Below are 136,502 nucleotides of genomic sequence, written 5' to 3'. Positions count from 1 at the left end.
TTTATAGTTGAGGTTCAGGGACTAACTTGCAAATAGCCTAAAAAATTAGGGACCAAAATTGCAATTATCCCATTCAACTTTAAACAACTTGCCTACCACTTTTTTTCTTTCGGTGCCACTTGCACCTCCCATTTTTGACTTTTCAACACCCCTTTTAATTTGACTTTTCAACAATATGTTCAATTCCAAGATTTTTATTTTTCCTTGAATTAATTTTATGTTGAATTTCTAGAAATGCCTTCAATATTTTGTATTTGTCCATTTCATTTAAAGGTAAATCTGGTTTTGAATCATGCTATCACATTGTTTTATTTTTGAATAGTTTTATTTAATTTTTTATTATATATTTTAAAAGTAAAGACTAAAATGATAAAAACTATAAATATTGAAGGTTAAAAATTATTTTACCTTTTTTTATAATAGCCGCATCTGAAATTTTAATAGCAAAATTGGTTGCATGAACTAATATTTTTAAATAAAAAAGTATAAGGATCCAATGTCTCAAATTTGAAGTATAGGGATTAGCTTTTAATTTTCAAAAGAGTATAAGGACCTCTAGCGTATTCAAACCTAAAATATTTTAAGCTAAAAAGTATAATAAGCCCTTAACATTTTCAAAAAAATAAAAATCAATTCAAGTCTCTCCGTGAAAAATGCTCCCAACTAGGTCCTCAAAAGTTAAAAGTTCAACAATTAAACCCTTTGTCCAACGGTCTTTGTCATTGATCATTATTGTAACGAAAAATATTAAAATATGTATTTAAATGATATTTAAATTAATTAATGTTATGATATATAGAATATATAAACACAATTTTTAATTAAAAATAATTTATTAGGTTTTTAATACTATTTTGATATTAAAAATATTCAACTTAAATTATAGTACAAATAAAATAAAATAAACTATGGTAACTCATTGTTAATACTATGGTATATGAATTATAAAATTTAAATACTTTTTAAGTAATTAATATAAAATATTTGTAAAATTTAATTCAATATATAATTCATATTTATCTTTTAATTTTTCAACATTAATCTTATTAAAGGTTATTATCATATTTTTCTTTTTGATACAATATTTAGAATTACCTATAGCCTCTCATTAACCCTTAAATAAGAATATAATGCACATCAACACACTCAAATCTACGGTCTTTATGCACTAGCAATAATACTGATACTGATGGTACAATCAATTGAAAAGATTTTATATTTTATAAAGTGGCACTTAAAAGTAGCTTTTGAAAAGCAAATTAAATGTTTTTGGTTTGGTTTGGAAAGTCAAATCGAAAAGTTTGACTTAAAAAACTATCTATTTGCCATTACTTTTAATATGAAAAAAACAGATTTAGCTTAAAAAGCATTTTTCAAAATTGACTCTTGTTTTGAATCTTTTATGCTTGACAGAAATAAATTAATTGGCCTAAATTACAATACAGACATTATTTGAGCATAATTTAGTGTGTGTTATATTTAGAATGAAGTGTGGATAATAAAATTTGGACCATTGTATTTTAATCTTTTAATCTTAAAATAAAATTAAGTATTTGTTTAACAAGTTAATTTGATTATGCAGGTGTAATTCCACATCAAATTGGTAATTTAACAAGTTTGCAACTTCTCGATTTATCTAGTAATTCTTTAACCGGTATTATATATACTTGCTTCACTCATCTTTTTCTTAATTGCTTTTTTTTCTTTCTTAAATATATTTTTCTTCAATTTATATATGTGTAATTATGAATGCATAAAATATTTGACACTTGAGCATTTAACTTAATGTTTAATTGAAATGATTTAAATTCAAAATTATATGCTTCTAAAATTACTCAAATTTAAAAATAATTGGATCTAAATATATTATATGTCACATTCACTTTGGTGATACTGTCATTATTTAATTATTTCAACCACCTTTTTATGTAGTATACGACATATTAACATAACTAAATTATAGAACACTCATTATGGGTGAAAATAAAAATAAGACTAATACATTTAAAAATTTCTGAATTATAGCACATTATTAAACAAAGTTCTTATGTTTTTTAGTTAAATAAACCCTAATTTTAACTAGTGGCAGAGTTAGAAAAAAATATTTGGGCGGAATTAAATTATATATTTTTGAAGGATTAAATTAAATTTTTATTATTTTTTAGGGGTCAAAGTACAATTTTACCATTACTAATTTAAAATTTTATAAATTATAAAAAACTTAAATGGAAAGTTTTCCTCTCTCAATGTAAATCTAAAAGCATAAGATTTAAAAGTGTAGTATAATGGTTGCTCACCTCATTTCTAAATTAATGGTGGGGGGTTTGGTCCTACTCATAAGAATAGAGCAAATTTCATAACCAACTATTTACTTTTCTTAGGAGCACCTATAGCGAAGAGATTAATCATTACTAATCACAACTATCAATAATAGGTAGTTGATTTTGAAAACAACCCTTTTAATCTTAAAAAAAATTTCAGGTTATTGGAGTCCTTTGCTCTCTACCTTTTCCTCTCTCTTTCTCGGCTTCCTCCTTCCTTTCCACAAATGATATTGCATACACAGCAAAGGCAAATTACAAGCAGGTGAGAAGTGTCTGTAGTCACAAACAACCATTTTTCTAAGCCTTGACTTTAGCCTTTTCTCCAGAATGGAAATCAATTGGAAGGAATACTGCCGTTATCTTTGATTAATTGCAGCGAACTACTAGTTCTGAATGTTGCAAACAACAACTTAAGTGATATCTTTCCCCATTGGTTACGCATGCTTCCAAGCCTGCGAGTTCTTATTTTGAGATCTAATAGATTCCATGGTTCCATTCAAGATTCCTTAACCAATTTTTCCTTCTCCAAATTGCAAATGGTTGACTCTCTCATAATGACTTCACAGGCTTATTGCCAACCGAGTTCTTCCAAAATCTCAAGGCTCTGAAAGAAGAAGTTGGATATGATTCTGAATATTTTTCATACTCTGTTAATTTAACAATAAAAGATTTGGAGCTAGAGTTTACGAAAGCCGTACATATGCCCATATTCACATGCGTAGATTTATCGGACAATGGATTCCATGGAGAAATTCCTAAGGTAGTTGGAGAGCTTAGATTGGTTCTTGCACTCAATCTCTCTCATAATAGCCTGACTGGTCCTATCCCACCGTCATTTGGGAATTTGGCAGCACGTGAATCATTAGATCTCTCATTTAATAAGCTGAGTGGTAGAATCCCTTCTCAATTGACAAATTTGACATTTCTTGAAGTGTTAAGGTTTTGGAACAATAATCTTGTGGGGCCCATTCCCCAAGTCAAGCAATTTGATACATTTGAAAACGACTCTTATCAAGGGAACTTGGGTTTGTGTGGATTACCATTGTCAAAGGAATGTAGCAATGATGAAAGATCACAACAAGCACAAGATGAGGAAGATAATGGAAATGGAACAGCTTTTTTTTGGAAAGTTGCGATGATGGGGTATGGATGTGGAATGGTGTTAGGAATTAGCATTGCATATATTGTATTCACGACAGGAAGACCATGGTGGCTTGTAAGAATGATTGAGAGAGACTTGCAAAACAAAGTTTCAAGCTGGTTTGGGAAGAAAAGAAAGTAGCCCTGCAAATCCATCTTTATATGTGAGTTATTGTATTTCATAGAAATAAACATGCTAAATGAATAATTAGGTAAATCTCGAATTGATTATTTTTATTTTCATCCATCAGGAATGAGTCCGAGAAAAGATGAAGTTCCTCAGCTTCTATAAGAGCAAGATGTCATGTATGTTCTGCACCCATAGCTGCTTCTCTCCGTGGAATGTATATTCTGATAATGGGTGTTCTTACTGATAGTTTGCTTTGGTTTTTCAGTTTTTCCTTGCATAGTTTTTCAGCTTTTATGGTGTGGGATTTTAACATTTCGCAAGAAGTTGATTTGTTTTCAAGTTTTGAAACAAATTGCAACACCCACTATAAATACTTCTTTATTTTAGGCAAGTGTTTGTGTGATAAATTTTTGTAACCTCATCAATTCGGCCTAGACGTTAGACTCAAATTCAAAAGATTACATTAGTCATCGAAATAGCTTAGTGAGTTACTGGAGTTTTTGAAATCAGTTATTTTAAAATATTTAATTTATCTTAGAAGGAAAAACTTAGTTAATTATAAATTTATTTATTATTCAAAATTTTAATTATACTTTAGCAGCAGAAAACAACAACAACCCAAATATCTCATGCCATTGTACTAAATAAAATAAAACAATCTTTAAATAATAATATATCAAATGCTAAGAATAAGTATTTTAATATATAAGCCGAGCTGAGATCCTTGGGATGTCGTATCTTCATTCTAACTTGGTGGGTTATCTGTAACACCCCTAACCTATCTCCGTCGTTAGATTAGGGTTACGGAGAATTACAGAGAATTACAGTACCTAAACTTGGTAGGTTATCTGTAACACCCCTAACCTCTCTCCTGTATTGTTACTATAACATTCAGTAACATAATTTAATTACAGTAAAAATAATCTCACGAGTCTTAAATTGAGCTTACGAGGACCTAAAAATAGTTTGAAAACATTTTGGAGTCATTTTGAAATAAAATTGAAAAATTTGAAAAAACTTGAAAACAAGGGCCACATGGCAGAGTGGCCAGGCCATTGATTTGGTGGCCAGGCCATTGATTTGGTTGAGCGGTTTGATTGGCTTAGATTAAATTAAAAATATGATAATTATAAGATTAATCATTTTAGTAATGAGATTAAATATTATAATAGTAAAATTAAAATTAATGATAAAACATGTGTTTAAATTCAAACGTAATAATAAGGTAAAATAGGAATATAAAATGATCATAGAAAATATTAAACTAAAATTATATATAATGAAAATTTTGAGTTATTCAATATTTTGAAAATTTCAAGTGGGTTTATAATTTCATTAATAGAATAATACTATGTACCATATTTTTGTTTTTATTAATGGAGTATTCTGTATGATTTATTTAAATATGATGTATCACTTTATGTATTAGTATAAATATTTTAATTATTTATTTATTTATAATAATTTTAAATTATTTATTGTATTAAATTTAAACTTTAAAATTATAGAAGTTAATGGTGTTGTTATATCGAAAATGAGTAAATAAATTAACAACCCCTCTATATGTTAATTGACTTGAAATATATATGTTTGTACCTATTTATTTATTCCCATGTAATAATATTATATTAAAAAACTGATGAAATTAGACTAAATTTAGAGTGGGTTTAGATGGATAATACGTTTTAGCTGCGATTAGTATAAAAATAGAGGTGACAGTAAGATTAAATATTACAACAATATTATAGCTTGAAACAAAAAATAAGCTAAACGCACCGTACAGTACTCCACCGCTCATCTAAACATATCGTTACTAGCATAGATACAAGAATTTGGATGGTCGATACGATTAAATTAATTCCCTGCTAAAAGAATAAAAATGACTGTCTATCGATTGCAATGTTGCTGATATTTCAGTAACTTGATTTATTTATAATAATATGAATTTTGACTGAGAAAAAAAATCTTTTAAATGATTTAATTTTTATTATGTGGATAAGGTTGACGAAGACCTTTTCAAGTCAATATACAGCTCTTTAGTATTACTATTTTTATCTCTATCAATCATGCCTGATTGTCTTGCATGCCCTTTTTTTTAATTTTTGTTTTTCCTTTTAGTGTGAATGCTTAAAAATCACAGTAGCTAGTAGCAAGGATATGAAAGTAGATATTTTCGAAATGAGTTAAAGATGTGCAAAGAGAAATTACATCATACTACACTTGTTCACACTAGCCATCACTTTTAAGATGTTCCTCCTAATTAATTGTTAAATGAACAAACTCACTCATGAAATTGGACTGCACTTACCGACGTAGAGATTTAAGAACCAAATAGCAAAACAAAAAAGAACCAAAATAAATTAAAACAGTCCATTAAACAGACTCAAATAGACCTAAACCCCATTACAATGAAAAAAACCAAATAAATCAAATAACTCAATGCCTAAAAGGCCCAATGGCCCAAAACTTAGACCTAGGTTCAGCCAAACAGAAACCTAGGGTTTCCCTTGCGCCGCAGCTGGCCTCACAGCACCGTACAACCTCCAATGCTTCAGCAGCCTCCAGTACACAGCCTCCGTACGCCCCATGTCGAGTGCCACGTACCACCACGACTGGCTCTGTACCCCGTACCTGCAAACCAAAACACGACAATAGCACAAAATAGCAAAAAGAATGTATTTTTCTTTTTTATTTCGGCTATATAAAGCCATACAAAATTGTATTGTTTTTTTAGACACGATCTATTGAACACGCATACTGAAATACAAAAGCAACAAAAAATCAAAAGGTGATTTCGGATTCGATTCTTCTTTTCCAGTTGTTTTCTTCTTTGTTTTTTTTGGTTTTACATACTGTGTATTTGGAGTATAAAAGAAAGAAAAGAAAAGTGAAGGCTTACCTTGCAAATATGCCATGAGATTCCTTCTGCTTCGTTGAAATCGAGGTATGAGGGATCCCAAAGCTGGAAAAACAATCGCCGAGGCTCGAATACACTGGTCGCCGACTGTTGTGGTGGATCGACGTTTGAGCAAAAGGGAATTAGGGTTCGGCCGAATATGGAAAAGGGAGTGTTTAGGTTTTTTTTTCCTAAATGGCTAAGGGTATTAGTTTTAGGGTTTTTTTTTTGTTTTAACAATGTATATGAAACGGCACCATTTAGGGCCTATTTCAGTGGCTCCAAAACGGTGCCGTCTAAGCCAACCCGTTTCTACCCGATCCGATTGCCCCCAGGATCTGTGTGTTTTTGCGGAGAGGGGATATTTGTGCATTGAGTCCTTCTTTTTCGCGTTGACGTTCAATTGGAACCCATTCATATTTTTCATTTTCTTAATTTATTTCTGCAACTTGTGCGTAAATCCAATTTAGTCTGCGCCTCAACGCTGCATTTGGGAATCTGGAATATTTCCAGTTTCGATCCCTGCACATTCGCACGCATTATGATTTAGTCCCTATTCTATTTTTAATGGCTTATTTTATTTATTAATTACTCCTTTAAGCTTCATTTTATTTCAATTAAGTTTTTTTCAATTTATATGATTCATTTTTAAAAGTTCACTTAGCTTTCATCTTTTAAATTTTTTTGTTACATTTTGAGTTACTTTAATGAATTTACTTTGTTTTTTTAGTTTTTTAATTTATAAAATTATTATTTTCAAATTCTCTTTTATATCATATGATTTTAAATTTTATATAATCTTTAATTTAAATTACCCTCATATTAATATATATTTATATATAAGTTTATGTAAAAGTTAGTTGTATTCTATGAATATTATTAATCCCATGTTAACTTATTTATAAATTCTTTTAAATCTATCTGTGTATATTTTATCTTTATGTACATAATTCATTTTTTAAAGAACATATTTTATTACATATTGTTGTGATTTAAAATTCACATATTTATATACTATTTTTATATGCATATACATTGTCCACTTTAAATGGATGTATCATTTTTAAAATGTTTTTGTACATTATTTGACTCAAATTTCTTCTTTCATAATATTTATTTTAATAATTATTTATATATTTTAGTTTAATTTTTTTACATGTAAATTATTTAAAATTCGGCATGTGTTATACTCGTAATTTCTCACGTGTTTTTAATTGTTTTGTACCATATCCTAGTGTCCATATTGTTTTGTATATAATGTGTGTTTTGTTGGCTTTTTTCATATTGTTTTATAGATTATTATATCATATTTTCAATTGGTATTTGGTGTTGCTATCTTAATTTTATTTATCTATGTTTGAAAACTTGTTATAGTTTTTATTTTGATTTGTTTCTTTAGTTATATTTTTAGTTTTCACTATTTTGATCATTAATGTTTGGATGTGAGTTTAATGTTATTTTGTCCATGTTAATTCTTTTATTTATTTATTTTATACTATTTTCATTCATTAATAGAGTTCGCTATCCATGTATATTGTCTCATGTTTATAATTTTGTCTTTCATTCACAATTGTCGCATTGTAATTTGTAACTTATTGATCCAAAATTAATGATTCCATTTTATTTCAAGTCGAATTAATGTATTTTGAGTCGACTTTTTAAAAACAAAGGCGATATTTGACGTTTGGAAATTCGGGAAATCCTGCCCTAACGTGCTGGGTTTCGATTTTCTGTTTGTCCAAATGATCAAATATCCCTTTAAAATTTCGTCCACGTTTTCTAAACTTTAAAACAAAGGTGATGTTTGATACTTAAAAATTCGGGAAATCATGCCCTAACGTGCTAGGTTTCGATTTTCTGTTTGTCCAAATGATCAAATATCCCTTCAAAATTTCGTCCGCGTTCTTTAAACTTCACAACAAGGCAATATTCTATGTTTGGAAACTCGAGAAATCCTGCCCTAACGTGTAATACCCCCTACCCATATTTATTTTCGGAATAGGGTACGAGGTATTACCGGAGTTTACGATTTTTTTTATATTCAATATAGCCCCATTATAAATATCTAACCTTCCCTGCAATATTAAATTGAGGCCAATCCACATCAACCAAACCAATTCAACATATTTTCAAGATAAATTCATGCATATTTATAAGATAACGTCATCACATACCCAAAACCAGGTTTGTTAACTATACTAATGGCTAACTTTACATTCATTTCACGTTAACATTTACTTTATTAGCTTATACATGCCATTGATTTCCAAAATAAAGTTTCTTTATATACCGAAATCCTGAGGTTGATAGTGTGATGTGTCTCCGACCAAATCCGACCTCCGAGCTCTTAACACTACAAAACAGGGGAAAATGAAACAGGGTAAGCACTTTGTGCTTAGTAAGCTCATGTAACAAGAATTATACTTACCTAATATTTTCAATACAATACAATAAACATTCATATATCCATTCAATGCAATATTACCCTAACATGCACAAACTTAACATTCAAGTTAGTACAATAATTTCCATGTACCAATAATATATACTATGATTGATGAGCTCATCAATACCATAATTTTCATTTCCTTATATATATATTTTTTTCATATTTATCCCGTTGAATTTCTTGGAATTTTCGATGGATTTTCAGAGGTACACTTTTAGTGTACATTTCCGGGTCCGTCAATTCATATTCATGTGCGCACATTTCCATTTCAGAGAGCACACTCCTGCGAACCTCATCCTTACAGCGGGATTACCAGTCCAGGCTAAATCCCCTGTAATATAAACTCATAGAGTATTGTCAGGATTACCACTCCAGGCTAAATCCCCTGCAACGACAATTACTCTAATGAGCTTGGATCTGAATTACCAGTCCAGGCTAATTTCAGACCCTAATTCGGATTACCCGTCCGGGCTAAATCTATTTTCCACATATTCTTCGAGAGGGCTATATCAGGATAGGATCACCCGTCTGGGCTAGATCTTTTTTACCGTCAATTCCTTTTCAGAGATCCATCGAATTTTCCATTCATTCAACTGGGATTTCTTCCTTTTTTATCAAATATATCAATTTTTCATAAATTTCCATATAATGAACATTCAAATCATATTCATATCAAAAACATGCATTTCAAGCATTTAAGAATATAATTCAAGTTACACGAACTTACCTTGATACTTGTTCGTGTACAAAAATCTACTAATCTGAACTTTTTCCTTTCCTCGATCTAGCCAGTATTTGAATCTTACGGATCTAAATAAATAAATTTAATTATCAATTTAATACATTTCATGTTTATATGCAACAATTTCTATAATTTCATTATTATTATTTATAGTTTATTCAAAGCTGTCTATTTGAGTCATAGTCACTAAATTATTTATAAATCAAGCTACGGAACTCCAAATTAAGATCCGTTAATTTTCCCTGAAACTAGACTCATATATCTTCTTACAATAAAATTTTCAGAATTTTTGGTTTAGCCAATAAGTACAGTTTATTCTTTAATGTCACCCCTGTTCTGCTGCCTGATAGTTCTGACCCTTATTCACTAAAAATTAATTATCTCTTCATACAGAATTCAGATGATGTTCCCGTTTGTTTCTCTTGAAAATAGACTCATTCAGGATTCTATGCATATAAATTTAAGCCCATAATTATTTTTATTCAATTTTTTATGATTTCTCAAAGTTAGTCTACTGCTGCTGTCCAATATTGTTTTAGTGCAAGCTGTTTATTACCATTTTTCCCCTAAGCTTTTAATAAATAACAATTTCGTCCCTACTCAATTAGCCTCTCAATTGAGCTGATTTTTCTTAATTAACACTTTATTCTATCACCTTAAACTAGTTTACAACTTTTAGGAATCAAAATTTCAGCAATAGACTTTAATTCCAAACATTTTCACAATTAGGTCCTAAAAATCAATTTCTATTGAAATTACCTAATAAAATCATCTCATAAACAAATTAAAGCTTTAATTTCATTCTATCTCATCATAAACTTACAGCACTCAACCTTGGTGACTTTCAATTTCATCCATGAAATCAAAAACTAATGAATTTAATAGTAGGACCTAGTTGTAAAAGTCTTAGAAACACAAAAAATTACAAGAAAAAGGTAAGGATTAACTCACTTGGTGCAAAAATTATGGAATACCAGCTTAGAGAACCCTCCTATGGCGTTTTTAGCTACTGGAATTGAAGAGAAATGAAGAGAAATCTAGATATTTCCTATTCAGTCCTAGTTTTATTTAGTTAATTTTGCAATATTCCAATTTTGCCCTTAATTTATCAATTTTCCTGCTGATTTCATGCCCTTGCCGTCCAGTCCATATAAGATTTGGGTCTAATTTCCTTTTAAATCCTCTCTCATTAGACACTTAAGCTATTTAATCATCCCATCCACTTTTACACCTTTTACAATTTAGTCCTTTTCATTTAATTAACTATCCAAACATTAAAATTTCCTAACAAAATTTTAATACCACATTAATAAAATTTCATAAATATTTATAAAATTATTTTTGACTCGTTTTTACGAGATAGAGATCCTGATACCTTATTTTACCCAATTTATTCAATAATTTCTTTTTCTAGCTAACCACTAAATCGGTAACATTTTTCTATCAATATTTTCATACGATTTTCCTATCATATCAATTTTCATGCAAAAATATTGAAATAAATATCTCTTTAAATCGGATTTTTGGTTACAAAACCACTGTTTCGATAACCTTGAATTTAGGTCATTACGTAACGTGTTGGGTTTCAATTTTTCGTTGGACCAAATAATCGAATATCCTTTTGTAATTTTCAAATGTATGAGTTTTTGGAAATCAAGAATTGATCATAGTTTTGAGGGTTTAAAGGATCTTGTCCTAACGTGCTGGATGTGATACTGTATTCCTTTGAAACAAAAGAGTTTTAATGTCTAATTCGTGTCATTCGAATGTTTTAAAAGAAATCGTATTTTAAAATATTTTTTAAATCTTAGGCATAATGACATTATTTAATCAATTTGGTACCAATTTGGGGCGTAACGAGGGTGCTAATCCTACCTCGTACGCAATCGACTCCCGAAACCCGTTTTCTCAAATTGTGTAGGCCAAAATTGATGTTTTAATAAAATAAAGTGTTTTATTAGGTGACCCGATCACGCCTAAACAAAAAGGATTGGTGGCGACTCCATACCTCGTTTTAAAGTCGATCCCCGTTTTTTTTAAATAATAAAAATGGTTAAGACACACTCCACCGCTCATGTAAATACATCATTACTAGCATAGATACAAGAATTCGGATGTTCGATACAATTAAATTAATTCCCTGCTAAAAGAATAAAAATTACTGTCTATCGATTGCAATGTTGCTGATATTTCAGTAACTTGATTTATTTATAATAATATGAATTTTGGCTGAGAAAAAAAATCTTTTAAATGATTTAATTTTTATTATGTGGATGAGGTTGACGAAGACCATTTCAAGTCAATATACAGCTCTCTAGTATTACTATTTTTATCTCTATCAATCATGCATTATTGTCTTGCATGCCCTTTTTTTAATTTTTGTTTTTCCTTTTAGTGTGAATGCTTAAAAATCACAGTAGCTAGTAGCAAGGATATGAAAGTAGATATTTTTGAAATGAGTTAAAGATGTGCAAAGAGAAATTACATCATACTACACTTGTTCACACTAGCCATGACTTTTAAGATGTTGACTGCTATTTCCTCCTAATTAATTGTTAAATGAACAAACTCACTCAAGAAATTGAAATGCACTTATCGACGTAGAGATTAAAGAACCAAATAGCAAAACAAAAAAAAACCAAAATAAATTAAAACAGTCCATTAAACAGATCCAAATAGACCCAAACCCCATTACAATGAAAAAAAACCAAATAAATCAAATAACCCAATGCCTAAAAGGCCCAATGGCCCAAAACCTAGACCCAGGTTCAGCCAAACAGAAACCTAGGGTTTCCTTGCGCCATGTTGGCCTCCCAACAACAGTACAACCTCCAGCTTCAGACCTCTAGCACACGACCTCCAGACGCCCACGCCGAAAGTGCCACGTACCACCACAATGGCCCGTCCCCGTGCACCGCAAACCAAAACACGACAGCAGTACAAAATAGCAAAAAGAATGTATTTTTCTTTTTTATTTCAGCTATATAAAGCCATACAAAATTAATGTATTGTTTTTTTTAGACACAATTTATTGAACACGCATACTGAATTACAAAAGCAACCAAAAATCAAAAGGTGATTTCAGATTCAGTTATTCTTTTCCAGTTGTTTTCTTCTTCTTTTTTTGGTTTTACATACTGTGTATTTGGAGTATAAAAGAAAAGAAAAGAAAAGTGAAGGCTTACCTTGCAAATATGCCATGAGATTCCTTCTGCTTTGTTGAAATCGAGGTATGAGGAGATCCCAAAGATGAAAAAACAACCGTCGAGGCTCGAATACACTGGTTGCCGACTGTTATGGCGGATCAGCGTTTGAGCAAAAGGGGATTAGGGTTCGGCCGAATATGGAAAAGGGAGTGTTTAGTTTTTTTTTCTGAAATGGCTAAGGGTATTAGTTTTAGGTTTTTTTTTGGTTTTTGGGGTATTAGTTTTAGGGTTTTTAGTTTTTTTGTCCTGCTTCAGTGGCTCTAAAATGGTGTCGTCTAAGCCAACCCGTTTCGACTCGACCCGATTGCCCCCAGGATCCGCATGTTTCTGCGGAGAGGGGATATTTGCGCATTGAGTCCTTCTTTTTCGCGTCGACGTTCAATTGGACCCTATTCATATTTTTCTTTTTCTTAATCTATTTTTGCAACTTGTGCATTAATCCAATTTAGTCCGTGCCTCAACGCTGAGTTTGGGAATCTGGAATATTTCCAGTTTCGATCCCTACACATTCGCGCGCATTATGATTTAGTCCCTATTCTATTTTTAATGGCTTATTTTATTTATTAATTACTCCTTTAAGCTTTATTTTATTTCAATTAAGTTTTTTCAATTAATATGATTTATTTTAAAAGTTCATTTAGCTTTCATCTTTTAAATTTTTTTATATACATTTTGAGTTACTTTGATGAATTTACTTTGTTTTTTTTTAGTTTTTTTAATTTATAAAATTATTTTTTCAAATTCTCTTTTATATCATATGATTTTAAATTTTTGTATAATCTTTAATTTAAATTACCCTCATATTAATATATATATATATATATATATATATATATAAAAGTTTATGTAAAAGTTAGTTGTGTTCTATGAATATTATTAATCCCATGTTAACATATTTATAAATTCCCATGTTAACTTATTTATAACTTCTTTTAAATCTATCTATGTATATTTTATCTTTATGTACATAATTCATTTTTTAAAGAACATATTTTATTACATATTTTTGTGATTTAAAATCTCACATATTTATATACTATTTTTATATGCATATACATTGTCCACTTTAAATGGATGTATCATTTTTAAAATGTTTTTGTACATTATTTGACTCAAATTTCTTCTTTCATAATATTTATTTTAATAATTATTTATATATTTGTAGTTTAAATTTTTTACATATAAATTATTTAAAATTCTAGCATGTGTTATTCATTCGTAATTTCTCACGTGTTTTTAATTGTTTTGTACCATATCCTAGTGTCCATACTATTTTGTATATTATGTGTGTTTTGTTGGCTTTTTCATATTGTTTTATAGATTATTATATCATATTTTCAATTGGTATTTGGTGTTGCTATCTTAATTTTATTTATCTATGTTTGAAAACTTGTTATAGTTTTTATTTTGATTTGTTTCTTTAGTTATATTTTTAGTTTTCACTATTTTGATCATTAATGTTTGGATGTGAGTTTAACGTTATTTTGTCCATGTTAATTCTTTTATTTATTTATTTTTATACTATTTTCATTCATTAATAGAGTTCGCTATCCATGTATATTGTCTCATGTTTATAATTTCGCCTTTCATTCACAATTATCTCATTGTAATTTGCAACTTATTGATCCAAAATTAATGATTCTATTTTATTTCAAGTCGAATTAATGTATTTTGAGTCGACTTTTTAAAAACAAAGGCGATATTTGACGTTCGAAAATTCGGGAAATCCTGTCCTAACGTGCTGAGTTTCGATTTTCTGTTTGTCCAAATGATCAAATATCCCTTTAAAATTTCGTCCGCGTTTTCTAAACTTTAAAACAACGGCGATGTTTGATGTTTGGAAATTCTGGAAATCATGCACTAACATGCTGGGTTTCGATTTTCTGTTTGTCCAAATGATCAAATATCCCTTTAAAATTTCGTCCGCGTTCTCTAAACTTCACAACAAGGCAATATTCTATGTTTGGAAACTCGAGAAATCGTGCCCTAACGTGTTGGGTTTCAGTTTTTCGTTGGACTAAATAATCGAATATCCTTTTGTAATTTTCAAATGTATGAGTTTTTAAAAATCAAGAATTGATCGTAGTTTCGAGGGTTTAAAGGATCTTGTCCTAACGTGCTGGATGTGATACTGTATTCCTTTGAAACAAAAGAGTTTTAATGTTGAATTCGTGTCATTCGAATGTTTTAAAAGAAATCGTATTTTAAAATATTTTTTAAATCTTAGGCATAATGACATTATTTAATCAATTTGGTACCAATTTGGGGCGTAACGAGAGTCTAATCCTACCTCGTACGTAATCGACTCCCGAACCCATTTTCTCAAATTGCGTAGGCCAAAATTGACGTTTTAATAAAATAAAGTGTTTTATTAGGTGACCCAATCACACCTAAACAAAAAGGATTGGTGGCCACTCCATACCTCGTTTTAAAGTCGATCCCCGTTTTTTTAAATAATAAAAATAGTTTCGACACACTCCACCGCTCATCTAAATACATCATTACTAACATAGATACAAGAATTCGGATGGTCGATACAATTAAATTAATTCCTTGCTAAAAGAATAAAAATGACTGTCTATCGATTGCAATGTTGCTGATATTTCAGTAACTTGATTTATTTATAATAATATGAATTTTGGCTGAGAAAAAAAATCTTTTAAATGATTTAATTTTTATTATGTGGATAAGGTTGACGAAGACCATTTCAAGTCAATATACAGCTCTCTAGTATTACTATTTTTATCTCTATCAATCATGCATGATTGTCTTGCATGCCCTTTTTTTAATTTTTGTTTTTCCTTTTATTGAATGCTTAAAAATCACAGTAGCTAGGAGCAAGGATATGAAAGTAGATATTTTCGAAATGGGTTAAAGATGTGCAAAGAGAAATTACATCATAGTACACTTGTTCACACTAGCCATCACTTTTAATATGTTGACTGCCATTTCCTCCTAATTAATTGTTAAATGAACAAACTCACTCATGAAATTGGACTGCACTTACCGACGTAGAGATTTAAGAATCTGATTGTTAATAGGATCAAATTTATATCCTAGTGAAAATGGTTAAAGGTTACGTTGAAAGTACGTCTTTAATAACTCTCGTTAAATAAATAAAAATAGTGTCTTGATAATTTGTATCAATCAAAATCCAATTTGTAAACATGAAAAAAACTATGGTTGTTGATTGATTATGTAAAGGCCCAATTTAGCCCGGGGCCCATAAACCAGAAACTAAAATAAAATATAACAGTTTTTGTTACAAAACCCATTAACAATCTAAATACAAAATTAACGCTAGCCCAAAATAATGAAGCCCGACAGGCCCAAAACTTAAAAAATTTTGGGGTTTCTAGCGCCGTTGCCCCATGTGTGCCGTACAACTGCCACCACCTGCTCCCTTTTCACCAAAATGGCCACCTGCCTCATTGACTTCTTCCCCAACCTGCAAACATGGCCAAGAAAAGAAGGCAACAAGCAGAGAAATGACAAGGCAACAGTAACCAAAAAAGAGAACACGCAAACGAAAATAATGTATGTATTCGGCTATATATAGCCACAAGAGTCGATGTAATTTTTTTTACACAGCTTTTGAAATACACGACAATATCAATAAAAACAGTATCCAAAAGTCTTAAAGGTGATTCTTGTTCTTTCTTTTTGCAATCTTTATTTCAAAAAATAAGATAGAAAATAGAAAAAGGGGGATTTTTCAAAAAAAAATATGAACAATATTAATAGAAAACGAAGAAAGGTGATTTTTTTCTACTTTCATTTTAAGTTTTTATTTTATTTTATTTTATTTTCATTTTTTATTTAGTTTTACACACAAAATATAAAAAAAGGGAAAGGGGGCAAGAAACTTACCGGTGTTCGGTTTCCAACACCGTGAACGGCCGAGGAAGCCACCACTGAGGATCGGTGGCCGGAAACCAAATGGATTCTTGAGTTCTAGGGTTTTTTTGTTAATTTTGAAGGTTTTTGATCGTTTTAACCCCAAATCTGGGCTCTACTTGAAAAGAGAAGCAAAAAGGGGTCTCGGACGATTTTTCGGCCACCATGGACGACGCCGCCGCCGTCAGTGGCTGGTGGCCGGCGCGACGGTCGGTGGCCGGCCCAATGACCAGAGGAGGGGAAGGACTGAGAGTGATTGAGAGAGTTTTTTTTTTTGAAAAAAAGAGTTGAAATGAAATTTTAAAAAAAATGGTTTAAATAGGCCTCTAAAACGACGCCGTTTTGGGCAGGCCTCTCAAGCACCAAAACGACGTTGTTTTGGCCAACCCGATTTGCGACCTGACCCGCAAAGCTAGGATCCGCGTGTTTTCTAGCGCATGGGAAATTTGCGCAATCAGCCCTTCCGCTTATTCTGCACGCTACAATCTGGTCCTTTTACCTTTTTCTTATTTTTATAAATTTGGCCATATATTTTCCGCGCGTTTCAATTTAGTCCCTGGCTCGCTAGGGGACGCGCATTGGGATATTTTCCCATTTAGTCCTTCTTTATTGGCACGCTTTTTATTTTGGCCCTTCGTTTTGCCCTTTTCTTTTATTTATTTTTAATTTATCCTTTCGACTTTATTTTAGTTTCGATTTCATCCTTTATTTAATCAATTTCAATCCTTTTAGATTTTATATAACATCATTTTATTTTCATTTATTTTTATTTATTTATTCATTTGTTTTACTATTTGATTGCTAAATAGAACAGTTTGTCATAAGAAAATGAATTTCTTGATAAAGTGGATTATAATACGGTTGTCTAAATATGGTCCAAGTAAACAAAACAGAAAAAGACTGAAGATTTGCGGAGGAAAATAAGTCTTTACCTGAAGATTCAAGCCGATAAAGATTGTTCGAGAGCCGTCGCGTTCCAATTTTCTTGAAAAAGCTAATCAACATCGCAAGGATAATAAGTCACGGTCTAGATCAAGCAAAAAGGAATTAGTAAAGGTATTTATTGGAAGCTTGCGAGATTTGACTTCCATGAAGAAAAGATATCGGTGTCTTCGCCTGGAATATGAGGGCAAGGCCGCATATGTAATCCGTTTTGTGTAAAGGAAATTATTTTCTAGAAAATTTGTTCTAATGAAATTGAATTCAAAATCAACGACTTTCTTTCTTTTGCATTCATTCTATGCATTTGTATTGCATTGTATTATTTGCATTAGACTTTCCCTAAAGCACTCTAATTAGGTAAAATTATTTCAGTTAACCTGAGAACCGACAAAAGTCAAACGACTAAGCATCTTTACGGTACACGGAAAAAGATAAAAGATATGGATCAAAGATTGGAAAGACTTGAACAACTTTAAAGAGAGATGCAAGACCAGTTACAACTACAAATGCAAGAGCAACTGGCGAAGATCCAGCAAGATATGAGGGACCAAATGCTAGAGTCCCAAAAGAATGTGATAAATCAGTTGTCCCAATTACTGACTAAGGGGCTAGAGAAAGGAAAAAACTCCATGATCAATGCTTGGAAGGACAATGAGGAGCCTCTATACCCTCCGGGTTTCACCCTGATAAACGATCAGACATGTCCACAAGATGTACCTATTGCCATCAGATCCCAACAACATCAGGCCAGTACCTCAGCACCCATGAACTACCCGACGGGCTCAGGTTCCAATCCAAGGAACAGTCTAACAAATCATGTAGTTCCTGATCTAGACAAAATGGTAGGAATAGAAAAAGTAAGGGTTGAACTGCCAAAACAACTCGAAGATCGATACAAGTGGTTGGAGGAAAAACTTAGAGCAATGGAAAATGTCGATTACCATTGCGGGGTTGACGCTAAAGATCTCAGTTTGGTTCCAGATTTAGTACTCCCGCCAAAATTCAAGACCCCAGAATTTGAAAAGTATAATGAGACTAGTTGTCCTGAAGTTTACATCACGATGTTCTACCGAAGAATGACAGATTACGTTAATAATAATCAACTGTTAATTCATTGCTTCTAAGATAGTCTGATTGGGTCAGTCGCCAAATGGTATAACCAACTGAGCCGTGCCAAAATTCATTCATGGAAGGACTTGGCACAGGCTTTCATGAAGCAATATGGCCACGTGACAGACATGGCGCCCGACAGAAATTACACTGCAGAATATGGAAAAGATGCAAAGTGAGAACTTCAGGCAATATGCCCAAAGATGGAAAGAGGTAGCGACACAAGTCCAACCACCTCTTTTGGAGAAAGAAACTACTATGCTTTTCGTCAACACTCTGAATGCCCTTTCATTACCCATATGTTGGGAAGTGCTACCATGAGCTTCTCAGATATAGTAATATCTGGTGAGATGATTGAAAATGCAATCAGGAGCGGGAAGATAGACGAAGGAGAAAGCGCCCAGAGGTCAACCCCAAAGAGAAATGAAAATGAAGTGAATAATATGAGCAAAGGGTATCCCAATTTGGTCAATGTAGGATAGCCGAGGACTGTAACCACTAGCTATCAAGGCTCTTCAAGACAGGAATCCAACTCGAGGCTAAATACAGAAAGGCTCCAGTTTACACCCATCCCGATGTCATATAAGGAGTTGTATCAGAATCTTTTTTATGTGCATATGGTGTCTCCGTTCTACTCTGAACCAGTGCAACCTCCATTCCCAAAATGGTATAATGAGAATGCTCAATGTGAGTACCACGCGGGAATAATGGGACACTCAATCGAAAACTGTACTACATTTAAAAAGTTGGTCGAAAGGTTCATTGAAATGAGAATTGTGAAATTCGGCGATTCCTTAAAACCTAATCGCTCTGACAATACAGTAAATGCTATATTTGAAAATAAGGGCAAAAGAGCTGCGATGCCTTGAATAAGTTAAAAGCCTAGAACGAATATTGGAGAATCTGAATGACATATCCGAAGAGGGAACCGGAGAATAAAAGTTTCCAAACCCTTGTATACTTGGGAGTGTTTTGAACAATGGGATTGTGGAAGAGATCCCTTTATTTTTAGAGCTAATCTAGAGTAATATTCAAAACATGCTTGTTGCTTTAAGCCTAGAAGCAATAAGAATCGTTTTGTGAAATAGGCTTGTGCCCAAAATCTTTATTCCAATAAAATGCATCTTTTTGAACAAATATTCTTTTATTTGTTTTTCCATTTCATACTGTACAAATATTTGTTCTTAGATTCTTTTGATCTTTGGACTTTCTTTAAAAAAATCATTTATTATTCATTCATGATCATACCATATAAATAATCATCCTTAGAATCATTTATTCTTTGGAATCTGTCTTTAGTAGGTCCCCAGATATCAATGATGTGAGCAATGCTGTCACTGACTCCGAGTCTCCTTTTGAGCGAAATATGGGCCTAAAGGGATCTCAGCACTTTAAATATGACAGAGATGTAGCCTATCTCCTGATTTGTTAAGGACGATAGTATAAGACAAAAAAAAAAGAGATCCTACCTTACAAAAAGTCAGTGGACATTGTGAGCCTAGGAGAAGAGAAAAGGGTGAAGACCAGAGCCTATATCACCACAAAGACAAAAGTGAGACCTCATTCCAAGAATTCAAAGATGTTTTCACACGATCGTATCAAGACACACCCGAGCTACTAAGACGTGAGGATGCTGTAGGGCATTTAAACAAGCATATGCTAATGGTTTTACGATGGCCAGGCTAATCATGAGGTTCGAGTATCGATAGGCTACCATGGAAGGGGATTGCATCAGTTATGCCATAAATGTATGATTGAGAATGATAAGACTTATGTGCCTCCTCCATTTCTTCACAGATTTCCCATATGTAGGGCATGGATATTATGGGGCCGATCTCGTCAAAAGCTTTTGGCCAACACCAATTCATCTTTGGGGTCATCGATTACTTCGCGAAAAGGGTGAAAGTCATTTCATATGCCAATGTTACTAAGTCGACAGTCATCAAATTCCAAAAAAAGGTGCCAACAAAAAATGCCAAAAAGGATCATGTCTAACACAACTGTACAATGTCGAAAGTTTGCAGTCTGTTCAAAGATTAGACGCCATATTGCAATGCAAAAAAATAAAAAATAAAAGGATCATGGGGAAGATGACTGAGACTTGTAAAGATTGGCATAAGAAGTCACCATTTACCCTCTATGATTATCGAACGTCGGCCAAGACCTTTGCCGAGACAACATATTGCTCATTGGTTTATAGGATAAAAACGGTTTTGAAGACGAGATTTTTTTCTTTGAGTATTGTCGGAGCTGAAGTTTGATAGGGTAGAATGGATCCAATCCCGATATGATCAGTTGAATTTGAAGAGAGGAGGTTGAAAAACCATCTGTCGTGGTCCAATGAATGATGTGAGCTTATGATAAAGAGGTTCATCCTAGAGAATTCCACGAGGGTAACTTCATATTGAAGAAGATCCTTCATATACAAAAAGACTTCAGAGGAAAGTGGATGTCAAACTAGGAAAGACCTTATGTAGTAAAGAAGGCCTGTTCTGGAGGAGTATTGATTTTAGCCGAAATAAATGGCAAAGATTTGCCCAATCTGGTGAATTCAAATCCAGTCAAGGAGTATTCTACCTAAAAAGAAAGAGGCCAAGGTGAAAACCCGCAAAGGGCGCCTTGAAAAAAAAAAGGCCAAGGCGAAAACCTGTAAATTGCGCCTTGAGACCAAAGAGGATTTGAGTTGAAAACCCAAAAAGGGCCGCTCAAATTTGGACCAAAGTGGGGCATACAGTAGTCTTGCTATGCCTGAATTAACGATGAAGAAGCATGTTATGTCTTGGGGCATCGACAAAGAACCCCGAATCCCCTAAACACAGATTGAACTCAAAATAGTGTCCAAGAAATGGGTACAGAGAAGGTCAAGCTGCAATATCTGGGGCACCTAGCTTTCTATTTTACCCATTTTGAATTTGATATCTTTGATCACCTTATTCTTTTCAAGATACATCCTAATAAATTTCCTTTTTAATTGCATTTGCGATCTTTGATTAATTTATTCATTTCAAGCTATGCTCCCAGTCAATTTCCTTCTTGTCCATTGTTTCGGTCCTTTTTAAGCATTTTGCATTGAAATAACAATTAATGGACCAATAAACTTTCACAAAAGAAGTTCTGCATATTACTCTAAAGGCTTCTAAATAGTACAGGAACCTGAAACAGGACCATATTTAGAACTCACCAAGCCTAAGGGTTGGAAATATTTGAGAGATAGGGGTCTGAATTGTGGCTATCTCTCCAGATTTTTTGTTAAAGATATCATTGCAAAAAAAAAAATAAGGTATTGTATCGGTGACACCACCTTGACAAATAACGAGCAATGTCAACCCAAGTGTAAAAGGGGATCATTCTCAGGAAAAGAAGAATGGTATTTTGTATTCATGCAGATATCCAGCATACACATCTGGTCATAATACTAGGGAATGGTGTAACAGATCAAATTGATTGAAGATGACACAAATCTTATACCTCTGAGTTACAGCAGGATGGATAGAAGAAACTAAATGTTACTCCCCTGAAGTTGCAGTGGGAGGTACAAACTCTATGTCCCAGAAGATACAGCAAAAATGACTCTGAAATTACAGTGGGGCAAGCTTGCTAAACAGATTGTGTTTGTTTCTTTGAGTTTTCTGTCAAGAATGCCAGTTGAACAAGATGGCTGCGTAATACGTCAATGATAAGGCCCTGATAAACAACGAGCAATAATATACCTTAAGCCTTTTAAAAAGGATCATTTTCGTTACTGCGTTCATATATCATTCATAACACATCTAGTTAGGAGTATTTATTTCATTTCGATCATAGCATCTTAATTATTTGACATAAGCATCACATCTAGTTAGGAGCATTTGATTCCTTTCGATCATAGCATCCTAATTATTTGGCATAAGCATAGATACATGAAACCGATTCTACAGATCATGTCTCTAGAGGATGGTGTAGCAACATCGATGAATTCACAGCCTTATCTCTCTGAGTAGCAAGAGAGCAGGTTGAAGATTGAAGTCTTATCTTCTTGAGGTAGCGAGGAAGCAGACTAAAGATTGCAGATCTTGTCTCCCTAAAGTTGCAGTAGAGCAGATCGAAGATAGCGAATCTTGTCTTCCTGAAGTTACAGTGAAGCAGATTTAAGCCACCATCCTATCTCCTTAAGTTGTAGTGGAGTAGGCTAGAGATTGCAAATCTTATCTCCCTGAAGTTGTAGTGGAGCAGATCGAAGATGGCGAATCTTGTCTTCCTGAAGTTGCAGTGAAGCAGATTTAAGCTACCATCCTATCTCCCTAAGCAGTAGTGGAGTAGGCTGAAGATTGTAGATCTTGTCTCCCTGAAGTTGCAATGGAGCAGATCGAAGACAACAAATCTTGTCTCCCTAAGCAATAGTGGAGCAGATTTAAGCCACCATCCTATCTCCCTAAGCAGTAGTGGAGTAGGCTGAAGATTGTAGATCTTGTCTCCCTGAAGTTGCAGTAGAGCAAATCAAAGCCGCAAATCTTGTCTCTCTGAAGTTACAGTGGAGCAGATTGAAGTTGCAAATCTTATCTCCCTGAAGTTGCAGTGGAGCAGATTAAAGCCACAAATCCTATACCTCTGAAGTTGTAGTAGGTTGAATCAAACCTATCATGGTGAATCTTATCTCCCTGAAGTTATGGTAGAGTAGATTGAAGCCACAAACCTTACCCCCCTAAAGTTGCAGTGGGGCAAGTTGAAGTTACAAGTCTTATCTCCCTAAAGTTGCAGTGGGGCAGACTGAAGATAGCAGATCTTATCTCCTTGAAGTTGCAATGGAGCAGATCAAGCTACAATTGCAGTAGGGCAGATTAAAGCTACAAATAATAAACCTTATCCCTTTGAAATTGCAGTAGGGCAGGTTGAAGTTACGATTATTATCTTCCTATAAATTGCAGTAGAGGGAATCAAGGCAACAATTCCTATACCCCTTGAAGATGCAGTGGACTAGAATGAAGCTACTTGAAGAAGAGAAGCACCGAAGAAGTCAAGATTCTGCAAGACCAGGCAAAATTGGCCCTCTTTAAAGTCTTTGCTCCATTCTCGTTACACGACAATGAGCAAAGAGGGGCAGCTGTAGAGGCCCAATTTAGCCCGGGGCCCATAAACCAGAAACTAAAATAAAATATAACAGTTTTTGTTACAAGACCCGTTAACAATCCAAATACAAAATTAACCCTAGCCCAAAATAATGAAGCCCGACAGGCTTAAAACTTAAAAAATTTTGGAAAGCCAGAAACCCTAGAGTTTCTGGCGCCGTTGCCCCATGTGTTAAGAAAGGTTAGCCAAATCATGTTCCTCTAATAAAATTAATTTAACTACTATGAAGATGTTCTTACATTTAAATGACTCCTAAAAAGAGAAATTTGACCATTCTCATGGAAAAAAAATTAATTACACCCTGCTAGTAAAACTTCAATTATTGGGATCTAATTATGGCAATAATATTGGGTCCGTCCATTATTTTCTTTGATCAACGTGTCACTAAAATAGAGGCTAAACAAAAGCAAAAGGTAGGAAAGTTCCTAACAGCAAGAGCAAACGTAAAAGGTGATATCTATCTATAATAATATATATAAGTAGGACTTTAGAAATATTTTAAACCAGAGAGAATACTTTCTATTCTTAATTGTATTATTAAATTTATATTTAAAATTATTAATTAATTGAATCTTAGCTTAATTAACATAAGTATTGTTGTCAATGTAAGAGGATATAAATTGAATGTGCTAAAACATATTATTCTTCTCATTATAGGTTAAGTAGGGAGTATGAGTAATTTTAAATATTTTCTTAAAAAAAATATAATTAAAATCTATAATGAAATTATCTTACAAAATTATTCCTTCTTTATCTACTTATTGTTTTTCATAATTTTTATAGAAAAATTTTATTATTTATTTTATTATAAAACAAATCTCACATTGAAAGAAATTTAAAGAATTTTAAAAGACTCGGGAAAGACTTGTAACAGTCCACATGAAATCAAGGAATATAAATAAATCCACCTTCGCATAGCATCTCTCAAGCCTCCACTCATAGCAAATTTCCAACTTTATTTCCTTAAAACTTTTGCCTCCTATCGTCTCTTGTTTCTTAGATTCTAGAAATGGGAAAGTTTATATGGTTACGTCCAATCCGTAGTCTCCTCTTTGTGCTGTTCTTTCTTTCCGTAGTCGATTCTTTTTTGAGTTTGTCTTCCTCTTCTGTTAATCCTACCCCTTTGTGTCTACCAGAAGACACCTCCGCCTTGCTCCAATTCAACAACACCCTATTCATTGATGAATCTGCTCATGATTTATGTGCATATCCCAAAACAAAATCTTGGAATGAAAGCACGAACTGCTGCACATGGGAGGGAGTCACTTGTAATAAAGTAACTGGTCAGGTGATTAGCCTCGACCTTAGTTGCTCTATGCTTACCGGCTCACTTTCCCTAAACACCAGCCTTTTCCGCCTTCAAGGGCTCAAACGGCTCGACCTTTCTTTTAACAATTTCAGTGGTTCGATTCCATCTGGGTTTAGTCAGTTAGTAAGTCTGACATATCTTAATTTTTCTGGTTGTTCCTTCTCTGGTTCAGTTCCGTTAGATATTTCTTTGCTATTAAAATTGATTTCACTTGATCTTTCTACATATGATTTGAAATTTGATAGGCAAAGTTTTGACATGCTTACGCGCAACTTCTCTAAATTAGAAAATCTTGTACTTGACCTGGTAAATATGTCTGATTTTGTGCCTACCTCCTTCATGAACTTGCCTTCATCTCTTAGGCAGTTGGGGATTAAGTTTTGTAATTTGAAGGGGAAATTCCCTACAGAAATATTCCAGTTTCGGTACCTAGAATATGTTGATCTAAGCTTGAACTCTTTGACAGGTTACCTCCCTAGCTCCAATTGGAGTAGTCACCTCAAGTACATTGACCTTAATGATAATCAATTTAGAGGGTCAATTCCTGCATCCATTGGAAACCTCACAAAAATCACCTTTCTGGATTTATCTAATAATGAATTCCAAGGTCAACTTCCCTCTGCACTTTTTAGCCTTAAACAGCTTACTGATTTAGTGTTATCAAACAACAGTCTAGAGGGTTTACTCCCGACTCATGTACGCGGGTTTCAGGATCTAAAAGTTTTGTGTTTAAGTAATAATTTGTTAACCGGTGCAATTCCATCTTGGCCTTTTACGTTGCCATCTTTGGAAGAGTTAGACCTCAGTGGTAACAGGCTCTCTGGTCCTATCAACCAGATTCAAAAGCCTAAATCAGTTCAAAAGGTTGATTTGGGCTACAATAAAATCCATGGTGAAATACCGAGTTCGTTCTTTGATCTTGTAAATCTTACTGAACTTGATCTTTCATCAAATAATTTTAATGGTGTAATCAACTCAGTTATGTTTTCAAAGTTAGAGAATCTTTTAACACTTGATCTTTCATCAAATAGTTTTAGCGGTGTCATCAAGTTAGATGTGCTTTCAAAGCTAAAGAGGCTTATGAAACTTAATCTTTCAAACAACACATTGCTATCATGGAGTACTGGCAGTGGCTCTAACACTACTTTTCAAGAGCTCGATACTTTATACTTCTCTTCTTGTAACGTAAGGCAATTTCCAAATTTCTTACGATCAGCCAAAAACTTGAGCCTTCTCGATCTTTCTAATAATTCAATTCAAGGTTCAATTTTCAAGTGGGAATCAGAAGGTTGGGAACAATTGATTGTTTTAAATCTTTCCTACAACTCACTGACGGGTTTAGAGCATTTTCCAGGAAAGAATCTTAAATTCCTTGATCTTCGTTCAAACCAACTCCACAATCTTCCTCTTGTTGGAAGCGTAATAATAAAAAATAACTCAAATACTAATTTTATTACACACAAATAAAATACAATACAAACTCTCTTTTATTTTTTCTCTCTATACTAACTGCTGCTAGTTTTTCTTTCTATACTCACAACACTTTTTTTTCTCTTAAACTCACTAATTTTTCAGCACATACACATGAGCTATACATACATATATATATATATATATAGACATCATCAGCCCATTTTTTTCTTGCCGTGCATAACTTTTCTATGTGCTGCCATCTTGATTTTTCATGAAATTTCCAACATGATAATCTTTATCCAATTTGTAAAGTTGTATTCAATTTGAAAACCAAATTGTATGAGGTAGAACCCAATTTGGATATGACTTCTTTAGTTGCAAATTTTGACCTTGAAAAGTTTAGTTTGAGGGGGAGTGTTAGAAATCAAACTAACTTTTCAAGGTCAAAATTTGCAACTAAAGAAGTCATATCCAAATTGGGTTCTACCTCATACAACTTGGTTTTCAAATTTAATACAACTTTACAAATTGGATAAAGATTATCATGTTGGAAATTTCATGAAAAATCAAGATGGCAGCACATAGAAAAGTTTTGCACGGCAAGAAAAAAATGGGCTGACGATGTCTATATATATATATATATGTGAGTGTGTGTGTGTGTATGTATAGCTCATGTGTAAGTGCTGAAAAATTAGTGAGTTTGAGAGAAAAGAAAAAGTGTTGTGAGTATAGAAAGAAAAACTAGCAGCAGCTAGTATAGAGAGAAAATAAAAGAGAGTTTGTATTGTGTTTTATTTGTGTGTAATAAAATTAGTATTTGAGTTATTTTTTATTATTACGCTTCCAATAAATGGTATCAGAACCAGGTTCGTGTTGACATCACAATGGCAAACATGATTCAATCGCAGATCCTGAAATTAACAAAGACAAATTATGGCAACTGGAACATTTAGATGAGGGCTTTGCTCAGTTCTCAAGATTGTTGGGACGTTGTCGAAGAAGGATATGTCGAGCCCAAAAATGCAGCTGCCGAAGCGGTTTTGACAAATGAATAAAAAATAGTATTGAAAGAAGCTTTAAAAAAAGATAAGAGGGCGTTGTTCTTTATTTTTCAAGGTGTTGATGAATCAACTTTGAAAAAAATTTAGATGCGAAAACATCAAAGGAAGCATGGGGAATTTTGCAAAAATCCCTTCAAGGAGTGGAAAAGGCCAAAAAGGTACATTTACAAAGCCTTAGAGCCGAATTTGAGATGTTGAAAATGAAACCATCAGAAAGTGTTGATGACTATGTTATCCAAGTGAAAGCGGTGGTAAATGAAATGAAAAGAAATGGAGAAACACTTGATGATGTCAGAGTAATGGAAAAAATTTTGCGGTCATTAAGACACAAATTTGATTATGTGGTGGTTGCCATTGAAGAGTCAAAAGATTTATCACAAATATCAATCGACAAACTTATGGGTTCCCTCCAAGCCCATGAGCATAAAATGAAGCTAAATGATGATACTGGAAATGCGGACCAAGTCTTGCAAAGCAAGTTGTCCTTCAATGAAAGTGGAGCTAGGGATAATTTTGGACAAGGTACGAGCAATCGTGGAGGATACCGTGGAGGATATAGAGGCAAAAATAGAGGTGGAAGAGGAACACGTGGACGAGGAAATCAATCATATGGTAAAGTCCAAACAAGTGACGAATATCAAACATCAAGTCGTGGACAAGGAGCTCGAGGCCGAGGTCGAGGTAGAGGTAGATTTCAACAAGGAAATAAATCTCAAGTACAATGTTATAGTTGCAATAAATATGGCCATTATAGTTACGAGTGTAGATCAAATCCCAAGATGGAAGAGAGAAATCATGTAGCAGCACGTGGAATCTAGTGTATTCCTCACTTATAAAGAAAGTGAAAAATCAAGAAAAAATATTTGATACCTTGATAATTGTGCCAGCAATCACATGTATGGTCGAAAAGACTTATTTTCAGAGTTGGATGAGAATATTCATGGACAAGTAACGTTTGGAGATGAATCACATGCCACAGTTAAAGGAAAAGGTAAAGTCAATATTACACAAAAGAATGAAAAAAAGAAGTTCATTTCAGATGTTTATTACGTACCAGCTTTGAAAAGCAACACCATCAGCCTTGGACAGCTTCTAGAAAAAGGATATGAAGTACATACGAAGGATTCTATGCTCGCCTTAAAAAATAAGAGTGGTGAATTAATTGCCCAAGTTGATATGATGTGTAGCTGTCTATTTACTATTGACATTGAATCTAGAGATGTGAAATGCATGAAGAATGCAATTAAAGATGAATCATGGTTGTGGCATTTAAGGTTCGGGCATCTTGGATTTTCCGATCTGAAGCTATTGTCAAAAGAAAATATGGTGAATGGGTTGCCAAAAATTAATCCTCCTGATCAACTGTGTGAAGCCTGCATTAAAGGAAAACAGCACAGACAGAGTTTTGAAGTAGGAAAACCTCGACGAGCCAGGAGACCATTGGAGATCGTGCACTCCGATATAGCAGGTCCTTTGGATATACCATCACTTGGTGGAAACAGGTACTATGTTACTTTTATTGATGATTTTAGTAGAAAAAGTTGGATATATCTTTTTAAAATAAAATACAATATAAACTCTCTTTTACTTTTTCTCTCTATACTAGCTGCTGCTAGTTTTTCTTTCTATACTCACAACACTTTTTTTTTCTCTCAAACTCACTAATTTTTCAGCACTTACACATGAGCTATACATACATATATATATATATATATATATATATATATATATATATATATATATATAGTCATAGTCAGCCCATTTTTTTCTTGCCGTGCAAAACTTTTCTATGTGCTGCCATCTTGATTTTTCATGAAATTTCCAACATGATAATCTTTTTCCAATTTGCAAAGTTGTATTCAATTTGAAAACCAAGTTGTATGAGATAGAACCCAATTTGGATATGACTTCTTTAGTTGCAAATTTTGACCTTGAAAAGTTGGTTTGATTTCTAACATTTTGGCCATGAAAAGTTGGTTTGATTTCTAACACCTCTGACTCCACTACCGCCTTCATTGCAAGGAAACAACAATTTGACAGGAAAAATCCCTCCTTCAATTTGTAATTTGACTTCAGATGTCCTTGATATGTCTAGAAATTACTTGGGAGGAGTTATTCCGGCTTGTCTTGGAAATTTTAGCCACGAGATCTTAAACATAAACCTACAAATGAATAAATTTCGTGGAAAAATCCCTGATTTTTGTGTCGATGACAATGCTTTGATGAATCTTGCACTTAACGACAACCAATTGGAAGGGCTATTGCCACGATCCTTGAGTAATTGTACTTCTTTGAAGTTCTTAAATCTGGAAAATAACAAGTTAAGTGACAGCTTTCCCCATTGGTTGGATGTACTTCCAGATTTGCAAGTTTTAATCCTCCGATTCAACAATTTTCAAGGTCCCTTGAGCATTTCCAGTGATACTAAACCATCCTTTTCAACAATTTAATGTGTACTACATTTAAAATAAAATTTGGATAATAAAATTTAGATTATTGGACCTTGATCTTTTAATCTTAAAATAAAATTAATATATATTTTTTATATTAAAAATAATAATTTGATTATACAGGTATAATCCCGATCAAATCAGTAATTTGACACGTTTGGAATTTCTTGATTTATCCAATAATTTTTAACAAGTATCATATATCATTTCTTAATTCCTTTTTTCTTTATTTTTACTTTTTTTCTTAAATTTATTTATTGTCCAATTTATATATGTGCAATTATCAATGAGTTAAATATTTGACTCTTGGAAATTTAACTTAATCTTTAATTGAGATGATTTAAATCAAAATTATATGCTTCTACAATTACTCAAAATTAAAAATAGTTAGATCTAAATATATTATATGCCACCTTCACTTTGGTGTAAAGGTGGCATCGAGATAAGTAATTACTTAGACTCTAAAATTATTGTGCGGAAGTGTGAAAGAGTAAAATTATTGTACTAAAAAATCACACTAAGTTTAATTCCCAGGAAAGAGAGGTGAATCACGAGGATCACTTAAGTACCAAGTCTTTCCTAGCCAGAATATCCCTCTATTGTAATTTAATAGCACAATAAATCACTACAATCACACTCACAAAATGTGAACATTAAATAGTAAAGAACACCAGAATTTTAACGAGGTTCGGCAAATCTTGCCTACGTCCTCAGGCACTAGCAAATATATTTCACTCCAAAATACAAGTGAAATTTTACAAATAGGGAGAGAGAACAATGCCTTAAGTAGAGAATGGCAAATGTGGGATGATGAGAATGAGCAATGGTTGGCCTATTTATAGTTGAGATTCAAGGGCCACCTTCCAAAGTCCCTATTCACTTAGGGACCAAAAATTGCTATTATCCTATGCCCAACACTAAATAAATATTTGGTACCCATAACTTTGACCTTTCCAAGGTATGGGTAGGTATGAGAAAGGTATGGGCAAGGTATGGGGTATATTCTAATAAAAATGATAAAATTGTAATTTGATTTTTATAAAAAATTTAAAATGTAAGTTAATATAATAATAAATGGGTAATTATTCTATCCACTATTAGAAGAGTAAAAAAACTTCGTCTAAATTAATGATAAGTGCTTTTTTAATTATTTAATTATTAATTTATTATACCTTCAAAATAAATGGCATTAACCTAAACTTATTTGTGGAATATTTTTATTCCATTAACAATATATAAGATAATTATCCATAATAAAATTATATTATAATCCTCTCAAAAATTCATAATTTAATTTGAACTTCAATTAATTTTTTTTTAGCTTTGTTCCTATTTTGGCAAGACATTTATGATTTGAAATATATTGAATCTCAACATTTTAATTTGTATTTAAATGATATTTATATTAATTAATATTATGATATATGAAATATATAAACATAAATTATAATTAAAAATAATTTATTAAGTATTTAATATTATTTTGGTATTAAAAATATTTAACTTAAATTACAATAAAAAATAAAATAATTTATAATAACTCATTATTAATATTATGATATATGAACTATAAGATTTAAATAAATTTTTAAATAATTAGAATAAATTATTTACAAAATTTAATTCGAAAATATAAATTGCATAAATTTACACTTGCTTGAAAATTTAAATTTAAAACTGATTTGACTTAAAAACTATTTATTTACTGTTGCTTTTAACTTTAAAAAAACAAGGACTTAGGAAAGCATTTTCGAAATCCAATAATAAATTGATCCTTGTTTCCAATCTTTTATGCTTGACATAAAGAAATTAATTGGCCTAAATTACAAAATAAATATTATTTGAGTTTTAATTTAATGTGTATTCCATATAAAATAAAGTGTGAATAATAAAATTTAGATTATTGACCCTGATTTTTAATTTTAAAATAAAATTAACAAATATTTTTTGATTGTACAGGTATAATTCCATATCAAATCGGTAATTTGACACGTTTGAAATTTCTTGATTTATCCAATAATTCTTTAACATGTATTATATATCATTCTTTAATTCATTTTTTCTTTATTTTTATTTTTCTTTCTTAAATTTATTTTTGTCTAATTTATATATGTGTAATTATCAATGCATTAAATATTGACTTGAAAATTTAATTTAATGTTTGATTGAGATGATTTAAATCAAAATTATATGTTTCTAAAATTACTCAAAATTAAAAATCGTTATGTACAAGCCCAATTTTGGGCCCAAATAAACATAACCCAACTACCCAATTAAAACTCAATTAAAACCCAATACAAACCCAAAAACCCTTAGCCCTAAACTTAGCCCAAAACACTAACCCAACCCAAAGAAAATCAGAAAAAGAAAACCCTAATCCCACTTAGCCTCACCTAGGACCCTCTGGCCGTCTGCCACCTCCTGCCTGCTGCAGCCACCGCCCAAAGCTGTACCTGCAGGCATTAACGAGACAAGACAGAAAGCAAGAAGCAAGTTGTAGAAAAATGCCTATAAAAGGCCAAATCCAAAAACCATTGTAACATTCGGCATTTTGTGAAATGAAAAAGCAATATTAGATTGTAAAACAAAAAAAACCACAATATTAGTCAGCAAAGAACAAGAGAAATGACATCAAAATAAACCCAAAGCCCTCGAAAATCAAACCCGTACCTAAGGTGATTTCCTTTTATTTTTCCATTTTTTTTTTCCAGTTTCTTTATATACATAAACATATAATATAAGTAAAAATGACATACATATACTAAACAAATATAAAAATAGAAAAAAAAAAGAAAGAAAATTTACCCTCGGGCAATTTTCGGTCACCGTGTACGGTGGCCGGAGTGGCGGACGGCACCGAGGACGGCGACCGGTCCGGCAGTGGAGGCTTGGGGCTGAGAGAGAATTGGAGAGAGTGGGTCTCTGTTTTTTTTTTTTGAGAAGAGGGGAAAACTGATTTTTTTAAAGAAATTTTGGGCTTATATAGTGACCCAATACGGCGCCGTTTTGGGCCTAAACTCACAGCACCAAAATGACGCCGTTTAGGCTTTGACCCGTGCAACCCGACCCGGCTAAGGGAGATCCGCGTGTTTTCTATCTGATGGGCTATTTACGCCTGCGGTCCTTCCGCATTTTTGATTCTTTTAATTTAGTCTCTTTGCCCACTATTCTATTTTACAAATTTGACCCATAATTTTGTTGAGCTTTCCAACTGAATCCCCGACCCATCATTTCATTGGAATACGGACACGTGTCCAGATATTGGGTTTTTGCTTGATTGGTCCTCAAACCTCATGAATTTTCATTTTTATCCCGTATTTTTATTCATTTTAGTTTTCATCTCTAACTTCATTTTCATTTCAATTTAACCCATAATCAAATTTATTTTAATTCTCCTTCTTATTTCTATTCACTTATTTATTTTATTATTAGTTCATTATTTTCAATTAAGTCATTTAATTTGTCATTGTTACTTTATTTATTTTTATATTTTATCGTTCTCACTTAATACTTATATATATATATATATATATATATATGTTACATAATATTACTATTAGTTTAATATTATTGTTTTATTAATGTATTTGTATGATTATGTATGCATATACATTATATTCCATGTTACACATATATGTATTAGTTCCTTTTAAGTATTATATATATATTTTACGTATATTATATATTATATGTATACTTTATTTTATATATTACGTATATATTATGTATACGCTTTTAATATTATTTTTATTTTTTATTTTGATTTTATTTTTAAAACATATATTTATATGATATTATTAATTGTTCCTTTTCTTCTTTTTACATTATTATCATTTCTAATATATACGCGTGTCGTATATTCTTCTACATCTATTATGTATATATATATATCATATTTTTATTACTTTAATTTAATATTTAATATATTTGCTTTTCATATTTCTATATTTCTTATTACTTCTATTATTACGTGTGTTTCGTTATCATCGTCATTTTATTTTGTCATCTTTTTATATTCATTTATTAATTTACTGCGTATTCGATCATTTCATTTTCCTCATGCGCTTGTTTACTAGCCTTGTTATTATTTCACCTTTCATAATTGCTCGTATTATTACTGTCACACTTATTTTTACGCATTAGTATCATGGTTTGCTTTTATATCGCATCATGCTTTTTATTTGATACCATAAAATAATTCTTTCATAAAAAATGATATTCCGTATTTGGTAATTCGAGACAATCGTGCCCTAACTTATTAGGTTTCGATTTTTCTCATTTAACCTAAATAACGGAATACTCTTTTAAATCACTATACGAGTTTTGAAAAATGCTTATTCTCGAAGATGCGAAGTGTTGTGCCCTAACTTACCGGGTATGACATTTTGTCATCTCGAAATAAGAATTTGTTTTGAAATAAAGGCAATATTCGGTATTTGAGAATTCGAGAAAAGTGCCCTAACTTACTGGGTTTCGATTTCTCTTGTTTACTCTAAATAATCGAATACCCTTTTAATAAAATACACAGATTTTATAAAAGGCAAGCTCGCTCTCGAAAATTCAAGATGTTGTGTCCTAACTCACCGGATGTGACATTTCATATTTTGAGACGAGAAGGTCTTTAATATCTGAGCATTTCCTTTACAAAAAGGGATCGTATTTCAAAAATCTTCCAAGTTTTCAATCTTCGACACTAAGACACTAATTAATCAACTAGGTACCAATTTTGGGCGTATCGAGGGTGCTAATCCTTCCTCGTGCGTAACCGACTCCCGAACTCGTTTTCTGATTTTTCGTAGACCAAAAACTATCGTTTTAGTAAATCTTGACTTTTATTAAAATGATTAATTTAAGGTGATCCGATCACACCTCATCAAAAAGATTGGTGGCGACTCCCTATTTTTCATTTTCGTTTTTTTAAATCTAAGTCGATTCCTGTTTTTCAAAAAAATGGTTACGACAGCTTGGCGACTCCACTGGGGACAAATAAGAGAGTCAAGCCACAAGTTGATTAACTTTTGTCTTTTTATCAAAAATTGAAAATTTGGTTTTGAAATACGATCCTTTCATTACATTTCATCAGCTATTTTTTGGTTTATGATACAATACCTGCTGCGTTGGTTCGAGCCTTTAAATGGTTTTGCATATTGTATTGCATGACCGCTGTGGTCACACCCCTTTAAGTGGGAGTGAAAAACTACTTCTTCGTGAGGTTTTCACCTCCGTACAGGATAGTGGATCGCTTTCGGTATACATCCGTACCTATGTCTTCGTGAGATTTTCATCTCCGTGCAGCCATAGGGAAATGTATTCCCCTGAACTGAACTCGGTCTGTATGAGCCTATAATGGGTGAAGATCGAGGAATCTGCTGGTTCAGGTACCCTTACTCTAGAACCAAACCCCATGTAGCGAGCCTTAAGAACCCACCCTAGGTAGAGCCACTCCGAAACCCTAGTGGTTACCTGAGCAAGTGCTATATTTATTATTTTTTTGTTTGCTTTGAACTGTGTATAAATTATTGACTTGCTTTGTTTTACTTTGATTGTATTTGCATGGCATTTTCATTATAAGGTGTTGATTCGCATTCGGTTCCTAAATAGATAGCTTATCATGGAAAAGGGGTTTTTTTGATAAAGTAGAAGACAACGCGGCTGTCCAGATATGGGTTGAGACAACACAATAAGAGAAAGGTGACAGTCTTACCGGGGGATACGTGTCAGAGTTGTGGAACTTTACTCGGATCAGCGTAACTCAGAATAATCTCCAAGAGATGAAAGAAATTTGGGGACAGTGGGATGACGAGGTCAAACAGCTATTCTATTGTCATTACGGTGATTTATCTTATCTACTCGATGTCAAGGTAGATGAACACCTGTTTCGAGCCCTTTCCTAATATTGGAATTCTGCTTACAGTTGCTTCACTTTCGGGAAAGTAGATTTGGTACCTACTATAGAAGAATACACAACCTTGCTCTATTGCCCAAAGATTCAGGTTGACAGAATTTATTCCAGACCTGCTAACGTCCCAGCATTTTCAAAAAAGCTGATGAACATCACAGGGATGATCGAACAGTGGGTGACAACCCGGATCAAACAAAAGAGAGATTGTAAATGCATTCCTTGAAGGAACCTGAGGGATCTAATCTTAGCGCACCCTGACGTGAAGAAAAGGGTAGATGTCTTCGCCTTGATCATTTATGGACTGGTCATCTTCCCCAAAGCTTTGGGGTATATAGACGAGGCTGTTGCCGACCTTTTTAACAGGCTTGGTAAAGGAACCACACTTGTACCAGCAATCTTGGCTGAAACTTTTAGATCATTGAATGCTTGTAGAATAGCAGGTGAAGGGAGATTTATTGGATGTGCACAACTCTTGCTATATTGGTTCCACAGCCATTTTTGGAAAGTGGAAAAGGTTTCGTATCGTATCTTCTCTGAAAATTACTCTCCACTGAAAGAGTTAGTGGCAACACTGAGGCGAGATGATGTTACAGAAGAAAATTGGATGACGGTTCTCCAAAATTTGCGAGAAGAAGACGTTGAATGGAGAGCCCCGTGGATGGTTCCTGATGAAATATTATACCGATGCGGAGACTTCGATTGGGTTCCTTTGTTAGGAGTATGGGGAGCCGTCGGGTATGCTCCTTTGCTGGCATTGCGACAGTACAGATCCAGACAGTTTACACCACCAACATACGGGTTAGCCCAGTGCGAGTTCGTGTTCACAAGGAATAATTACAAAAAGAAAGTTCGCGAGATATCGAATGCCTGGAACCAGACTCGTAGAATAAAAAAATTTGTTGCCAATCCCATGACTACTCCTGAGTACAACCGATGGTGGAATTAGAGGATTAACGACAACATCCCTACATCAGATCAAGGGCATCCTCAGTTAATAGAAGAGCACTTGAAAGTAATCCCATCTGAGCTAGAAATCATCAGGCAAGATTTCGAGAGAAAGAGTCTGGAGCTAGGAAAAAGGATCGAGCTGTTGGAAGAAGAAAAGATGCAGTTAGGGTTAGATGTCGACATCCAGAAACTAGAAGTTGAAAGAGTCAGAAAAGGGAAAAACAAGGCTGAAGAGGACTTGGACAGTTTGAAAACGGACTATAAGAAGCTACGTAGATCAATAAGAACCGCTGGGTTAGGAAAAACATCCGAACAGTGGGGACATGAAGTTAAAGAAGAACAAAGCAAAGCCAACCAGTGGGAAGAAAAATTTCGCGATGCTCAAGCTCGAGAAGGTACTCTGAAAAGAAGTTTGGTAGAAAGCCCGAATAAGAAAGAAGGGTTAAAGATCCAGGTATCAGAGTTAGAGAGGTTATTGTATCAGTATCGCTCGCGTAACTCTGCAATCGAGTTGAAAGCTAATCAGAACAGAATCGAAGAATTAAAAGAGAATATAGAAGAACTCAAAACAGCATTGCAAAATCGTGAACTTCAAATAGAACTTCTTGAGGTAAATAACGAACGATGGAAGGAGCAACTTCATCAATCTCAAGACCAAATCAGGAGCAAGGACTATGTCATGGGCGAAGCTTTGACTCAAGTGCGAGAAGTGGCTGATCACTTGCAAATATTAGCAGTACAAGCCGATGTGCTGAGTTTAAAATACGAGTCGGAATCGGACCGAGGCCGAGAGCTAGCTTGGCTTCTTAGACAGGTCAAGGTCTTGTATCAGGGCCAAGCCTTATATGTAATCTATTTTATGTAAAGAAACTTGTTTTCTAGAAAAGTTACTCTAATGAAATTGAATTGGAATCAACGTTTTTTTTGCATTCATCGCATTCATTGCATTCATGCATTAGCATTGCATCATACGTACTAAAACTCACAAGAAATCCTAAAAATAATCCCAGTTACCCTGGAACATCGTTACAGTATAAGGGGAAAAACAAGAGCAATGGACCAAAGGTTAGAGAAATTGGAACAAATGCAAAAGAGATGCAGGATCAATTACAAACACATATGCAAGAACAGCTTGCCAAAATCTAGCAAGATATGAGGGACCATATGTTGGAGTCCCAGAAAAGCATGATGGACCAATTAACTCATCTATTGGCTGGCGGATTAGAAAAAGGGAAAAGCCCTTTGATCAATGCGGGAGAAGATAATGAAGATCCTACCTACCCTCCGGGTTTTGCCCCAGCGGACGTTCAGACACAGCCTGACATGTACCCAAGAAGGCCATCGGTCACAATTAGGCCCCAACCATTTCAGGCCGGTGTTTCGGCATCGATAAATTATCAGGCCGGCTCGGGCTCTAATCCACGGGACAACCTAACCAACCCTGTGGTCCTCAATCTCGATGAAGTAACAGAAGTAGAAAAGACAAGGGTAGAACTCCCGAGAGAGCTTGAAGAAAGGTGTAGATGGTTGGAAGAAAAATTTAAAGAAATGGAAAGCACCGACTATCATGGTGGAATTGACGCTAAGGAATTAAGTTTGGTTCCGGACCTGGTACTCCCTCTCAAGTTCAAAACTCCAGAATTTGAGAAATACAACGGGACTAGCTGTCCCGAAGCTCACATCACTATATTCTGCAGACGAATGGCAGGCCATGTCAATAATGACCAACTATTAATTCACTGCTTCCAAGAAAGTCTGGTTGGGGCCGCTTCTAGATGGTACAACCAACTGAGTCGCGCCCAGATTAGTCCATGGAAAGATTTAGCACAAGCCTTCATGAAGCAGTACGGTCATGTGGCAGACATAGCCCCTGATAGAATCACCTTACAGAATATGGAGAAAAAACATAATGAGAGCTTTAGGCAGTACGCCCAGCGATGGAGAGAAGTGGCCACACAAGTCCAACCCCCTCTGTTGGAAAAGGAAACCACTATGCTCTTCATCAATACCCTGAAGGCACCTTTTATTAACCACATACTGGGTAGCGCAACCAAGAGTTTTTTGGACATAGTAATGTCTGGAAAAATGATAGAAAATGCCATAAGATGTGGGAAAATAGAGGCTGGGGAAAACGCTAAGAGGTCAGCGCTGAGAAAGAAAGAGCACGAGGTGAATAATGTGAGCTCATATTCAAAATCGATCACCGTAAGCCAACCAAGGTCGACAACTACTGGACAGCAGAGCCCACCCAGACAAGAGCCCAACACAAAACAAAATAGGGAGAAACTCCAATTTACGCTCATTCCAATGATGTACTAGGAGTTATACCAAAGTTTATTTGATGCACATGTCGTATCTCCTTTCTATCTAAAGCCAATGCAACCTCCATACCCCAAATGGTATGACGCAAATGCCCAATGCGAATACCATGCGGGAGCCACAGGACACTCGATAGAAAACTGCACCACTTTCAAGAAATTGGTTGAGAGACTCATCAACATGGGGATTGTGAAATTTGATGATACATCCAGTGCAGAGAATCTATTACCTAACCACGGGGATAAGGGAATAAATGCGATAATTGAGAGTTCGAGGAAAGAAATTAAGATGAATATTGTAGAAGTGAATACCCCGTTGGAAGAAGTTTGGAAGAAAATGGTGGAAAGAGGGTTGATAGTACAGAATTCAAGGGGCAGGCCCCGAGAAACGAATAATTATTGTGAGTTCCACGATCAAGAGGATCACGAGATCCAGAAATGCAGCCAATTTAGGGCTTTAATACAAGGATTGATGGATAATAAGGAGCTGGAATTCTTCGAATATGTCGGGAGCCCAGAAGAAACAGATGTGTGTGACTCCGAAGAGGGGTCGATGAAGGATGTTTACAAAGTTAACCACCCAGTGGTTATCATATCACGTCCTAGAATGAATGAAGTCGGGGCACGAGTTGCGCCAAAGGTCGTGATCCAAAAGCCCGTTGCTTTTCCTTATAAAGATAGCGAAAAGGTACCGTGGAACTATAGCTGCAATGTGACATTCTCGAGAGAGGAGACCCCGATTAATGCATCAGAGGAAGTTCAAGACGAAGGTTTTTATACGCCCAGCGGAAGGCTTTATACCCCAAATACAAAAGTCGAGCAGGTTAAAGAAAAATCATTAGCAATTGATCAAAAGAAAGAGAAACTGGCGGGGCCTGAACCAACTGTTAATGAATCAATGACTGAAAAAGAGGCCAAGGAATTCTTAAAATTTCTAAAGCACAGTGAATATAGTGTCGTAGAACAGTTGCACAAATAGCCAGTACGTATATCGGTACTGGCCTTACTTTTAAGCTCCGAAACCCATCGCAGCGCATTGATGAAGGTGCTGAATGAAACTTATGTTGCTAACGATATCTCTGTAAACAAACTGGACTGCTTAGTCAACAATATAAGTGCCGACAACTTAATATTCTTCAATGACGATGAGGTACCGCCAGGGGGCCGAGGACCAACTAAAGCTTTGCACATCACGACTCGTTGTAAAGGGTACACATTACCAGGGGTATTGATTGACAATGGGTTTGCGCTGAATGTCCTACCCCTATCTACGCTGAGTAGGTTGCCAGTGGATAGTTCCCATATGAAGACATGCCAAAGTGTAGTGAGAGTATTTGATGGCACGGAAAGGAAGGTAATTGGGAGAATTGAAGTACCCTTCTTAATCGGGCCAAACACATACGAGGTAGATTTCTTGGTCATGGACATTAAGCCTTCGTATAATTGCCTATTGGGGAGACCATGGATACACTCGGCAGGGGCAGTCCCTTCATCGCTGCACCAAAAGTTGAAATTAGTGACTGAAGATCAATTAGTAACGATCAATGCTGAAGAGGACATCATCGCAACAATAACCAGTGATGCCCCATATCTGGAGGCAAATGATGAAGCAATCGAGTGCTCTTTTCGATCTTTGGAGTTTGTGAACGCGACGTTCATCACCGAAGGAAATAAGATTCCAATGCCCAGGTTATCTGAGACTACAAGAATGGGACTACGGCTAACTATTGGAAAAGGGGCTCTACCCGGAAGAGGACTCGAGAGATACCTCCAGGGAAGGATTAATGTACCAATGATGAAGGACAAACAAGACCGTTTTGGGTTAGGGTTTAAGTCAGACATGAAACAAAGAAAGAAGGAACTTGAGAAAAAGCAAGAAAGAAGGAGAGCGCGATTGAGCGGGGGAGAAATCGAATGGGAACCAATGATCTTCCCCCATATATCGAAGACTTTTGTGTCTGGAGGGGTCATTCACTCCTAGCGAAAGATGTCCAGAAAAGAAATCATAGAAGGATTAATGGAGAGTTTGGACATCAACGCCACATATGAAGAAAGAACTAGGGTAGAGAATTTGTCGGGCATTCGCCCCTATGAGCCGGGAATCGTTCTGAATAATTGGACTGTGGAAGAGATTCCTGTAGTCTTTAGAACTAACTCAGAGTAATGTCCAAAACACACTTATTACTCTAGGCCTAGGAATAACAAGTGTCCTTTTGTGAAATAGGCTTATGTTCGAAATCGTTATTTCAATAAAATGTATCATTTTGACTTATTCCGTGCAAATATTCTTTTATGCTTTCATTCATGATCATACCATACATATCATTGTTCTTAGATTCTCTTGTTCTTTGTATCTTCCTTCGCACCTACAACAGGTCTCCAGATATCAATGATGTGAGTGACGTTGCTACTAATTCAGAGTCTCCTTTTGAGCGGGATATGTGTCTAGAAGGATCTCAAGACTTTGAGGATGACGAAGACTGTAACTTATCCTCTGATTTGTTAAGGATGGTAGAACACGAGGAGAAACAGATTTTACCCCACAAAGAGACTGTAGAAGTCCTGAACTTGGGAGATGAACTAGAAAAGAAAGAAGTAAAGATCGGAGCTTGCATTGCCACAGAGACAAAGTGGGACCTTATTGAGTTACTCCAAGAGTTCAAGGATGTCTTTGCATGGTCATATCAAGATATGCCTGGGCTAAGTACTGACATTGTGGTTCACAGGCTCCCCATCAAAGAAGAATGCAAGCCAGTTCAGCAAAAGCTTCGAAGGATGCAGCCTGATGTTTTGTTGAAAATAAAAGAGGAGGTCAAGAAACAATTTGATACTGGTTTCTTACAAGTAGTTATGTACTCGGAATGGGTAGCCAACATCGTCTCCGTCCCTAAAAAAGATGGAAAAGTATGGATGTGTGTAGACTACAGAGACTTAAACAAAGCTAGCCCAAAGGATAATTTCCCGTTGCCTCATATTGACACCTTAGTGGATAACACGGCAGGCTACTCACTCTTCTCCTTCATGGATGGTTTCTCGGGGTACAATCAGATCAAAATGCATCCCGAAGACATGAATAAAACAACATTCGTGACCATGTGGGGAACCTTTTGCTACAAGGTGATGCCGTTCGGATTGAAAAATGCGGGAGCAATATATCAGAGAGCCATGGTAACCCTATTCCATGATATGATGCATAAAGAAATTGAAGTCTATATCGACGACATGATCGCCAAATCTCGGACTGAAGAAGAGCATGTGCAAGTCTTGAGGAAATTATTTTTGAGATTGAGGAAATTCCAGCTGAAACTTAATCCAGCAAAATGTACCTTCGGGGTCAGGTCAGGAAAACTGCTAGGATCTGTGGTCAGTGGAAAAGGGATTGAGATTGACCCAGATAAAGTCAAAGCTATACAAGAGTTACCTCCACCACGTACTTAGAAGGAGGTTCGGGGATTCCTAGGTAGACTAAATTACATTGCTCGGTTTATTTCACAACTAACTGAGAAATGTGACCCCATATTCCGTCTCCTTAAGAAACACAACCCTGGTGTTTGGGACGAGGAATGCCAGAAGACTTTCGACAAAGTTAAGCAATATTTGTCTAATGCCCCAGTGTTGACACCACCTAGTCCAGATAAGCCACTAATACTGTATTTGATGGTATTTGAAAATTCTATGGGATGCGTTCTTGGCCAACACGATGAATTGGGAAGGAAAGAAAGAGCGATATATTACCTCAGTAAAAAGTTCACTAAGTGCGAGACGAGATACTCGTTCATTGAAAAGTTGTGTTGTGCCTTAATCTGGACAACCCGAAGACTGAGACAATACATGTTGTATCACATAACTTGGCTAATCTCTAAAATGGACCCTCTGAAGTACTTGATGGAGTCGACTGCTTTGAACGGGAGGATGGCCCAATGGCAAATTCTACTTTCTGAATTCGATATAGTCTACGTGAACCAGAGGGCCGTAAAAAAGAGTACGATAGCAGATTTCCTAGCCAGCAAAGCCCTAGAGGACTACGAGCCTCTAAACTTTGACTTCCCAAATGAAGATCTAATGTATGTAGCAACCATTGAAGAAGACCCTCAAAAAGGTCATCCTTGGAAGCTAAACTTTGACGGAGCATCAAATGCCGTGGGCAATGGAATCGTGGCAGTCCTGGTATCCTCGAACGGAGATCATTATCCCTTCACTAGTAAATTGGATTTTGACTGCACGAACAATATGGTAGAATACGAAGCATGCATCATGGGAATACGTGCAGCCATAGAACGTAAAATCAAGGTGTTAGAGGTATATGGAGATTCTGCCCTAGTGATTTATCAACTCAAAGGTGAATGGGAGACAAGAGACCCCAAATTGATCAATTACCGGAGGTTGATCCTTGAGTTAATTAAAGAGTTTGATGATATTGTCTTCGACTACCTCCCGCGATAAGAAAATCAGATGGCTGACGCCCTAGCAACTTTAGCTTCTATGATTAAGGTGAACCAACCAGAGGATGTGAAACCAATCCAAATGAGAATTTACAAGGCCCCAACTCATTGTTACAACCTCGAAGAAGAAGAGGAAAATAATGATCACCCTTGGTACCACGATATCCTACGATATGTAAAGAATCGTGAGTACCCCGACCAAGCTACTGAGAACGACAAGAGAACGTTGAGAAGACTGGCCAGTGACTATGCCTTAGATGGGGAGATCCTATACAAAAGAAGGAAGGATCAGGTACTATTAAGATGTGTAGACGCCATTGAGGCTAAGAAAATCTTGGAAGAAGTCCATGAAGGCGTCTGCGGGACATATGCTAATGGTTTTACAATGGCCAGGCAAATTATGAGGTTCGGTTATTATTGGTCCACCATGGAAGGAGACTGTATTAACTACGCCAAAAGATGTCATAAGTGCCAAATCTATGGAGACAAGATTAATGTACCTCCCTCACCTCTGCATGTCATGACTTCGCCATGGCCTTTCTCGATGTGGGGCATGGATGTGATTGGGCCAATTTCGCCAAAAGCTTCAAATGGGCATCGTTTCATCTTTGTGGTCATCGATTATTTCACCAAATGGGTAGAGGCCGCTTCATATGCCAATGTCACTAAATCAGCAGTTAGCAAGTTCCTAAAAAAGAAAATCACTATCGATATGGAATACCAGAAAAGATCATATCTGACAACGCATTGAATTTGAACAACAGCACGATAGCGGATGTCTGCAGTCAGTTCAAGATTAGACACCACAATTTATCACTGTATCGCCCGAAGATGAACGGTGCAGTCGAAGCAGCCAATAAGAACATCAAAAAGATTGTAGGAAATATGACAGAAACTTATAAAGATTGGCATGAGAAGCTACCATTCGCCCTCTATGATTATCGAATGTCTATCAGAACTTCTACTAGGGCAACGCCTTTCTCATTAGTCTATGGAATAGAGGCAGTTTTACCTATTGAGGTCGAGATTCCTTCCCTCAGAGTTTTGTCAGAAGTAAAGTTGGATGAAGCAGAATGGATCCAGTCCCGATACGATCAGTTGAATTTGATTGAAAAAAAGAGGCTACGGGCTATTCGCCATGGTCAGATGTACCAAAAGCGAATGATGGGAGCTTACAACAAAAAGGTTCGTCCTAGAGAGTTCCACGAGGGAGACCTAGTACTGAAAAAGATCTTGCCCATACAAAAGGACTTCAGAGGAAAATGGATGCTGAATTGGGAAGGGCCTTATGTGGTGAAGAAAGCCTTTTCTGGCGGAGCATTGATATTGGCTGAAATAGATGGCAAGATTTTACCCAATCCTGTGAATTCAGATTCATTTAAGAAATACTTCGCCTAAAAAAAAGAAAAAAAAAAGGGGGGAGAGGCCAGGGTGAAAACTCGCAAAGAGCACCTTGAGACCAAAGGGATTTTGAATTGAAAACCCGTAAAGTGCGATTCAAATTTTGATCAAAGGTGGAGCATGCAATGGTCTTATGATACCTAAATTAACAAGGAGGAGAGATGTTACATTTTGAGGCATCCGCAAGAGTATTCTAAATCCCCTAAACACATATTGGGCAAAAAGGAGTCCTCAAGAAGTCAGTACAGAGAAGCTCACGCTACGATATCTGGGGCACCTATTCCCTTTTATTCATTTTGTATTCCAGCAATGTCTGTTGACTGTGATTAATCTATTCCCTTCAAATGTTGTTTCTGATAAATTTCAGTTTTGTCATTGTTATGATCTTTTTCAAGCATTTTGCATTGAAATGATGATTAATGGACTAAAGCCATTTTTGCAAAAAGAGTTCTGCACATTACTCTGAAAGTTTCTAAATAGTACAGGAACCTAAAATAGGACTATTATTTAGAACTAACCAAACTCAAAGATTGGAAGCATATGAGAAGAAAGAGTTTAAATTGAGACTACCTCTTCGGGTTTTCTGTTCAAAATTTGAATTTGAACAAGAAGGCAGGGTACCATTTCAGTGAAAGAACCTTGATGAACAAAGAGCAATGGCAACCTAAACATTAAAAGGGATTCTCGCTTACAACATGTTGCACCCATACATTCATAGATCATTCATAACGCATCTAATTAGGAGCATTTGATTCATTTTGATCATAGCATCCTAATTCGTTGGCATAAGCATAAATACATGGAACTGATTCTACAGGTCATGTTCCTAGAATTAGTGAATTCACCAGACCTTAACCCCCTAAGCAGTAGGGTAACAGGTTGAATTCGCAGATCTCAACCCCCTAAGCAGTAGGGAAACAGATCGAAGATGATGAGCTTTAACCCCCTAAGCAGTAGGGTAACAAGCCAAATTTGCAGGACTTGACCCCCTAAGCAGTAGGGTAATAGGCTGAAAATTATAGATGTGACATTTCATATTTTGAGACGAGAAGGTCTTTAATATTTGAGCATTTCCTTTACAAAGAGGGATCGTATTTCAAAAGTCTTCCAAGTTTTCAATCTTCGACACTAAGACACTAATTAATCAACTAGGTACCAATTTTGGGCGTATCGAGGGTGCTAATCCTTCCTCGTGCGTAACCGACTCTCGAACTCGTTTTCTGATTTTTCGTAGACCAAAAATTATCATTTTAGTAAATCTTGACTTTTATTAAAATGATTAATTTAAGGTGATCCGATCACACCTCATCAAAAAGATTGGTGGCGACTCCCTATTTTTCATTTTTGTTTTTTTAAAATCCAAGTCGATTCCCGTTTTTCAAAAAAAATGGTTACGACACGTTAGATCTAAACATATTTCATATAACCTTCACTTTGGTGTAAAGGTAGCATCAAGGTAAGTAAGTACTTAAACTCTAAAATGACAAAATTGTAAGTTAATATAATAATAAATGGGCAATTATTCTATTCATCGTTAGTGGAGTAAAAAAATAAATAAAAAACTTCACAAGTGAGTCTAAAATAATAACAAATACTTTTTTAATTATTTAATTATTATTTTATTATACCTTAAAATAAATGACATCAACCTAAACTTATATATGAATTTTTTATTCCACTAACAATATTTAAAATAATTATCCATAAATTTACATTATAACCTTCTAAAATTTTATAATTTAATTTTAACTTCAATTAATTTTTTAGCTCGCCACTATTTTATCAAGACATTTATGATTTGAAATATATTGAATCTCAACATTTGAATTTCTAGTTAAGTACTATATCCCATTTCTTTAATATATGTTGAATTTTTATTTATTTCTTAAATGAAATTGTTCAATTTCTACCATTTTTTTTTTTTTAGAAAATACAAATTTGTTAAGTATTGTGTACTTGTGCATTTCATTAGTGGTAAATTTGCTTTTGAATCATGCCATCATATTTTTTTTTTCGCTCAGTAAATGAGTACATAAACATATAGTCAGGCAACACTGACACATACAACAAAGCTTTTACAATCAGATCATACCCAAACAGCTGAACACTTCACCAAAAAACAAAATATCAAGAAACACTACTCAATTCCAAAAGAAAAAAACCTATAACAAGAACTGAATAATACATATCAGCAGTAGCAAACTCCAGCAACGTCTTCCTTTGCATACCAGTCACCGAGAGAACAAAACTTTAAAAACTCATAATTTTCGTAGACCAAACTCCCCACCAAGCCTTAAACAAACAAGGTCTACTCATACCAGCAGAAGCTAAGGCGTCTGCCATTTCATTTCCACCCGCCTCAGCTAATGTAAATGTTAACTTTCTAGCACAGGCCCTCCTTCTATCAAGTTTTGCAAAAACAGGATGTTGCGACCAAGGTCTACTTGATTTCTTTAAAATCCAATTTAAAACCTCCATCGATCCCATCTCAACAATTAAAGAGCATGAACCCTTCCAACCTATGTCATGAAAAAAATCCATAGCTATGATAAATGCTCCCAATTCAGCATACTCTGCATCACAAGCAACACTCGGGCCAGAGAATAGGGCTCTAACAGTACCTTCCTCGTCTCTCATTACACCTCCAATGCCAGATTCGCCCTCAAGGGCAACACCACTTACATTAGATTTCAAGCATCCAATTGGAGGAAAGCACCATCCAGCTGACCCTGAATCGGATAATTCGCTTCTATACGGGCATAACCACCATAATCTCTCTTGAAACCTGCACTTTTCAGCAGCAGCCCTTATCCACAATAAAGCCCTCAATTTGGAATGGAAAATCAAGGTGTCCATTGTCAACACTTTATTATCAAAAAAATCTCATTTCTTGCTAACCAAATCGACCAACAAGATGCCGTGATTGAAATCAGCCACATACTTTTACAAGAACCAATAATCTTCGCCTTGAAACATAACAAATAAAATTCTTCAACATAACAAATAAAATTCCTCAAAGTTGCTAACAGCTAACCAGCCGATGTCCCACCAGTTGAATATTCTCTTCCAAAATCCTGCAATAAAATTATAATTAAAAAATACATGATCCGTCCTCTCCAGGTCCCTATTGCACCACGGGCACACGTTCAATCTGTCATGAATTTTCACCCCCTTTTAATTAAAAAATCTTTCATAGGGACTCTATCGATGGCCAATAACCAAAGAAAGTTCCGCACCCGTGGAGGCACTTTTAACTTCCAACAACAAGTGAAGCACTTACGTAATCAGAATAAACAGGAAAGGAGATAAGGGATCACCTTGTCGCAATCCTCTGCCTAAATAGAATTCGTTCGAAGCCGAACCATTTACAAGAACAGCCGCTCTCGCCGTAGAAACACATTCCATCATCCATCCAGACCATTTGACTCCAAAACCCATCTTAAGTAGAACTAATTCTAGAAAATCCCATCGGACGCAATCATATGCCTTAGAAGACCTCAAAGCACCGTAGAATAAATTTCATGTTTTCCACCCCCTGTTCCTCTGCTTTTAAAAACAAGATAGTATCATCTGCAAACTGTAAATGCATGGTCGTATAGCCCGGGATAACCCCATGAATACCCTTTATTAACCCTAACGCCCCAGCCTTTTCCAACAACAAGTGAAGCACTTTTGTAATCAGAATAAACAGGAAAGGGGATAAGGGATCACCTTGTCGCAATCCTCTGCCTAAATAGAATTCGTTCGAAGCCGAACCATTTACAAGAACAGCCGCTCTCGCCGTAGAAACACATTCCATCATCCATCCAGACCATTTGACTCCAAAACCCATCTTAAGTAGAACTAATTCTAGAAAATCCCATCGGACGCAATCATACGCCTTAGAAAAATCTAGTTTAAAAATCAGATTTCCTTCATTACTTATCCATCGAATGAATCACCTCATTAGCAATGAGGATGCCATCAAAAATCTGTCTTCCTCTAATAAACGCACATTGAGTCTCACTCACCAATTCGCCTATAACCGCCTTTAACCTTTGAGACAGAACTTTAACTACAATCTTATATAGTGAGCTAACCAAACAAATTGGGTGAAAATTAGCAATCTCATTTGGATTATATGTTTTTGGAATCAAAGCAATAAACGAACAATTGATAGATTTTTCCATCTTTCCAGTTCTATAAAAGTCGACATCATTCTAAACACATCATCTTTTACTATATTCGAGCATCTTCTGAAGAAGCACATATTAAAACCATCTGGTTCAGGAGCTTTGGACTCCTCACAACTCCAAATAGCATCTCGAATTTCCTCTATTGAAAAAGGGACCTCCAGTTTTTCGGCATCACTCTCCTTTAATCTCTTAAAGTCTAACTCTATTTTCATCCTCCAATTCCTCCCTCTCTCCCGAAAATGATTTTTAAAAAAATCAAACACTTTCATTTTTAATTCATTCGGATCATTACACCAAGACCTCCCTATTTTCATTCTGTAAATGGTCTTTCTTTTTGCCTTTATCTTTATAGCTCGATGAAAAAAAAGCTGTGTTCGCATCTCCCTCTTTCAACCACATCATTCTTGATTTTTGTCTCCATAGTGATTCTTTGAATTTCGTTGCTTCCCACAACTCCACATTCAATATTTTTAGCTCCTCCATTTCACCCTCATTTAACACTATCTGATCACTAATTTCATCTAGCATCTTAATTCTATCTTCGCACTCAACAATTTGGTTTTCTAATACATTGCGATTATCCCCATTCCATTTCTTCAAAGCCCCCTTTAATTTTCTCAACTTCCTTGTTAATTTCCCATTCAAACTCACCATATTTAACCATTCTTCCTCTATCAAGCCTGCACACTACTTGTTTCTCAGCCATCCGTTTATGAATTTAAAAGGCCTAGGACCCCAATCTATTTCAGCATCAGCTAATAAAATTGGAATATAATCAGAAACTGATCTCTTTAATCCCAGCTGCTGAAGATCCTTAATCTTAATCATCCAGTGTTCTTCCACCAAAAATCTGTCAAGCTTGCTTTTTTTGTTATCAGGACCATACCAAGTAAACTTCTTTCCCACCAATGGCAAATCAATAAGCTTACAATTTTGGATAAAATTATCAAATTCCTTAGACCCATTCGCTGAACCCATACATCTGCTCCTTTCACTTCTGCATCTCACCACGTTAAAATCTCCTCCCATAATCCAAGGACTTGCAAATTGAATTCGCAGCTCCATTAATACTCCCCATAAAACACTCTGCTCAGACGCTAAGTTGGGAGCATAAATATTAATTAATACCACTTCTAAATCCTCCTTAATCCATCTTCCTTCAATAACTAACACTCTGCACTCGCTCCATTCTTTTGAAAATAAAAATTCATCTTTATTCCATATAGTCAACAGGCCACCCGATCTACCTTCAGCTGCCACAAACCTAAACTCGCAATTATCATCCCCTCATAATTTTCTTACAACATCCATATTAATCAACTCAAGTTTAGTTTCCTGCAAAAAGCAGACATTTGCTCTGGCAAGTCTACAGTTTCTATTTACCGAGGCCTTCTTCACCTCTGAGCCTAATCCTCTAATATTCCAAGAAACAATTCTCATCCCCCTAAAAACAAGTAAGGCAGCACAACAAAAACAACACTGAAATTCCAAACCAGAATACTCACTCGCTTTTTGTTTTTGGCGCCCCCGATTCCATCGACTTTGTCACTTCTGGCCCTCTAATCTCCCTATTTCTTCAATCACCTCTTCCTCGTCACCTCTCACACTCAACCCCACCTTCTTTCCTACTTTCCAAGTTCTTTTAACCTCTCTTAAGATGACCCTACGTTGATTGTTAATATCTGAATCAGATAGAGATAAACTGACTGTTAAATCTTCTCACGTTGCTACCGTTTTCCTCTTCTTTAGCTTCTCCTTTCTATCCCTCTTTTGTTTCTCCTTTGTCGACAACACTCCATTTTGAATTTCACGCATCGACTTAATTTTTTTGTTCAAAGACTTTTTCTTCCTCTTATTTTGACTCAGTTGAGCAAACTCCTCCCTAAAATTGAAACCGACTATCTCATCTTCCACATGCCTATCCCTCGATCCATTTCCCCCTTCGTCAGACTCCACTGGGTTACTGCCCCTTTCTAAAATCAGCCCATTTTCGCCTAAAGAACCCGCCATTTGATCCACATATTATGATTCATATAAACCTAACTCGGACCCATAAGACTGTTAAAGCTCATATTTATCAGATCCTCTCTGGCCCTATCCGTTTCTAACCCTGTCCCCACTCCCTCACCAAATAGACTTTTATTATTCCCTAGAAAATTTTCCTCTGACATTTGATTCTCAGCCGAAAATCGCATGCCACCTTTTTCCATTACTCCTTCTTCAAGACTGATTGCATTAAAATCGCCTCCCACGTCGTTTCGCCTCACCTCTGGACAACATTCTGATTCTGACCTATTTCCTTATTCTACTTCCGGTGATTCTCCTCCATCCTCCTCCGACATATTCCAAACCTTTACTGAATTATCTATCTTCTCTTCCGATAATCCTCTTTCTTTAACCCTAATCGGAAAAATACAATTCCCTACCTCCATCATAACTAATTCCTCAATTTGGTTTGGCTGATTAATTGTAATCAACATCTCCATCTTCTCATAACCTTTTGACCTATTCCAACTTTCACCAACAGAGATCAATTTGCCCCATAATTCAGCCACTCTTTTAAAAGTTTCATGATTCCAGCAATGTAAAGGTATGCCTACAACCTCAATCCAAGTCACCCTTTCTGTTACAAATCTCTTATCCGACCATGGTTCAATTGTTATGAAACACTCCTTCAAATACGCCCAATCATTTTGCTTAGCACTTCCATATATTTCTCATCCGGTACTTCGATCAGAAAAAAACTCTCTTGAATTCTTTTGATGATTAACTCCCCAAGACAAAATTTAGCCAATCTTTCAGCCAAGCACATTGAATCACATACAGTCGCTATTTTCCCCACCAAGCATCTTTGCAATTTCCACAGCTGTTCTTTATCCACAAAACCTTTAACCCTTCTTACTTGATTCAATGTGGTTTCCTTTCTTTATAATAATATTGCAGGTGTAATCCCACACCAAATTAGGAATCTTCTCAATTTGGAACAATTAAGCATTCCTTCTAATATGCTAGAAGGGCCTCTCCCGTCATCCATCGGTAATATAATACGTTTGACAAGTCTCCAATTATTCAAAAATTTCCTAACAGGTATTATATAATATTTTTCAATATATATGTTCAATTCCAAGATTTTTATTTTTCCTTGAATTAATTTTATGTTGAATTTCTAGAAATGCCTTCGATATTTTGTATTTGTCCATTTCATTTAAAGGTAAATCTGCTTTTGAATCATGCTATCACATTGTTTTATTTTTTAATAGTTTTATTTAATTTTTATTATATATTTTTAAAGAGTGAAGACTAAAATGATAAAAACTATAAATATTGAAGGTTAAAAACTATTTTACCTTTTTTATAATAGCCACATCTAAAATTTTAATAGCAAAATTGGTTGCATGAACTAATGTTTTAAATAAAAAGTATAAGGATCCAATTTCTCAAATTTGAAGTATAGGATTAACTTTTAATTTTCAAAAGAGTATAAGGACCTCTAACATATTCAAACCTAAAATATTTTAAGCTAAAATGTATAATAAGCCCTTAACATTTTCAAAAAAATAAAAATCAATTCAAGTCCCTTCGTGAAAAATGCTCCTAATCAGGTCCTCAAAAGTTAAAAGTTCAACAATTAAACCCTTTGTCCAACGATCTTTGTCATTGATCATTATTGTAACGAAAAATATTTAAATATGTATTTAAATGATATTTAAATTAATTAATGTTATGATATATGGAATATATAAACGCAGTTTTTAATTAAAAATAATTTATTAGGTTTTAATATTATTTTGATATTAAAAATATTCAATTTAAATTATAGTACAAATAAAATAAAATAAATTATGGTAACTCATTGTTAATATTATGGTATATGAATTATAAAATTTAAATACTTTTAAGTAATTAATATAAAATATTTACAAAATTTAATTCAATATATAATTCATATTTATCTTTTAATTTTTCAACATTAATCTTATTAAAGGTTATTATCATATTTGCTCTTTTGATACAATATTTAGAATTACCTATAGCCTCTCATTAACCCTTAAATAAGAAGATAATGCGCTTCAACACACTCGAATCCACGTCTTCATGCACTAGCAATAATACTTGTAGAAACCCAAAATTTGCCCAGCCCAATTCAAATCCTAAAGGCTCAAATACATAAAACCTAACCACCAGCCCAACACCCAACTAAACCTAGACCTAGCCCAACATCAGAAAAAACAAAACAAACAGTATGAAACCCTAGCCGCCAATGTCCCATCGCACCATACCTGCTCCACCTGCTCCACCGCCCGTGTCAGCACCGCCCATCCCCCTGCAAAGATCAAAAAAGGAGAAAAGACAGTATAGAATCATGTAAAACAGGCTATAAAAGCCGAATGAACAAACCAAAATGGGGGTTCTTTTTTTTTTTTACATCAATACAAAAAGATAGATTTAAACATATACAAGCAGTGATTCAAGGAAACTCAAAACACAAGAATAACACCAAATCGGTCAACCAAAATGCCAGAATCACAACCGAAATTTAAGGTGATTTTTTTTAATTTATTCTTTTTTTCGGGTCCATTTCCCACATATACATATATTAAAAATATAAAAAAAACAAAAAAATCACCTTTTCAACTTTTCGGCCACCGTAGTGGCCGGCGACGGCAGAGGGCGGTGGCGACCGGCCGGAGTCCTCTCCGGAGCATATACTTGCAGAGAAAAAAAAAGGGAGAGAAAGCTGAGTTTTTTTTTTAAAAAAAGAAGAGAAAGTGATTTTTTTAAAAAAATTTTGGCCTTAAATAGACCTCCAAAACGACATCGTTTTGGACAGGCCTTTTAAGCACCAAAACGACGTCGTTTTGGTGCGACCCTGTCCGACCCAACCCATACCCGCTTAGGATCCGCGTGTTTTTGCCGGAAGGGCTAATTGCACTTCTAGCCCTTCCGCTTTTTTATAGTTTCATAATCCAATTTTTTGTATTTGTAATTTAGCCCAGAGATTTTGTTTTTGTTTGATTTTGGTCCTCCCCTATGCTGTGCGTTTTGAAGGGAGGGGTTATTGGCCATTTTAGTCCCTCCCAGTTATTTGCGCATGCAATTTAGTCCTTTTTACTTTTATTTGTTTCGAATTCGCCCCAAACTTTCTGTTTCAAATTCAATTTAATCCTTTTTAATGATTTAGCTATTTTATTGTTAAATTAGTTAATTTTATTATTTTTGCTATTATTTATATTATTATTATCATTTTTTTTCCATGTATATATTATTATTTTATATTATTGTTATTTCTTATTTTCATATTATTACTGTTATTAGTGTATACTATTATTATTATTTCCTATTATCATTATTATTACTAACGTAACTATTATCATTCTTTTATTACTGATTATTATTATTTTTATTATCACTTACTATCTAACATATTGTTATTCCTTTTTTTATTACCATTTTATTACATTACTGTTTTTTCAAATTGTTGTTACTATTGTTTTTTATTTGACACATTATTGTTATCATTATTATTTTTATATTATTATTATTATTATTATTATATTATATTTAGTTATATTTCTTTAAATGCCTCGCTTTTTACTATTATATGCACATATATTATTATTATTATTATTATTATTATTATTATTATTATTATTATTATTATTATTATTATTATTATTATTAGTACTAGTATTGGTTTTCACTTAATATTCATTATGTATATACATGAATGTATTTATGTAGTGTATTAATAGTTTTTTTTATATATTATTGTCATTTCTAATATATATATTGTATATGTTTTTATATATATTATGTATATATTTTAATATTATTAGTTATATATTTTTATACTATTTCATGAATATATTTTATTATATTATGTATATATTTTAATAACTATATTATGTATGTGTCGTAACCATTTTTTGGTAAAACGGGGATCAACTTGGATTTGAAAACGAAAATAAAAAATGGGAGTCGCCACCAATCCTTTTTGATGAGGTGTGATCGGATCACCTTAAATTAATCATTTTAATAAAAGTTAAGATTTACTAAAATGATAATTTTTGGTCTACGAGAATCAGAAAATGAGTTCGGGAGTCGGTTACGCACGAGGAAGGATTAGCACCCTCGCAACGCCCAAAATTGGTACCTAGTTGATTAATTAGTGTCTTTGTTGTCGAAAACTTGAAAACTTGAAAGACTTTGAAATACGATCCCTTTTTGCAAAAAATGGTCAAATGTTAAAGACCTTCTTGTCTCGAAGTAATAAAACACCACGTCCAGTAAGTTAGGACACGGCATCTCGAACTTGAGAACAAGCTTGCCTTTATTTAAAAATTCGTGTATTTCGAAAGGATATTCGGTTAGTCAGGGTGAACGAGGAAAATCGAAACCCAATAAGTTAGGGCACGTCTCCTCGAATTTCCAAACGCCGAATATTGCCTTTACTTGCAAAAATCTTATTTCGAGATAACAAAATGTCATACCCGGTGAGTTAGGGCACAACACCTCGTATTTTCGAGAATAAGCATCTTTTCAAAACTCGTATTGCGATTTAAAAGAGTAGTCCGTTATTTAGGTTAAACGAGAAAAATCGAAACCCAGTAACTTAGGGCACGATTATCTCGAATTACCAAATACGGAATATCATTTTCATGAAAGAATCATTTTAAGGCATTAAGTAAAAACATAATGTAATTTATAGTAATACATAAAAGCAGATTATGATATTAATAATAACGTATAATAATGAGTGATGATAACGAGTAATTATGAAAAGATGACGTAGAAGCAAGGTTAGTAATACGTAAATATAAACAAATGCGTGAGAAAAATGAAATGATTGAATACATAAGTAAATTAACGAATAAATGAATATAAAGATGGCGAAATAAAATGATAATGATAGCGGTAATAATAATATAAAAGCGCATACATATACGTATCAAGGTACCTACGTAATAATAGAAGTAATAAGAAATATAAAATATATATACATAACAATAATAGTACGATATTAAAAGACACATATGCATGGTATATAAAATGTACAAATAATATAAAAAATTACATAGTATATATATATCGTTAGTAATAATAAGGATGATACAAATAATGAATGATTTGAGGTTTGAAAGAATTTACAAAGATATAGATAAGCAGATGATTAAACGATGATAATGTGAGTAATGATATACATAAGCAAAATAAGTACGCAAAAAATATGTATATTTATATTTATCGTTAGTTAGTATAAAGGCAATGGCGTATAGATAATTATATATAAAATGTTAAAAAGTAATGATACAATAGTGATGATGATGGAAGGTGTAATAACAATAGTAGTAATACTGAGAGATAATAATAAAAATAAAGAAACATTATATGAATATATATTGAATTTAAATATATGATAATATTGAATGTGTAAAATGTGTACATGAAATGGGATAAATACATGTAACTGGTAATACTAACGATATATATATAGTATATGTAAAGGAATATACAATACACATATATATTAGAAATAATAATGCAAAAGAGAAAAGAAAAATAATTAATGGTACCATATAATACATTAAAAATGAAGATAAAAATAAAAATAAGTATATAATAATATTAAAAGCATATACATAATATATATAATATACAAAACAAAATATACGCATAATATATTAAAATATATACATAATGTACATAAAATATACGTATATACATCTTTATATAATACTTAAAAGGAACAAATATATGTAATAGTTCTAATACATATATGTAGTACAATGTATATACACTAAATGAATATATATATATATATGTAACATACAAATACATTAATAAAAAACAATAATATTAAGCTATTAATAATACTACATAATATATATATATATAAATATTAAGCAAGAATGATCATAATGAGATGCTAATAAACAAATATAAATATGATAACAGTAATAAAATATAGTAGTATTAATAATATGAGAATTAAGATAGAATAATGAGAAAAATTAAGAAAAGGGATGAGATTGAATTGAAAATGGGATTTATGGGGCGAATTTAAAAGAAGTAAAAGAAAGGGGGACTGATTTGAACACGCGAGCAAACAGGAGAGCCTAAAGGAGCAAATAATCCAACCTTTCTAAATGACGCCGTTCAAATATTCCTCCTTCAAACGGGCAGAGGACTAAATTAAAACAGAATTAAAATTTCAAAGCTAAATTTAAAAACATGAAAGGACTTGATTAAAACAGAAAAATTGCGGAAGGACCGCATAGGCAATTGTCCCAACTATCAAAACGCGCGGACCCTTCTGTGGAGCAAGTCGGTTCCGGGCCGGGTAAGGTGAAACGGCGTCGTTTTGGGGCTTATGGATGCCGACCAAAACGATGTCGTTTTGTATTATCTATATAAGTTAAAATCTTGCTTTTTTGTTACCCATTTGTTGTCTATTTCTAACAAAAATTTAAACTTTTCTTTGCTCTCTCTCTCTGCAAGTCCAAGTCCAGTCAGGTCCCGGCGAGCTACCGCCACCCTCCGTCGCGTCTCCGTCGTCGGCGACAGCCGTGCACGGCGGTCGGAGGTAAAAATTTCTCTCTTTTTTGTGTTTTTCGATATTTTAAGTGTTTATAATATAGGTATATATATATGTATGCAAATAGAAAATTCGAAAAATGGAAAAGAGAGAGGAATAAATCGAAAACGTACGGAATATAATCACCTTAGCTCTTTGGGTATCTGATTCTTGGTATTTGTTTTCCGATTTAGTGTTTTTTTCTCTTTGATTGGCTGTTTTTGTGCTTTTTGCTCACTGATTTTTTGTGTTTTAAAATCAAAATGCTTTTTTTTTTATTTCTCTCTAGTGCCAAATGTACAAAGGTTTTAGATTTGGCTTTAAATAGCCATTTACATGCCCCTTTTTTTTAATATCTATCTATTCTCCTCTTTTAATGTTGCAGCGCAAGTGGCGCTGGTGGTACGATGCATGTGCTGCTTGCAGCGTCGGTAGAGGATGGGACGAGGAGGCAAACTAGGGTTTTGGTTTTTTGTTTTAGGGTTTGAATTGGGCTGCTATTGGGTTTTGGATTTAGTGGGTTTTGGGCTAGGTTTTGGTTAGTTTGGGTCTGGGGTTATTTGGGCCCTAAATTGGGCTGTACAGTATGCATTTTTAACGCTATTTTATGTATATACTTTTAATATTATTACGTATTTATTTTAATATATATATACATATTTATGTAGTATTATTAATATATATTTTTATGTTATTAGTATTTCTAATATATATTGTATATGTTCATTTTATATATATTATGTACATATATTTAGTATTATTATGTATACACTTTTCATTCCTATTATTACGCACATCTTGTAATATATATATATATATATATATATATATATATAGCACTATTAGTATTTTTAATATTATGTTTACGTCACTTCACTTATTATTATTATATGTTTGTATATATATGTTAGTCTCTATTTCGTGTTTAATAATATTATTATCATGTTTAATATCGCATATATTGTCATTGTTTTTAATATTATTGTCGTATTTATTATTTGCCTCGATGCATTTCTAACTCTTTTATTTTTGTTTCCTACCATTTTATATCATTTTATTATTCACTACTTTAAAGATTTTTTTTATTATTAATTTTTTAATTTCAATAAATAAGGCAATGAACCGATTTAACATTAAGTCATCGATTTCATCGCTATGTTGGGTGAAATTCGTCGGCTCGTGTTAAAGAGGGGACACCCTTCTAAAAAATCGAAAACTAAAAATTTTTCGTGTTTTAATCGGATTACGATTAAATATTAAATTAAACTTGTATTTTTGAGAATTAAGACAACGCGTGTTTAATAAAGATACCAATTTTGGGCGTCGCGAGGGTGCTAATACCTTCCTCGTGTGTAACCGACTCCCGAACCCTATTTTTTTCCTGGATTTTCACGTAGACCCAAATTTGGCCATCATTTTTGTTCAAAAATGAATTTTCTTTTAAAAGAAGAGGATTTATTAGGTGTCTGATCACACCTAGAAAAAAGATCGGTGGCGACCCACTCTTTTAATAAAATTGAAATTCTATTTTTAAAGTTTTCAAATAATCACCTCAACTAGCGACCAAAGTAAAAAAATTTACGTCGCTACAATACTGATGGCACAATCAATTGAAAAGATTTTATATTTTATAAAGCCGCACTTAAAAGTAGCTTTTGAAAAGCAAATTAAATGCTTTTGGTTTGGTTTGGAAAGTCAAATCGAAAAGTTTGACTTAAAAACTATCTATTTGCCATTACTTTTAATATGAGAAAACAGATTTAGCTTAAAAAGCATTTTTCAAAATTGACTCTTGTTTTGAATCTTTTATGCTTGACAGAAATAAATTAATTGGCCTAAATTACAATACAGACATTATTTGAGCTTAATTTAGTGTGTGTTATATTTAGAATGAAGAGTGGATAATAAAATCTGGACCATTGTATTTGTTGAAATCATTTTCAAATCAAATTTTGGAAAATGAGAAGCGACTTTAAAAACAAAAAAGGGAGTCACCACCAATTTTTTTTAGGTGTGATTGGATCACCCTTAAAACATTTTGTTTTAAAATCATTAGTTTTGGTCCACGAAATAAAAGAACGGGTTCGGGAGTCGGTTACATACGAGGAAGGATTAGCACCCTCGTAATGCCCAAAAGTTGGTACCTAATTGATTATCAAATGTCTTTAATGTCGGAAATTTAAAAAAAATTAAGATGTAATCCTCTTTAAAATATTTTAACTTTGAAAATTGGGATTCACTCGCATCACGGTATTAACATTAAGTTAACCCTTTTTGAAATTCCTATCTCGAAACAGCAAAACGCTATATCCAATAAGTTAGGACATATTGCTTTGAAATTCCAAGATAGTGGCTTGCATTTAGAAAACCTTTAAAAAAAAACTTAGAAGGATACTTAATTATTCGAATTCAATGAGAAAAGTGGCAACCCAATAGGTTAGGGCACTACTTTCTCGAAATTTCCAAACACCAAGCATTGCCTTTATATTTTTTTGAAATCCTTGAAGTCTCATTCTTAAAATCGATGCATGAAGGAGCACATTAACATGATAAAACATAACATACAAGATAGTGTCGTAATCATTTTTTTGAAAACGGGATCGACTTTGGTTTTGAAAGTGAAAATTAAAACGGGAACGGATTTGAAATTCGACCCTTTCTATTAATATCGATTTTAAAATTCTTGAATTAACTCAAATCGATTGTTTAAAGATTTCCTTATCTCGAGATATCGAAATATCACATCCCATAAGTTAGGACACAATACCGTGAATTCCCAAGCACAAGGTCGTCTTTTAATTTAAATGAGAGTTTCGTGTGTTTTAAAACTCGAAAAAGATATTTAGCTATTTAGAAATAACGAAAAAATTGAAACCCCGTAAGTTAGGGCACAATTCCTCGATATCTCAAAATGCATAACATTGCCTTATTTGGAAATTTTCGTTTTTGAATAGTAGCGAATGCAATATTTAAACAACAAGTGTTATTTATTTGGAGTAAAAGTGGAACGATCCATATTGGATAAAACATTGAAGTTTAATACACGATACGATGACGTGAGATAAAAATATAGTAATGTGCGTAGAATGATAGTGCATGGGATAATAATGCATGAATAAAATATTACACTAGTGAATGACAATAATATGAAAATATAAATAACGAATCTTAGTACATGCAATAGCAACAATCATACAACATTTAAATGATAACATCAATAAATAAGGACCAATGAATTAAATGATAAAAGGTATAAAACAAATTAAAATAAATAAAGTGTGAACAAATTTTAGAATGATAATAAATGAATTTAAAATAAGTAATATAAAAAAGGTGTCTTAAAAATCCATTACCACACAAAGTAGAATTTAAAAAAATGAATAATTTTAAAATATATGATATGTATATATAAAAGGGTAAAATGATATATAAAAAAAACCTAAAATAAATAATAATAAAATCATTTGAAATAAGTAAAATGGGTTTAAAATAAGGTATATAAAATAATTTTAAAATAAGTAATATATAATAGTTAATTTAAAATGATAAATAAGAAGTGTCTGCTTCAGTATCTGTCATCTTGGATCTGCTTCAGTATAAACATCCGAAGGCGAGATCTGCTGTGTCTGCTCTCCATCAAAGTGAAGATGCCAAACTTCGATTCACTCTCTGACAATACATAGACGAGAAATCATCTTAGATTTGCTTCATCGTAATCAAGTGAAAGCCAAATCAGCTATGTCTTCGATTTGTTCCTTGTAAGCACAAGGATTTAAAATCATCTTGGATCTTGCTTCAGTATAAACATCCGAAGGCGAGATCTGCTATGTGTCTGCTCTCCATCAAAGTGAAGATGCCAAACTTTGATTCGTTCTCTGACAATACAGAGACGACAAATCATCTTAGATTTGCTTCATCGTAATCACGTGAAAGCCAAATCAGCTATGTCTTCGATTTGTTCCTTGTAAGCACAAGGATGCCAAATCATCTTGGATCTTGCTTCAGTATAAACATCCGAAGGTCAAATCTGCTATGTATCAGCTCTCCATTGAAGTGAAGATGCCAAACTTTGATTTGTTCTCTGACAATATAGAGACGACAAATCATCTTAGATTTGCTTCATCGTAAATACGTGAAAGCCAAAGCAGCCATGTTTTCGATCTGTTCTTCACCGAATACAGAGAGATAAGATCTGTCATCTTGGATCTACCCCGATGAAGGTCAGATCTGCTATGCTGTAGCCTATTACCCTACTGCTTTGGGTTTTTAAGCGCACCGTCTCTGATAACCTGTAAAAATGATTATGCTTGATAATTTAGGATGCTATGCTCGAAGTGAGTCAAATGTTCCTAATTAAACATGTTATGATGCAGAATGTCATGAATATGACCCCTATCCTAGACGTCATCATTCATTCCTTCATTTGCCCTTCTTTTCTCAAAGCTTCATTCACGCTCAGCATGTAGGCCTGTACCCTTTCTCCAATGCTACGATCCACTGAGGATGTTTGTAAAACAATCTTTTCTTAAAATTGAATAATTGATTTTGTTCATTTTCCCTTTAGACTGGACGAAAGAAATTCCTCGAGTTCCTTCATCCTTTACTTACGTGAATTTCTCGAACAATTTTCCTATTTTAGTTTCTTGTATTGTCTAGAAATTTCAGAGTAATACGTAAAACTTCATTTGTAAACATATTTAGTTCATCTATCATTATTTCAATGCAACATGGAAGATGAATAAATCTTTAAGAATAATTGGATTTGAATGAATTAAGAAGAAAGAATACAAAGGAAATTAATCTGAAGGCCTATCTTTAGGAAGGAGTAGAATCTAAAGATGGAAAACAAGATAGAAGTTAGATCCTCTAGATATCACAGTTTGAGTGCCTATACACCAGCTCCATGAAGTCTTTCTTGAGTTCAAAATGTGTTTAAAAGATCCCAAGTACTCTGTTGATGCCCCAGTTTGTAGCATTCTTCGCTCTTTGTAACAAGATTACTGTGTACTCTTTAAAATTTGAGCCGCCCTTTCAGGTTTTCAACTCAAAACCCTTTTGGTCACAAGGTGCCCTTTGCGGGTTTTCACCTTGGCCTCTCCGTTTTTGATTTTTTTTTCAAGGTGCCCTTTGTGGGTTTTCACCTTGGCCTCTCCGTTTTTGATTTTTTTTTCAAGGCGCCTTTTGCGGGTTTTCACCTTAGATTCTCTTCTTCTTTAGACAAAGTATTTTTTAACTGAGTCCGAGTTCACTGGATTAGGTAAACTTTTCCCATCCATTTCTGCTAAGATCAATGCACCACTGGAGAAAGTTTTCTTCACGACATACGGCCCTTCCCAATTCAGCATCCATTTTCCTCTAAAATCCTTTTGAATAGGAAGGATCTTTTTCAGTACAAGGTTTCCCTCGTGGAATTCTCTTGGTCGAACTTTCTTGTCATAAGCTAGCATCATTCGCTTCTGATACATCTGACCATGTCAAATGGCTTTTAGCCTCTTTTCTTCAATCAAGTTCAACTGGTCATACCGGGATTGAACCCACTCAGCTTCATCTAACTTTACTTCTATCAAAATTCGAAGAGAAGGTATTTCTACTTCAATAGGTAATACTGCTTCCATCCCATAGACTAACGAGAATAGAGTTGCCCCAGTAGAGGTTCTGACAGATGTTCGGTAGGCTAGGAGTGCAAATGGCAACTTCTCATGCCAATCTCTATACGTCTCAGTCATCTTCCCCACTATTTTCTTAATATTCTTGTTGGCGGCCTCCACTGCCCCATTCATTTTTGGACGATAAGGGGAAGAATTGTGATGCTTGATCTTGAACTGGTCGCAAACCTCTGCTATTGTTTTGTTGTTTAGGTTCAATGCATTGTCGGATATGATCTTCTCAGGCATTCCATACCGACAAATGATCTTCTTCTTCAAGAATCGACTCACAGCTGACTTAGTAACATTCACATAAGAAGCAGCCTCTACCCATTTTGTGAAGTAGTCAATTACTACAAAGATAAATCGATGTCCATTCGAAGCTCTAGGTGATATTGGTCCAATAACATTCATGCCCCACATGGAAAAGGGCCATAGAGAAGTCATAACATATAAAGGCGAAGGTGGTACATGAATTTTATCCCCATAAATCTGGCACTTATGGCACTTCTTGGTGTAACTGATGCAGTCCCCTTCCATAGTGGCCCAATAATAGCCAAACCTCATGATTTGCCTTGCCATCGTGAACCCATTTGCATGCGTCCCGCATACACCTTCGTGAACTTCTTCTAGAATTAACTTAGCTTCCACAGCATCGACACATCTCAAAAGTACTTAGTCTTTTCGTCTTTTGTACAGGATATCTCCGTCTAAAACATAGTCGCAAACTAACCTCCTCAAGGTTCATTTTTCATTTTCACTGGCCTATTCAGGGTATTTACGATCTCTCACGTATCGCAATATATCTTGATACCAGGGGTTATTGTCATTTCCCTCCCTCTCAATGTTACAACAATGAGCTAGAGCCTCGTAAACACTCATTTGAATTGGCTTTATTTGAATTGGCTTCATTTCTTCTTCTTTATTTGCCTTGATCATTGAGGCCAAGGTTGCTAAATCATCTGTCATCTGATTTTTGTCTCGTGGGAGATAATTGAAGGTGATGCTATCAAATTCCTCAAGTAACCCCAAAACTACCTTTCGATAACTAATCAATTTAGGGTCCCTTGTCTCCCATTCACCTCTAAGCTGATAAACAACCAACGCCGAATCCCCATATACTTCTAGAGTTTTTATACTCGCCTATAGTCGCTTGAAGTCCCATGATGCATGCTTCATATTCAGCCATATTGTTTGTGCAATCAAAGTCCAACTTGCACATAAAAGGATAATGATCGCCATTCGGAGATACCAAGACTGCCCCAATTCCATTTCCGACTGCATTAGAAGCCCCATCAAAATTGAGCCTCCAAGAAGAATTTTTAGTCATTGCTATACACATCAACTCCTCATTTGGAAAATCGACGTTTAGTGGCTCATAATCCTCTAGAGCCCTACTAGCCAAGAAGTCCGCTACCGCACTTCCTTTTATAGCCTTCTGACTTATGTAGACTATATCAAACTCCAAAAGTAAAATTTGCCATCTCGCCATTCTCCCATTTAGAGTTGTTGACTCCATCATGTATTTCAACGGATCAAGTTTTGAGATGAGCCAAGTGGTATGGTATAGCATGTACTGTCTTAATCTCTGAGTTGTCCAAATCAGTGCACAACACAACTTTTTGATTGGTGAATATCTCATCTCACAGTCAGTGAACTTCTTACTGAGATAATAAATTACCTTCTCCTTTTTCCCTGACTCATCATGCTGGCCAAGCACACATCCCATAGAATTATTGAACACTGATAAGTACAGTATTAATGGTTTATCCGGGTGGCGGAGACAATACGGAGCATTCAACAAATGTCTTGCTTGACCTTTTCAAAAGCACTCGCATTCCCCATCCCAAATACCTTGATTGTGCTTTTCGAGGAGGCGAAGATAGGATCACATTTCTCGGTTAGTTGTGAAATGAACCGAGCAATGTAATTCAACCTTCCTAGGAATCCTCAAACTTCTTTCTGAGTACGTGGTGGAGGTAATTCTCGTATGGCTTTGACCTTGTCTGAGTCGACTTCAATTCCTTTTTCACTGACTATGAAGCCTAACAACTTTTCGGATCTGGCTCCAAAGGTACACTTTGCTGGATTGAGCTTCAGCTGAAATTTTCTCAACCTTACAAACAATCTTCTCAAGACCTCAATATGCTCTTTTTCCGTACGCGACTTGGCAATCATATCATCAACGTATACCTCGATATCCTTATGCATCATGTCATGGAACAAGTTCACCATGGACCTTTGGTATGTTGCCCCTGCGTTTTTTAGTCCAAATGGCATTACTTTGTAGCAAAAGGTGCCCCACAAGGTTATAAAGGTGGTTTTATTCATGTCCTCTGGATGCATATTTATCTGGTTGTATCCTAAGAAACCATCCATAAAGGAGAACAATGAATATCCCGCTGTGTTATCTACTAAAGTGTCAATGTGGGGTAAAGAAAAATTATCTTTTGGGTTTGCTTTGTTCAAGTCTATGTAATCAACACACATTCGTACTTTCCCATCCTTCTTGGGGACAGGCACAATGTTAGCTACCCATTCGGAGTACTTCACTTCTTGCAAGAATCCTGCATCAAACTGCTTCTTGACTTCATCATTTATCTTCAAAACGATATCTGGCCTTATTTTTTGCAACTTCTGTTGGACTGGCTTACAATCTTGTCTTATCGGAAGACGATGTACCACAATGTCAGCACTCAATCCAGGCATATCCTAATATGACCAGGCGAAGATATCCTTGAACTCTCGAAGCAACTCAATCAGACCATGCCTTGTGTCCACGCCAATTAGGGTTCCGATTTCAACTCCTTCCCTTTCTCTAGGGCTATATTCTCTATTGCCTCTTTCTCATGTGGCATGATTTGTTTCTCCTCCTGCTTAACCATTCTTAACAGATCGAGAGACACGTCACAATCTTGAACATCTTCAAAATCCTGAAGTTCCTCTAAACACATATCTTGCTCGCCAGAGAAATTAGGAGCTGTAGTATCAGCGCTCATATCATTGATATCTAGGGACCTGTGGGGGTATGAAAGAATATACAAAGAATGAATGAATCGAAGAATGATTGTTTATGTGCTATGAATAAAAGAATAAGAATTGCTAGAACTTGAAGGAATATTGGTCGATAAAAATAGAATGATACTCGTTTAAATTGATAAAAAGTTATGTTTTATTTAAATAATTATAGATGAACATAAGCCTATTTCACGAATATAATCTTACTACTCCTAGGCCCTAGAGTATGAGACATGTTTTGAGAATTACTCGAAAATTCCTAAAGACTACAGGAAGGTCTTCCGCAATTCAATTATTCGAGAGCTCCCGGTTCGTAAGGGCGAATGCCCTCGAGGCTTCCTTGCTCCTATCCTTCATTGTGCACAGCATTAACTTGATGACTTTCCTTTATCAGCAGTCGTCCTGATTTGAAGGATTTGGATATAGGTGGGAATGCCATCGGTTTCCACTCCACTTCTCTTCCATTCAAATGCGCCTTTCTTTTTGCTTGGCGCTTCTCTATTTCCTGCCTATTGTGCTTGTGGTCTGGCGTGAAGCCCAAGCCAAAGCGGTCCTTCTTCTCAATCAGTTTTGGGATTTGAACCTCTCCTTGCAACTGTCTTCCTAGCCCTTTTTCCGGCAATGCTCCTTTCCCCATCATCATTTGTAGGGCCATCCTCATGGCTCCAGACATTTTGGGTACCGACACTTTGCTTCCCTCTAAAATAAAGGTGGCATTAATGACCTCTAAAGAGCGGAAAGAACATTCAATAGCCTCTTCATTTGCCTCAACATAAGGGGCCTTGCTGGTAACTGTCGCTATGATGTCCTCTTCTGCATTGATGGTTATTAAGTGACCATCTGTCACTAACTTTAATTTTTGGTGTAATGAAAAAGGCACCGCTCCTGCCAAGTGTATCCATGGTCTCCCCAATAAACAATTGTAGGAGGGCTTGATATCCATTACTAGGAAATCAACTTCATACGTGTTCGGCCCAACCTCCAGAGGGATGTCAATGCGTCCCATTATTTTTCTTTCAGTTCCATCAAAGGCTCTTACCACATTATGACACGTTTTCATATGCGAACTATCAATGGGCAACCTGTTCAAGGTGGATAGCGGCAGGACATTCAAAGCAGACCCATTATCCACGAGTACACTTGGAAGTGTGTTTCTTTTGCACCGAGTAGTGATATGTAGGGCCTTGGTTGACCCTATGCCCCCAGGTGGAATCTCATCATGATTAAAATAAATGAAATTGTCAGCACTAATGTTGTTTACTAACCGGTCTAGCTTGTTAACGGATATGTCATGGGTAACATATGTTTTGTTAAGCACCTTTAACAACGCATCTCGATGCACCTCAGAACTCAAGAGTAGGGCTAACACTGATATACGTGCCGGCTGCTTGCACAACTGCTCGACCACGCTATACTCGCTATGTTTCAGGAATTTTAGAAACTCCTTAGCCTCTTCCTCCTTTACCGGCTCATTGATGAGTACTTCAGTTTCCTTTTCCCTTTCAGCCTTGACATCTTTCATCTTTGCAGGCTCTACTCTGATATTCCCCCCGTCATAACGTTTCCCACTTCGTGTATGAGAATCTTCATTTTGCGTGCCCCTGGATGCGCTAGCTATACTCTCCCCCTCAGGTATTGTTATATTGCAGTTATAGCTCCATGGCACCCTCTTGTCATCCTTATAAGGGAAAGGATTGGGTTTATAGATGACTATTTTGGACCTAGTTTGCGACCCCTCCTCATTATTCCCTGGTAAGGAAATAATAATTCTCGGTTGGTTGGTTCTTTGTCGCTCATTCTCCAAAGACACATATTTGTCTTTCATAAGAACTACCTTGAAAACTCGCAACTCTTTGTTAACTATAAGGCCTTGTACCATGACCTTGAACTCTTCACAATTTTGGATCATATGGCCCACTTCCCCATGGAACTCACAATGGTTCTCTATTCCTTCTCCTCCTTTTCTAGAGGTCAGTATACCTCTCTTCACCATCTCCTCCCATATTACCTTCATAGGTGTCTTCACCTCAGCAATGTCTTCCTTGATTTTTCTTTTCTTTGTTTCATCAATGGCATTCACTCCTTGATTGCCATGATCCGGCAACGTATTTTCGGCATTAGGGGTACTGTCGAATTTCACAACCCCCATCTTGATAAGCCTCTCCACGACCTTCTTGAATCCTGTGCAGTTTTCGATCGAATGCCCCGGTATTCCCATATGATATTCGCACTTAGCATTTGTATCATACCATCTGGGGTACGGTGGCTGTAGTAGTTTCAAGTGAAATAGAGCAATGGCATGTGCATCATACAAGCTTTGATAAAGCTCACGATACGTCACAGGGATAGGCGTAAATTGCATTCTTTTTGAATTCTGTCTTATGCCAGATTCCTGTCTTTGGGTATTTTATTGTTCGACCATAGCTGCTTTGGGTTGACCAACTGTGATTGCCCTCGAGTTGAGACTATTCACCTCATTGTCCTTTCTCCTTGGGGCCGATCTTTTAGCCACTTCCCCCTCGATTTTACCGCCTCTCACGGCATTCTCAATCATCTCACCCGCTATAACTATATCCGCGAAACTTTTTGTGGTACTTCCAATCATATGTGTGATGAATGGCGTCTTCAAAGTATTAATAAATAACACGGTGGTTTCCTTTTCTAACAATGGTGGTTTACTTGCATTGCCACCTCCCTCCATCGTTGTGCATATTGCCTAAAACTTTCATTAGGTTTTTTCTCCATGTTTTGAAGTGTGATCCTATCTGGTGTCATATTAGTCACATGGTTATACTATTGCATGAAAGCCTGTGCAAGATCTCTCTATTAACTTATTCTTGCACGGCTCAACTGATTGTACCACCTAGCCGCCGCTCCCACTAGGCTGTCTTGAAAATAATGGATCAATAGTTGATCGTTGTTCACATAACCAGACATTCTTCTACAAAACATTGTTATGTGTGCCTCTGGGCAAGTAGTCCCATTGTACTTTTCAAACTCTGGCATCTTAAATTTATGAGGAAGCACCAAATCTGGAACCAAACTTAAGTCTTTGGCTTTAATCCCATGATGATTGCCAGCGCCTTCTAAAACCCTAAACTTCTCCTCTAACCACCTGCAACGATCTTCCAATTGTTTTAAGGATTCAGTGGACATTCGTTCCTTCTCCATTAAATCCAGATCAGGAGTACTAGGGTTGATCGAGCTATCACCCAAATTATTTCCCAACCCAGATGGGAAATTTATGGGGATTCTAGCATCCACTGGCCCATATTGAGGCCTTACTGTGACAGATGACCTTCTAGGAGGTGCCTCGGTTTGCAAGGGCACATGAGGCGGAGTAAAACCCGGAGGAGGACCTTCATTATCCTCTTCAGTGATCGTCATGGGAGCTTTTCCTTTATCAGTGGCTCTCAGCAGCTGAGCCATTTCAACCATCATGTTTCTCTAAGCCTCTAGCATCTGCTCCCTCATTTCATTCTGTATTTTGGCCAACTGCTCTTGCATTTGATCTTGCATATCTTTTTTGTAATTGTTCAAACCTTTGATCCATGTTCTTAGTTTTAGTACGAATTCCGTAAGGATGTGTGATTTCCAGATTTTCTTTTCTACATCTCTCTTTTCTACCTCTCTGGAAAGTAAACTTTAACTAATCAGGGTCTTTCTATAACTTTGAATGCAAATGATGTGATGAAATGAAATGCAAATGCATGAATGCAAAAAGAATATCGATTCTGGTTCAACTTCATTTAGAAAATTTTATTTAGAAAAAGAATATCTTTACATATAAGAGGATTACAAATACGATTTCGCCCTAAGGCCCAAAGCTTTAACTCTATCTAATAAAAGGGCTAGCTTTTGTCCTACATCCGACGATGATGAATACATCAGACTCAATACGTCAGCTCGAATAGCCAAGTCTTGCACATATTCAGCAACCTCTCGAATCTGAGCTATGGCTTCACCAATGACATGATCCCTTTTTCTGACCTGTTCTTTAGCCTGATGTAGCTCTCCCCTCAGATAATCCTCTTGCGCCTTGAGCTGCTCAACCCGGAGTTCACCGTCATGCAATGCCACCTCCAAATCTTCAACCTTGCTTCTTAGCTCCTTTAACTCGACCGTAGAATTATGGTTTTGGTGCCAACGCAGGGATTTTCCAAGTTCCATTACCTTGGTCTTCAATCCTTTATTTTCTTCCTCTAATGCCAAATTCTGCCCCTGTATTTCTTGGAATTTCCTCTCCCAGTACTCGACTCTATCCTTTTCTTCTTGAACCTCCTTCTGCCACTGATTCGAAGATCCTCCTACTCTCGCCCTCCTCAAGGCTACTTGTGCCCTTTTGTAATGCTCCCTTAGATCATCTCGATCTTCCTCAATCTTCCTTTTTTCTTTCCTCTCTTTCTCGACTTCCATCTTTTGAACATCAACGTCCAAACTTAAGTACATCTTTTCTTCTTTGAGCTTTGCTATCCTCCTCTCGAACTCCAAGCTTTGTCTCTCGAACTCCTGTTTCATAATTTCTAACTCTGAGGGCCTTACTTGCAAATATTCCTCCATTGGTCGAGCTCCTTCCATACTTGGCTTAGGGATATTATCATTAACTCTTCTACCTCACCATTTTATGTATTCCGGTGTCATAGCTGGGCTAATAGCTTTTCCTCTCAATCGACAAGTCTTCTTCCAAGCACTAGAAACTTCACTAACCCTCCTCTTGTAATCGGCTCCTCTATATACAAACTCACTTTGAGCCAACCCCTGAGTCACTGGTGTGAACTGTCTCAATCCATGCTGCCTCAGTACGAGCAAAGGGACATAGCCAATAGCACCCCAAATCCCCAATAAGGGTACCCAATCAAAACTACCGCATCGGTAAAGAACCTCACCAGGCATCATCCACGGAGTCCTCCACTCGACATCTTTCGACTGAAGGTTCTGAAGTAACGCTATCCGATTCTCTTCTGGAACATCAACTCTCCTGGTTGAAGCTACTATATCTTTCAACGGTGAATAATCCTCAAAGTAAACCCGACAAACCACCCTATCTATCAACCGGAAATGATCAGTAGAACCAAGCCAAAAGCAATCGAGCACACCCTATAAACCCGCCAAAGACCACCCTCCTACATGCACCTAAAGACCTAAATGTTTCCGCCAAAATTGCAGGGATGAAGTGACCTTTTATCGAGTTGATGAAAAGATCCGTGGTTGTCTCATCCACATATCCCAAAGCCATAGGAAGACCATCAATCCATATAAACTTAGGGCAAAACATCTATCTTTTTGTCTCATCGTGGTGTGTCAATCAAATCTTTTAAAGCATCCCACGAAATGCACTTGCACTCACCCTTTTCTTTAATTCGGCCGTGGCCCACCGCTTCGCTCATCCCCGTAATAATCATCAATTTCTTCCAAAAGGTAGGGACACAAGGAGCTCGAATAGATCCTATCATTCTCAAACCGGGACAACGAAGTAAAGCAGTGTACTCTTCCACAAGAGGGTACCATGTCTACTTCCCCAAAAGTGAAGCAATCAGACATTGGGTTCCAAAACCGAGCAAGGGCTCAATAAGTGCTCGTCTATCCGAACATCAAGCAAGTAAGGTAAGTCTCCATAGTTACCGTAGAATAATTGCTTAGTCTCTTTGCCCCACTGATCCCAAATTTCCTTAAGCTCTTGGAGATTATTCTGTGTGACACTTATACAAGTATAATCTGGTAGCTCCAACACATATCCTATAGCTATACTGTCTCCCTTTTCTAGTTGAGTTTGCTCGGACCATCTGTGGACGTTAACGTTGCCTTCCACTTTATCAAGAAGTCCGTTCTCCATAATAAAACTTCCTAACTTAGAAACTGACCATGAACCGATATCTTTGTAAATGCAAAATGACATGCAAACAAAAGAAAAGAGATAGTCAGTATCACATGATATCAATAAATTTCAACGATAACTTATAAGGGTAATGTCTAAGTTGGGCTTATACGATCCTTCAACATGGGGTTGGTTCTAAAGTTTAAGGTACCCGAACCAGCAGATTCCTCGATCCTCACCCATTATAGGCTCATTTGAATCGAGTTCAGTTCAGGGGAATACATTTCCCTATGGCTACACAGAGATGAAAATCTCACGAAACCATAGGTACGGATGTATCCCGAAAGTGATCCACTATCCTGCACGGAGGCGAAAACCTCACGAAGGCGTAGCTTTTCACTCCCACTTAAGGGTGTGACCACAACGGTCATGCAAATGCAATGCGATCAAAATATAGCATGTAATAATACAAACACATATAATGCAAAGAGGATTAAATTTTAAAATTTTTAATTTCCTACATTAAGACAAAAGATAATCAATTACATCACCTGACTCTCTTATGAATCCCCAGTGGAGTCACCAAGCTGTCGAAACCATTTTCAAATCGAGTTTTGGAAAATGGGAATCGACTTTAAAAACGAAAACGGGAGTCGCCACCAATTTTTTTTAGGTGTGATTGGATCACCCTTAAAACATTTTATTTTAAAATCATTAGTTTTGGTCCACGAAATAAAAGAACGGGTTCGGGAGTCGGTTACATACGAGGAAGGATTAGCACCCTCGTAATGCCCAAAAGTTGGTACATAATTGATTATCAAATGTCTTTAATGTCGGAAATTTAAAAAAAATTAAGATGTAGTCCTCTTTAAAATATTTTAACTTTGAAAATTGAGATTCACTCGCATCATAGTATTAACATTAAGTTAACCCTTTTTGAAATTCCTATCTCGAAACAGCAAAACGCTATATCCAATAAGTTAGGACATATTGCTTTGAAATTCCAAGATAGTGGCTTGCATTTAGAAAACCTTTAAAAAAAAACTTAGAAGGATACGTAATTATTCGAATTCAACGAGAAAAGTGGCAACCCAATAAGTTAGGGCACTACTTTCTCGAAATTTCCAAACACCAAGCACTGCCTTTATATTTTTTTGAAATCCTTAAAGTCTCATTTTTAAAATCGATGCATGAAGGAGCACATTAACATGATAAAACATAACATACAAGATAGTGTCGTAATCATTTTTTTTGAAAACGGGATCGACTTTGGTTTTGAAAGTGAAAATTAAAACGGGAACGGATTTGAAATTCGATCCTTTCTATTAAATCGATTTTAAAATTCTTGAATTAACTGAAATCGATTGTTTAAAGATTTCCTTATCTCGAGATATCGAAATATCACATCCCGTAAGTTAGGACACAATACCGTGAATTCCCAAGCACAAGGTCATCTTTTAATTTAAATGAGAGTTTCGTGTGTTTTAAAACTCGAAAAGGATATTTAGCTATTTAGAAATAACGAGAAAATTGAAACCCCGTAAGTTAGGGCACAATTCCTCGATATCTCAAAATGCATAACATTGCCTTATTTGGAAATTTTCGTTTTTGAATAGTAGCGAATGCAATATTTAAACAACAAGTGTTATTTATTTGGAGTAAAAGTGGAACGATCCATATTGGATAAAATGTTGAAGTTTAATACACGATACGATGACGTGAGATAAAAATATAGTAATGTGCATAGAATGATAGTGCATGGAATAATAATGCATGAATAAAATATTACACTAGTGAATGACAATAATATGAAAATATAAATAACGAATCTTAGTACATGCAATAGCAACAATCATACAACATTTAAATGATAACATCAATAAATAAGGACCAATGAATTAAATGATAAAAGGTATAAAACAAATTAAAATAAATAAAGTGTGAACAAATTTTAGAATGATAATAAATGAGTTTAAAATAAGTAATATAAAAAAGGTGTCTTAAAAATCCATTACCACACAAAGTAGAATTTAAAAAATGAATAATTTTAAAATATATGATATGTATATATAAAAGGGTAAAATGATATATAAAAAACCTAAAATAAATAATAATAAAATCATTTGAAATAAGTAAAATGGGTTTAAAATAAGGTATATAAAATAATTTTAAAATAAGTAATATATAATAGTTAATTTAAAATGATATATAACAAGTTTAAAAAACATAAAATATGTAAAAGAATTAAAAGGGACAATATAAATATACTTTGTGATAGTAACAATTCAAAGATAATAAAGAGAGAGTTATTTGAAATACATAATATACAATAACTTAAAATATATAAAAAAATTAAAATAAATATATAATAATTTTAAAGAATTATAAATATCTAAAAGCTTGAAATAAACTATATGTATACATATATATATAATAGGTAAGGAATAAAAAATAAATAATACATATAAAGTAGATTAAGGTAATATATATATACATAAAGCAAGTTAAGATAATAATTTGAATAATCAACACACTAAAATAAGCTAGAATAGATGTAAATAAGTAACATATAAAATGTTTGAAATAATATGTAATTAAAACAAACACAAAAAAAAGGTCAATAAGTGAATTAAATAGATTTAGGTCATGGCTAAAAACAAATTAAAATCCGAGGTATAAAAGTATAAATACTAAAAAGTTAATTAAGGATAAAAACGAAAACCAAATAGGATCTGAGGGCTAAATTTTAAAACAAAAGAAGACAGAAAATAGGGCTGATTGAATGGGGGTTGAAAAGGGAAAGGACTAATTGCATAAATTTCCCTTTTAGGGAAAATGCCAACCCCCCCCACTATGCCAAACGGCATCATCTCATCATCATCATTTAAAAACAAAACCTTTCTTTTTCATTTCATTTCCAGATCCTTTTTTTTCAACAGAAAGCTTTTTTTTTGCTTTCTCTCATTTCTTTAGCCTCCTCCATGGCCGACCATGGATTCCTTGGCGGCCCTCCACGCCCACGAACGACGATCGGTGCTGAGTGGCACGAGACCTCTTGGTCCATCTCTAAACACCGAAGACGGTATTTTTGTGACCCACCGCAACGAAAGAAAGAAGAAAAAGGAAAAAAGAAAAAAAGAAAAAAGAAAAAGGAAGGCTCCCTTTCAGTTCCATGCTCCCTTCCACGGCCATTGGCCGAACCCCCAGTGGTTCAACGGCCTCCAAATCGGCTAGGGAACGCCAGAACCCCCCTCCCAAACGATGAATCAGAGGTACGTTCTATTATTTCTTTTTATTATTATTTCGTGAAATAAAAAAAATTGAAACACACAAAGATCAGAACTGAAACGCAAATAATATTCACCTCTAGAAAATGTCTATTCTTTTTTGCTTAATCTGTTTTTTTTTTCAAGTCCCCTCCTCCAAATTTTCTTTTTGGTTCTTATAACCGATTACAAAGACTCTCATTCCTTTGCTGTTGCTGCTGTTTCTTGTTGTCTGTGTTTTCAGGGTATAGGGGTGTCAGACGCATGGAGCGTGGTGACCAAGGCTGAGGGGCATGCGTGGAGCGTGGTGACCAAGGCTGAGGGGTATGGTTGCTGAAAAATTTTAGAAAAGTGGGCTAGTTGGGCTTTTAGGGTTTAGTTTTAGTCCTATTGGGTTTGGGCTTGTAAAATTATTTGTTGGGCTGTTATACTTTATTTGTTTATGGGCCCGGGCAACATTGGGCTTGTACAGTATTTTGATCTTTTAATCTTAAAATAAAATAAAATATTTGTTTAACAAATTAATTTGATTGTGTAGGTGTAATTTCACATCAAATTGGTAATTTAACAAGTTTGTAACTTCTCGATTTATCTAGTAATTCTCTAACAGGTATTATATATACTTTCTTCACTCATCTTTTGATACCAATTAAAGGTTTACTTGTTTAAGTTCAAACTAAATGTTTGTTTAGTCAAAATTAATTTCCCCATTTATAGGATTTATTGTGTGTGTAAATTTATTGGTAATAAAAATTAGAATTTTTTTAAAAAAAGTTGTGATACTGTCATTATTTAATTATTTCAACCATCTTTTATGTAGTATATGACATTTTAACATAACTAAATTATAGAACACTCATTGTGGGTGAAAATAAAAATAAAACTAATACATTTAAAAACTTTGAATTATAGCACATTATTAAACAAAGTTCTTATGTTTTTAGTTAAATAAACCCTTAATTTTAACGAGTGGCGAGTTAGAAAAAAATTTGGGCGGAATGAAATTATATATTTTAAAAGATTAAATTAAATTTTTATTTTTTTTGGGTTAAAGTACAATTTTACCATTACTAATTTAAAATTTTATAAATTATAAAAGGCCTAAATAGAAAATTTTCTATTTTTAAGGGGCCGAGGTCCCTGCCTACTCCTTGGCTCCGTTACTGATCTTAATCTCTCAATGTAAATCTAAAAGCATAAGATTTAAAAGTGTAGTATGATGGTTGCTCACCTTATCTTTAAATTAATGGTAGGGGGTTTGGTCCTGCTCATAAGAATAGAGCAAATTTTACAGCCAACTGTTTATTTCTTTTAAGAGCACCCATAGCGAAGAGATTAATCATTACTAATCACAACTATCAATAATAGGTAGTTGATTTTGAAAACAACCCTTTTAATCTTAAAAAAAATTTCAGGTTATTGGAGTCCTTTGCTCTCTACCTTTTCCTCTCTCTTTCTCGGCTTCCTCCTTCCTTTCCACAAATGATATTGCATACACAGCAAAGGCAAATTACAAGCAGGTGAGAAGTGTCTGTAGTCACAAACAGCCATTTTTCTAAGCCTTGACTTTAGCCTTTTCTCCAGAATGGAAATCAATTCGTTATCTTTGATTAATTGCAGCGAACTACTAGTTCTGAATGTTGCAAACAACAACTTAAGTGATATCTTTCCCCATTGGTTACGCATGCTTCCAAGCCTGCGAGTTCTTATTTTGAGATCTAATAGATTCCATGGTTCCATTCAAGACTCCTTAACCAATTTTTCCTTCTCCAAATTGCAAATGGTTGATCTCTCTCATAATGACTTCACAGGCTTATTGCCAACCGAGTTCTTCCAAAATCTCAAGGCTCTAAAAGAAGAAGTTGGATATGATTCTGAATATTTTTCATACTCTATTAATTTAACAATAAAAGGTGTTGTAACCATTTTTTGATAAAACGGGAATCGACTTGGATTTTGAAAATAAAAACGAAAAACGGGAGTTGCCACCAATCCTTTTTTGATGAGGTGTGATCGGATCACCTTAAATTAATCATTTGAATAAAAGTTAAGATTTACTAGAACGATAATTTTTGGTCTACGAAAATCAGAAAATGAGTTCGGGAGTCGGTTACGCACGAGGAAGGATTAGCACTCTTGATACGCCCAATATTGGTACCTAGCTGGTTAATTAGTGTCTTAGTGTCGAAAATTTTGAGAACTTGAAAGACTCTGAGATACGATCCCTCTTTTGTAAAATAAACATTGAAACGTTAAAGACATTCTCGTCTCGAGGCAACGACACGTCATATCCAGTGAGTTAGGATACGGCATCTCGAACTTTTGAGAATGAGCTAGCCTTTTTTTTTAAAATCGATGTATTTTAACTTCTTTTAAAAGGATACTCGGTTAGTTAGGGTGAACGAGGAAAATCGAAACCCAGTGAGTTAGGGCATGTTTCCTCGAATTTCCGAACACCGAACATTGCCTTTATTTGTAAAAGATCTTATTTTGAGGTATCAAAATATCATACCCGGTAAGTTAGGACATCACACCTCGAATCTCCGAAAGTAAGCATTTTTAAGACTCGTATTGTGATTTAAAAGAATATTCCGTTTATTTAGGTTAAATGAAAAAAATCGGGACCCAGTAAGTTAGGGCACGATTGTCTCGAATTACTAAATACGGAATATTATTTTTATGAAAGGATTATTTTTGTTGGGTAAAGGATGATATAACGTAAATTCGTGAAAACGAAAAGAAATAAATCATGATCTCAACAAGCATATAGTAATAAATGAGTAATATGAATGACAAAGAATGAAAGAAATAAACAAGCTATGTAATTGAAGAAGAGAATAATAGGTAAAAATAATAAAAATAAATAAGAATAAGAAGAACAAGTAAAAAGGAAACCTAATAATCAATCGATAAATAAATAAGTAATATATAAAATAGTAAAAGAAGAACAATAACAATGTTGCCAAAAGGAAAAATGTATTAATAAAGATAATAATAATAATCATAATAAAAATATGCTAATAATATAATAGCGAGGATAATAAAAATAGTAGTAAAAATAAGAGGAGCATAATAAAATAAAAAGTAATAATAGTAATAAAAATGGTACTAATGCAAATAATGATGTATATATGTATAAAAAATTAATGGTAGTAAAAAAGGTAATAATACAATGGTAATAGTAATTATAAAGATGATGATAATAACAATAATATTAAAGTAAAGTAAATAATATTACAATGAATAGACATATGCATATACACGTATAAAAACGCCACTCCATAATAATCATGATGATAACAAAATAAAACATAAATACATATAGAAAATAAATATATAATAATTACATGTATGTACATGAAATACAAAACAAAATGTATACGTAATATACTAAAATATAAACATAATATACATAACGTACATGATAGAACAATATGATATTTACAATATATAAAACTATAATAAAATGACATACACGATAAATATTAATTTACATGGGCATAATATGAAGTATAATATGTGAATATATATATTAAGAGTATGTATATATGACACAAATGTATTAACAAAACAATAATACCAAGAACTAATGATAATGATATAAATGTATACATATATATATGTTAAAGATATATAATAAGGCATGTGTTAATATTGATAATATATAATAGGGTAAAAATAAATATAAAATGTATATAACGGGATATTAATATGATATAGTATTTAAATATGTATATATATTAGAGTAATAATAATATTAAAAAAACACGACTATAAGTGCATACACGAATGGACATATAATAATAGTATGTATAATATAGTTATTAAAAGTATATACGCAAGATAGTATGAAAATGAATATAATATAGTATCAAGGATATATACATAACATACGTAAAATAAAATATTAAAATGATTGAGGTATATACGATACACATATATATTATAAATGACAATAATGTTAGTAATAAAACTATTAAAGATACTATATAAATACATATATATAAAACAAATGTGTGATAGTATGCATATAATATATCTATATATATATGTATGTATTAGAAAATATAATATATATACATATATTGTATTTGGAAAATAAGAAATATATATAATATTGATATATATATAACATACAAATACATTAATAAAAAACATAATATTAAGCTATTAATAATATTTTATAACATATATGTAAAAATGAGGTGTTAATGAAGAAAATATAACAATAATAAAATATGATATTATGAATAATATTAAATTTGAAATAGAATAATGAGAAAAAAGTAAAAAATGGACGAGATTGTGTTGAAATTAAAAATTTTGGGGCGAATTTTAAAATCAATAAAGGGGAAGGGGACTGATTTGAATATGCGAGCGTTCAAGAGGGTCTAAAGGAGTAAATAGTCCAACTTTCCAAACGACGCCGTTCGTTGGTTCGCCAGTTATGGGGCTTGAAGGCTAAATTGCAATAAAATAAACAAATTGTGGCCAAATTAAAGAGGCAAAAAGGACCGTATTGGAATAGCCTCAAAAAGCGAAAGGACCAAGGGTGCAAATAGACCCTTGGTCAAAAAACACGCGGATCCCAGGCTATCTCGGGTCAGGTCTCCGGGTTTGGTGTCAAACGATGCCGTTTTTGGGTGCTGAGAGTATGCCCAAAATGACATCGTACCGGGGCATTATAAAAGTAAAAAAAAAATCTTAAAAAACCTTCATTTTGTTTGAGTTTTGAAAAAAAATAGGAGAGAGAAAAGGCTATTCTCTCTGAAGACCTGGGACCGGCCAGGGGGGTCCGACCATCGCCCACCGTGGTTCTGCCGTGCCGGCCACCGTACACGGTGGCCGAAAATCGCCTAGGGGTAAAAACTTCCTCCTTTTTTGTTTTTTATATATATTTTAAGGTGTGTATTTTTCTTTTTGTTTATGTTATGTATTTATAATGTATAAAACATAGAGCATATTCGGCCCTAAAACAGAAATGAAGAGAAAAAAAAAAGGAAAAGGGTCACCTTAGATCTACTGCTTCTATTTCTGATGACTTTGAGTTTGTTTTGATTTTGATATCAATAGAGTTGTTGTTTTCTTCTTAAAAGATCGAATGTTTCTTTTTTGTATATATTAAGAGTTGCCAAGAGACTAACAATGGTTTTTGCTCGGCCTTTTATAGATATTGCATGTCTTTGTTCTTGCTTTCTGTCCACTCCTATTAATGCTTGCAGGTGCAACTTGGGCGGTGAGGCGGTGGACGTGACAGACGGTGGCAAACCTGGCACGGGGAGGTAGAGCTAGGGTTTTCTGTTCTTTTGTTTTTGATTTGTTAATTTGGGCTAGGGTTAAGGTTATTTGGGCCTGGGTAGTTTGTGTAACGCCCCAATTTTCGGGAATTCTGTGAATGTTGACAAAATTTCATGCTTTGATTTTGTCACTTGTGAGTGAAATTATGAAATAGGACCTATGTGAAAATGTTTGAAAATGCTATAGGCTAAATTGAAGTGGCCAAATAAATAGGAGTGCAAAATAGGAGGATTTGCATGATAAACCTCCCATTTTACATGAAGTGGCCAACCATCATGTTGTTGTAGACAAAATGTACACTTGATATCCATAATTTATGGTACAAATTGATACAAATTGATAATAGGTTAGGTAAATGTTCCATGACAATGAGTTAGGTAAATGTTTCATGATAATAGGTTAGGTAAATGTTTCATGATAATGGGTTAGGTAAATGTTTCATGATAAGAATATCATGTCTTTTGTATTAAAGAATTAAATGGATGAAATATGAAGTTTTATTAAAAGAAAAAGGGGTGAAAAGAACAAAGTTTTGTCCATCTTTGTTCATCATAGCTGAAAGTTAGAGAAGAGAAAAGAGAGGAGAAAGCTCTTGAGTATTCGGTTATTAGGAGGAGGAAAATTGAAGGTAAGTTCTTGGTACCTTGCTTCTATTTTGAGGTTCATGAGTTTTTCTTGATTCTACCTAAACTCTTGAAGTATATTTTGATTTTTAGTTGTGTTGTGAGCATTTGGTCATGAATTAAAATGAAGGAAATGGTTGTTGTTTCATGTTCTTTTGATGAAAAATGGAAGATATGTGAAGTTGAGCCAAACAAATGAGCATGCATGTGCCTTAGATGCTAAAGGGAAAAATCGGCTAACATGTGGTGCTTTAAAATGATGAAATGGAGATTATGCTTAAGTAAAAATCATAGATATGTGATGATTGATTGGTGATATACATGTTTAAATAACATGCATGCAAGTTAGGTGTGAAAGAGTGATTTGGTAATAAATCTGCTTGGGACAGCAGCAATAACGTGACTTTGGAAAATTACCATAAATTGTGGGAGATGAATTAGAAGCTGAATAAATTATGTAATTAAAGCTTATTGAGTCTAGTTTCTAATGAAATAAACAAGAACATATTTTGAATTCTGTACAATGAGAAATTTGATTCGTAATGAAGAGTGGTCAGATTAGTCAAACAGTGAAACATGGGAAACTTTCAGAAAAATCTGGTATTTATTGGATAAACCAAAAATTCTGAAAATTTTATGGATAGAAGATATATGAGTCTATTTTCAAGGAAAATTAACGGAACTTGATTTGGAGTTTTGTAGCTCCAGTTATAAATGATTTAGTGACTGTTGCTCAGGAAGACAGCTTGCAGTGAAATTATGATTATGTGGTAAACATTGACAAAAATTTGTTAATGGGTTGCTTATTGATTTCTTATAAGCTTACTATGATCTGTAGGTGTGGTTGGCCGAATATTGTAAGGGATTAATACGTAGTTCGTATTTGAATAGTTAGATTAACGTGTTAGTAATCCAATTGTAGACGGTTCGTGTGTGGATCTCGTCAAGATATCGTCATAAGCAGTGTGTAACTAACACCTTCTTTCTTAGTCTAGATCGGCAAAAGTCGAAAAGTCGAAATGCCGAAAATCGGTATTTTGTAGATTTGCAGAAAAGCGAATGCTCGTGAGGTAAATCGATTAATGTTTTTGGTAAGCTGCAAAATTTGGACGCAAAGTGCATGATTTACGTGCCCTCGATATTTTTGGGCTTAATGGGCCAAAATTGGAATGATGGGCCAGCAGGCCCAATTCGTAAGAACCCTCGGTACATGATTCTGTTAGTACGTGAAAAGTAGGAATATGCATGAAAACCCTAAAATAAATAAATTACTGAAATACCTTTAAAAGTGGAAAATTTACGTTTACCCCTAGGAGATAAATTACCAAATACCCCTAGGGTTAAATTGACCTAAATGCATGTTTGATCGTTGTTATTTACTGCATGCCATGTTGTTATTATCGATGCATGGGATTGGGATATTGACGAAGGAAGTCTGAAAGTGGCTTGTCCACGTCTTTGGAGGCTTTGCCTCAATTTATGATAACTCAAAGCAGCAAAGGTGGAACTGTGGAGTGTTAAATTTGGGTGGGTTGAGCTATTCCCACATGGAGTGTATGGCTGGTACGGTGGAGTGTAGTGGTTGATGGGTTGAGTAGTCTCCCAAATGGGATTGCATATGTTTATTGATGTTGCATGTATTTTGAAATGGGCCTATGGGCCATATTATTATCTGAATAAGGGCTAAGGCCCGGTTTTATTGTAATCAAAAGGGCTCTAGCCTAGTACCACTGTTACCCAAATGGGCTTGCATATGTTTCTTGATGTTGCATGTATTTTGAAATGGGCCTATGGGCCATCTGTTATCTGAATAAAGGGCTAAGGCCCAGTTTATTATAATCTGAAAAGGGCTCGCCCAATACCACTTTATTACTGAATGGGCTTAGGCCCAATAGGCTTGGTGACTTGGGCTTTGAATGGGTTTTCCTTACACCTGAGTTTCCCAAACTCACCCCTTTTATTTTCATCCACGCAGAAATCCCCAACCATAGTGGGCTTGGAGTCTGTGAGGAATTTGAGTGGCCACCCGCTCGAAAGTTTGATTTTCTTCTAGTGAACTGGACATCCTTTTATTTACGTTTGAAGTTTTGGGCTTTTAAATGTAATAAGGCCGCTTAATTATTTTTGATGGTTTTAATATGTATTACTAAGATAGGTAATACTTATATTTAACTGTTGAAACCGGATAGCTTTAGGCGCGTTTTCAAAAACAACAGTTGATTTCAAAATAACACGACAACAAGCAAAGCTTCCGCAATAAAAGTATTTTTCCAAAATTAATCACTTTTCCTAAAATGACTTAATCAAATCGGTTTTCCTAGAAATATCCATGACGTTAAGGTGTCATAATGGCGGTATGCATGTCTAGGATTGGATCCGAAGGAGCTTGGTACTTAAGCAATCCGATGGACTCACCACCTCTTTTAGGTTTCCTACGGTGCATGACTTCCATTCACTTTAACCCTTAATGAATTAATCTTTTGAACATCAAGTACGATTTTCTGGACTTAGAATGGAAATTTTTTTTTTACGTTTTTGATGTGGCATGCCCGATCCGGCTATAACTTCTGGGCCGGGTTTGGGGTGCTACAGTTTGGGAGTTATTTGGGCCCAAAATTGGGCTGTACAAAAGGTTTGGAGCTAGACTTTTGATGTAATCTTATATTTGACACTTTTTGCTTGTTAATTCCTTTGCCTTATGAATTTTTCACTACTTAATTCATTGTATTTGATTTATTTCTTGTGTACTTAACCCAATACTGGAAATGGCAACAAAAAGACGTAATCTGCAGTTTTTTTTTCTTTTTATTCTGTCACGGCTGGAGTCCTGGGCACGACGCTTATTCTGTCGCGGCTGGAGTCGTGGGCACGACGCGGATCTGACGTGGCAAATCAGAAGTCAACACGGGAATATTCTGGAAACAACTTATCTTGATCTATTGACGTGATTTGAGGGATTTTGGATTTTATTTTTATAATTTTAGAGATATTATCTTATCTTTTTTTGATTAATTTTCCTTGTTGATTTAGGAATTTGAAGCCTATAAATACCCACCTTTGGGTAAGGCTAAGGGGATCTCTTGTCTTTTGTTCTTGTTGCTACTTTGTTTTCATTTTTAATAAAATTTTCTTCTTTTGTTTTATTTCTACTTTACTTTATTTTATTTTATGTTTTACATTATCAAAACATGTTAAGCATGATAATCAATATCATGCTTGGCTAATTTTCTCAAGCCAAAAGCTAGTACGAATCAATTCCTCACGTGAGAATTGAATATTGCTTAAATCCTTCGGGATACATTTTCGTCTTTTCGCTTAGATAGTTTGGCAATCGGTCTTACTAAAATTTTTAAACGTTTTCAAATCAAAAGGATCCGTTGGTGCGGAATCGTTTAATTTTACAGTTGGGAGGAAGGATCGGCTGTGGCATTTCGACTTCCTATGAACACTCTTAGCGGCGGTCCGCTAAGGAAAGACGAGATCGAAATGATTCTTGATAAGACAACTTCGAGTTGGGCTTTTCCTATTTTAAAACTAAGTATTTTAACGGCGATAGACGTGGTTGATTTACTTAAGAATTGACTTTCGAAGATAGACTTGGGAAGATCGGTTACATGAGAGAAAAGTAAGTTACGATGGGTTGGGCCTCGTAGACTGTAACCGACATGAATCCCGGAGCAAAAATCTATTTTCAATGATCGTGGGAATTGATGAAACTAGCTCGAGGCGATTCTTATACTCGTGTTTATTCAACTTGATCTTTCATCTTCTTTATTTTATTGCTTTTATTTTAATACATCTTTCTTTGCACTTTTACTTGTTTATTTTATTTCCTTGTTACTTCTCAAATCACCTTTTTTATTTTCCATTTCAGCTCCTAGGTCGAGAACAAGAAATTTAATCAAAAATTCCATTAACTCCCTGTGGATCGACCCTCTTCCACTATTCTACCTTTTTATTTATTTATTTTATTTTTGAAGAGGTTTATTTTATTTTGATAGGCAAAACGACGCTTGTCAAATTGGCGCCGCTGCCGGGGAGTTTTATTTTCGGCAATTATTGATTATTTTGTTTGATTTTTATGACCAGGAGAAACCCGGGGACTCTAGTTCAATATAACCCGGAAATTGAAGCAAGCGCTCGTAAAAATCACGGTCAAACGCTTTGACGAAAGAAGCAGCAAGAGCAAAGAGAACGATAATCCAATCTGGAATCTACCTCTGCGACACCACCACATGAACCGGAACAAACTCCAAACGAAGGACCACCTCCTAACACCACTACTCCAATAACAAATCCCACGTTTGAACCGGAGCCAATGGCGAACCAAACCATTAGAGAGCTTGCCGCCGCCCCCGCCGTACAACAACCGCTCTGCATTACCTTTCCTCAAGGCACTACCCCTTTCAACTCAAAATAGGGTTGATTCATCTCCTCCCTACATTTAACGGTCTTCCTAGTGAAAGCCCACATAAACATCTCGCCGAATTCCACATGGTGTGCAGTAGCATGAAGCCGCAAGGAGTCTCGGAAGACCAAATCAAACTAAGGGCATTTCCTTTTTCTTTAGCCGGAATGGCTAAGGAATGGTTATTTTACCTTCTGCCTAACTCAATAACCACATGGGCTGAACTATCTCGTGTTTTCCTTGATAGGTATTTTCCAGCAGCAAAAGCAAGCGAGCTTAGGCGAAGTATTTTGGGAATCTAGCAAAGGAGCGATGAATCTCTCTACGACTACTGGGAGAGGTTCAAAAAGTTATGCGCAAGTTGCCCGCAGCATGGCCTATTCGAGCAGACCCTTCTTCAGTATCTCTATGAAGGGATGCTTCCGATGGATAAAAAGATGGTGGATGCTGCAAGTGGTGGCGCACTCGTCAATATGACGCCAGAAAATGCTAGAACTCTAATGTCTACTATGGCCGCAAACTCGCAACAGTTCAGCTCTTTAAGTGAACCTAGCCGACGGGTTCACGAAGTAAGTACCGTTTCTTTGGAAAATAAAATAGACAAATTAAGCGATATTGTCAATTCTCTTGTCACGAGTAAGATAGGAGCATGAAGGTTTGTGGAATCGACGATGCCGAACCACGCAACCGATTCATGTCCAATGCTACAAGATGAGACGGGCGCCCAAGTCAATGCCATAAATAATTTCCCAGGACCTCCTCAAAGGCCATACAATCCCTACGGTAACACTTTCAATCCCGGTTGAAGAGACCATCCAAATATGAGCTATGGAAACAAAAACCAAAATTACCAACTGAGACCACCTCCCTTTCCAAATCAATCACCACAAAAAACCTCTCTTGAAACCATTGTTGAAAAGTTGGCCATTTCACAAGAGAAATTCCAAACCCAAACACAATCTCATCTCCAAGAAATTGACAAACAAATAAGCCAACTAGCCCAAACTGTTGGTCGCCTAGAGTCTCAAGGACGATTGCCCTCTCAAACCGAAACAAATCCGAGGGAAAATGTGAGCGCGATTACTTTACGAAGTGGTACCGTAATTTCACCAGAGCCGACAAAAGAGCCCAAGAAAATCGAGAAAGACAAAGAAGACACTTCTTTGAAGAGTCAAGTAGAAATATCCTCGCCTACCTCAGGTAAAGTCATTCCTAGTCATTCTTTTTCTACTTACGAGACTCCTCCTCCCTTTCCAGGAAAGCTTGCAAAGCGTGACAAAAAGGAAGAGGAGAAGCAAATTTTGGATATATTCAAAAAAGTGGAAATCAATATTCCACTCCTTGATGTCATTCAGAAGGTGCCAAAATATGCGAAGTTTTTGAAAGACTTATGCACAAATCGGAGGCGGTTATCCGACAATGAAAGAGTTAACCTCAACGAGAATATTTCGGCCATTTTTCAAAGAAGCCTACCACCGAAATACAAGGACCAAGGGATGTTTGCAATTCCGTGCAAAATAGGAAAAGTCAGAATAAAAAGGGCAATGTGTGATCTAGGCGCATCTATTAATGTTATGCCGCTAAGCGTCTACAACAAAATTTCAATAGAACCATTAAAAGAGACGCGAGTGACAGTTCAATTAGCTGATCGGTCAGTTATCTACCCCGAAGGGGTACTAGAAAACGTGTTGGTAAAGGTAAACGATCTCATTTTCCCTGCTGATTTTTACATTATTGACATAGAAAATGACCGCAACAACAATGGATCAAAAATCTTGCTTGGACGCCCTTTCTTGTCAACAGCGCATACAAAAATCGATGTCCGTAACGGCATCTTAACCATGGAATTTGATGGGGAAGTGGTTAAATTCGATGTGTACAAAGCTATGAAGTATCCTGATTCCATCGCAAGTTTAAATTTTGTTGATATTATAGATCCGTTAGCCGATGATTTTATCGAAACTGATTTATTTTATGATTTTTGTAGGAAATTTGAGGATCTCGATGATGAAAGTGAAATCATTTCAACTCTTTCCTCCATTTCTGATTCTCGATTAATTCCACCTAAACCCCTTCCCTCAATTTTGCAGGAGCCACAACTAGAATTGAAGCAACTTCCATCGCATCTCAAATACGAATTTTTAGGCGATAACCGAACCTTGCCAATTATCATTTCAAGTGAATTATCACAACAGGAAGAGGAAGAATTGATTGTTGTTTTGCACACCTATAAAAAGGCAATTGGATGGACATTAGCTGATATCTAAGGCTTAAGTCCATCCACTTGCATGCATAAAATTAAAACAGAGGAGAACGCGAAACCAACGAGAGAAGGCCAGCGACGTTTAAACCCGCCAATGATGGAGATTGTGAAGGAGGAGATTCAAAAGTTGCTAGATGCTGACATTATCTACCCCATCTCTGATAGCAAGTGGGTAAGTCCGGTCCATGTTGTGCCAAAGAAGACTGGAATTACGGTGGTCGAAAATGCCAAAGGAGAAATGATTCCAAAGAGAGTACAGAATGGTTGGAGAATGTGTATCGATTATAGGAAACTCAATTCACAAACCCGAAAGGACCATTTTCCTATACCATTTATCGATAAAATGATCGAAAGACTTGTTGGAAAAACACATTACTGTTGTCTTGATGGATTTTCTGGATTTTTTCAGGTTCCTGTGGCACCTGAAGACCAAGAAAAAACAACATTCACTTGCCCTTTCGGAACTTTCGCCTATAGAAGAATGCCTTTCGGTCTTTGCAACGCTCCAGCCACATTCCAACGATGCATGTTAAGCATTTTCTCCGATCACATCGAGCGAGGAATAGAGGTATTTATGGATGATTTCACTGTTTACGGTAATGAATTCATTCTCTCAATGCCTTTCCAATCTTTCTTATGTTCTTAATCGATGCATTGAATTTAAATTGGTTTTAAACTACGAGAAATGCCATTTTATGGTAAGTAAAGGATTGGTACTCAGTCATGTGGTTTCGACCCAAGGAATTGCCGTTGATAAGGGAAAGATTGATGTAATTTGCTCACTTCCATACCCCACTTCGGTGAGGGAAATTCGTAGTTTTCTTGGCCATGCAGGTTTCTACCGACGGTTCATAAAGAACTTCTCTAAGCTGGCGCAACCTCTTTGCCGATTACTACAAAAGGACGTGAATTTTACTTTTGATCAATCTTGCAAAGATTCATTCGATGAGCTTAAGGGAAGGCTTATATCCGCACCAATTGTACAACCACCAAATTGGACTTTACCATTTGAGATTATGTATGACGCATCTGACCTTAGGGTAGGAGCCGTTCTCGGCCAAAGGAGTAAAGAAGGACCACACGTGATAGCCTATGCCTCTAGGACTCTCGACTCGGCTCAACGCAACTACTCGACAACAGAAAAAGAGCTTTTTGCTGTCATTTTTGCATTAGAAAAATTTCGTTCTTATTTATTAGGAACTAAAATTTTTGTTTTTTCCGATCATGCAGCGCTGAAATATTTGATGAATAAAAAAGAAGCAAAGCCGAGGTTGATACGATGGATTCTCTTACTGCAGGAGTTCAATCTTGAAATCAAAGATAAAAAGGGAAGTGAAAACTTAGTAGCTGACCACCTAAGTCGTTTGCCTACTTCACCAGTCGAACCTCCCCTACGAGAACAATTTCCAGACGAAACATTGATGGAAGCACACGCATCATTCCCATGGTTCGCCGATTTGACAAATTTTCTAGCTACGGGTAAATTTTCGAACAATCTATCTCAATCTGAGATCAAACGCATAAAAAGAGAGTCTCGATACTACATTTGGGATGAACCATATTTATGGAAAAATTACTCGGATCAAATCGTACGACGATGCGTAAGTAACAGCGAGGTAAAATCCATACTTGAGTTTTGTCATTCCTACGCTTGCGGTGGACATTTCGGCCCTAAACGAACTGCACACAAAATTCTTGAGTGCGGATTTTATTGGCCAACCTTGTTTAAAGACACTTACAACTTTTGCAAAGCATGTGACAGGTGTCAAAGGGTCGGAAATCTAAGTCGAAGGAGTGAGATGCCATTAAATCCTATACACATCTGTGAAATTTTTGATGTGTGGGGGCTCGATTATATGAGGCCATTTACCTCATCATTTGGAAATTTATACATTATTTTGGCCGTTGATTACGTTTTGAAATGGGTAGAGGCGAAAGCCACCCGAGAAAATGATGCGAAAACCACAACTAATTTTTTACGTGATTTTATTTTCTCAAGATTTGGAACTCCAAGAGCGATCATTTGCGATAGAGGAACACATTTCGTTAATCGAGTCATCGAAGCTTTGATGAAGAAATATGGCGTGACTCAGCGGATAGCAATAGCTTATCATCCGCAAACCAACGGACAAGCAGAGGTTTCAAATCGAGAAATCAAGTCAATCCTAGAGAAGACCGTTAAACCAAACCGGAAAGATTGAAGCTTGAAGTTAGTTGATGCGTTGTGGGCATATCGCACGGCCTACAAAGAACCTATCGGGATGTCACCTTACCTACTTGTTTTCGGCAAACCTTGCCACTTGCCTGTCGAACTCGAGCATAGGGCATTTTGGGCGGTGAAGGAATGTAATATGGAGATGAACGCTGTTGGTGAAGCACGGAAACTACATATCCAAGAGCTTGAGGAGATTCGCCACAATGCTTACGATAGCGCACAAAATTATAAAGAGCGAACAAAAGCATTTCATGACAAGCACATTTCATTTAAATCATTTTCCGTTGGGAAAAAAGTTCTCCTATTTAACTCAAAATTAAAAATTTTTGCAGGAAAACTTAAGTCCAAGTGGAGCGGACCATTTACCGTGATCAATGTTTTTCCTCATGGAGCTATAGAAATTGAAGATAGCTCAGGTGCACAGTTTAAAGTTAATGGACAACGGCTAAAACCTTTTTTCGAGAGCACACCAATCGGACTAATTGAAGAAATCGGGTTGGAAGAGCCAAAAATCTGACAGGAAAATGTCGAGCTTAACGACATTAAACAAAGCGCTAAATGGGAGGCAACCTATTTGTTTACTTTTCATCAATTTTAATTTTTTTTCTTTTTTTTTTGTGGAACATGATCTCACAACCTTAAACTTATGCTCTTTGTCTTGTCAAGGGTGGAAGAGAGGAATAAATAAAAAGGCTCGGGTTTAAAATCTTGTGAAAACAAAGAAAACAGGATTAGGTTTCAACTTGGTTCATTAAGGGAAAAGAAAGGGTGAATCCTAATCCCTAAATCATATTAATGCATCAAATTCCAATGTAATCTCAAAATGCATACAAGCCACAAGTTCTAGATTCCAATGTCCAAATTGACACTCTCAGGCAAGAAAAAGGAGCATGAAAATATAATCATACATGCTAAAGGCTCAAGTTCTCACAAAATGGGCTAATTAATTAAGCTAGGTGAGAAATTCAACTAACAACATCAAGACAAATTGTAAGGGTTGTCAAATTGGACTTACTCATATTATTCGATTATCAAACATGCTAGAATTCAAGTATCTTTATGAACTAAAATAATCATAACATGCTTAGCGACAAGCAACGGCAAATGAGTTGTTCTTCTAATCAATTCAAACAAACATATCATCAAACAAATATGACAAGCAAGGCGAAATTAATGTCATCCTTTACCTTATGAATTTTTGCTTGTTAATTCCTTTGCCTTATGAATTTTTCACTACTTAATTCATTGTATTTGATTTATTTCTTGTGTAGTTAACCCAATACTGGAAATGGCAACAAAAAGACGTAATCTGCAGTTTTTTTCTTTTTATTCTGTCACGGCTGGAGTCGTGGGCACGACGCTTATTCTGTCGCGGCTGGAGTCGTGGGCACGACGCGGATCTGACGTGGCAAATCAGAAGTCAACACGGGAATATTCTGGATACAACTTATCTTGATCTATTGACGTGATTTGAGGGATTTTGGATTTCATTTTCATAATTTTAGAGATATTATCTTATCTTTTTTTGATTAATTTTCCTTGTTGATTTGGGAATTTGAAGCCTATAAATACCCACCTTTGGGTAAGGCTAAGGGGATCTCTTGTCTTTTGTTCTTATTGCTACTTTGTTTTCATTTTTAATAAAATTTTCTTCTTTTGTTTTATTTCTACTTTACTTTATTTTATTTTATGTTTTTACATTATCAAAACATGTTAAGCATGATAATCAATATCATGCTTGGCTAATTTTTCTCAAGCCAAAAGCTAGTACGAATCAATTCCTCACGTGAGAATTGAATATTGCTTAAATCCTTCGGGATACATTTTCGTTTTCTGCTTAGATAGTTTGGCAATCGGTCTTACTAAAATTTTTAAAACGTTTTCAAATCAAAAGGATCCGTTGGTCCGAATCGTTTAATTTTACAGTTGGGAGGAAGGATCGGCCTGTGGCATTGCGACTTCCTATGAACACTCTTAGCGGCGGTCCGCTAAGGAAAGATGAGATCGGAAATGATTCTTGATAAGACAACTTCCGAGTTGGGCTTTTCCTATTTTAAAACTAAGTATTTTAACGGCGATAGACGTGGTTGATTTACTTAAGAATCGACTTTCGAAGATAGACTTGGGAAGATCGGTTACATGAGAGAAAAGTAAGTTACGATGGGTTGGGCCTCGTAGACTGTAACCGACATGAATCCCGGAGCAAAAATCTATTTTCAATGATCGTGGGAATTGATGAAACTAGCTCGAGGCGATTCTTATACTCGTGTTTATTCAACTTGATCTTTCATCTTCTTTATTTTATTGCTTTTATTTTAATACATCTTTCTTTGCACTTTTACTTGTTTATTTTATTTCCTTGTTACTTCTCAAATCACCTTTTTTATTTTCAATTTCAGCTCCTAGGTCGAGAATAAGAAATTTAATCAAAAATTCCATTAACTCCCTGTGGATCGACCCTCTTCCACTATTCTACCTTTTTATTTATTTATTTATTTTTGAAGAGGTTTATTTTATTTTGATAGGCAAAACGACGCTTGTCAACTTTACGAAAACCGTACATATGCCCATATTCACATGCGTAGATTTGTCGGACAATGGATTCCATGGAGAAATTCCTAAGGTAGTTAGAGAGCTTAGATTGCTTCTTGCACTCAATCTCTCTCATAATAGCCTGACTGGTCCTATCCCACCGTCATTTGGGAATTTGGCAGCACTTGAATCATTAGATCTCTCATTTAATAAGCTGAGTGGTAGAATCCCTTCTCAATTGACAAATTTGACATTTCTTGAAGTGTTAAGGTTTTGGTACAATAATCTTGTGGGGCCATTCCCAAAGGCAAGCAATTTGATACATTTGAAAATGACTCTTTTCGAGGGAACTTGGGTTTGTGTGGATTACCATTGTCAAAGGAATGTAGCAATGATGAAAGATCACAACAAGCACAAGATGAGGAAGATAATGGAAATGGAATAGCTTTTATTTGGAAGATTACATTAGTCATCGAAATGGCTTAGTGAGTTACTGGTGTTTTTGAAATCAGTTATTTAAAAATATTTAATATATCTTAGAAGGAAAAACTTAGTTAATTATAAATTTATTTATTACTCAAAATTTTAATTATACTTTAGCAGCAGAAAACAACAACAACAACCCAAATATCTCATGCCACCTTACGAAATAAAATAATACAATCTTTAAATAATAATATATCAAATGCTGAGAATAAGTATTTTAAATATAAGCCGAGCCGAGACCCTTGTGATGTTGCATCTTCATCCTAACTTGGTGGGTTATCTGTAACACCCCTAACCTATCTCCATCGTTAGATTAGGGTTACGAAGAATTATAGAGAATTACGGTACCTAAACTTGGTGGGTTATCTGTAACACCCCTAACCTATCTCCTGTATTTTTACTATAACATTCAGTAACATAATTTAATTATAGTAAAAATAAACTCACGGATCTTAAATTGAGCTTACGAGGACCTAAAAATAGTTTGAAAATATTTTGGAGTCATTTTAAAATAAAATTGAAAAATTTAGAAAAACTTGAAAACAAGGGCCATTGATTTGGTTGAGCGATACGATTGGCTCAAATAAAATTAAAAATATAATAATTATAAGATTAGTCATTTTAGTGGTGAGATTAAATATTATAATAGTAAAATTAAAATTAGTGATAAAACATATGTTTAAATTCAAACGTAATAATAAGGTAAAATAAGAATACAAAATGGTCATAAAAGATATTAAACTAAAATTATATATAATGAAAATTTTGAGTTATTCAATATTTTGAAAATTTCAAGTGGGTTTATAATTTCATTAATAGAATAATACTATGTACCATATTTTTGTTTTTATTAATGGAGTATTCTGTATGATTTATTTAAATATGATGTATCACTTTATGTATTAGTATAAATATTTTAATTATTTATTTATTTTATAATATTTTTAAATTATTTATTGTATTAAATTTAAACTTTAAAATTATAGAAGTTAATGGTGTTGTTGTATCGAAAATGAGTAAATAAATTAACAATCCCTCTATATGTTAATTGCCTTGAAATATATATGTTTGTACCTATTTATTTATTCCCATGTAATAATATTATATAAAAAAAACTGATGAAATTAGATCAGATTTAGGGTGGATTTAAATGGATAATGCGTTTTAACTGCGGTTAGTATAAAAATAGAGGTAACAGTGAGATTAGATATTATAGCAATACTATAACGTGAAACAAAAAATAAACTAAACGCACCGTACAACACTCCACCACTCATCTAAATACATCATTACTAGCATAGATACAAGAATTCGGATGGTCGATACAATTAAATTAATTCCCTGCTAAAAGAATAAAAATGACTGTCTATGGATTGCGATGTTGCTGATATTTCAGTAATTTAATTTATTTATAATAATATGAATTTTGGCTGAGGAAAAAAAATCTTTTAAATGATTTAATTTTTATCATGTGGATAAGTTGACGAACACCATTTCAAGTCAATATACAGATCTCTAGTATTACTATTTTTACCTCTATCAATCATGCCTGATTGTCTTGCATGCCCTTTTTTTAATTTTTGTTTTTCCTTTGAGTGTGAATGCTTAAAAATCACAGTAGCTAGTAGCAAGGATATGAAAGTAGATATTTTCGAAATAAGTTAAAGATGTGCAAAGAGAAGTTACATCATACTACACTTGTTCACATTAGCCATCGCTTTTAAGATGTTGACTGCCATTTCCTCCTAATTAATTGTTAAATGAACAAACTCACTCATGAAATTGGACTGTACTTACCGACGTAGAGATTTAAGAATCTGATTGTTAATAGGATCAAATTTATATCCTAGTGAAAATGGTTAAAGGTTACGTTAAAAGTAAGTCTTTAATAACTCTCGTTAAATAAAGAAAAATAGTGTCTTGATAATTTTTATCAATTAAAATCTAATTTGTAAACATGAAAAGAACTATGGTTGTTGATTGGTTAGCCAAATCATTTTCCTCTAATAAAATTAATTTAACTACTATGAAGATGTTCCTACATTTAAATTACTCTTAAAAAGATAAATTTGACCATTCTCATGGAAAAAGAATTAATTACACCCTGCTAGTAAAACTTCAATTATTGGGATCTAATTATGGCAATAATATTGGGTCCGTCCATTATTTTCTTTGATCAACGTGTCACTAAAATAGAGGCTAAACAAAAGCAAAAAGTAGGAGAGTTCCTCAGCAAGAGCAAACGTAAAAGGTGATATCTATCTATAATAATATATATAAGTAGGACTTTAGAAATATTTTAAACCGGAGAGAATACTTTCTATTCTTAATTGTATTATTAAATTTATATTTAAAATTATTAATTAATTAAATCTTAGTTTAATTAACATAGATATTGTTATTAATATAGGATGATATAAATTGAATGTACTAAAATGTATTATTCTTCTCATTATAGGTTAAATAGGGAGTATGAATAGTATTAAATATTTTCTTAAAAGAAAAATATAATTAAAATCTAATGAAATTATCTTACAAAATTATTCCTTCTTTATCTACTTATTGTTTTTCATAATTTTTATAGAAAAATTTTATTATTTATTTTATTATAAAACAAATCTCACATTGAAAGAAATTTAAAGAATTTTAAAAGACTCAGGAAAGACTTGTAACAGTCCACATGAAATCAAGGAATATAAATAAATCCACCTTCGCATAGCATCTCTCAAGCCTCCACTCATAGCAAATTTCCAACTTCATTTCCTTAAAACTTTTGCCTCCTATCATCTCTTGTTTCTTAGATTCTAGAAATGGGAAAGTTTATATGGTTGTGTCCAATCCGTAGTCTCCTCTTTGTGCTGTTCTTTCTTTCCGTAGTCGATTCTTTTTTGAGTTTGTCTTCCTCTTCTCTTAATCCTACCCCTTTGTGTCTACCAGAAGACACCTCCGCCTTGCTCCAATTCAACAACACCCTATTCATTGATGAATCTGCTCATGATTTATGTGCATATCCCAAAACAAAATCTTGGAATGAAAGCACGAACTGCTGCACATGGGAGGGAGTCACTTGTAATAAAGTAACTGGTCAGGTGATTAGCCTCGACCTTAGTTGCTCTATGCTTACCGGCTCACTTTCCCCAAACACCAGCCTTTTCCGCCTTCAAGGGCTCAAACGGCTCGACCTTTCTTTTAACAATTTCAGTGGTTCGATTCCATCTGGGTTTAGTCAGTTAGTAAGTCTGACATATCTTAATTTTTCTGGTTGTTCCTTCTCTGGTTCAGTTCCGTTAGATATTTCTTTGCTATCAAAATTGATTTCACTTGATCTTTCTACATATGATTTGAAATTTGATAGGCAAAGTTTTGACATGCTTACGCGCAACTTTTCTAAATTAGAAAATCTTGTACTTGACCGGGTAAATATGTCTGATGTTGTGCCTACCTCCTTCATGAACTTGCCTTCATCTCTAAAGCAGTTGGGGATTAAGTTTTGTAATTTGAAGGGGAAATTCCCTACAGAAATATTCCAGTTCCGGTTCCTAGAATATGTTGATCTAAGCTTGAACTCTTTGACAGGTTACCTCCCTAGCTCCAATTGGAGTAGTCACCTCAAGTACATTGACCTTAATGATAATCAATTTAGAGGGTCAATTCCTGCATCCATTGGAAACCTCACAAAAATCACCTTTCTGGATTTATCTAATAATGAATTCCAAGGTCAACTTCCCTCTGCACTTTTCAGCCTTAAACAGCTTACTGATTTAGTGTTATCAAACAACAGTCTAGAGGGTTTACTCCCGACTCATGTACGCGGGTTTCAGGATCTAAAAGTTTTGTGTTTAAGTAATAATTTGTTAACCGGTGCAATTCCATCTTGGCCTTTTACGTTGCCATCTTTGGAAGAGTTAGACCTCAGTGGTAACAGTCTCTCTGGTCCTATCAATCAGATTCAAAAGCCTAAATCAGTTCAAAAGGTTGATTTGGGCTACAATGAAATCCATGGTGAAATACCGAGTTCGTTCTTTGATCTTGTAAATCTTACTGAACTTGATCTTTCATCAAATAATTTTAATGGTGTAATCAACTCAGTTATGTTTTCAAAGTTAGAGAATCTTTTAACACTTGATCTTTCATCAAATAGTTTTAGCGGTGTCATCAAGTTAGATGTGCTTTCAAAGCTAAAGAGGCTTATGAAACTTAATCTTTCAAACAACACATTGCTATCATGGAGTACTGGCAGTGGCTCTAACACTACTTTTCAAGAGCTCGATACTTTATACTTCTCTTCTTGCAACGTAAGGCAATTTCCAAATTTCTTACGATCAGCCAAAAAATTGAGCCTTCTCGATCTTTCTAATAATTCAATTCAAGGTTCAATTTTCAAGTGGGAATCAGAAGGTTGGGAACAATTGATTGTTTTAAATCTTTCCTACAACTCACTGACGGGTTTAGAGCATTTTCCAGGGAAGAATCTTAAATTCCTTGATCTTCGTTCAAACCAACTCCACAATCTTCCTCTGACCCCACTACCGCCTTCTTTGCAAGGATTTTGGATTTCAAACAACAATTTGACAGGAAAAATCCCTCCTTCAATTTGTAATTTGACTTCACTTGATGTCCTTGATATGTCTAGAAATTACTTGGGAGGAGTTATTCCGGCTTGTCTTGGAAATTTTAGCCACGAGATCTTAAACATAAACCTACAAATGAATAAATTTCGTGGAAAAATCCCTGATTTTTGTGTCGATGACAATGCTTTGATGAATCTTGCACTTAACGACAACCAGTTGGAAGGGCTATTGCCACGATCCTTGAGTAATTGTACTTCTTTGAAGTTCTTAAATCTGGCAAATAACAAGTTAAGTGACACATTTCCCCATTGGTTAGGTGTACTTCCAGATTTGCAAGTTTTAATCCTCCGATTCAACAATTTTCAAGGTCCCTTGAGCATTTCCAGTGATACTAAACCATCCTTTTCATCATTGCAAATTGCTGATCTCTCTCAGAATAAATTTACTGGCCTCCTGCCTACAACTTTCTTCCAAAATCTAGATGCTTTGAAGCATGCAATAAGCAAACATAAATCAATGTTTCAAGAAGCCTGGGAAAATCTAGGACTGTATCAACATTTAGCACTCGATTATTATGGTCAAATTTCAGAGAATGTAACGACGAAAAGATCAGACATAGAGTTGGAGTACAAAAGATCGTTACCCATTTTCTCTGGCATTGATTTTTCAAGCAATAAATTCTATGGAAAGATCCCTGACGTCATTGGACAGCTTCATGCAATTCACATGCTCAACCTGTCTGACAACAACTTCATAGGTCATATCCCACCCTCGTTGGGAAATTTAATGGAACTTGAATCATTAGATCTTTCATCAAACAAGCTCAGCGGCAGGATTCCATCTCAGTTGACAAACTTGACATTTCTTGCAGTGTTAAATTTTTCCAATAATAATCTGGTGGGACCAATTCCCCAGGGAAATCAATTCGACACTTTTGAGAACGATTCCTATCATGGAAACTTGGGATTATGTGGCTTCCCTTTGACAAAGCAATGCGACGAACCTAAACCACCTCCATCGAAGTTCAAGGAAGATGAAGGTTCTCCAATAAGCTTTTTATGGAAACTTGTAATGATGGGATATGGATGTGGAGCAGTGCTAGGATTGAGCACCGGCTACATCGTGTTCACTACTGGAAGGCCATGGTGGTTTGTGAGAATGGTCGAGAGAGATTGGAAACCGAATTTTACAAGGTGGGTTTGCAAAATTCGAGGAAAAAGAAACATTCACTGAATTTAAAATTTCAAGGTTGTTTTTAACCATCTATTAATTTCTCATTGGTTTTGTAATCTAGAGATTAGACCTAATCTCTTTCCTCTTTTTATTTTTCATGTACAGTGGTTCGAACTGAAGCTGAGAGAAGAATGCACCCTTGCTACAATACAATTGGCTAGAAAGAGGATGTTTTCTGGGTTCGTTTACAGTGCAAGTGGTTTTAAGATAGGATTCAAGGTGTCGTTTGAGGATAACTTGCATTGCTTGTTCAAGTTGATCATATCAGTGTCTGCATTTGTAAATTAGTATTTACGGGCTTTTGTTACGTTTGTGAGACGATGTGTGTGGTTTTATTTTCTCGGTTTTTCTTATTTTTGTAAACTCTTTCTGCAAATTGCTTTATCAGTAGAACCGTTTATGAATCCGGAATAAATTTAAATAAAACATACAAGGATTAAATTTAAATAGTTACAATTATCATGGAAAGTTTTGATTGAGGGAATTCTTATTGATATCTCACTTCAATTATTTAACTTTCTTTTTGTCCATAGTTTTTACAGCTTTCATGGTCTTGGATTTTGTCCATAAATTTGAAACGAATTGCTACACCCACTATACATACTTCTCTGTCTTGGATAGGTGTCTTTATGCATTGTCAAAACCCTTTTTTTTTTAAACTGGAATTGACTTTGTTTGAAAATAAAAATTAAAACAGGAGTCGCCACCGATCTTTATTAGGTGTGATCGGATCACCTTTGTTTTAATAAAACATTTTAGTTTACTAAAACGATATTTTTAGTCTACGAAACTTGAGAGAACAGGTTCAAGAGTCGGTTACGTGCGAGGAAGGATTAGCACCCTCGACACGCCCAAAAATTGGTACCAAATTGATTAGTTAAAGTCTCAATGTCGAAAGTTGAAAATCGGGAACGGATTTAAAATGTGATCCTTTTTTGTTAATATCGATTCTAAAAACGATTGCTAAAGATTTTCTCGTCTCGAGATATCGGAGTATCACATCCCGTAAGTTAGGATACAGTACCATGAACTCCCGAGCGCAAGTTTATCTTTAATTTTAATTGAAATTCCGTGTATTTTAAAACTCAAAAGGATATTTGACTATTTAGAACCAACAAGAAAATCGAAACCCGGTAAGTTAGGGCACAATTTCTCGATGTTCCAAAACGCGAAACATTGTCTTATTTTGAAATTTTTGTTTTTAAATAATAGCAAATACGATATTTAAACAATGTACGTTATTTTTTTGGGTTAAGATAAAACAATTTATTGGATGAATGTAAAGAGGCTTGATTCATGGGGCGATGATATGAAATAAAAGTATAGTGCGACATGGAAGAATGATACATGCATAATATATTCCACAAGCGAATGGCAATAATATGAACACGAGTAAGCAAATTAACATACATGCAATAGCAATAATCTCACAATATGCACTCTTTAAAAAATTAATCATTAATAATCAAGAACAAATGAATTAAATGATACAATTTAAAAAAAAAAAATATATATATATATATATAATAAATAGTTAAAAGCAAACTAAAATAACAATTGCAAGATGAATTTTAAATGACCATGAATGAATTTAAAATAAATAATGTAAAAAAGAAAGTTAAAATCGACAATATACAAAACGTTTTTTTTTGAAGAAAGAATGATATATGCATATGAAGAACTTTTAAAATAGATATAATATATATATATATATATATATATACAAAAGTACGAAATAAAGTATAAAAATTAAAGTAAATAATAATAACAAAACATTTTAACATAAATAAATAGGGTTCAAAATAAGGTATGTAAAATAATTTTAAAATAAACAATATATATAAGTTAATTTTAAAAAATATAGATAAAAGTTTAAAATAAAAGGAAGCTTTAAAGAAATAATATACAAAACAGTTTTTTTTTAAATAATATGTATAAAAACAATTTGAAATAAGCTATAAAGGTGATATGTGAAAAGAATTAGAAATATATAATATAACAAAATAGTTTAGTACACATAATGTATAAAAAACAATTTAAAATAGATAATTATACAATTTTAAATAATTAGTATATTAAAACAAGTTAAAATAAATCTTGTACATAAATAGTCTAATAGTAAACAGCATGCAAAATATTTGAAATAGCACATAATAAAACATTTTAAAATAAATAAATGAATGAAAAGGACTTAGGACGTGATTGAAAATGAACTGGAATTAAGGGTATAAATTTGAAATAACAAAGATGAAACAGAGGGTCGATTCCCAACAAACCGAAAACATAAAGGGGAGAAATAACAAATGCCCCAGACCCCTCAATGCGCTGCGCTTCATCCTGGGCCAAAATGAAATGACGCGTAAATTTTGGGGTAAAATTAGACGACAAAGAAAATGGAATGGGACTTAATCGAATGGTGCAGGAAAGAAGGAGGGACCATAACCGAAAATAGCCCATTTGGGCTTCAAAAACACACGGATCCCCCTTCAAATCAGGTCGGGGTCGCGGGTTTTCCCCCCTAAACGACGTCTTTTTGAGGCGTGGGGGGGGGAGTGCAAAACTATGCCGTTTTGCATGGCTATTAAAGCCAATTTTTTTTTTCATTTCAGCTCCCATTTAAAAAAAAAACACAGAGCTTCTTTGCTCTCTGTCCCTCTCCCTTTCTCCCTTACGGCTAAGGTTTTGAAACCCATCATCGCTGTCGTTGTCACGGCACCACCACGGGCAGAGGTTGGGCGGTGCAACTCTGGGGCGGTCCAGGTAAGTGTTTCCTTCCCTTTTTTATTTTTTGTGTTTAAAATTAATTTTATAAATAAAAATAGAAAGATAAAAAATAAAATGAAATAAAAAGGGACGCAAAGAACACAATAAACAGAATAAAAAAACAACCTTTTCGAGCTTTTGATCTGCTTTTCGATTAGTGGTGTGTGTAAAAAATTACAAAAGGATCGATTTTGGCCTCTATAGCCGTATACAAGATTCGCTCATTGTCTTTTTTTGTTTTGTTTTCTACCAATTTTGTCAATTTCTTCATTGTTTGTTTCGTTTGTGTGTTGATTTGGCCTTGCAGATGGTGTCAGTGGCGTTAAACGCATGGAGGAGGCGTGCGCAGAAGAGCAGCGCGCAAGGCGGTTTGCTAACATGCGGCGGCTGAAGGCAGATAGGGGCTAGGGTTTTTTTGTGTTGTAATGTTTTGAGTGGGATAGGGTTTAGTTTGGGCCTTGTAAATTGGGTAGGATAGATTTGACTTTTGGGCTATTGTTTGATTTGGGCTATTTTATTGTGTAAATGGACTGTTAATAAATATTTGGATTTTTACTTATTTTTTGTTTATTTTGTTTTATAGACATGGGCCAAATTTGGCTATTACAACTGCCCCTCTTTGCTCATTGTCGTGTAATGAGAATGGAGCAAAGACTTTAGAAGAGCCACTATTTGCTTCAATGTAATTTCAGGAAGAAGAGACTTGTAGCTTCGATCTACTCCGCTGGAACTTCAAAGAGATAAAACTTGGTGATTTCAACTTGTTCCACTGCATCTTTAGGGAGATGAGGTTTGTAATTTGTAGCTTCAATCTGTTCCACTACAACTTCAGGGAAATAAGATTTGCTATCTTCAGTTTCCTCCACTACAACTTTAGGGAGATAAGGTTTTTAATTTGTAGCTTCAATCTATTCCACTGCATCTTTAGGGAAATAAAATTTGCTATCTTCAGTCTGCTCCACTACAACTTTAGGGAGATAAGACTTGTAATTAGTAGCTTCAATCTGTTCCACTACAACTTCCGGGAAATAAGATTTGCTATCTTCAGTCTGCTCCACTACAACTTCAGGGAGATAAGACTTGTAACTTCAACTTGCTCCACGCAGCTTTAGGGAGATAAGGTTTGTGATTTCAACCTGCTCCACTGTAACTTCAGGGAGATAAGGTTTGTGCCTTTAATCTGCTCCATTGCAACTTCAAGGGGAGAAGATTTGCCATGGTGGATTTGATCCGACCTGCCGCAACTTCAGAGGTATAGGACTTATAACTTATAGCTTTAATCTATTCCACTGCAACTTCAAGAAAATAAGATTTGTACTTCAACCTGCCCCACTACAACTTCAAGGGGATAAGGCTTGGCTTTAATCTGCTCCACTGCAACTTCAGGGAGATAAGATTTGCCATGGTGTTTTCAATCCGTCCCACTGCATTTTCAGAGGTGTAGGATTTTGATTTCTCTGGTCTGTTACACCATTTTTTGGAGAACATGACCTGTTGAATCTATTTTATGGGCCCATTTATGCCAAATGATTAGAATGTCATGATCAGAATGAATCAAATGCTTCTAGCTAGATATGTATGAATGATGAATGCAAAAAAATGTCATTTTTTAATGCTTAATTTGATATTAATTGTTATTCAACGAGGTTTCATCATTGACGTATTACTCTGCCTTTTTCTTCGACCGGTATCTCTGGCAGAAAACTCAAAAAATAATCACAATTTGGGCTATTTTCCCCCAAAATTTCCAACCCTTGAATTTGGGTAATTCAAACTAATTTGTCCCGTTTCAGGTCCTTGTATCATTTAGAATCATTTCAGAGTAATATGCAGAACTCTTTTTGAATGTCATTAGTCTATTAATCATTATTTCAATGAAAAACACTTGAAAAAGATTGTCGCAATGGACAAGATGAAATTTTATTGAGAGCAATGCTTGAAATGAATCAAATAATCAAAATAAAAAATTTTTCTAAGATACAACATGAATAAGATGAAAATAAGTGCCCCAAATATCGTAGCATGAGCTTCTTTGCATAAAACTTCTTGAGGACCTTTTGAATTTGGTATGTGTTTGGAAGACCAAGAGTACTTTGTTGATGCCCTAAGATGTAGCATCCCTCCTTCTTGTTAATTCAGAGAAGACAAGACTACCGCATGCCCATCTTCGATCAAAATTTGAATTGCCCATTCTTAGGTTTTCAACTCAAAACCCCTTTGGTCTTAAAGCACCCTTTTCTGGGTTTTCGCCTTGGCCTCTCCATTTTTTTTAGGTAAAGTACCTCTTGACCGAATCTGAATTCATGGGATTAGGCAGACTTTTTCCATCCATCTCGATCAAAATCAGAGCTCCTCCAAAAAAAGCCTTTTTCACTACATAAGGTCCTTCCCAGTTTGGCATCCATTTTCCTCTAAAGTCCTTTTGTATGGGGAGGATCTTTTTTGACACGAGGTCTCCTTCATAGAATTCTCTAGGGCAAACCTTCTTATTATAAGCCCACATCATTCTCTTTTGGTGCATTTGACCATGACGGATAACCTTTAGTCTCTTTTCTTCAATTAAGTTCAGCTGATCGTATCGAGATTGAATCCATTCTGCTTCATCTAACTTTAGTTCTGACAGCACTCGTAGGGAGGGAATCTCAACCTCAATAGGCAGAACCGCCTCCATTCCATAAACCAAAGAGAAAGGCGTTGCCCCGGTAAAGGTTCTAATTGACGTTCGGTAGTTGTAGAGGGCGAATGGTAATTTCTCGTGCCAATATTTGTAAGTCTTAGTCATTTTCCCCACAATCTTCTTTATATTCTTATTGGCCGCTTCCACTGCACCATTCATCTTTGGGCGATATGGTGACGAGTTATGGTGTTTGATCTTAAATTGGCTATAGACCTCCGCTATTGTACTGTTGTTCAAGTTCAGTGCATTGTCTGATATGATCCTCTCAAGCATTCCATATCGACTTATGATTTCTTTCTTTAAGAACTTGCTTACTGCTGACTTTGTGACGTTGGCACAAAAGGTGGCCTCTACCCATTTGGTGAAGTAATCTATGACCACAAAGATGAATTGATGTCCATTAGATGCCTTCGATAAGATCGGCCCAATGACATCCATGCCCCACATGGAGAAAGGCCACGGAGATGTCATGACATGAAGGGGTGAAGGAGACACATGAATCTTATCTCCATAAATTTGGCACTCATGGCATTTCTTGATATAACTGATGCAATCCCCTTCCATGGTGGCCAACAGTACCAAATCTCATGGTTTGCCTGACCATTGTAAAAACCATTAGCACGTGTTCTTCAGACACCCTTATGGACATTTTCTAAGATTTTCTTAGCCTTAATGACATCTACCATCTTTGTAGCCCAGGCATATCTTGATATGATCATGCGAAAACATCTTAGAATTCTTGGGATGACGTCTCTCTTTGTCTTTGTGATGATACAGGCTCCAATTTTCATCTCTTTCTCTTCTTCTAGGCTCACAATGTCCATCGACTCTTTGTAAGGTAGGACCTTTTTTAATCTTGTTCTACCATACTTAACAAATCAGGAGATATATTATAATATTTGTCATCTTCAAAGTCCTGAGATCCCTCTAGACACATATCTCGCTCAAAATGAGATTTTGGGTTAGTAGCAATGTCACTCATGTCGTTGACATCTGGGTACCTGTTGTAGGTACGAAAGAATATTCCAAAGAATAAATGAATCTAAGAATAGTTATTTTATGGTATGGTCATGAATGAAGAATAAAAGAGTATTTGAAGGAAAGCCCAAAGAACAAAAGAATCTAAGAATAATTGTTTGTATAGCATGATTATGAATGAAATAAAAGAATATTTTCTCAAAATGGTAGCAAAGATGCATTTTATTGAAATAAAGATTTTGGACATAAGCCTATTTCACAAAAGGCCTCTTATTGCTCCTAGGCTTAAAGCAATAGGCGTGTTTTGGACATTACTCTGAATTAGCTCTAAAAAATACTGGGATCTCTTCCACAGTCCCATTGTTCAAAATGCTTCCAAGTATGCAAGGGTTTGAAAACTTTTATTTCCCGGTGCCCTTTTCGGATATGTCATTCAGATTCCCCGATATTCCTTCCAGGCTTTTGGCTTGTTTAAGGCATCGCAACTCTTTTGTCCCCACTTTCAAATATCGCATTTACTGCATTGTCAGAGTGATTAGGTTCTGAAGAATAGTCAAACTTCACAATTCCCATTTCAATGAACCTTTCAACCAATTTTTTAAATGTAGTGCAGTTTTCGATTGAGTGTCATGTTATTCCCGCATAGTACTCGCATTGAGCATTCTCATTGTACCATTTTGGGAATGGAGGTTGCACGGGTTCCGAGTAGAGCAGAGACACCACATGCACATAAAAAAGATTCTGATACAACTCCTTACATGACATCGTAATGGGTGCAAACTAGAGCCTTTCTGTATTTAACCTAGAGTTAGAGTCTTACCTTGAGGTGCCTTGATAGCTAGTAGTCACGGTCCTCAGCTGGCCTACAATAACTGGTTTGTAATACTCTTTACTCACATTATTCACTTCATTTTTATTTTTTTCAGGGTTGACCTTTTGGTGTTTTCTCCTGCGTCTATCCTCTCACTTCTTATTGCGTTTTCGATCATCTCACCAGACATTACTATATCTGAGAATTTCATGGTAGTGCTTCCCAACATATGGTTAATGAACGGGGTTTTCAAAGTGTTGATGAAAAGCATCGTGGTTTCTTTCTCCAAAAGAGGTGACTGGACTTGTATTGCCACCACTCTCCATCTTTGGGCATATTGCCTGAAGCTTTCACTTTGCTTCTTTTCCATATTCTGCAGTTTAATTTTGTCATTCACCATGTCTATCACGTGACCATATTGCTTCATGAAAGCTTGTGCTAAGTCTTTCCATGAATAAATTTGGGCACGGCTTAGTTGGTTATACCACTTGGCCGTAGACCCGATCAGACTGTCTTGGAAATAGTGAATTAACAGTTGATCATTATCAACGTATCCTGTCATTCTTCGGCAGAACATCGTGATGTGAGCTTCAGGATAACTAGTCCCATTATACTTTACAAATTCTAGAGACTTGAATTTTGGCGGGAGTACTAAATCTGGAACCAAACTCAGATCTTTGGCTTCAACCCCGCAATGGTAATCAACATTCTCCATTGCTTTGAGTTTTTCTTCCAACCACCTATATCTATCTTCGAGTTGCTTTGGTAGTTCCACCCTTACTTCTACCATTTTGTCAACATCAGGAACTACAGGATTCGTTAGATTGTCTACCGGATTGGAACCTGAGCCTCTCGGGTAGTTCATTGGTATCGAGGTACGGGTTTGATATTATTGGGGTATGATAGTAACGGGTGTCCCTTATGGACGTGCGTCTGGTTGGGCTTGGGTGTTTGTCGGGTTTAATCCTGGAGGATAGACAGGGTCTTCATTATCATTTGTAGTGCTTTTTCCTTTTTCACGTTCTCTAGCCAGCAACTGCACCAATTGGTTTATCATACTATTTTGGGACTCTTGCATTTGTTCCCTCATTTCTTGTTGTATTTTAGCCAGTTGCTCTTGCATTTGTGCTTGTAATTGCTCTTGCACATCTCTTTGTATTTGTTCCAATCTTTCTAATCTCTGATCCATTGCTTTGGTTTTACGACGGGTATTGTAGCGGTATTTGGTTGGTTGACTCTTGTTGGTTTCCAGATTAACTGAAATAATTATACCTAATTAGGGTCCTTTAATGAAAGTCCAATACAAATGATGCAATGCAATGCAAATGCATGGAATGAATGCAAAAGAAAGAGAAGCTTTGATTCTAAATTTAATTTCATTAGAACAACTTTTCTAGAAAATAAATTCCTTTACATAAAACGGATTACATATGCAGCATTGCCCTCATATTCCAGGCAAAGACACCTATCTTCCTCTTTATATCCTGATGTCATGGTCGAGTCTTTTTGCTTGATCCAGGACGCGACTCATTGCTCACTTATCCTTGCGATATTCGTCAGCTCCTTTAAGAAAGTTAAGACGTGACGGCTCACGAATAATCTTTGTCGGCTTGAATCCTCAGGCAATAAAACAAAGTTTTGTATTACTCCGCAGACTATCAGCCTTCTTTCATTGTGTTTACTTAGACCATATTCAGATAACCGTATTATAATCCACTTTATCAAGAAATCCATTTTCCCATGACAAGCTTTTCTATTTAGCAATCAAATATGAATCAACAACTCCTTTCTATGATGATGTAATGCAATGCAATCATAGACAAAACAAAACAAAATACGTTAGTACAGAAGAAATAAACAACAAAATTGAACACTTATCTGGGTGACCACTAGGGTTTAGCGTGGCTCTACCTAGGGTAGGCTCGTAGGTCTCTCTATATATGGTTTGGTTCTAGAGTAAGGGTACCTAAACCAGTAGATTCCTCGATCCTCACCCGTTATGGACTCATATGGATCGAGTTCAGTTCAGGAAAATACATTTCCCTACGGCTATACGGAGATGAAAATCTCACGAAGACGTAGGTACGCATGTATTCTAGAAGCGATCCACTATCCTATACAGAGGTGAAGACTTCACGAAGGAATAGTTTCTCACTCCCACTTAAAGGGTAAAATTGACCAATTTATGCGATGTGGTATGAAAGATACATTACAAGAATTAAACCACTTAAAGCAAACATATTATGAAGAAAACCATGAAAGTAACAGATAACATGCAATAAAGTAATCGTAAATTTAAAATAGATTTTCAATTTTCGACAAAAGGCAAAAACTAATCAACTTATGGCTTGACTCTCAAATGTCCCCAATGGAGTCACCAAGCTGTCGAAACCCTTTTTTTTGAAAACGAGAATCGACTTTGTTTGAAAATGAAAATTAAAACAGGAGTCGCCACCGATCTTTATTAGGTGTGATTGGATCACCTTTGTTTTAATAAAACATTTTAGATTTCTAAAACGTCATTTTTAGTCTACGAAACTCGAGAGAACAGGTTCGAGAGTCGGTTACATGCGAGGAAGGATTAACACCCTCGACGCACCCAAAAATTGGTACCAAATTGATTAGTTAAAGTCTCAATGTCGAAAGTTGAAAATTAGGAACGGATTTAAAATGCGATCCTTTTTTGTTAATGATGGTTCTAAAAATGATTGCTAAAGATTTCCTCGTCTCGAGATATCGGAGTATCACATCCCGTAAGTTAGGACACATTACCATGAACTCCAGAGCGCAAGTTTATCTTTAATTTTAATTGAAATTACGTGTATTTTAAAACTCAAAAGGATATTTGGCTTTTTAGAACCAATGAGAAAATCGAAACCCCGTAAGTTAGGGCACAATTTCTCGATGTTCCAAAACGCGAAACATTGCCTTATTTTGAATTTTTTATTTTTGAATAATAGCGAATACGATATTTAAACGATGTACATTATTTGTTTGGCTTAAGATAAAATGATTTATTGGATGAATGTAAAGAGGCTTGATTCATGGGGCGATGATATGAAATAAAAGTATAGTGCGACATGGAACAATGATACATGCATAAAATATTCCACAAGCAAATGGCAATAATATGAACATGAGTAAGCAAATTAAAGTACATGCAATAGAAATAATCTCACAATATGCACTCTTTAAAAAATTAATCATTAATAATCAAGAACAAATGAATTAAATGATACAATTTAAAATATATATAATAAATAAATAAATAGTTAAAAGTAAATTAAAATAACAATTGCAAGATGAATTTTAAATGACCATGAATGAATTTAAAATAAATAATGTAAAAAAGAAAGTTAAAATCGACAATATACAAAACGTTTTTTTTGGAAGAAAGAATGATATATACATATGAAGAACTTTTAAAATAGATATAATATATATATATATACAAAAGTATGAAACAATGTATAAAAATTAAAGTAAATAATAATAACAAAACATTTTAAAATAAATAAATAGGGTTCAAAATAAGGTATGTAAAACAATTTTAAAATAAACAATATATATAAGTCAATTTTAAAAAAATATAGATAAAAGTTTAAAATAAAAGGAAGCTTTAAAGAAATAATGTACAAAACATTTTTTTAAAATAACATGTATAAAAACAATTTGAAATAAGCTATAAAGGTGATATGTGAAAAGAATCATAAATATATAATATAAAAAATAGTTTAGTACACATAATGTATAAAAAACAATTTAAAATAGATAATTATACAATTTTAAATAATTAGTATATTAAAACAAGTTAAAATAAATGATGTACATAAATTGTCTAATAGTAAACAGCATGCAAAATATTTGAAATAGCACATAATAAAACATTTTAAAATAAATAAATAAGTGAATTAAAAGGACTTAGGACGTGATTGAAAATGACTTGGAATTAAGGGTATAAATTTGAAATAACAAAGATGAAACAGAGGGTCGATTCCCAACAAACTGAAAACATAAAGGGGAGAAATAGCAAATGCCCCAGACCCCTCAATGCGTTGCGCTTCATCCTGGGCCAAAATGAAATGACACTCAAGTTTTCGAGTAAAATTAGAAGACAAAGAAAATGGAATAGGACTTAATCGAATAGTGCAGGAAAGAATGAGGGACCATAACTGCAAATAGCCCTTTTGAGCCTCAAAAACAAGCGGATCGCCCTTCAAATCGGGTCGGGTCACGGGTTTTCCCCCCTAAACGACACCGTTTTGAGGCGTGGGGGGAGAAGTGCAAAACTATGCCGTTTTGCATGGCTATTAAAGCCAATTTTTCTTTTATTTTTTTCATTTCAGCTCCCATTTTTTTTAAAAAAAAACAAAGAGCTTCTTTGCTCTTTCTCCCTCTCCCTTTCTCCCTTGCGGCTAGGGTTTTGAAACCCATTATCGTCGCCGTTGTCACGGCACCACCATGGGTGGAGGGTGGGCGGTGTAACTCCGGGGCTGTCCAGGTAAGTGTTTCCTTCCCCTTTTTATTTTTTGTGTTTAAAATTAATTTTATAAATAAAAATAAAAAGATAAAAAATAAAATGAAATAAAAAGGGACGAAAGAACACGATAAACAGAATAAAGAAAAACAACCTTTTCAAGCTTTTGTTTTGCTTTTCGATTAATGGTGTGTGTAAAAAATTACAAAAGGATCGATTTTGGCCTTTATAGTCGTATACAAGATTCGCTCATTGTCTTTTTTCGTTTTGTTTTCTGCCAATTTTGTCCATTTCTTTATTGTTTGTTTCGTTTGCATGTTGATTTGGCCTTGCAGATAGTGTCAGTGGCGTTAGACGCGTAGAGGAGGCGTGCGTGGAGGAGCAGCTCGTAAGGCGGTCTGCTGACATGCGGCGGCTGAAGGCAGATGGGGGCTAGGGTTTTTTTTTTGTGTTGTAATGTTTTGAGTGAGCTAGGGTTTAGTTTGGGCCTTGTAAATTGGGTAGGATAGATTTGCCTTTTAGGCTATTGTTTGATTTGTGCCATTTTAATGTGTAAATGGACTGTTAATAAATATTTGGATTTTTACTTATTTTTGGTTTATTTTGTTTTATAGACATGGGCCAAAATTGGCTATTACATGCATAATTGTGGATTTTTTCCATTTCCAATTGTCAAGTGCTTCATCTCTGAAAATAAATTCACAGGCCTCTTATGCACCCTATTTACTTTGAAACAATAAATGCTATTAAAGAGGTGAAGAAGGATGGAGGCAATTACAAGGTAATTTCAGTGATTTCTTAGAATGACTTCATAGGTCTCTTTTCCCAACAAATTACTTTCAAACTTATCAACGAAAGACTTCTAAAGTTTGTAAGCTACTAGAAAGGTGAACATGAGCCAAATCATTTGAAATTTAATACTTTTTTCTAGGGTTTGTGTGATTCAAATCCTATTAAATAAATATAATGGTAAAAATAAGGGAACTGTGTATGGCTTAAGGCTGATGCCAAACAACCTTTAATTAGATCTAGTCGTAACTCCTTGTGTATCATTCAAATTCAGTATTAATGAATTTTCTTTTCCTTAACCCGTAATTTTTTCTGAAATAATTTTTCACATAAAATCTATATTTTATTTTTTATTATCTTAATGTTTTTGCGATCGTTTATATTATTATTATCGACTTTAGTTTTAATAAATACATCAATACTCAATTTTTTCGAAGTAAGAAAAAGGTTTGCTCATCTAGCACGTCTCTGTCTGCTTTCTCTAGCAGTTGTTAGGGTTTTATTATTTCTAATGGTCTTGGTGTGATTATTGTGATTTTCTTCAGTTTTCTTACTTTGGCAAATTGTTTCAAATAGTTAAGTTATGCATTATTATGGAGGCAGAATTTGCGGGGTTAACACTTGATGAGAAGGAAGACGTAGTTCTTCAAGTACAAGTTGGAGTAAATACAAATAGAGAGGAGGGAGGATTTCAATTGGTGGGATGCTCCTTAACAGCAAGTATTATTCACTTCCCAGCAATGAGAAGCACAATGGCGAATTTGTGGCATCCAGTACGGGAGGGGTCAAATTAGAGATCTGGGGGAAAAATGTATTTATTTCAATTTTTTCATCCTATGGATTTAGAAAGGGTTATATAGGGCTCACCATGGACTTTTAATAATCACTTGCTGGTGTTACATAAGTTGCATGGGGGGAGGAACCTTTGAAAATCCCATTAATTTATTCCCCTTTTTCGGTTCAATTACATGAGGTTCCTATGGGTTTTTTCTCGAAAAGTTTGGCAATCCAAATTGGTAATTTTATAGGAAATTTCATGGAGTATGATGGTTCAAATCTGGGAAAAGAAAATAGCAATTTTATGAGAATAAGAGTCCAAATTGACATACGACGACCTTTCAAAAGGAAAAAACAGATAATGTGTTATGGAAAGTGCTCATACGTTCGATTTAAATATGAAAGATTATCCCTTTTTTGTTCTTATTGTGGTCGTTTGGGCCATAGTGATTCTTTTTGTTAGGAAAGGATGGATTTAGAAGTGGAAGTTGCTGAGATGGGATGGGACTTATCACTCAGGGCACAATCCCATCGAGCTCTAATGACGACTAGCGTATGGTTGCAGGAAGAAGGAGAGGGGAAGTGGGGAGGAACAGTGGGGGAAGACAAAATTTGGGTAATAATTCGTGGGGTCTAGCAAAAAATCTGGGTAATAGGAATAGTTTGGATCCTGTTTTGGGAATCTATTTGGAAGGGAGGGCATCTAGTCTATGGAAAGAAAGTGGAAACTTAAGTGGGAATCAGGAGCATACCTTAACGGAACATGATCTCGAAGATGGGGTGCTTATTTGTAAGGAGGGTGATAATGCTCTAGAATAATGTATTTTTATGAATTAATCATGTGTTTATTCTAGGCTTGATCCTACTAGTTTGAGCTATTTATGTCTTTTTATCTTTTAGGGACTGATTTGAAGGCAAAAGCAAAATTAAGGGACAAAAGTGCGAATTTGGAGACACAAGGGCTGATATGCAACACAGGAAAAAGATTGTGCCAAAAGTGCGAGCATGGAAGACACAATGACGAAAAACACAAAAAGAAGAGATTTTCTTTTATAAGACTCCATTTTATTTATATTAGAATAATTAATATTAAGATAATTATTAAAATTATTTAATTTTAGGATTTTATTTTAATTATCTTTAATTATCTTTAATTAAATGTATTTATCTTTTTAGAATTTAAGTTAAATTAGACTATCTCCCTAGCACTATAAATAGGGGGTGAAGTGACTCTATTTGGGGTGTTCATCTTTTTCTGTAAACACTCTCCCCCTGAAAGTCTAAACTTTTGTTTCTTCATATTTTCTTTTAATAAAATTTCTTTTTCCATTTTTATATTTTTTTCCACCATTATCATGAGCCACTAAAACCTATCTAGCCGAAAGTTGTCAATATTCCCCAAAAAGGGTTCTTGAGGCTTAGAATCCGTACTTAGCCTTCTCGCCAAGTATTCATTGTTTCTCCGCACTACGGGCTGACGCTTCCGTCCATGGCTCTTAAGAAGTAAGCTTTTCAGCATATGCTAAAGCGGCCGCTTTGTATGTTTTGGAAGGATTGCACAGCCGGTTCGTTAACTTACTGCGTCAGAGGTTGGCAAGCTAAATAGACAAAATGGCGTGGGATTGGCCATTGAGAAGCGTTGATCTAGCATAGATTATTGGCTAGAGTCAGGTTCCCTAAAAATCGTAAGTCTAATCTTTGGAACTAGTGGTCATAGGCGTCCTCTTCCAATATAACTGGCTTACTTGAGTTGAGAAGGGTTACTTAAAAACCAATGATTGAACCCAAGGCAGAACGAGACAACCTGAGGCTAAAATCTCACTACATAAGAAACTTTCTCTTTTCCCAACTCTATTTATTTTTCCTCATTTCATTTTCGCAATTTATTTAACCCGCAAATTCAATTCACTTTAAATTCTATTTTTATTTTTCCAGATTCTTAATTTTATTTTTTTTAATTTTTAGGAACACAAGTTTTCTTAGCCAAGAAATTGTCTAGGATTTCAACGAACGAGCATTCGTACAATTCGATCCCCGAGGATTCAACCCTACTTCCCTTTACTATTATTTTTACTATTTTCTGAGGAATAGGATATTTTGGTGCTCTCAACGACGATCAAATTTTGGCATCGTTCTTGGGGATCGAACGATACTAATCTTGTTTTTTGTTTCTTATGACCAGATCTATTCCAGGAACTCTTTCGTTTGATTCAGAGATTGAAAAGACTGCGAGAGCTAATTGAATGAAACAAAGCTAAGAAAAAAGTAGTCAGCGATGATTGAGACTCAAAGTAATCCACCGCCAGAAATCAGAATCGACGACGAAGCAGAGTCTAGGGTTAATAAAAACCCTACTCAAAATTTTGAAGGTGAAAAAGTAAAGGTCGATTCCTCAGAAGAAGTGCTTAACACTAGGGTTGACGAAAACCCTAATTTAGCACCTCAACCTATGACTCGCACAATTCTAAAATCGATCAAACGCAGACAGAACAACCGGCACTATGCATTGCGTATCCTACTATGGATACTGATTTTGAGTTAAAGTCAGGCTTGATCCAGCTACTGCCAACTTTTCAGGGGTTACAGAACGAAAATCCTCATAAGCATTTGAAAGAATTCCATATGGTTTGCCTTAGTATGAAACCTCAGGGGGTAACTGAGGATCAAATTAAACTGCGCGCTTTCCCTTTTTCCATAGCAGATTCTGCTAGGGAATTGATATTTTATTTACCTCCTGGATCTGTAACAACTTGGGTTGATCTGTCTCGTTTATTTCTCAACAGGTTTTTTCTAGCGTCGCGTGCAGCCGAGTTAAGAAGAGAAATAGTGGGCATAAGGCAAAAAAAAACAAAGACTCTGTATGACTATTGGGAGCGATTTAAAAAGTTGTGTGCAAGTTGCCCACAACACGGTATAATGAACAGTCTTTGCTCCAGTACTTTTATAAAGGTCTGAAACCTATGGAGATGAATATGGTAGATGCTGCAAGTGGAGGAGTGTCGGCCAACATGACTCCACAACAAGCAAGAGACTTAATCTCCACAATGGCTGCAAATTCTCAGTAATTTCGAGCTAATCCTGAACCCCCTAGAAGGGTTTATCAGCTAAGTAATTCAACCTTAGAAGATAAAATTGATAGACTTACTAATATTATGAGCTCTCTTGTCACAGAAAAAGCCAAACCAGCCCGAGTATGCGGAATATGTGCTACCCCTGAACATACAACTGATGCATGTCCCAGTTTGAATGATGATACTATGACTCATTTAGATGCTATGGGAAATTTTCCTAGGCCACCACAAAGGTGATACGACCCTTACGCTAACACCTACAACTCAGGATGGAGGGACCACCCTAACTTAAGTTATGGGGCCAATCCACGATATAACCAGCCATACCAAAATCAGGTTCCACAGTAGCCACAAGATTTAGGTAATTCTCTAGAAACATTTGTTAATAAATTAGCAGCTAATATGCTTGATTTTCAACAGAAAACTGAGGCATCTATAAGAGAATTGACCATATCAATTGAGAAATTGAACTCTCAAGGGAAGCTGCCGTCACAAACAGAACCTAATCCAAGACAACATGCAAATGCAGTGACGTTGCGAAGTGGAAAGGTACTAGAACCAATTCCTGATAGGAATCTTGGCTAAGAAACCACCCAGAAAAATCCCGAAAGCGACGAACAGGTTAGAGCAAAACCCCCACTGCCGAAAATCCAACCTCCATTCGCAGGACGATTAAACTAGTGTCGAAAAAGTAAGGAAGATAAGGAGATCGTAGAAACATTTAGAAATTTCGAGATCAATTTACCACTATTGGATGCAATCAGACAAATTTCGTGGTATGCCAAGTTCCTTAAAGAAGTCTGCACCAACAAACGAAAATTGATAGGTAACGAAAAGGTAAATGTTGGTGAGAATGTATCCACAGTGCTACAGCGGAAAATGCCGGCAAAACGCAAAGATAGAGGTATGTTTGCAATACCTTGCAAAATAGGCCATTTAGGAATTAAGAAGGCTATGTGTGATTTAAGGGCCTCCATAAACATCATGCCTTTTTCCATTTATGAATCACTTAACACGGGTTTTTTGACAAAGACAGGTGTTATCATTCAGTTGGCAGCCAGGTCCATTGTACATCCCGAAGGAGTCTTCGAGGACGTATTAGTCAAAGTCAATGGCATTATCTTCCCTGCAGATTTTTATGTGATAAAAATGGAGGAGGATAACGCTTCTGGGTCTTCAGATATCTTGTTGGGGCGACCTTTCCTTAGTACTGCAAATACTAAGATTGATGTACAAAGCGGAACCCTCACGATGGAGTTTGACGGGGAGATCGTGAAGTTTAACGTTTATGGAACTATTAGTCACCCAAGTGACGTAAACCGTGTCGACATAATTGACTCATCAGTAGAAAAAACTTTTGAGTCATCTTATGGAGATAAATCTAAAATAATGTTTGATGATTTTGAATCTGTTAATAAATTATTGGCTCCCATTAATACTAAACTTCTACCTTTTGTTGTGCAGGCACTAGATCTGAAATTAAAACCACTTCCTGAACATCTCAAATGCACATTTTTGGAGAATAATGAGACCATTACCGACTTAAAAGGGATTAACCCCTTGGATGAAAATACGGAACCAAAGAAAGAGGCGCAAGGACGATTAAAAAGAGGCGCAAGGACGATTAAACCTAAATATGGTGGACGTGTTAAAAAATGAGAATTTCCAAGCTCATAAGAACGAAAGAATTCAACTGGAACAGCCCTAATACTAGTTGGGGCATCAAGCTAGCGACGTTAAACAAGCGCTTGTTGGGAGGCAACCCAATTTTTAATTTTCTTTTCTTTTCTTTTAGTTTATTTTATTTCTATTTATTTTTTCTTATTATTTTATTATTTATTATTTTCAGATATTAATAAAATTCTCTTCTTTTGTCTAGGTAAACCGAAGCAACAATAGGAAGAACTCATTACCATAATACACGAACGACAGTAACTACACGGGGAGTTCTTTTAAACTTTTCTTCTACCTATTTATTTATTTATTTCACATCGAGGACTATGTGTTTTAAGTAGGGGGAGGCAATTCTCATTATTTCTGCGTTTTAGATGCTGATTTGGTTGTTGCTGCCCATATAATTTTCTTAAAGAATATTCTGCTTCTTTTCATGCCTAAGAATTTGACCACGACTTGCCCACTGTTTGACCCACATCATCATTCTTATCTACTGAGTTAATTATGATTTTGCTTGATAGATTTCATCTCCACTGTTTTATTTCTTTTAGTTTAAATAATTATGATTAATGAAGTTAACCCTATCTTGATTATGGTAAATTTGATTAAGTCTAAATACAAAGAGGACAATTAATATAATTGCATGCTTAAAATATGTTCATGACTATTAAGGTGGCTACTGAAACTTATGTTTGACACTTGATTATTTTTCCTAAGTCCTCCAAAATTAAATTTTCGTTTAATAATAAAAATGTTTCTGTGGTTATGAGTGCAGCTTAAGACGTGACTAGCTGAGTAACCGGGGTAGGGTGCTTGGGTTGTTATCCTATTTCGGGTCAAAAGGTTGTGTGACGTGTTAGGTAAAACTCCGCTAACTGGAATTAATTTCTAAGAATGAGTTGGGCTGAGTAACCGGGGTGAGGTGCTTGGGTGTCATTTCTCTTCGCGTCAAAAGGTTCGATATATTCTTAGGAAAAATAAAAATTAGGAGTATGTTGGGCTGAGTAACCGGGGTGGGGTGCTTGGCTGTCATCTCTTTTCGCGTCAAAAGTTTCAATATATTCCTAAGTAAAAATAAGTAAATTAAATTAAAATTCTATTAAAATAAAAGAGAAAAAAAAAGAAAAAAAGATGCATTAATAAAATTTGGAGACTAAAGGAAGAAATAAATTAGGTGTCTTGATAGGTTTGGTAAATTACCTAATTTTCATGAAATAACCCAAGTCGATCTTAATTTTATTTGTGTTAATTGGAACACTTTTTCAATTTTACTTAAATCAAGCTAAAGGTTCTCTTTATTTTTTGTATGCATTTTGACTAATTTTTATAAAACTTTGGAGTAGAATTTTTTTCATAGCAGGTTCTAATTTTCACGGTGGATAGGAACCATACCTGAGGGCAAGCATGGGCTAAGTAGGGGGAATTTGATAATGCTCTAGAATAACGTATTTTTATGTATTAATCATGTGTTTATTCTGGGCTTGATCCTACTAATTTGAGCTATTTATGTCTTTTTATCTTTTAGGGACTGATTTAGAGGCAAAAGTAAAATTAAGGGACAAAAGTGCGAATTTGGAGACACAATGGGCTGATATGTGACACAGGAAAAAGATTGTGCCAAAAGTGTGAGCATGGAAGACACAAGGACTAAAAATGCAAAAAGAAGAGATTTTATTTTATAAGACTCTATTTTATTTATATTAGGATAATTAATATTAATATAATTATTAGGATTATTTAATTTTAGGATTTTATTTTAATTATCTTTAATTATCTTTAATTAAATGTATTTATCTTTTTAGAATTTAAGTTAAATTAGACTATCTCCCTAGCGCTATAAATAGGGGGTGAAGTGACTCTATTTGGGGTGTTCATCTTTTTCTGTAAATACTCTCCCCCTGAAAGTCTAGGCTTTTGTTTCTTCATATTTTCTTTTAATAAAATTTCCTTTTCCATTTTTATATTTATTTTTTTTCCACCATTATCATGAGCCACTAAAACCTATCTAGCCGAAAGTTGTCAATATTCCCCAAAAAGGGTTCTTGAGGCTTAGAATCCGTACTTAACCTTCTCGCCAAGTATTCATCGATTCTCCGCACTACGGGCTGACGCTTCCATCTATGGCCCTTAAGAAGTAAGCTTTTCAGCATATGCTAAGGCGGCTACTTTGTATGTTTTGGAAGGATTGCACAGCCGGTTCGTTAACTTACTGCGTCAGAGGTTGGCAAGCTAAATAGACAAAATGGCGTGGGATTGGCCATTGAGAAGCGTTGATCTAGCATAGATTATTGGCTAGAGTCAGGTTCCCTAAAAATCGTAAGTCTAATCTTTGGAGCTAGTGGTCATAGGCGTCCTCTTCCAATATAACTGGCTTACTTGAGTTGAGAAGGGTTACTTAAAAACCAATGATTGAACCCAAGGCAGAACGAGACAACCTGAGGCTAAAATCTCACTACATAAGAAACTTTCTCTTTTCCCAACTCTATTTATTTTTCCTCATTTCATTTTCTGCAATTTATTTAACTTCGCAAATTCAATTCACTTTAAATTCTATTTTTATTTTTCCAGATTCTTAATTTTATTTTTTTTATTTTTTAGGAACACAAGTTTTCTTAGCCAAGAAATTGTCTAGGATTTCAACGAACGAGCATTCGTACAATTCGATCCCTGAGGATTCGACCCTACTTCCCCTTTACTATTATTTTTACTATTTTACAGGGAATAGGATATTTTTGGTGCTCTCAACGACGCATCAAATTTTGGCATCGTTGCCGGGGATCGGTAACGTACTAATCTTGTTTTTTGTTTCTTATGACCAGATCTATTCCAGGAACTCTTTCGTTTGATTCAGAGATTGAAAAGACTGCGAGAGCTAATTGAATGAAACAAAGCTAAGAAAAAAGTAGTCAGCGATGATTGAGACTCAAAGTAATCCACCGCCAGAAATCAGAATCGACGACGAAGTAGTCTAGGTTAATAAAACCCTACTCAAAATTTTGAAGGTGAAAAAGTAAAGGTCGATTCCTCAGAAGAAGTGCTTAACACTAGGGTTGACGAAAACCCTAATTTAGCACCTCAACCTATGACTCAGACAATTTGGCAACTGACCGAAACGCAGACAGAACAACCGGCACTATGCATTGCGTATCCTACTATGGATACTGATTTTGAGTTAAAGTCAGGCTTGATCCAGCTACTGCCAACTTTTCAGGGGTTACAGAACGAAAATCCTCATAAGCATTTGAAAGAATTCCATATGGTTTGCCTTAGTATGAAACCTCGAGGGTAACTGAGGATCAAATTAAAGCAAGCGCTTCCTTTTTCCATAGCAGATTTCGCTAGGAATTGATATTTTATTTACCTCCGGATCAGAACGACTTGGGTTGATCTGTCTCGTTTATTTCTCAATGAGTTTTTCTAGCGTCGCGTCAAATGTAAAGTTAAGAAGAGAAATAGTGGGCATAAGGCAAAAAAAACAGAGACTCAGATGACTATTGGGAGCGATTTAAAAGTTGTGTGCAAGTTGCCCACAACACGGTATAATGGAATGTCTTTGCTCCAAAGACTTTTATAAAGGCTCAAACCTATGGAGATGAATATGGTAGATCTTGCAAGTGGAGGAGTGTGTACCAACATGACTCCACAACAAGCAAGAGACTTAATCTCCACAATGGTCGCAAATTCTCGAATTTCGAGCTAATCCGAACCCTAGAAGGGTTTATCACCTAAGTAATTCAACCTTAGAAGATAAAATTGATAGACTTACTAATATTATGAGCTCTCTTGTCACGTAAAAAGCCAAACCAAATTTAGTATGCGAATATGTGCTACCCCGAACATATGTTGTGAAGGCCTTACCAAGAGGAAAGTTTGAAGATGTTGTTTGACCTCCCAGATGGAGGCATTCCCACATAGTTGGAGGGGAGATTTGTTGAGTATGGGTCCCACTATGTGGGAAACCCATAATTTCTGCCACATTTTATTGTCTCTTTTTGGTTTTGTCAAAAGCCAATTTTTTGGCCTTTTAACGTGGGAGTGAGCTGTATTCTTAATTGAGAGCAAAATTCTCAATTTCATCCAGAGAGAAAGAGAGTGAGATTGAAGCTCGTTGGAGAAAAAGAGAGAATAGAAAAATCAATTTTTCAAGCTTGGTGCAGCAGTGATCAACTCTTCGATCGAAGGTTCATCCGTGGTTCGATTGAGCTGATTTTTGGACAGCAGCTAGGTGATAAGGTGTTCTTGACTTTGTACGGTTGGATTTTTCATCCGAGTCTTGTAGCGTTGGAAATACCCATTTTTCAGCAGCTGCATTTTTTTGGTGTTCTCTCATTTTTCTCTCTTTTGCTAAAGATTACATATTGTTAGCCTTGTTGTAGGCTTGATATTGTGATCTTGTAGTCGAACATTTGATGATAGTGGAGCTCTTGATCGGACTCTAAAGTCCCGTGGTTTTTATCCTTAATTTAGAGGAGTTTTCCACGTAAAAATACCGGTGTCTCTATTTATTTTTGTTGTGATTGTATTAGTTGATTTGTGGTTGATTAAGGCTGCTAGAGAACATATCTTGTGCTATTGTGCTTGCCATAATTTTTGACACGAGTTATAGGGAGAGAAAGAACACCGGTTGTGCTTTCGTTTTGTTTCGGTTGTTCAATTTCTTCCCAACAATATGGAGTCAATTAAACTTCACCTGGGTTCTTAACAATAGCATTCCAGATCTTTGGAATTGGTTTACCTGGGTTTTCAATCAAGGGACGAATGAGCAATGCAGAATTTTTTGTTGCGGGCTTTGGCTCATCTGGGCAAATAGGAACACGTTAATATATGAAGGCAAGTCAAGCACTAGTCAGGATATCTCCAAACAAATTAATAGTTACATTTCAGAACTGGAAGGTATAAAGAACAAGGCACTTATCTTGGAAGCAAATGCGAGACCCAAACAGCACATACAAAGGGCGAACGTGGCTATATATTTCGACGCGGCTTTTGACTCACAAAACTTTCGATCAGCGTCAGGCTTAGTTGTTAAAGATGAGGGAGGCAAAACCATAGCAACAAAATCAATCCTTCATGTCAACGTTGCATCTCCGTTCGCGGCGGAAGCATATGCAGGATTCCAAGCAACAAAATTAGGGATTAACATGGGCTTTCATATTCTGGACATACTAGGCGACTCGAAGACGGTTATCACAAAATGTCAAAATGCAAATTGCGACAGATCAACAATAAGAGCAATTATAAGTGATATTCAAAGCTTAAAGCCACACTTTCAAGAAATAAGTTAATTTCTACTTCATCCCAAGGTTAGAAAATACAGAAGCCCATCGATTAGCAAAAGAAGCACTCAAGAATGGTGAGGAACAATACCTGGAGGGAGGGACTTCAAGGTCGTTCAGAGGAGAAATGGAGCAAAATCGTCTAGGATCTTCAAGTTAAAAGAAAAGATGAAATGAACAAGTCTATCAGCATGGAAAAAGGAAAATGAATTGTGACTTTTGAAATGAAAGAACTGGTGTTGTTTGAAAAGAAGGCAGATAAGCAAAAGATTTTTCAGAAGATCTGCTATAGCTTTAAAGCTGTATTGGGCAGATGAAACGACAGAACTATTAATGAGGATTAGCTGTACCTGTTCGACTGGAGTAAAGATAGAATTTTAATTTCTGTTTGATTTTGTTTTTTGAATTCATGGGCCAATCTGCTGGTAGCCCGATTTCATTATATTTTCCTATGACCAATTAGTTGGCTTTTAACCCAATGGGCTTTTATGTGTTATAGTTTCTAAGTAATAATCCAGTCGAATTTTTCAAAAAAAAAATACATCAATACTCGACTCAGTCATGAAATTAGTTCCATACTATGACGTACCTGTGGAAAACATTGAATAGGAAATTATAAGTCAAGTCGACCACAATTTCTATAAGCTAGAAGTCGTCAGTAAGTCATAAATGTAGACAAATTACGACAAATTGTTTGAATTAGAAAATTTCATTTGATTTTCTATATATGATAAAATTTTGTAAGAAAAGTCGACTCCTTAAAAACAACGTTAGAACAAGTCTCACCACAAATTTCTCCACTTGGAGTAGCCCTTTTTTTTTTTCCATCATCTATAATTAAAAGAATTCTCCTCTCACAAGTTGCATTTCCACGGAATATGATGGGAAACACTAGGTTAATTACGGCTCTGATGATGGCGGTGCTGTTGCTTCATTTTGTGGTTTCATTCTCTACCAAAACAACTGATATCAACACAGATCAATCTACTCTTCTTGCACTGAAAGCCCATGTCGTTAGTGATCCTCGAAATTTTTTGACAACCAATTGGTCTGTTGATACCTCGATTTGTAACTGGGTCGGTGTCACCTGTGGATCTCGTCATCAAAGAGTCAAAGCTCTCGATCTTTTTAACATGAGTCTCTCTGGCACCATACCACTTGATATAGGAAATCTATCTTTTCGTACTTGGCTCGATATCGAATACAACAATTTTCAAGGCCTATTACCAGTTCAGTTGACTAATTTGCATCGATTGAACTTTATAAGCATGTCTGATAACAATTTCTACGGAGAAATCTCATTATGGATTGGTTACTTCCCTAAACTTCAGTATTTGTCTATGAGCAATAACAGTTTCACTGGTCCTATCCCATCTGATATGTGTGATCGGCTACCCACATTGAAAGAGCTTTATTTGTCTGACAACAAGCTTTCTGGGAAAATTCCAATAGGTTTATTCAAGTGCAAAGTGATACAGAATATATCTTTGGCTTTTAATAATCTGGAGGGGATTCTACCAGAAGAAATAGGGAACTTGAAGATGCTTAGGACTCTAGATCTCCGCGGCAACCAGATCCAAGGTAAAAAGCATTTGGATTCAATTTTGGCTTATTTTGTTGTCATTCTCCGACTGCAATTGTTTGCTTTGTTTGATAGGGAAGCCTCAAATTTTCTTTTACCAAATAAAATATTTCTTCTTTTTAACTTTTCATTAATAATAATAGCTTGTTAACATCTTGCACTTCGACGTTTCAATTTCTTTGGTTTACCCAGTAATAATTAAATAAGTACTATATCACATTTCTTCATTATTTATAGGGTAAATTATAAAAATAATTATTTTGTTTGCTTTAAATTAAATTTTAGTCAGTTATGTTTAAAATATTACGTTTTAGTCACTTACGTTATTGTTTTGTTACGAAGTGGCCACTCTACCATTAAGCTTCGTTACCTCTCTAACGACAATCCTATGTGGCAGTCCAAATGGGTTTTAAATGCCAACTTAGATATCCAGCTAAAATGAGAATAAAATTTTAATTAAATAAATTTAATTAATTAAAAATTTTAAATTAATTACAACTAAAAAAATCAGTTGGACATCCAAATTGACATTTAAAACCCATTTGGACTACCACGTAGGATTGCACTTTGGTTACAAAACGATAACGTAAGTGATTAAAACGTATCATTTCAAACATAAATGATTAAAATGTAATTTGAGGCAAACAAAAGTGACTATTTTTATAGTTTACCCTTATTTATATTGATTTTTTGAATTTCTTAACGAAATTTATGTTCAATTTCTACGAATTTGTTTAATATTTATCCTTGTGCATTTCATTATTTTTATAATAATATTTCAACGACTAAAATATAGAAAAGAAAATGGTCAAGTACTAAAATATAGAAAAAGAAAAAGAAAATGGTGAATTATTTCATTTTTTAAAGTAACCTTTATATATTTTTACCCAAATAATTTTTATTCATTACATTATTCGATTTTTATTCAAATCATATATATATATATATATATTAAGTTCTAACACCTAAAACTGGAACAACTTACTCAACACACATATAATAATTATTTGATTAAGAAAGAAAGAAGGAACAAAAGTAAATGAAAATTAATAAAAGAGAAAATTACAAATTGGGCCTTATTTGATTAAGAGTGTATAGAATAAATTATAGGCAATAAAATTTGGATTATTGGACCACACCTCTTTTAATTTAAAGAAAAAAGAGGTACGATAGCATTTTTTTTTTTTACATTTGTTTAACAAATTAATTCTATGGTGCAGGTATAATCCCACAGCAAATTAGTAATCTAACAGCTGTGAGAGTTCTATATTTATCCCATAATTTTTTAACAGGTATTATATAATATTTCTTCACTGTTCAATTTCACTAATTAGTTGTTCAGCATGCATATATATACATATATATATATATATATATATATATGCGCCTTGTGAGAATTAGGAATAGAACCCAACCCAATGAATTAGAAAATTGGAAAAGGGATGATATGGTTAGGTTGAATTGGTTCAGTGTATCGATAATGCAGGACATATTCCAGTTACCTTGGGCAATCTAAGATATATATCTAGAATTGCTGGACCTATCGAATAATGATTTAAGTGGAACACTTTCATCCTCGGAAAGGAGCTTCCTGTCATCATTAGCTAATTGTAGTGGGTTGATAGCCTTGGCATTTGGAAGTAATCCATTAATCAGTGGTTACCTTCCGCCTTCTGTAGCAAATCTCTCGGTTTCTCTTCAATATTTCGATGCTTCGAGTTGCAGCATTAGTGGGAGCATTCCAGGGGAAATTAGTAACTGGAATGTTGCTACATATCTGGATTTTTCTGGAAATCATTTTTCAGGTGCAATCTCAGACAGAGTTTGTAATCGGAATAATGATTTGAGATATCTTTCCGTTAATGACAACCGATTGGAAGGAACATTACCGTTGTCTTTAACTAATTGCAGTGAACTGGTATTTTTGAATGTTGCAGACAACAATCTAAGCGATACCTTTCCTCATTGGTTAGGAATTCTTCCACAACTTCGAGTAGTTATTTTGAGATCTAATAGATTTTACGGTTCCATTCAAAGTTATATAGCCACATCTTTCTCCAAATTGCAAATTATTGATCTCTCTCATAATGACTTCACTGGCCTATTGCCAACCAATTTCTTCCAAAATCTCAAGGCTCTGAAAGAAGCTGAATACGTAGACAATGGTAATTGGTTCTCCCTTGTTGTTAATTTAACTATTAAAGGCTTGGAGCTAGAGTTTACGCTAAAAGTACGTATGCCCTTATTAACATGCATAGATTTGTCGATGAATGGATTCCATGGAGAAATTCCTAAGGTAGTTGGAGAGCTTAGATTGCTTCAAGCACTCAATCTTTCTCATAACAGCCTGACTGGTCCTATCCCACCGTCATTTGGGAATTTGGCAGCACTTGAATCATTAGATCTCTCATTTAACAAGCTCAGTGGCAAAATTCCTTCCCAATTGACAAATTTGACATTTCTTGAAGTGTTAAGGTTTTGGAACAATAATCTTGTGGGACCCATTCCCCATGGGAAGCAATTTGATACATTTGAAAACGACTCGTATCGAGGGAACTTGGGTTTGTGTGGATTCCCATTATCAAAGGAATGTAACAATGATGAAATACCAGAAAGAGCACAAGATGAGGAAGATAATGGTAATGGTAATGGAAATGGAAATGGAATAGCTTTTATTTGGAAAGTTGCAATGATGGGGTATGGATCTGGAGTGGTATTAGGAATTAGCATAGGATACATTGTATTCACGACAGGAAGACCGCGGTGGCTTGTAAGAAAGATTGAGAGAGATTTGCAAAACAAAGTTTCAAGCTGGTTTGGGAAGAAAAGAAAGTAGTCCTGCAAATCCATCTTTATATGTGAGTTATTATATTTCACAGAAATAAACATGCTACTTTTGCCATGCTAAATGAATAATTAGGTAAATCTCGAATTGATTATTTTTGTTTTCATCCATCAGTAATGAGTCCGAGAAAAGATGAAGTTCCTCAGCTTGTATAAGAGCAAGGTGTCATGTATGTTCTGCATCCATAGCTGCTTCTCTCCATGGAATGTATCTTCTGATCATGGGTGTCATGTATGTTCTGCATCCATAGCTGCTTCTCTCCATGGAATGTATCTTCTGATCATGGGTGTTCTCACCGATAGTTTGCTTTGGTAGTTTTTCAGCTTTCATGGTCTGGGATTTTAGCCTTTCGCAAGAAGTTGATTTGTTTTCAAGTTTTGAAATAAATTGCAGCACCCACTATAAATAGCTCTTTATTTTAGACAAGTGTTTGTGTGTGCTAAACTTTACTAATGTTTTGTTTTCAGGGCAATCAGTTCCGCATCGGTAGATGTATTGTTTTGTTTTTATGGGTGTTTGTGGCTTGTAAGAATGATTGAGAGAAAGATGCAAAACAAAGTTTGAAGCCGGTTTGGGAAGAAAAGAAACTAGTCCTGCAAATCCATCTTGACTATGTGAGTTACTGTATATCACTAAAACAAATGTGCTTTTTTTGCTATGCTAAATTAATTATAAGTAGATAGATATCAATACTTTTGTAAAATCAAAATTAGACCATTTTTATTCTCATTCATCAGTCTGAGAAAAGATGAAGTTCCTCAACTTTTATAAGAGCGAGGTGGGTTTGCAAAATCCGAGGAAAAAGAAATATTCACTGAATTTAAAATTTCAAGGTATGTTTTTAACCATCTATTAATTTCTCATTGGTTTCGTAATCTAGAGATTAGACTTAATCTTTTCCGTCTTTTTATTTGTCATGTACAGTGGTTCCAACTGAAGCTGACAGAAGAATGCCCCCTTGCTACAATACAATTGGCTAGAAATTAAAGAGGATGGTTTCTGGGTTCGTTTACAGTGCAAGGTGTCGTTGGAGGATAACTTGCATCGCTTGTTCAATTCGATCATGCTTAAAGTTTGGTCAGCAAAATTAATAATAAGTTTTCCAATTATGTTGCGTTTTTTTATTTCAACTATTAATATGAGTTATAGATATACTAATTCTGTAATTGATTAGGATGCTTTTTAATTTAATTAACCATTAAAATTTTTAATTCAATAATAAATAGTCTTTTTCTGACTAATCTCATTATAAGTTCGATCATATCTTATTTTTTTTTGTACAATATTTAGAACTACCTATAGTCCCTTACCCAACTCATAAGTAGAATAATAATGCGTTTCAGTATACTTAAACTCATATTTTCTAATAACGCCCATACCTATCGAACTAAAGACTCAAGTCAATGTAATAATAAATAGTTAATTTTATTTAATAATATAAATTAATTTATATTTTAATTTAATAGAAATAACACATTAATATGAACTTTAATGGAATAAAACAACCAAGAAAATTAATTATAGTTTAAATATTTAATTTTAAAAATGATTATAGATATAATTACAATTTGAATAGGTAATTTTAAAATTACTAAGAGCAAATACGTCATTCACTGTTAATAATTTTGAGTTGATAAATATTTTTAAAATAATTATTACAATTTTTTAAAAAAATTATATATAGTTTCGATTTTTGGATATATTCTTTTAATTTTTAAAGTTTCAACTTTTAATTATTTAATTTTTTTTTGACTTGAGGTGATTTTATCATAAGCAAATGGGCTCAAGGCCTTTTTTTTTTTTTTTTTTTGTCTCAAACCTTGCAACTTGAAAGTAGTGGCTTGAGGAAGACTGCAATCCACTTGTTTTATTGGATAAAGCTTATATTTATCCTCCAGCTTTTATTTTTGGTGGTTTTTGTAATGATTTAATAGGTTTTTTAGACTTTATCTTAAGAAATTTTTTAGAGTTTATTTATTCAGAATTGTTATGAATGGCTGCCTAAATATGTAGCAATTGGCATGTTGAAGATGCAGTTGGGAGCAAGGACAAAGTTTCAAAAAAAAAATTTTAAGGACCAAAATTAAATTTTAAATTTTAAATTTAATAATTTATATTTTTATAATTTTTAAAAAATTAAATTAAAATTTTACCATTTTAGAAGGCTAAAATGTAAATTTACTTTTAATAATTTAAAATTTTAAAATTTTTAATAAACCTAAATGAATAATTTTTCATTTAAGGGGCTGGCCTCAATCACCACTAGATCCACCACTGTTTAGTTGGAAGAGTGTTCGTGCTGATTTCGTTAGTTTATTTTGCTGTCAACTTATTACAATTTCTTGGGGCTATTTATTGGGGTAATATTTGCTTCTTTTGTTAAAATAAATTAAGCTTTAACAGAGATGATTATATCAATTGTCGAATAAATTATTTATTGAATAAAGCTTTACAAAGTAAAATTATTTGCGAATTATAGAAACAATACATTGTGTGTTTAGCTCTCCTCATCCTCACTGTTTTATTACTGTTCTCTAGCTTGTTCAATCTCGTATTTGGACAATCTATTTAGACAACAATTTAAACAAGAAGCAAACTCACCAGTTACTTTCAATTAGGCAGATTAAAACCAACGGTAACTCATTTTATTTTATATCTTATTTTTTATATTTATTATCAAAAATAGTTTGAATGAGAATCAGGGCTTAGATTTCATAGTCGGTGTAAAAGGGTATAAGTTATGGTGTCCTGAAAATAGAAAAGTTGTAATTTGCAGAGATGTTGTTTTTGATGAAACTTCTATGCTACCTAACTTATCTCTTAAAGACTCTTCTAATAAAGAAAATCAAAAGCAGGTGGAGCATCAGATTAATACAGAGTTGACTCCTCAAACCAACACAAAAATTGAGAATAGAGTTGCTTCTTCACCATAATACTCTATTGCCAAAAACAGAACTAGAAGAGAAATTAAACCTCCAAAGAAGTATGTCGAGGCTGATCTAGTTGCTTATGCTTTAAATGTGACTGAAGATATAGATGCAAACCAAGAGCCATCTAATTATTCTGAGGTGGTTAGCTGTGAAGACTCAGAAAAGTGGATGTTTACTATGCAAGAAGAGATGGAATCACTCCACAAAAATAGAACATGGGATCTTGTGAAATTTCCTAAAGGTAAAAAGGTCGTTCGTTGTAAATGGATGTTTAAAAAGAAAGAAAGGACTCTAGGAGTTGAAGAACCTAGATATAATGCAATGCTTGTTGCAAAGGGCTACAGTCAAATTTCAGGAGTAGACTTCACAGATGTCTTCTCCCTAGTTGTGAAGCATAGTTCGATTCAAGCTTTGCTTGGTATTGTGGCCATGCATGATTTGGAGCTTGAGTAGTTAGATGTAAAAACTGCATTTTTGCATGGAGAACTTGAGGAGGATATTTACATGCAATAACTAGAGGGTTTTACAGTCTCAAAAAAAGAGGACTATGTTTGATTGCTGAAAAGTCTCTTTACGGTTTGAAACAATCAGCAAGACAGTGGTACAAGAGGTTTGATTCCTTTATGACTTCTCATGATTTCAAAAGAAGTAGTTTTGACAGTTGTGTTTACTTTAAGAAAAATAGTGATGGTTCTTTCATGTATCTACTTTTTTATGTTGATAACATGTTGATAGCAGTAAAAGATAAATGAGAGATAAGAAAGGTCAAAGCCCAACTAAGTGAAAAATTTGAGATGAACGATTTGAGACCAGCAAAGAAGATATTTGGTATGGAGATTCTTAAAGATAGAAAAGCAAGTAAATTGTACCTAAGTCAGAAGTGGTACATTGAGAAAATTCTTTGTAGGTTCAATATGCAGAGTGCTAAGCCTGTTAGTACTCCTTTAGCAGCCCATTTCAGACTTTCATCGGCTTTGTTTCCACAATCAGATGATGAGATTGAGTACATGTCACATGTTCCATACTCTAGTGTAGTTGGATCTCTTATGTATGCTATGGTTTGTTCACGTCCAGATTTATCATATGCAGTTAGTGCAGTTAGCAGATACATGGCGAATCCAGGTAAAGAACATTGGAAAGCAGTTTAGTGGATTTTAAGATACTTATGAGGTACTACTGATGTCTGCTTACAGTTTCGAAGAACTAGAGATGGAGTCATTGGGTATGTTGATGCTAATTTTGCTGGAGACCTTGATAGAAAAAGATCTCTCACAAGTTATGTCTTTACAATCGAAGGTTGTGTAATCAGTTGGAAAGTCACTTTGCGAACTACACTCGCTTTGTCTACCACTGAAGCTGAGTACATGGTGATTACTGAGGCTTGTAAAGAAGCTATTTGGTTGAAGGGACTCTTTAGTGAACTCAATGAAGACTTTCAAATCAATACAGTATTTTGTGACAGTTAGAGTGTAATCTTCCTTACAAAAGATCAAATGTTTCATGAGGGAACAAAACACATTGATTTTCGGTATCATTTTATTCGTGATATTATTACTCGTGGTAATATTATTGTGAGCAAAATTAGTACTCATGAAAATCCTGTAGATATGATGACTAAGTCACTTTCTATAACCAAGTTTGAGCATTGCTTAGACTTGGTTGGTGTTCATTGTTGAAATTAAACCCTTAAGGGGTTTTATGGAAGAGGTGGAGAACTTGTTCTTTGAGAGTTAGCGATAAAGAACTTGTTCATTGAGAATTTATATCAAGGTGGAGAATGTTAAAATTAAATGACCCGGATCCTTATTTAAATAAAATACAGTGGTAAAATAAAATAAAAGTAAAATCCATATAGAACTACACTTCTTTTATTTTATTTTAGAATAAGGTTTTTAAACCTTATTAAACTCCATCTATTTTATATTGATTAGAATAAGGTGTTTCAATCTTACTAGAATATCGCTTTATAAGTCTATAAATAGACATTGTCTATTACTCTTGTAATTATTCGAATTCGACATAGTGAATTTTTTTCTCTTCTGCCCGTGATTTTTTCCCTAAAGGTTTCCACGTAAAATTTATGTGTTCTTTATTTTATTTCTCTTTTCTTTGCAATATATTGTCATTACCGACATTCTATTTTATTTTCACACATATTTATTATCAAAAAATAATTTGAATGAGAATCAGGGCTTAGATTTCCTATGCTAATCATCACTAAAATATTAAAAAGATTTAGAGAAAAATGGAAAATTTGCTGCAGATTACTTTATCAGTAGAACCGTTCATGAGTCCGGACTAAATTTCAATAGTTAAGGCATCATTTTAGAAAAAAAGAAAACAATTACAATTATCATGGAAAGTTTTGATTGAGAGAATTCTTAGTTGATATCTTACTTCAATTATTTAGCTTTCTTTTTCTCCATAGATTTACAGCTTTCATGGTCTGGGATTTTGACGGTTTGGCAATAAGTTTGAAATGAATTGCTACATCAATGCTTGACTCAGTCATGAAGTCCGTTTTTCAATGTTCAAGTGCTTCATCTCTGAAAATAAATTCACACTTCACAGTCCTCTTATTCATCCTATTTACTTTGAAACAGTAAATGCTATTAAAGAAGTGAAGAAGGATGGACGCAATTCCAGTGATTTCTCAGAATGACTTTTAAAGTTTGGAAGCTACTAGGAAAGTGAAGATGGAGCCAAATCATTTGAAATTTAATACATGAATGCTTGACTCAGTCATGAAATTAGTTCCTTACCATGATGTTCCTATTGAAAATATTGAACAGGAAACTATTAGTCAAGTCGACAACAATTTTTATAAGAGTAATGAAATTAGTTTCTTACCATGACGTACCTATTGAAAATATTGAATAGGAAATTATAAGTCAAGTTGACCACAATTTTTATAAGAGTCATGAAATTAGTTCCTTACCATGACGTATTAGGAAATTATAAGTCAAGTAGACCACAATTTTTATAAGCTAGAAGTCGTCAGCAAATCATAGATGTATCCAAATTACAACCAATTGTTTGAATTAGAAAATTTCATTTGGTTTTCTATATATGATAATTTTTTGTTGGAAAAGTCAACTTCTTAAAAACAACGTTAGAACAAGTCTCAACACAAATTTCTCCACTTTTGTTTTTTCCCATCATGTATAATTCAAAGAATTCCCTCTCACAAGTTGTATTTCCACAGAACTTGATAGGAAACACTGGGTTAATTATGGCTCTTATGATGGCGGTGCTGTTGCTTCATTTTATCGTTTCATTCTCTTCCAAAACAACTGATATCAGCACAGATCGATCGACTCTTCTTGCACTGAAAGCCCATGTCGTTAGTGATCCTCGAAATTTTTTGACAACCAATTGGTCTGTTGATATCTCGATTTGTAATTGGGTCGGTGTCACCTGTGAATCTCGTAATCAAAGAGTCATAGCTCTCAATCTTTTTAACATGAGTCTCTCTGGCACCATACCACCGGACATGGGAAATCTATCTTTTCTTACTTGGCTCAATATCGGGTATAACAATTTTCATGATCTATTACCAGTCCAGTTGACTAATTTGTATCGATTGAAATTTATAAGCATGTCTGATAACAATTTTCACGGAGAAATCTCATCATGGGTTGGTTACTTCCCTGAACTTCAGTATTTGTCTTTGAGCAATAACAGTTTCACTGGTCCTATCCCATCTGATATGTGTGATCGTCTACCCACATTGAAAGAGCTTAATTTGTCTGACAACAAGCTTTCTGGGAAAATTCCTATAGGTTTATTCAAGTGCAAAGGGTTACAGAATATATCTTTGGATTTCAATAGTCTGGAGGGGATTCTTCCAGAAGAAATAGGGAACTTGACGATGCTTAGGACTTTAGATCTCCGAGGCAACCAGATCCAAGGTAAAAAGCATCTGGATTCAATTTTAGCTTATTTTGTTGTTTTCTCCGACTGCAATTGTCTGCTTTGTTTGACAGGGAAGCCTCAAATTTTCTTTTAGCAAGTAGTTTTTTTAAATAAAAATCATCAGGCTTTTTTCATCAATCATAATAGCTTGTTAATATCTTGCACTTCAACGTTTGAATCTCTTTGGTTTAGCCGGTAATATTTTAATAAGTACTATATCACATTTCTTCATTATTTATATTGATTTTTAAATTTCTTAATGAAATTTATGTTTAATTTCTACAAATTTGTTTAATACTTTAACCTTGTGCATTTCATAGTTTTTATAATAATATTTCAAGGACTAAAATATAGAAAAAGAAAATGCTGAATTATTTCGATTTTTTAAAGTAACCTTTATATATCTTTACACAAATAATTTTTATTTATTAAAAGTATTATATTTCTATCCAAATTATAAGTGCTGACGTGAACAACTTGCCTAACTCACATATAATAATTATTTTATTAGGAAAGAAAGAGAACAAAAGTAAATAGAAATTAATAAAAAGGGAAAATTACAAGTTGGGCCTTATTTGATTAAGAGTGTATATTAGATGTAGAATAAATTATAGGCAATAAAATTTGGATTATTGGACCGCACCTCTTTTAATTTAAAGAAAAAAAGAGGTAGGATAAAAAACCATATTTTTATATTTGTTTAACAAATTAATTCTATGGTGCAGGTGTAATCCCACAGCAAATTAGTAATCTAACAGGTCCGAGAGTTCTATATTTATCCCATAATTTTTTTACAGGTATTATATAATATTTCTTCACTATTCAATTTCACTAATTAGTAGTTCAGTATGCATATATATATGCGCCTTGTGAGAATTAGGAATAGAACTCAACTCAATGAATTAGAAAATTGCGAAAGGGGTGATATGGTAGGTTGAACTTGTTCATTGTATCGATAATGCAGGACATATTCCAGTTACCTTGGGCAATCTAAGAGATCTAGAATTGCTGGACCTATCGAATAATGATTTAAGTGGAACACTTTCATCCTCGGAAAGGAGCTTCCTGTCATCATTAGCTAATTGTAGTAGGTTGACAGCCTTGGCATTTGGAAGTAATCCATTAATCAGTGGTTACCTTCCGCCTTCTATAGCAAATCTCTCGGTTTCTCTTCAATATTTCGATGCTTCGAGTTGCAGCATTAGTGGGAGCATTCCAGGGGAAATTGGTAACGGGAATGTTGCTACATATCTGGATTTTTCTGGAAATCATTTTTCAGGTGCAATCTCAGACAGAGTTTGTAATCGGAATAATGATTTGAGATATCTTGCCGTTAATGACAACCAATTGGAAGGAAAATTACCGTTGTATTTAACTAATTGCAGTGAACTGGTATTTTTGAATGTTGCAGACAACAATCTAAGCGATACCTTTCCTCATTGGTTAGGTACTCTTCCACAGCTTCGAGTTCTTATTTTGAGATCTAATAGATTTTACGGTTCCATTCAAAGTTACATAGCCACATCTTCTTTCTCCAAATTGCAAATTATTGATCTCTCTCATAATGAATTCACTGGCCTATTGCCAACCAATTTCTTCCAAAATCTCAAGGCTCTGAAAGAAGCTGAATACGTAGACAATGGTAATTGGTTCTCCCTTGTTGTTAATTTAACTATTAAAGGCTTGGAGCTAGAGTTTACGCTAAAAGTACGTATGCCCTTATTAACATGCATAGATTTGTCGATGAATGGATTCCATGGAGAAATTCCTAAGGTAGTTGGAGAGCTTAGATTGCTTCAAGCACTCAATCTCTCTCATAACAGCCTGACTGGTCCTATCCCACCGTCATTTGGGAATTTGGCAGCACTTGAATCATTTGATCTCTCATTTAACAAGCTGAGTGGCAGAATCCCTTCCCAATTGACAAATTTGACATTTCTTCAAGTGTTAAGGTTTTGGAACAATAATCTTGTGGGGCCCATTCCCCATGGGAAGCAATTTGATACGTTTGAAAACGACTCTTATCGAGGGAACTTGGATTTGTGTGGCTTCCCATTATCAAAGGAATGTAACAATGATGAAATACCAGAACGAGCACAAGATGAGGAAGATAATGGTAATGATAATGGAAATGGAAATGGAATAGCTTTTATTTGGAAAGTTGCAATGATGGGGTATGGATCTGGGATGGTATTAGGAATTAGCATAGGATACATTGTATTCACGACAGGAAGACCGCGGTGGCTTGTAAGAAAGATTGAGAGAGATTTGCAAAACAAAGTTTCAGGCTAGTTTGGGAAGAAAAGAAAGTAGTTCTGCAAATCCATCTTTATATGTGAGTTATTGTCCTTCATAGAAATAAACATGCAATTTTTTCCATGCTAAATGAATAATTAGGTAAATCAAAAATTGATTATTTTTATTTTCGTCCATCAGGATTGAGTCCGAGAAAAGATGAAGTTCCTCAGCTTGTATAAGAGCAAAGTGTATGTATGTAATGCATCCATAGCAGCTTCTCTCCATGGAATGTATGTTCTGATAATGGGAGTTCTTACTGATAGTTTTCTTTGGTTTTTCTGCTTTTCTTTGCATAGTTTTCCAGCTTTCATGGTCTGGGATTTTCGCCTT

General features: G+C 34.7%; 9 protein-coding genes and 2 long non-coding RNA genes across 14 annotated transcripts; 8 read left to right on the top strand and 3 right to left on the bottom strand.

The window, feature by feature from the left end:
* Positions 1-5,764: 5,764 nt before the first annotated feature.
* LOC108465953 (uncharacterized) lies at positions 5,765-6,691 on the bottom strand. The gene is made up of 2 exons (XR_001868588.2): positions 6,494-6,691; positions 5,765-6,225 (listed from the first exon to the last, which is right to left on the bottom strand). It is a non-coding gene; the product is annotated as an uncharacterized LOC108465953 (long non-coding RNA).
* Positions 6,692-24,951: 18,260 nt separating this feature from the next.
* On the top strand, positions 24,952-28,543 carry LOC108458837 (receptor-like protein 34). The gene is made up of 2 exons (XM_017758232.2): positions 24,952-26,539; positions 27,813-28,543. Exons 1-2 carry the CDS (start codon positions 24,952-24,954, stop codon positions 28,541-28,543), a joined length of 2,319 nt encoding a protein of 772 aa, XP_017613721.2.
* A 19,672-nt stretch (positions 28,544-48,215) lies between these two features.
* On the bottom strand, positions 48,216-49,018 carry LOC128280811 (uncharacterized mitochondrial protein AtMg01250-like). Its single transcript, XM_053019332.1, has 2 exons — positions 48,683-49,018; positions 48,216-48,260 (listed from the first exon to the last, which is right to left on the bottom strand). The coding sequence occupies exons 1-2, from the start codon at positions 49,016-49,018 to the stop codon at positions 48,216-48,218; spliced, it is 381 nt and encodes a 126-aa protein (XP_052875292.1).
* A 1,030-nt stretch (positions 49,019-50,048) lies between these two features.
* Positions 50,049-51,371, bottom strand: LOC108458836 (uncharacterized). Its single transcript, XM_017758231.1, has 4 exons — positions 51,085-51,371; positions 50,911-51,024; positions 50,745-50,805; positions 50,049-50,630 (listed from the first exon to the last, which is right to left on the bottom strand). The coding sequence occupies exons 1-4, from the start codon at positions 51,369-51,371 to the stop codon at positions 50,049-50,051; spliced, it is 1,044 nt and encodes a 347-aa protein (XP_017613720.1).
* Positions 51,372-75,333: 23,962 nt separating this feature from the next.
* LOC108460089 (uncharacterized) lies at positions 75,334-76,205 on the top strand. Its single transcript, XM_017759463.2, has 2 exons — positions 75,334-75,686; positions 75,925-76,205. The coding sequence occupies exons 1-2, from the start codon at positions 75,396-75,398 to the stop codon at positions 76,015-76,017; spliced, it is 384 nt and encodes a 127-aa protein (XP_017614952.1). The 5' UTR covers positions 75,334-75,395; the 3' UTR covers positions 76,018-76,205.
* Positions 76,206-90,533: 14,328 nt separating this feature from the next.
* On the top strand, positions 90,534-91,004 carry LOC108458834 (uncharacterized). The gene has a single exon (XM_017758229.1). The coding sequence runs from the start codon at positions 90,534-90,536 to the stop codon at positions 91,002-91,004; it is 471 nt and encodes a 156-aa protein (XP_017613718.1).
* Positions 91,005-93,050: 2,046 nt separating this feature from the next.
* LOC108458833 (receptor-like protein 9DC1) lies at positions 93,051-93,464 on the top strand. The gene has a single exon (XM_017758227.1). It carries the CDS (start codon positions 93,051-93,053, stop codon positions 93,462-93,464), a length of 414 nt encoding a protein of 137 aa, XP_017613716.1.
* Positions 93,465-96,158: 2,694 nt separating this feature from the next.
* Positions 96,159-99,756, top strand: LOC108456611 (receptor-like protein 6). 4 transcript variants are annotated; one of them, XM_053030954.1, is made up of 3 exons: positions 96,159-98,833; positions 98,948-99,324; positions 99,415-99,756. In XM_053030954.1, exons 1-2 carry the CDS (start codon positions 96,316-96,318, stop codon positions 99,307-99,309), a joined length of 2,880 nt encoding a protein of 959 aa, XP_052886914.1. In that variant the 5' UTR covers positions 96,159-96,315; the 3' UTR covers positions 99,310-99,324; positions 99,415-99,756. The 4 variants fall into 4 exon arrangements, with proteins under 4 accessions (XP_052886914.1, XP_052886911.1, XP_052886918.1 ...); XM_053030958.1 differs by having other exon boundaries at positions 96,162-98,833; positions 98,948-99,269; XM_053030951.1 differs by having other exon boundaries at positions 96,159-99,324.
* Positions 99,757-123,480: 23,724 nt separating this feature from the next.
* LOC108481098 (receptor-like protein 11) lies at positions 123,481-127,020 on the top strand. The gene is made up of 3 exons (XM_053019321.1): positions 123,481-124,183; positions 125,405-125,476; positions 125,714-127,020. Exons 1-3 carry the CDS (start codon positions 123,481-123,483, stop codon positions 127,018-127,020), a joined length of 2,082 nt encoding a protein of 693 aa, XP_052875281.1.
* A 287-nt stretch (positions 127,021-127,307) lies between these two features.
* Positions 127,308-128,261, top strand: LOC128289358 (uncharacterized). Its single transcript, XR_008278975.1, has 4 exons — positions 127,308-127,340; positions 127,497-127,643; positions 127,767-127,862; positions 127,954-128,261. It is a non-coding gene; the product is annotated as an uncharacterized LOC128289358 (long non-coding RNA).
* A 4,942-nt stretch (positions 128,262-133,203) lies between these two features.
* Positions 133,204-136,166, top strand: LOC108481097 (receptor-like protein 9DC3). Its single transcript, XM_017784269.1, has 3 exons — positions 133,204-133,870; positions 134,600-134,671; positions 134,839-136,166. The coding sequence occupies exons 1-3, from the start codon at positions 133,204-133,206 to the stop codon at positions 136,164-136,166; spliced, it is 2,067 nt and encodes a 688-aa protein (XP_017639758.1).
* The last annotated feature ends 336 nt before the right edge of the window (positions 136,167-136,502 follow it).

The sequence above is a fragment of the Gossypium arboreum genome, chromosome 1 (assembly GCF_025698485.1).
Source record: "Gossypium arboreum isolate Shixiya-1 chromosome 1, ASM2569848v2, whole genome shotgun sequence".
Lineage (NCBI taxonomy): Eukaryota > Viridiplantae > Streptophyta > Magnoliopsida > Malvales > Malvaceae > Gossypium > Gossypium arboreum.
The sequence above is the reverse complement of the archived record's forward strand: the minus strand, read 5'-3'. Positions and strand labels throughout refer to the sequence as shown.

Bases quoted from the DNA above. Each gene is read 5' to 3' on its own strand.
- LOC108458836 (XM_017758231.1), bottom strand. From the start codon at position 51,371: ATGGCGGGTTCTTTAGGCGAAAATGGGCTGATTTTAGAAAGGGGCAGT. The intron at 51,025-51,084 runs GTGAGAAGATTT...CAATCAACGTAG, and splicing joins AAGAGGAAAACGGTAGCAAC to GGTCATCTTAAGAGAGGTTA. The intron at 50,631-50,744 runs GTAAATAGAAAC...GATAATTGCGAG, and splicing joins CAGAGGTGAAGAAGGCCTCG to TTTAGGTTTGTGGCAGCTGA.
- LOC108456611 (XM_053030951.1), top strand. From the start codon at position 96,316: ATGGGAAAGTTTATATGGTTGTGTCCAATCCGTAGTCTCCTCTTTGTG.
- LOC108460089 (XM_017759463.2), top strand. From the start codon at position 75,396: ATGGCCGACCATGGATTCCTTGGCGGCCCTCCACGCCCACGAACGACG. The intron at 75,687-75,924 runs GTACGTTCTATT...CTGTGTTTTCAG, and splicing joins TCCCAAACGATGAATCAGAG to GGTATAGGGGTGTCAGACGC.
- LOC128280811 (XM_053019332.1), bottom strand. From the start codon at position 49,018: ATGGGTTTTGGAGTCAAATGGTCTGGATGGATGATGGAATGTGTTTCT. The intron at 48,261-48,682 runs GTCTTCTAAGGC...ATTTTATTGCAG, and splicing joins TTATTCTACGGTGCTTTGAG to GATTTTGGAAGAGAATATTC.
- LOC108481098 (XM_053019321.1), top strand. From the start codon at position 123,481: ATGATGGGAAACACTAGGTTAATTACGGCTCTGATGATGGCGGTGCTG. The intron at 124,184-125,404 runs GTAAAAAGCATT...TCTATGGTGCAG, and splicing joins CCGCGGCAACCAGATCCAAG to GTATAATCCCACAGCAAATT. The intron at 125,477-125,713 runs GTATTATATAAT...ATATATATCTAG, and splicing joins ATCCCATAATTTTTTAACAG to AATTGCTGGACCTATCGAAT.
- LOC108458837 (XM_017758232.2), top strand. From the start codon at position 24,952: ATGGGAAAGTTTATATGGTTACGTCCAATCCGTAGTCTCCTCTTTGTG. The intron at 26,540-27,812 runs GTTGGGAACAAT...AAAAAAATTTAG, and splicing joins TTTCAAGTGGGAATCAGAAG to ATGCGAAAACATCAAAGGAA.
- LOC108458834 (XM_017758229.1), top strand. From the start codon at position 90,534: ATGTCACCTTACCTACTTGTTTTCGGCAAACCTTGCCACTTGCCTGTC.
- LOC108458833 (XM_017758227.1), top strand. From the start codon at position 93,051: ATGCCCATATTCACATGCGTAGATTTGTCGGACAATGGATTCCATGGA.
- LOC108481097 (XM_017784269.1), top strand. From the start codon at position 133,204: ATGGCGGTGCTGTTGCTTCATTTTATCGTTTCATTCTCTTCCAAAACA. The intron at 133,871-134,599 runs GTAAAAAGCATC...TCTATGGTGCAG, and splicing joins CCGAGGCAACCAGATCCAAG to GTGTAATCCCACAGCAAATT. The intron at 134,672-134,838 runs GTATTATATAAT...TCGATAATGCAG, and splicing joins ATCCCATAATTTTTTTACAG to GACATATTCCAGTTACCTTG.